Genomic DNA, 117,993 nt, shown 5'->3' with positions numbered 1-117,993 from the left:
TTCATAATAAACCCATCCTAAATCGATGGAATAACCACTATAAAGTTATCATTTTCTGATAAACGGAGACGACAAAGGCTCCAAACCTCTTTGAACATCATCATATGTTAGTGCAGGATGCAACTAGGCATTAAAACAAATTGTCATATTTTTTGAAATTTTCTCAAAATCTATGGGCTAACCCTTACAAAAATATTGAGTTTTGGTAAATACTTTATATACTGAAGCCTATAATCTTTAGTGTTGTTTTAAATTTCAACCATATTCTACATTTGTATTAATGTATGCTAAACTCTTTTTCATGGTAAATGAGCATCGTTCAATGGTTTTTTTATCAATTAATTTAGTAAACTTCATAATACCCCTTAAATCGATGGAATAACCACTATAAAATTATTATTTTCTTGATAAACGGAGAGCATAAAGGCTCCAAACCTCTTTGAACATCATCATATGTTAGTGCAGGATGCAACTAGGCATTAAAACAATATGTCATATTTTTTGAAATTTTCTCAAAATCTATGGGCTAACCCCTACAAAAATTTGAGTTTTTGGTAAATACTTTATATACTGAAGCCTATAATCTTTAGTGTTGTTTTAAAATTTCTACCATATTCTACATTTGTATTAATGTATGCTAAACTCTTTTTCATGGTAAATGAGCATCGTTCAATTGTTTTTATCAATTAATTTAGTAAAACTTCATAATACTCCCTAAATCGATGGAATAACCACTATAAAGTTATTATTTTCTTGATAAACGGAGACGACAAAGGCTCCAAACCTCTTTGAACATCATCATATGTTAGTGCAGGATGCAACTAGGCATTAAAACAATATTGTCATATTTTTTGAAATTTTCTCAAAATCTATGGGCTAACCCTACAAAAATATTGAGTTTTTGGTAAATACTTTATATACTGAAGCCTATAATCTTTAGTGTTGTTTAAAATTTCTACCATATTCTACATTTGTATTAATGTATGCTAAACTCTTTTCATGGTAAATGAGCATCGTTCAATTGTTTTTATCAATTAATTTAGTAAAACTTCATAATACTCCTAAATCAATGGAATAACCACTATAAAATTATTATTTTCTTGATAAACGGAGAGCACAAAGGCTCCAAACCTCTTTGAACATCATCATATGTTAGTGCAGGATGCAACTAGGCATTAAAACAATATTGTCATATTTTTTGAAATTTTCTCAAAATCTATGGGCTAACCCCTACAAAAATATTGAGTTTTTGGTAAATACTTTATATACTGAAGCCTATAATCTTTAGTGTTTTTTAAAATTTCTATCATATTCTACACATTGTATTAATGTATGCTAAACTCTTTTTCATGGTAAATGAGCATCTTTCAATTGTTTTTATCAAATAATTTAATAAAACTTCATAATACTCCCTAAATCGATGGAATAACCACTATAAATTATTATTTTCTTGATAAACGGAGACGACAAAGGCTCCAAACCTCTTTGAACATCATCATATGTTAGTGCAGGATGCAACTAGGCATTAAAACAATATTGTCATATTTTTTGAAATTTTCTCTCAAATCTATGGGCTAACCCCTACAAAAATATTGAGTTTTTGGTAAATACTTTATATACTGAAGCCTATAATCTTTAGTGTTGTTTTAAAAATTTCTACCATATTCTACATTTGTATTAATGTATGCTAAACTCTTTTTCATGGTAAATGAGCATCTTTCAATAGTTTTTATCAAATAATTTAATAAAACTTCATAATACTCCCTAAATCGATGGAATAACCACTATAAAGTTATTATTTTCTTGATAAACGGAGACGACAAAGGCTCCAAACCTCTTTGAACATCATCATATGTTAGTGCAGGATGCAACTAGGCATAAAACAATATTGTCATATTTTTTGAAATTTTCTCAAAATCTAACCCCTACAAAAATATTGAGTTTTTGGTAAATACTTTATATACTGAAGCCTATAATCTTTAGTGTTGTTTTAAAATTTCTACCATATTCTACATTTGTATTAATGTATGCTAAACTATTTTTCATGGTAAATGAGCATCGTTCAATTGTTTTTATCAAATAATTTAATAAAACTTCATAATACTACTCCCTAAATCGATGGAATAACCACTATAAATTATTATTTTCTTGATAAACGGAGACGACAAAGGCTCCAAACCTCTTTGAACATCATCATATGTTAGTGCAGGATGCAACTAGGCATTAAAACAATATTGTCATATTTTTTGAAATTTTCTCAAAATCTATGGGCTAACCCCTACAAAAATATTGAGTTTTTGGTAAATACTTTATATACTGAAGCCTATAATCTTTAGTGTTGTTTTAAAATTTCTACCATATTCTACATTTGTATTAATGTATGCTAAACTCTTTTTCATGGTAAATGAGCATCGTTCAATTGTTTTTATCAAATAATTTAATAAAACTTCATAATACTCCTAAATCGATGGAATAACCACTATAAAATTATTATTTTCTTGATAAACGGAGACGACAAAGGCTCCAAACCTCTTTGAACATCATCATATGTTAGTGCAGGATGCAACTAGGCATTAAAACAATATTGTCATATTTTTTGAAATTTTCTCAAAATCTATGGGCTAACCCCTACAAAAATATTGAGTTTTTGGTAAATACTTTATATACTGAAGCCTATAATCTTTAGTGTTGTTTTAAAATTTATACCATATTCTACATTTGTATTAATGTATGCTAAACTCTTTTTCATGGTAAATGAGCATCTTTCAATTGTTTTTATCAAATAATTTAATAAAACTTCATAATACTTCATAATACTCCCTAAATCGATGAAATAACCACTATAAAATTATTATTTTCTTGATAAACGGAGACGACAAAGGCTCCAAACCTCTTTGAACATCATCATATGTTAGTGCAGGATGCAACTAGGCATTAAAACAATATTGTCATATTTTTTGAAATTTTCTCAAAATCTATGGGCTAACCCCTACCAAAATATTGAGTTTTTGGTAAATACTTTATATACTGAAGCCTATAATCTTTAGTGTTGTTTTAAATTTCTACCATATTTTATATTTGTATTAATGTATGCTAAACTATTTTTCATGGTAAATGAGCATCTTCAATTGTTTTTATCAAATAATTTAATAAAACTTCATAATACTCCCTAAATCGATGGAATAACCACTATAAAATTATTATTTTCTTGATAAACGGAGACGACAAAGGCTCCAAACCTCTTTGAACATCATCATATGTTAGTGCAGGATGCAACTAGGCATTAAAATAATATTGTCATATTTTTGAAATTTTCTCAAAATCTATGGGCTACTGAGTTTTTGGTAAATACTTTATATACTGAAGCCTATAATCTTTAGTGTTGTTTTAAAATTTATACCATATTCTACATTTGTATTAATGTATGCTAAACTCTTTTTCATGGTAAATGAGCATCTTTCAATTGTTTTTATCAAATAATTTAATAAAACTTCATAATACTCCCTAAATCGATGGAATAACCACTATAAAATTATTATTTTCTTGATAAACGGAGACGACAAAGGCTCCAAACCTCTTTGAACATCATCATATGTTAGTGCAGGATGCAACTAGGCATTAAAACAATATTGTCATAATTTTTGAAATTTTCTCAAAATCTATGGGCTAACCCCTACAAAATATTGAGTTTTTGGTAAATACTTTATATACTGAAGCCTATAATCTTTAGTGTTGTTTTAAAATTTCTACCATATTCAACATTTGTATTAATGTATGCTAAACTTTTTTCATGGTAAATGAGCATCTTTCAATTGTTTTTATCAATAATTTAATAAAACTTCATAATACTCTCTAAATCGATGGAATAACCACTATAAAATTATTATTTTCTTGATAAACGGAGACGACAAAGGCTCCAAACCTCTTTGAACATCATCATATGTTAGTGCAGGATGCAACTAGGCATTAAAACAATATTGTCATATTTTTTGAAATTTTCTCAAAATCTATGGGCTAACCCCTACAAAAATATTAAGTTTTTGGTAAATACTTTATATACTGAAGCCTATAATCTTTAGTGTTGTTTTAAAATTTCTACCATATTCTACATTGTATTAATGTATGCTAAACTCTTTTTCATGGTAAATGAGCATCGTTCAATTGTTTTTATCAATTAATTTAATAAACTTCATAATACCCCTAAATCGATGGAATAACCACTATAAAATTATTATTTTCTTGATAAACGGAGAGCACAAAGGCTCCAAACCTCTTTGAACATCATCATATGTTAGTGCAGGATGCAACTAGGCATTAAAACAATATTGTCATATTTTTTGAAATTTTCTCAAAATCTATGGGCTAACCCCTACAAAAATATTGAGTTTTTGGTAAATACTTTATATACTGAAGCCTATAATCTTTAGTGTTGTTTTAAAATTTCTATCATATTCTACATTTGTATTAATGTATGCTAAACTCTTTTTCATGGTAAATGAGCATCTTTCAATTGTTTTTATCAAATAATTTAATAAAACTTCATAATACTCCCTAAATCGATGGAATAACCACTATAAAATTATTATTTTCTTGATAAACGGAGACGACAAAGGCTCCAAACCTCTTTGAACATCATCATATGTTAGTGCAGGATGCAACTAGGCATTAAAACAATATTGTCATATTTTTTGAAATTTTCTCAAAATCTATGGGCTAACCCCTACAAAATATTGAGTTTTTGGTAAATACTTTATATACTGAAGCCTATAATCTTTAGTGTTGTTTTAAAATTTCTACCATATTCTACATTTGTATTAATGTATGCTAAACTCTTTTTCATGGTAAATGAGCATCTTTCAATTGTTTTTATCAAATAATTTAATAAAACTTCATAAACTACTCCCTAAATCGATGGAATAACCACTATAAAATTATTATTTTCTTGATAAACGGAGACGACAAAGGCTCCAAACCTCTTTGAACATCATCATATGTTAGTGCAGGATGCAACTAGGCATTAAAACAATATTGTCATATTTTTTGAAATTTTCTCAAAATCTAACCCCTACAAAAATATTGAGTTTTTGGTAAATACTTTATATACTGAAGCCTATAATCTTTAGTGTTGTTTTAAAATTTCTACCATATTCTACATTTGTATTATGTATGCTAAACTATTTTTCATGGTAAATGAGCATCGTTCAATTGTTTTTATCAAATAATTTAATAAAACTTCATAATACTCCCTAAATCGATGGAATAACCACTATAAAATTATTATTTTCTTGATAAACGGAGACGACAAAGGCTCCAAACCTCTTTGAACATCATCATATGTTAGTGCAGGATGCAACTAGGCATTAAAACAATATTGTCATATTTTTTGAAATTTTCTCAAAATCTATGGGCTAACCCCTACAAAAATATTGAGTTTTTGGTAAATACTTTATATACTGAAGCCTATAATCTTTAGTGTTGTTTTAAAATTTCTACCATATTCTACATTTGTATTAATGTATGCTAAACTCTTTTTCATGGTAAATGAGCATCGTTCAATTGTTTTTATCAAATAATTTAATAAAACTTCATAATACTTCCTAAATCGATGGAATAACCACTATAAAATTATTATTTTCTTGATAAACGGAGACGACAAAGGCTCCAAACCTCTTTGAACATCATCATATGTTAGTGCAGGATGCAACTAGGCATTAAAACAATATTGTCATATTTTTTGAAATTTTCTCAAAATCTATGGGCTAACCCCTACAAAATATTGAGTTTTTGGTAAATACTTTATATACTGAAGCCTATAATCTTTAGTGTTGTTTTAAAATTTATACCATATTCTACATTTGTATTAATGTATGCTAAACTCTTTTTCATTGTAAATGAGCATCTTTCAATTGTTTTTATCAAATAATTTAATAAAACTTCATAATACTCCCTAAATCGATGGAATAACCACTATAAAGTTATTATTTTCTTGATAAACGGAGACGACAAAGGCTCCAAACCTCTTTGAACATCATCATATGTTAGTGCAGGATGCAACTAGGCATTAAAACAATATTGTCATATTTTTTGAAATTTTCTCAAAATCTATGGGCTAACCCCTACAAAAATATTGAGTTTTTGGTAAATACTTTATATACTGAAGCCTATAATCTTTAGTGTTGTTTTAAAATTTCTACCATATTCTACATTTGTATTAATGTATGCTAAACTCTTTTTCATGGTAAATGAGCATCTTTCAATTGTTTTTATCAAATAATTTAATAAAACTTCATAATACTCCCTAAATCGATGGAATAACCACTATAAAATTATTATTTTCTTGATAAACGGAGACGACAAAGGCTCCAAACCTCTTTGAACATCATCATATGTTAGTGCAGGATGCAACTAGGCATTAAAACAATATTGTCATATTTTTGAAATTTTCTCAAAATCTATGGGCTAACCCTACAAAAATATTGAGTTTTTGGTAAATACTTTATATACTGAAGCCTATAATCTTTAGTGTTGTTTTAAAATTTATACCATATTCTACATTTGTATTAATGTATGCTAAACTCTTTTTCATGGTAAATGAGCATCTTTCAATTGTTTTTATCAAATAATTTAATAAAACTTCATAATACTCCCTAAATCGATGGAATAACCACTATAAAATTATTATTTTTTTGATAAACGGAGACGACAAAGGCTCCAAACCTCTTTGAACATCATCATATGTTAGTGCAGGATGCAACTAGGCATTAAAACAATATTGTCATATTTTTTGAAATTTTCTCAAAATCTATGGGCTAACCCCTACAAAAATATTGAGTTTTTGGTAAATACTTTATATACTGAAGCCTATAATCTTTAGTGTTGTTTTAAAATTTCTACCATATTCTACATTTGTATTAATGTATGCTAAACTTTTTTCATGGTAAATGAGCATCTTTCAATTGTTTTTATCAATAATTTAATAAAACTTCATAATACTCCCTAAATCGATGGAATAACCACTATAAAATTATTATTTTCTTGATAAACGGAGACGACAAAGGCTCCAAACCTCTTTGAACATCATCATATGTTAGTGCAGGATGCAACTAGGCATTAAAACAATATTGTCATATTTTTTGAAATTTTCTCAAAATCTATGGGCTAACCCCTACAAAAATATTGAGTTTTTGGTAAATACTTTATATACTGAAGCCTATAATCTTTAGTGTTGTTTTAAAATTTCTACCATATTCTACATTTTATTAATGTATGCTAAACTCTTTTTCATGGTAAATGAGCATCGTTCAATTGTTTTTATCAATTAATTTAATAAAGCTTCATAATACCCCCTAAATCGATGGAATAACCACTATAAAATTATTATTTTCTTGATAAACGGAGAGCACAAAGGCTCCAAACCTCTTTGAACATCTTCATATGTTAGTGCAGGATGCAACTAGACATTAAAACAATATTGTCCTATTTTTTGAAATTTTCTCAAAATCTAACCCCTACAAAAATATTGAGTTTTTGGTAAATACTTTATATACTGAAGCCTATAATCTTTAGTGTTGTTTTAAAATTTATACCATGTTCTACATTTGTATTATGTATGCTAAACTCTTTTTCATGGTAAATGAGCATCGTTCAATTGTTTTTATCAAATAATTTAATAAAACTTCATAATACTCCCTAAATCGATGGAATAACCACTATAAAATTATTATTTTCTTGATAAACGGAGACGACAAAGGCTCCAAACCTCTTTGAACATCATCATATGTTAGTGCAGGATGCAACTAGGCATTAAAACAATATTGTCATATTTTTTGAAATTTTCTCAAAATCTATGGGCTAACCCCTACAAAAATATTGAGTTTTTGGTAAATACTTTATATACTGAAGCCTATAATCTTTAGTGTTGTTTTAAAATTTCTACCATATTCTACATTTGTATTAATGTATGCTAAACTCTTTTTCATGGTAAATGAGCATCGTTCAATTGTTTTTATCAATTAATTTAGTAAAACTTCATAATACCTCCTAAATCGATGGAATAACCACTATAAAATTATTATTTTCTTGATAAACGGAGAGCACAAAGGCTCCAAACCTCTTTGAACATCATCATATGTTAGTGCAGGATGCAACTAGGCATTAAAACAATATTGTCATATTTTTTGAAATTTTCTCAAAATCTATGGGCTAACCCCTACAAAAAATTGAGTTTTTGGTAAATACTTTATATACTGAAGCCTATAATCTTTAGTGTTGTTTTAAAATTTATACCATATTCTACATTTGTATTAATGTATGCTAAACTCTTTTTCATGGTAAATGAGCATCTTTCAATTGTTTTTATCAAATAATTTAATAAAACTTCATAATACTCCCTAAATCGATGGAATAACCACTATAAAATTATTATTTTCTTGATAAACGGAGAGCACAAAGGCTCCAAACCTCTTTGAACATCATCATATGTTAGTGCAGGATGCAACTAGGCATTAAAACAATATTGTCATATTTTTTGAAATTTTCTCAAAATCTATGGGCTAACCCCTACAAAAATATTGAGTTTTTGGTAAATACTTTATATACTGAAGCCTATAATCTTTAGTGTTGTTTTAAAATTTCCACCATATTCTACATTTGTATTAATGTATGCTAAACTCTTTTTCATGGTAAATGAGCATCATTCAATTGTTTTTATCAATTAATTTAGTAAAACTTCATAATACCCCCTAAATCGATGGAATAACCACTATAAAATTATTATTTTCTTGATAAACGGAGACGACAAAGGCTCCAAACCTCTTTGAACATCATCATATGTTAGTGCAGGATGCAACTAGGCATTAAAACAATATTGTCCTATTTTTTGAAATTTTCTCAAAATCTATGGGCTAACCCCTACAAAAATATTGAGTTTTTGGTAAATACTTTATATACTGAAGCCTATAATCTTTAGTGTTGTTTTAAAATTTCTACCATATTCTACATTTGTATTAATGTATGCTAAACTCTTTTTCATGGTAAATGAGCATCTTTCAATTGTTTTTATCAAATAATTTAATAAAACTTCATAATACTCCCTAAATCGATGGAATAACCACTATAAATTATTATTTTCTTGATAAACGGAGACGACAAAGGCTCCAAACCTCTTTGAACATCATCATATGTTAGTGCAGGATGCAACTAGGCATTAAAACAATATTGTCATATTTTTTGAAATTTTCTCAAAATCTATGGGCTAACCCCTACAAAAATATTGAGTTTTTGGTAAATACTTTATATACTGAAGCCTATAATCTTTAGTGTTGTTTTAAAATTTATACCATATTCTACATTTGTATTAATGTATGCTAAACTCTTTTTCATGGTAAATGAGCATCTTTCAATTGTTTTTATCAAATAATTTAATAAAACTTCATAATACTCCCTAAATCGATGGAATAACCACTATAAAATTATTATTTTCTTGATAAACGGAGACGACAAAGGCTCCAAACCTCTTTGAACATCATCATATGTTAGTGCAGGATGCAACTAGGCATTAAAACAATATTGTCATATTTTTGAAATTTTCTCAAAATCTATGGGCTAACCCCTACAAAAATATTGAGTTTTTGGTAAATACTTTATATACTGAAGCCTATAATCTTTAGTGTTGTTTTAAAATTTCTACCATATTCTACATTTGTATTTATGTATGCTAAACTCTTTTTCATGGTAAATGAGCATCTTTCAATTGTTTTTATCAAATAATTTAATAAAACTTCATAATACTCCCTAAATCGATGGAATAACCACTATAAAATTATTATTTTTTTGATAAACGGAGACGACAAAGGCTCCAAACCTCTTTGAACATCATCATATGTTAGTGCAGGATGCAACTAGGCATTAAAACAATATTGTCATATTTTTTGAAATTTTCTCAAAATCTATGGGCTAACCCCTACAAAATATTGAGTTTTTGGTAAATACTTTATATACTGAAGCCTATAATCTTTAGTGTTGTTTTAAAATTTCTACCATATTCTACATTTGTATTAATGTATGCTAAACTTTTTTCATGGTAAATGAGCATCTTTCAATTGTTTTTATCAATAATTTAATAAAACTTCATAATACTCCTAAATCGATGGAATAACCACTATAAAATTATTATTTTCTTGATAAACGGAGACGACAAAGGCTCCAAACCTCTTTGAACATCATCATATGTTAGTGCAGGATGCAACTAGGCATTAAAACAATATTGTCATATTTTTTGAAATTTTCTCAAAATCTATGGGCTAACCCCTACAAAAATATTGAGTTTTTGGTAAATATTTTATATACTGAAGCCTATAATCTTTATTGTTGTTTTAAAATTTCTATCATATTCTACATTATTATTAATGTATGCTAAACTCTTTTTCATGGTAAATAAACATCGTTCAATTGTTTTTATCAATTAATTTAATAAAGTTTCATAATACCCCCTAAATCGATGGAATAACCACTATAAAATTATTATTTTCTTGATAAACGGAGAGCACAAAGGCTCCAAACCTCTTTGAACATCATCATATGTTAGTGCAGGATGCAACTAGGCATTAAAACAATATTGTCATATTTTTTGAAATTTTCTCAAAATCTAACCCCTACAAAAATATTGAATTTTTGGTAAATACTTTATATACTGAAGCCTATAATCTTTAGTGTTGTTTTAAAATTTCTATCATATTCTACATTTGTATTAATGTATGCTAAACTCTTTTTCATGGTAAATGAGCATCTTTCAATTGTTTTTATCAAATAATTTAATAAAACTTCATAATACTCCCTAAATCAATGAAATAACCACTATAAATTATTATTTTCTTGATAAACGGAGACGACAAAGATTCCAAACCTCTTTGAACATCATCATATGTTAGTGCAGGATGCAACTAGGCATTAAAACAATATTGTCATATTTTTTGAAATTTTCTCAAAATCTATGGGCTAACCCCTACAAAAATATTGAGTTTTTGGTAAATACTTTATATACTGAAGTCTATAATCTTTAGTGTTGTTTTAAAAATTATACCATATTCTACATTTGTATTAATGTATGCTAAACTCGTTTTCATTGTAAATGAGCATCTTTCAATTGTTTTTATCAAATAATTTAATAAAACTTCTTAATACTCCCTAAATCAATGGAATAACCAGTATAAAATTATTATTTTCTTGATTAACGGAGACGACAAAAACTCCAAACCTCTTTGAACATCATCATATGTTAGTGCAGGATGCAACTAGGCATTAAAACAATATTGTCATTTTTTTGAAATTTTCTCAAAATCTATGGGCTAACCCCCTACAAAAATATTGAGTTTTTGGTAAATACTTTATATACTGAAGCCTATAATCTTTAGTCTTGTTTTAAAATTTCTAGCATATTCTACATTTGTATTTATGTATGCTAAACTCTTTTTCATGGTAAATGAGCATCTTTCAATTGTTTTAATCAAATAATTTAATAAAACTTCATAATACTCCCTAAATCGATGGAATAACCACTATAAAATTATTATTTTTTTGATAAACGGACACGGCAAAGGCTCCAAACCTCTTTAAACATCATCATATGTTAGTGCAGGATGCAACTAGGCATTAAAACAATATTGTCATAATTTTTGAAATTTTCTCAAAATCTATGGGCTAACCCCTACAAAAATATTAAGTTTTTGGTAAATACTTTATATACTGAAGCCTATAATCTTTAGTGTTGTTTTAAAATTTCTATCATATTCAACATTTTTATTAATGTATGCTAAACTTATTTTCATGGTAAATGAACATCTTTCAATTGTTTTTATCAGATAATTTAATAAAACTTCATAATACTCTCTTAATCGATGGAATAACCACTATAAAATTATTATTTTCTTGATAAACGGAGACGACAAAGGCTTCAAACCTCTTTGAACATCATCATATGTTAGTGCAGGATGCAACTAGGCATTAAAACAATATTTTTATATTTTTTGAAATTTTCTCAAAATCTATGGGCTAACCTCTACAAAAATATTAAGTTTTTGGTAAATATTTTATATACTGAAGCCTATAATCTTTAATGTTGTTTTAAAATTTCTATCATATTCTACATTATTATTAATGTATGCTAAACTCTTTTTCATGGTAAATAAACATCGTTCAATTGTTTTTATCAATTAATATAATAAAGTTTCATAATACCCCCTAAATCGATGGAATAACCACTACAAAATTATTATTTTCTTGATAAACGGAGAGCATAAAGGCTCCAAACCTCTTTGAACATCATCATATGTTAGTGCAGGATGTAACTAGACATTAAAACAATATTGTCATATTTTTTGAAATTTTCTCAAAATCTAACCCCTACAAAAATATTGAGTTTTTGTAAATACTTTATATACTGAAGCCTATAATCTTTAGTGTTGTTTTAAAATTTATACCATATTCTACATTTGTATTTATGTATGCTAAACTATTTTTCATGGTAAATGAGCATCGTTCAATTGTTTTTATCAAATAATTTAATAAAACTTCATAATACTCCCTAAATCGATGGAATAACCACTATAAAGTTATTATTTTCTTGATAAACGGAGACGACAAAGGCTCCAAACCTCTTTGAACATCATCATATGTTAGTGCATGAGGAAACTAGGCATTAAAACAATATTGTCATATTTTTTGAAATTTTCTCAAAATCTATGGGCTAACCCCTACAAAAATATTAAGTTTTTGGTAAATACTTTATATACTGAACCCTATAATCTTTAATGTTGTTTTAAAATTTCTATCTTATTCTACATTTGTATTAATGTATGCTAAACTCTTTTTCATGGTAAATGAGCATCGTTCAATGGTTTTTATCAATTAATTTAGTAAAACTTCATAATACCTCCTAAATCGATGGAATAACCACTATAACATTATTGTTTTCTTGATAAACGGAGAGCACAAAGGCTCCAAACCTCTTTGAACATCATCATATGTTAGTGCAGGATGCAACTAGGCATTAAAACAATATTGTCATATTTTTTGAAATTTTCTCAAAGTCTATGGGCTAACCCCCTACAAAAAAATTGAGTTTTTGGTAAATACTTTATATACTGAAGCCTATAATCTTTAGTGTTGTTTTAAAATTTATACCATATTCTACATTTGTATTAATGTATGCTAAACTCTTTTTCATGGTAAATGAGCATCTTTCAATTGTTTTTATCAAATAATTAAATAAAACTTCATAATACTCCCTAAATCGATGGAATAATCCCTATAAAGTTATTATTTTCTTGATAAACGGAGAGCACAAAGGCTCCAAACCTCTTTGAAAATCATCATATGTTAGTGCATGATGCAACTAGGCATTACAACAATATTTTCATATGTTTTGAAATTTTCTCAAAATCTATGGGCTAACCCCTACAAAAATATTGAGTTTTTGGTAAATACTTTATATACTGAAGCCTATAATCTTCAGTGTTGTTTTAAAATTGCCACCATATTCTACATTTGTATTAATATATGCTAAACTCTTTTTCATGGTAAATGAGCATCGTTCAATGGTTTTTATCAATTAATTTAGTAAAACTTCATAATACCCCCTAAATCGATGGAATAACCAATATAAAATTATTATTTTCTTGATAAACGGAGAGCATAAAGGTTCCAAACCTCTTTGAACATCATCATATCTTAGTGCAGGATGCAACTAGGCATTAAAACAATATTGTCATATTTTTTGAAATTTTCTCAAAATCTATGGGCTAATAACCCCTACAAAAATATTGAGTTTTTGGTAAATACTTTATATACTGAAGCCTATAATCATTAGTGTTGTTTTAAAATTTCTACCATATTCTACATTTGTATTAATGTTTGCTAAACTCTTTTTCACGGTAAATGAGCATCGTTCAATTGTTTTTAACAATTAATTTAGTAAAACTTCATAATACTCCCTAAATTGATCGAATAACCACTATAAAGTAATTATTTTCTTGATAAACGGAGACGACAAAGGCTCCAAACTTCTTTGAACATCATCATATGTTAGTGCAGGATGCAACTAGGCATTAAAACAATATTGTCATATTTTTTGAAATTTTCTCAAAATCTATGGGCTAACCCCTACAAAAATATTAAGTTTTTGGTAAATACTTTATATACTGAAGCCTATAATCTTTAGTGTTGTTTTAAAATTTCTATCATATTTTATATTTGTATTATTGTATGCTAAACTATTTTTCATTGTAAATGAGCAACTTTCAATTGTTTTTATTAAATAATTTAATAAAACTTCATAATACTCCCTCAATCGATGGAATAACCACTATAAAATTATTATTTTCTTGATAAACGGAGACGAAAAAGGCTCGAAACCTCTTTGAACATCATCATATGTTAGTGCAGGATGCAACTAGGCATTAAAACAATATTGTCATATTTTTTTAAATTTTCTCAAAATCTATGGGCTAACCCTTACACAAATAATGAGTTATTGGTAAATAATTTATAAACTGAAGCATATAATCTTTAGTGTTATTTTAAAATTTATACCATATTCTACATTTGTATTAATGTATGCTAAACTCTTTTTCATGGTATATGAGCATCTTTCAATTTTTTTTATCAAATAATTTAATAAAACTTCATAATACTCCCTAAATCGATGGAATAACCACTATAAAGTTATTATTTTCTTGATAAACTGAGACGACAAAGGCACCAAACCTCTTTGAACATCATCATATGTTAGCGAAGGATGCAACTAGGTATTAAAACAATATTGTCATATTTTTTGAAATTTTCTCAAAATCTATGGGCTAACCCCTACAAAAATATTGAGTTTTTGGTAAATATTTTATATACTGAAGCCTAAAATCTTTAGTGTTGTTTTAAAATTTCTATCATATTCTACATTTGTATTAATGTATGCTAAACTCTTTTTCATGGTAAATGAGCATCTTTCAATAGTTTTCATCAAATAATTTAATAAAACTTCATAATACTCCTTAAATCGATGGAATAACCACTATAAAGTTATTATTTTCTTGATAAACGGAGACGACAAAGGCTCCAAAACTCTTTGAACATCATCATATGTTAGTGCAGGATGCAACTAGGCATTAAACCAATCTTGTCATATTTTTTGAAATTTTCTCAAAATTTATGGGCTAACACCTACAAAAATATTGAGTTTTTGGTAATTACTTTATATACTGAAGCCTATAATCTTCAGTGTTGTTTTAAAATTGCCACCATATTCTACATTTGTATTAATGTATGCTAAACTCTTTTTCATGGTAAATGAGCATCGTTCGATGGTTTTTATCAATTAATTTAGTAAAACTTCATAATACCCCCTAAATCGATGGAATAACCAATATAAAATTATAATTTATTGATAAACGGAGAGCATAAAGGTTCCAAACCTCTTTGAACATCATCATATGTTAGTGCAGGATGCAACTAGGCATTAAAACAATATTGTCATATTTTTTGAAATTTTCTCAAAATCTATGGGCTAATAACCCCTACAAAAATATTGAGTTTTTGGTAAATACGTTATATACTGAAGCCTATAATCTTTAGTGTTGTTTTAAAATTTCTACCATATTCTACATTTGTATTAATGTATGCTAAACTCTTTTTCACGGTAAATGAGCATCGTTCAATTGTTTTTATCAATTAATTTAGTAAAACTTCATAATACTCCCTAAATCGATGTAATAACCACTATAAAGTTATTATTTTCTTGATAAACGGAGACGACAAAGGCTCCAAACCTCTTTGAACATCATCATATGTTAGTGCAAGATGCAACTAGGCATTAAAACAATATTGTCATATTTTTTGAAATTTTCTCAAAATCTATGGGCTAACTAACCCCTACAAAAATATTAAATTTTTGGTAAATACTTTATATACTGAAGCCTATAATCTTTAGTGTTGTTTTAAAATTTCTATCATATTCTACATTTGTATTAATGTATGCTAAACTATTTTTCATGGTAAATGAGCATCTTTCAATTGTTTTTAACAAATAATTTAATAAAACTTCATAATACTCCCTAAATCGATGGAATAACCACTATAAAATTATTATTTTCTTGATAAACGGAGACGACAAAGGCTCCAAACCTCTTTGAACATCATCATATGTTAGTGCAGGATGAAACTAGGCATTAAAACAATATTGTCATATTTTTTGAAATTTTCTCAAAATCTATGGGTCCCCTACACAATTAATGAGTTTTTGGTAAATACTTTATAAACTGAAGCCTATAATTTTTAGTGTTGTTTTAAAATTTATATCATATTCTACATTTGTATTCATGTATTTTAAACTCTTTTTCATGGTAAATGAGCATCTTTCAATTGTTTTTATCAAATAATTTACTAAAACTTCATAATACTCCCTAAATCGATGGAATAACCACTATAAAGTTATTGTTTTCTTGATTAACTGAGACGACAAAGGCTCCAAACCTCTTTGAACATCATCATATGTTAGTGAAGGATGCAACTAGGTATTAAAACAATATTGTTATATTTTTAGAAATTTTCTCAAAATCGATGGGCTAACCCCTACAAAAATATTGAGTTTTTGGTAAATATTTTATATATTGAAGCCTATAATCTTTAGTGTTGTTTTAAAATTTCTACCATATTCTACATTGTATTAATGTATGCTAAAATCTTTTTCACGGTAAATGAGCATCGTTCAATTGTTTTCATCAATTAATTTAGTAAAATTTCATAATACCTCCTAAATCGATGAAATAACCACTATAAAATTATTATTTTCTTGATAAACGGAAAGCACAAAGGCTCCAAACCTCTTTGAACATCATCATATGTTTGTGAAAGATGCAACTAGATATTAAAACAATATTGTCATATTTTTTGAAATTTTCTCAAAATATATGGGCTAATATAACAAGCTTTCTATAAAGAAGCTAACAAAGCTCTTACCAGTTACCACATCAACTTAGAGAGGACCATCCTGACTAAAAGTCTTAAAACCCTTCTTCATACTCAGCTCCAAACACCTAAAAGATCAACAAAATCACCAATAAATTCATCAAATTTCATAAAAGCTCCGAGCTTTCTGATGGAAAGTTTACCTCTTCAGTAAAGAGTTTGTTCGGCTTGCGAGTGAACCCCATTAACGTCCGTTTTGACCAGAACCAGAAGCAGAGCTCCTCGCTATGCACCAATTTACAAATATTCAAATAGGAATGATAATGGGCCGATCAACCTATACTAGTATAGAAAAGTTACTGGGCCAATAAACTATTTAATTTTGTTTTATTGTGGTTTGCAATATATACACAGGGCATATTTGACGATGTTCTTAATTTTCCTCCTAAGACAGCAATTAAAGTTAGCAAAGTAAAAACGGATATTATTTAAATGGTTTTCTGGAATGGCTCGGGTTTATTCGTAAATTCGGTGGATTTCATAATGTATTTCACATCCCTATCGCCTACAAATTACTTTAAGACTGACAATGATATCATGCATCTGCTTTATAAGAGATTTCGTAACCTTTTTAACAAATGCTAAAACTATATATCTAGTTTAAACAAAATTTACTATCATTATGCAATATAAAGTAGGTGTCGCTTTCATAAGTGTTGTTTTCGTGGAGAACCGCTTCAGAAATCCACTAACGTATTAGTTTAATTGTTTGTGTAATCAACTTATTATCTAATTCAAAAATTATTATTTTAGACGTTTTATTTTCTTTACAAACCTCTAATAGTCTAGCTTATAAGAGAAAATGTGTATCACTATTTACGTAATTATATTTTGATGGTGATATCTAAACAACTGTACTGCTTAGCTAAAGACTATTTATTACCGGAAATTGATGTGTTTTATATTAGTAATAATTTTTTGTTTATAGAAATGTTATTTAAAACATTATATTGAAAATAAGGCGATGAATGGTTGAAGAATAAGCAATTTATTACCCCTTTTAATATATCAAATGCATATTACTGTATTAGAATAAGGAATCGGACGTGTCACGGTGTCATGACTAGACGGACATAGGTGGCCACTCTACACGGCATGTGTCATGGTGATTGTGCACTATACTGCTTTGGAAACTTATGCTATTGGCTATTGGTTGGCGGGGCCAACACACTCATTGAAACCATTTCTTTGTATATTACAGTACTTAATTATTTAAACCAATCGTTTACTAAATTATACAATTTTAAACCAACAATTTACTATAATATTAAATACTTTTGTTAATATTAGAATATAAGCCGGTTATGTATGGTTAATACCGGTTAGGAAAATAGAAGAGTCTTATATACACTGAACCAATGTAACAGAATACACAGTTTGAGAATTGAATAACTATGTTAGCAAAAAAAAGAGAATTGAATAACAAATTTCATCTTTTTCTTTTTTCTCTGAGTTTGAGCTCGATCTCATCTCGTTCTCTCGATCTAATAAGATATCAAAGCCAGGTTTCAATAATTGTATGTGAAAACTCCACCAAAACAATGCGTACAGAAAACTATCAAAAATTAATTGATTTTTATTTTGTTATCTAAGAACATCAGAGTTGGTTAGAAAATCTATACTGTTCAAAAACATTGGTTAGGAAATATAGTGTACTCAATTTAATTTTTAACATTAAAATAATAATTATTGAAAATTTGACACAATAAAAGAAATCATAAGAAAAAACAGTTTTGAGTTATATGTTTTTCACAGTTTTTCTTTTCATTTCCTCGTTTTTTAGTTTTAATTATTTAAAATTTTATCAATAATGATGCTCTACGTCTTAGGGTTTAGGTTGAGTAGATTTCAAATAGGACAAAGAAAAAGAAAAGGAAAATCAATTACTTCTCAAAGCAATTAAAGTCAAGATATTTACCACCGGCAAAATTGAATTAACCTATTAATTATTCACCTAATTATGCGTGGGGTCAACGAAAGATACCTATCACCGGGCCCCATATACCAGACTAACTAATCATAAGACGTCACGTGTCAGCGCATTCTAAATACCAGAGAACGTTAAAGTAGGATGTGATGCAGAGAATCATATCCCTCCCAGCCTGCGCCTCCTATATAAACCTTCATCAAATCTATTTTTGAAAAACCTGATAATCGTTCATCATCTTCTTCTTCATCATCTCCTAATCCAAATCCCTAATCCTCGCGTTAGATTTCGATTCAAGAAACTCGCCAAGAACTGGATACTCTGGCGGATTCAGATACCAAGAACCGAGCCGTGGTTCTGAAACTGTATGACGCCCTGAGATCTCGAGACGCCGAATCGGTTCACCGGATCCTAACCCCGGATCTCGACTACTGGTTCCACGGCCCTCCGCCGCACCAGTTTTTGATGCGCACGCTCACCGGCGTCTCTCCTCCCTTCGAATTCGTGCCTCTCTCCGTCGTCTCCTTCGGATCAACCGTCATCGCCGAGGGCTGCGACGCCGCTAGCTCCGTCTCCTGGATCCACGCCTGGACCGTGTCGCATGGGATAATCACTCAGGTGAGGGAGTACTCGAACACTTCTCTCACCGTCACGAGGATCGGTGGCGTCGTCGCCGGAAGGTCTGCTGAGATTGCGCGCTCGCATTGCCCCTCCGTGTGGGAAAGCAAATTCTCGGGTCGGGCTGGAAAATCCGTACCGGGTCTGGTTCTTGCGATTTGAGTAAAAGCCACGTGGATTAATAACTAAATAAAGGCTGCTTACGTGTCGGTGTGTGGTTGGTTTGTCGTATATGTGAGGATTTTGTGCGGTTGAAGACGCGGTGTGGGCTGCGTTTTGGCTGTCGCTAGTTTTCTTTTGTTTTTTTCTTTTTAATTTGCTTTTATAATCGTGCTTTTGTGTTTGAGTGGGTACAAACAAGCATGGGGATACCCAAATTGGCTTGTGCCGTTATGTCTGATGTAACGTTTGGTTATGTTATAATTGGAATAAAAATGTGCGTTTGGGATCTTATTATTCGTTCAACATTTTATAATACGAGAAGTTCTGCACTTGTCGATGAAAATAATATAAAAAGCTGCCCATTTGGCTCATGTGACCTCTGAGTGGATTAGCATGCTTTTTATGTGTATATAGCTTTACTTTTGTTTAGCTTGGATACAGATTGAGTTTATAAAAGTTATCTAAGCTTTACTTTTTTAGTTTGGATACAGATTTGAGTTTATAAAGATACACAATCTGTTGTTCAAAAAAAAAAAATACACAATCTAAAAACAAAAATTCCTGAACATATTGAAGTTAGCGTTCCTTAATTGTCTACTTAGGTTGAGTTTATGTACCTTATTCTACATGAAATCATTGCACAAACTGATAAACATTAGTATGAGGATTAGATGGACTATAGAGTTCAGTCTATTTGGAGAGTTTGATGTGTTGAGATAAGTATGAACCAAGTAGTTTTATGATTTGGGTTTTGGATATTGTTGATGTTTAACGACGTTTACTTTTTAATGAAGTAATTAATAGTTATTAAATGTAATCGTGGACGCAACGTAACATCAAAAAAGTTAAATTGTGAAAGAGAAAGTTTCAGAGGAAGCAACGAGGAAGGTCACTCCTGCGTCTTTTTTTTTCTGTGTTGAACGTGGACACGCATTATCTCTCTCTTTTGGCGTCGTTTGGTCAAAATGGTATGCAATAAAACGATATTAACAGAAAAAAAAAAACACTAAACAATCGGAAGATAAAACAAAGAAAAAGTAAACATTGGCGTATTTCATATTATTTAATTAATTTAAGCATGATGCAGTGACGCACATTCATCGAACTTAGATGTGTTTTCGGTCATGTCCCATGCCCAAAATATCCATTATATATATAATTGCTTATCTACTATATTTACAAGTGATTTCATCAATTTGTTGTAAAAGTCTAAAGATTATATACAAGTGATCAAGTGCTTCAAGAGTAGACAAACCTCAAGTACAAAAGATGAAGAGTCAACAATATACAATCTGATACTGATGTATAAAACACTAATCTACAGCTCATTTTCTGATCTTATTTTGAATAAAATGCATATATGAAACCAGCTAAGAGATGTAGAAATCTTATCTAACGTAGATTGGACGTATGCGAAATCGACATATAAGTCCTCCCCATGAGAAATCATGAACAACCTGTGGCATACAAGCTCTCTCATTAATAAAAATTAAACATGTCATACATAGCGTAGTTCCTTCGACCGCAAAGAAACTTATAATCGGATGGACGTTTGATCTAACGGTTAGTCTTTCAGCAAGAAGTTAAGAATAGTGATTAGTGACGTACCTCAGCAAGAAGAGTATTATAAATTGGTTCAAAGAGTTTGAAAGAATAACCAATGTAACGGCTGTATTTTCGAAAATATAGCTCGATATTTTTTTTTAAAGTCTTAGTTCGATATTACTGATGTCAATCAAAGGTTGTGTGGCGGTAACGAAACATCAAGTGATCTTTTGAAGGAAAATAAACTTGGCTTCATTACTGAGAAGAGAAGATCATCAGATTATGTGATTTCTCCTTTGTACACAGTAGACTTCCCATTTGCATCTTTGTTACAATTCCCTGAGGCCATTACAAATTTCTTTTACTAACAAAACTCAATTCTTATAGCTCGTTGTATTTTATAATATATGAACTCAATTAGACACTCTTAATCAAACATATCTATTAGATGAGAGTTTAGTTACTGTTTCTATGGTGTCAGATCAAGTTTCGTTTACTTTTACGTTCAGAGATTGAAAACTGATACAGTTAACCTGTCCTTCAATTAATCGGATGTGTTTGGCCTTAATAGTAATTAGGTGCATGGTTAGTTGTGATTGTATACGTTACGGAATTATATAATCAGAAACAAAACACTATACATTACGATTTTTGAACTAAAAAAACTATAAATTTGATTAGAAAGAGAAAAGTTGGCAATATATTTTGGTTTTATTAGGCCATTTAACCCTTCAGCCGATCTAATGAGATCTACCGATTTTCTAAAAGCTGAGTGTTAGATGAACAAAATTGTGTTTAAATAAACAAATTTATCTTATGCAGCCAACTTTCACTATGAAAATTCAAAAGATGTTGTCTAAGCAGATTACAGATTACATGTACATGGCATGTGATGATTTCGACGTTATGGTTTAATGTCGTATAGAAATACATATATATAGGTTAAATAAAAGGTGTGTGTGTGAGTTTGTGACCATTGTCTGCATGGATGGAAGAGGAATTCGGTGGTGTCACAGAGGACACGTTTACGACGGATGTTCCTTATGCCACCATCGATGGCGAAGATAGGATTGTCGGAGAGATCAAAAGCGTCGTAACGATCCAAGCTCTCACTAACTCTGTCATGTACTGTAACATCTATCCCACAAACACACCATTGTTTTCTCAAACAATATTCTTGTGAGCAAGTTTAAAACAAGAACTTATTAAAAAAGAGTAAAAAATATGGTTTTGTAGATCAAAGGATCAGCGTTCTCATTTTTATTCCTTCTTAATGGTTGTTAGATTACTTGGGGAAGGAAGACATGGTTATTCATTTACTCTTGTTAAAGTAATATCATGGTGTTTATGAATGTGACACGAAGATTATTATGGTGTTCGAATTAGTATTTTAATATGCTTTCTCACGCCGAGACCCAACTGTCCTAACTCCTAAGTCAATACATTGTTGCATACATTGATGATGATTGTTTGATTATTCTATTCTTTCCTCCCATCTCCTCTTCTAGTACTCTCTTTCTGATTGAAAAAGAAGACACGTAACAAAATGTTCTTATAATTTGAAATCAGTTTGCATATAAGCAACGTTCAAAGTTTATGGAATCATTAAATCGAAACTTAAAACATACAGGTATATAAGAAACCATACAAGCAAATTTTAGTTTTAAACAAAGCTTAAGAATAATGCAGATACATTCTTAAATGCAGGAAATATTATACTCCCTCCCTCCGTATCACTTAAAGTGATGTTTAAAGAAATTTTTTTGTTTCAAAATAATTGATGTTCTCGATACGTATTCTAGATAAAATTTAATAGCATTTAAATTTTGTGACCAGTTACAAAATACTGTCTTTTTTTACTGGTTAAACTAGTTTCATTTAATGATATTTTTATGTAACCAATGTAAATTGTATAAAAGTTTGTATTTTCTTAATCCATGCGCAAAAACTTAAAAAACCACTTAATACAGAGAAAGTACATGTATAACTATAGCTAAATAGTCAAAAACACCCAAACAAAAATCTAAAATTAGTACATTCTCAGACGCCAAAATGGATGAGCTGGAGTTTAACAAATGCTGGATATAAATGAAAAAGGAAGCGAGTTAGAAAACTAATTCAATGCAGGATATAAACGAAGTCCAAAAAACCTTGAAAGTAATCATTACAAACATTTTGATTTAATTTAAAACTCTTATTTACACGTATTAAATTTTTCTTGGAGAAAGAGCATGTACCAAAAACCCTCTTAGAGCAACTCCAATGGTGTTACCCACCATTGGAGTCCTTAGCTATATAATATATATTTTTTTGCTTTTTAAATAGTTAAGGACTTTTCTCTAAAATATATGTGCAATGGTGTTAACCAATATGAAATCCTTAAGAAAAAAAATATTAAATTTGTAAAACCTTAAAAGTAAGAAGATTAAGGTTGTTGAAACTTACAAAGCAATTCATCATCATCACTGCTCTCACAATCTTCATCAACAAACTATAAAAATAAAGAGGAAAGATTATCAATCAGAGTGGCTTAAGCTAAACAACAATAGAAAGAACCAAAGCAATTCTGAAAAAGCACTTACTGCACTCTCATCATCAGGCTGTCTCAGCTGCAAAAAAGAAGCAAAAATAGAGATTCTATAGTTAGAAACAACTTATGACCAAGGAGATGAGAATACTTTAGATTTTTATATGCCTTTCTCAAAGGAGACTAGAGAAAACTAAGATCACTTGTATGCACAATAAGTTTGTAACGACTTACAGTTGACCTCCTCATCCTCATCACACCATTTGTTCCAGACTACTTTGATGTAAGAGGTTCCAGTTTGTAACGTTCTTCCTATACTCCTGCATCATACATAGCATAGGAATAACTTGTAAAAACAAGTATGTGCTAGTTCTTATGATTTAAAGAGAGAAGAAATGGGCACTTACTGGCACAACCTTCCCATATAGCTCCAAGCTGAACTCGAAGAGCTTGCCTAGGGTGCCAAGAGCAGAGAAAGTGAATAGGCCCTGAGGCTCACATTTGACTGAAATGTCCTTTGCATCAGGTAAGGCGACGGTTAGGTAAACCTTATCAGACCGCTGAGCCCAAAGAACCTCCGGGTTATGACTGCACACATGACAAAACAACCTCATAACTATACTGTGTTGCCACCTAATTACACAAGAAATCCATCACCAAAAAAAAAAAAATTATAAATTCTCCGTGATGAGTTTCAAGAAACACTGAAGTACATCAAAATGCAAACATTGAAAAGGATTGTATCAATCAAGTGAAAGATGATTCCTTTGTAAATAAATCATTATAAAAACAAGTTCTAAGATTTGTGAAATAACCTTCTACACGTCACAAAGCATGATACAATTTCTCTGTAACTGAACGATCACAAGATTCGAGCTTTTCCTCTGGGAACTTAACTCTTAGCTCTTAACCACTATACATACATGAAAGTGATCTTCTATTGCAAAACCCACTAGTAAACTAACTAAAAGATGATAACTTTATAATCTTAGATCACAAAATCACACGAAACCTTTTTTGTGGATTATACACCAACCAGACTGAATCACACGTACCTCATGTCTTACTGATCGGAACTGTAAACGGCGGATGTAAGAGCGTCGATCAAGCTCAAGCGAAGAAGACAGAGACAGAGAGTGAACTCAACGAGTCTTTTAGGGTAATAAATGGACCAATCAAAGTGTGCCAGCACGATAAGGACTTCCGTATTTTTATCCTTAATTAAGGATCATCCTTAACTTTACCCTCCTCTTTTATTATTTCTTTAATCAAAAAGCATTAAGGATTTTTATAAGGATTGCCTGATTTATACCGTTGTACATGCTCTTAACTTTATCAACCATTCAACCCTGACCATTGACGTGATGGCCGTGCAACTGCAACGTCTCCCTGCATTATCCCCCTGATATTACCAAACAACCCTTCTCCACTTTCCATTTTAATGTAACAACCCAAAACCCCAAAAGGGTATAATCGTCACACGCAAAAACTCTTTTCGCGCTTCGTCTTATCATTTTTTTTGTCTAGGAGGAAAAATTGCAGCTTTCCTTCCTACGGTTACAGAGGCTAGTACCTTCCTCTTCCTCTTCCTCTTTAACTCTCTCCCTTAGAACCCTAACAAACCTTACATCCATTTTCACTGTAGATCTTCCTTCATCCCATGCATTTCGACTGAAATTCGCGGGAATTTTTACGTCTCTGAAGATCCTAATCGCTCTTCTCTTCTCTAATCTCGTCTCAGATCGTTTAGGTAACAGTTTCTTAGCGTAACCTTCTCTGTTCGCTCTGTTTCCGAGATTTTAGTGTAGAAAACCTCCGATTTGGTTTGTTACTGAACGATTTTTAAGACGAAGAACTTGTGTGTTATGAGCTGAGAAGATCGACGTTTAGTGGTTCGAGATCCTCTAGGTTTTAGTGTTTGTTAGCCTTCTCTCGAATCGCAAATCGCTCGTGGTTAGGGTTTCTAGAAGCGGTTTAGCCGGTTTAGTGAATCGACTCACTAAATCGATTTTGATTTTTTTTTTTTGTTTCAGGTGAAAGGCAATGGGTGCAGGGAGGAAGACGGAGACGTATACGTTGGCTCCAGATAGCCTTAACTCATATGTGAATTGGTGCGTGAGGAATCTTGAGAAGAAAGATCTCTGTGGAGTTATATTCGGATGCAAGTTCAGCACTATCAAAGAGTGTTACGCTAAGAAGTTGTTTGGTTAGTTAAGCTATGCAAATCTTATAATCTTTCTTTAAAAATCGAAGCTTTTTTTTGTGTTGAGATTGATGTTTGTTTGTTTGTGACCAGGTTTGCCAGCTCCTCACATGGCGTATATCAAGAACATTGATCCTGGTTTGACGCTGTTTCTGTTTAACTACAGTGATAGAACACTTCATGGTATCTTTGAAGCTGCTAGTGAAGGACAGTTGAACATTGATCCCAAAGCTTGGTCTCCTAATGGGACTGATCCAAGTCCTTACCCTGCTCAGGTTTGTACTGTTTAGTACTTAAGACTTTGTTTTGTTGATTCACTGAAATGTAACTCGTTTTTGTAAATGTTTTTTACACAGGTAAAGATAAGAGTCAGAGTGAAGTGTGAGCCTTTGGCTGAAGAAAAGTTTAGTCCAGTGATTGCTGGCAATTACCAGGATGAGAAGATGTTTTGGTTTGAGCTTGACAGAGATCAGACAAACAAGCTGCTCCGTATGTTTTCACCGTCGCCGTATGTAAGGGCACCGTCAACATCCAAATATGCTGTTGCATCACTATTCAGGAAGGCTATTCCGGCGTCTTCTCTTGTGGAGATTGGCGAGGTAGGAGCAACACGGGTTGATAAGTGGAGCAGTCTTTTCAAATCTTCAGACGATTCAAGTGAGAACAAAGGAGAAGACTCAAGTGGAGCACGCGGGGCAGGGTCAAGAGCAGTAGTCAACCTTGGAAAAGCTGAGAAAGCAGTGGTGCAATCTGGTGTTTCTTACTCATCAGTTCTGAGAAACGTGACTGAGTCTTCAACTTCGACGAATGAAGTTCCATCACAAGCAAGTAAAGGAGTTGAAAATCCTTGGTCAACTGCTGCTTCTCGAGCTCTCTCCTCACGCCAAGACAGTACTAAGGGAACTATTAACATGACAGGACATAGCAAGGACGTTTCTGCTGAGGACACACATTCAGAGATCGATTGGGATGCTGCATCGAATTTCCAAGCACATCTTGAAGGACTGGAGAGGATTTTGGAAGAACCTACAGGATTTGCATCGTCTTCTTCTATGGTGCCCAATCATTGGGAAGATGGGATACCGCTCTCGGACTATGAGGAAGGGAACATAGATAAATCTCCTTGTGGGTCCTCTTATGTTTCCGCCATGACAGGAGACGCTGTTGATGACAACGGATATGACAAAGAGAAGCTTCGTATGGATCTTTCCAAGATGGAATTGGGATCCCCACCCACTTACGTGGATATCTTGAGTGAGGTAACTTGATGGTCTTACTTTGATCTCTGAATTACTCTCACAGTCTCACTAATGAAAATCGTTCCTCTGTGCTAGATATGGGCGGAAGTGAAGGAGTTAAAGCAAACTCAGATGAAGCAAGCTGAGTATATGATTACTTTGCAGATGGAGCTGGTAAAGATAAACTTGTGATTTGTTTGTTACTAACCTTTTCTCATGAGCTTCAAATACCAATTCGCTTTTGTATTGTTGTAGCTTGAATCAAGAAAAGAGATACTTCAACTGAAAAGGACATAGGGAAGATCCTAAGCATATGGTAACACGACGAGACTCAGGGTCAGGGAGTTTGCAGTTCCCTCTGCATACTTTGCCTTTTGTTCTGACAAAAACTGAAGAAACAAAAAGTTAGAATCTTTTGGTATAAAATAATGTTTGTAGGTGGTTGTGAATCCTTTTGACTTGGTATGCTTTCAGTTTGAACTTTTAACTTTCAAGTAAGTAATTGCTATCAAGCAGCAGAATGTTTAGGGGTCAGATCAGAGCTTCTTAAATGGTCGTTGTAATGGTGGCTTAACTTTTTCTGCTGAAGGCTAATAAGGGCATCTTTATTGGTGGGATGAAGAGAGAGAGGGAGAGAGTCCCTTATTATGCTTTTTTTTTTTTTTTTGGTCATTAGAGAGTAAGGGACAGCCCTTAATTAAGGGCTTTTCCTTTCTCTTTCTTCCTCGGTTCCCACTCCCTTCCCCTAAGGGATGCCTTAAGGGACCCCCAATACAGATGCCCTAACAACTCGGTCGGTTAGATATTAACTAGGTCAATATGGATCGGTCAGTATTATTCTTTTTCTATGGGCCGTTAATAGCTGAAGGCGTGAGGCCCAGCAAGTATGACATTTGTGTATGAGTGTGTTTATCAACTGTGTTAAGGAACTGAGCGTGTTTTTTGTGGTGAGTATTAAGACACGTGTCAATCATGTAGAACATCTACGGTTCGGTCTTCGAATTAGACAGTGACACGTCACCACTCCTCATAAAATATCAGAATTATCTAGAGAAACCTCTATAAATACTCCTTGACCCTTCGGCTCCAGAGCTATTTTACTTTTTGGAAAAGTTTTAGAAAAAAAAAAGAAACGCTAGAAAAAACGCGACACTCCGAAGAAGAAGAAGATATAAAAAACACGTTCGTTGCACGCGAGAACACAGCAGCCAAACGAGAAAGCTAGAAGAGATTCGACTTGAGTTTTGAAGTTATCAATCCCATTAGGTATGTCGATTTTAGATTTTTCGTTTTTTTTTTTAATGAGCTTTAGCTAATTCGTTGATCTCACGCTCAGTGTCTCTTTGTCTAGTGTCTTGATTTACAGCTAAAGATGGCAGTTTATGAACAAACAGTAACCGATACATCATCAAAGAAGAGAAAATCTAGGGCTCGAGCAGATGGTACAACGGTCGCTGATAGGCTAAAGAAGTGGAAAGAGTACAACGACATTGTTAACAAAGGAGAGAATAAACCGAGACAAAAAGTTCCCGCGAAAGGATCGAAGAAAGGGTGTATGAAAGGCAAAGGAGGACCAGAGAATACTCACTGTAGTTTCAGAGGAGTTAGGCAAAGAGTTTGGGGTAAATGGGTTGCAGAGATCCGGGAACCTAACAGAGTGAGTAGGCTTTGGCTTGGTACTTTTCCTACAGCGGAAGAAGCTGCTTCTGCTTATGATGAAGCCGCTAAGGTTATGTACGGTCCTTTGGCACGCCTTAACTTTCCTCAACAGTGTGTTGTTGCCTCTGAGTCTTTTGCTAGCACGTCGAGTCAGTCTGAGGTGTGTAGTGTTGAGGATAAACCGGTTCTTGATGGTGATGTTCATTGTGAGTCTAGACCAGTTAGTCAGATTAGTGATGGTAATACTAGGATGAGTTCCGATTTGCTGGATGAGTTTGATGGGGAGTATTGGGGCAGAGTATCCAAGGAGATAGAGAAACCTAAGGAGGGAGAGGAAGAAGTGCTTACTATTGCGGATTATGGTTGGTCTAATGATATGTTGAGCGAGCAAGATCTTTGGGATCCGAATGAAGTTTTTGATGTTGATGAACTCCTAGGGGATATAGATGAATGCATCATGTTAACAGGTACCGGTGTGGATGAAGACCAGAACGGGATAAACCCTGGTGGTTATGACTCGCATGTTCCTCTTCAGCTGGAGCCACACGATGGTCACGAGTTCTTTGACATGAGTTCTCTGGATCTCTGAGAGTTGAGTCATTGAATGGTCTGAAACCGAGTCTTTGGATTTGAAAAATAAATGGGTGTTAATGAAAAAATAGAGCAACTCTCTAGTCTCTACTCTTTCCTTGGATCATTAAGTGTTGAATACTCATCTACCGAGTTTAATATAAGATAACATAAAAGAATAACCATAATTTAGATTTACAGACTTTACAGTCCTAAAAACGAATCTTAAGATAAGAATCAAGTATTAGATTCCTCTAAAGCTATGTAACTCATCTCCTTGAGCTATTATTATCTAGATGACTAGTAAAATCTTAAGAAGTTACTGGCTTGTAATGAGTATGGGACATAGTAGCAAAGAAAACTTGTCTCAATGTATTCATATTCTTCTTCACCCGTTTAACCATAGTCTTTAGTGCCATATGACAAAGCAGCTCTCCATCTCTACGGTACTCTTGTTATCAACCATCCAATGGCGCCTATAAACATCTGATCCGAACCAATAAAGAAAAATCCAGATGTTCATGCTAATCGCCTAGCCCCATATATCGAATGGGCCAATATATCCATATCCTTCTTGGCTTCTTCCGTGCAAGCAACTCTATTATAAAAAACATGAAATTTCCATGTCGTGGATTCTTCGCTTGAAAAGTGATCTTTTTTTCCATATGCTATGCTTTTCGTTTAGCGTACGCATTAAGGAAAAGAAGAGTGACGTCATCTTATTTTCATAAGATGCACTTTTTTTTTATTTAATAAAGAAAAATCGAAGCCATCGTCGGTCGTCTTCAATCATCGTTGACCTTCTCTCGAAATGCGAGGAGACCTTCTTCGCGCCTATTTCTCACGAAGAACACTCGTGTTTCTTTATGAAAAGTGATCTTTTTCTTTCATATGCCGTGCTTTTTGTTTAGCGTACGCATTAAGGAAAAGAAGAGTGACGTCATCTAATTTTCATAAGCTATACTTTTTTTGTTATTTAATAAAGAAAAACGAAGCCATCGTCGGTCGCCTTCATCCGTTGACCGTCTCTCGAAATGCGAGAGCTTCTTCGCGCCTATTTCTCACGAAGAACTCTCGTCTCTCTCTACAATCTCTTCTTCAGCCTCTCCCGTACGCTCCTCACTTCGTTCCCTCTCTCCGTCATCATGCCCAAATCCAACGACGGTGACGCCGCCGCAGAATCCGAGTCCGTCCCGCTGCTCGATCTATCGAAACCGTCGTCACCGATCTCATTCCCGATCAAATCTCTCCAAGATCTAAAATCGCGTTCCTACTTCGACTCGTTCCACTTTCAGTTCAACCGCTCCACAGTCCCTCTCCGGCGAAACTTACCTGATCATCGCCCGAGGGTTTTAGTCTGCCACGATATGAAAGGAGGGTATGTAGATGACAAGTGGGTGCAAGGGTGTGAAAACGACGCCGGATACGCGATTTGGCATTGGTATTTGATGGACGTGTTCGTTTACTTCTCTCATTCTCTGGTGACGATTCCTCCTCCTTGCTGGACCAATACAGCTCACAGGCATGGCGTTAAGGTAAAGAATGCATTTCTTGTGGATACATTAGTTGATGAGGATGTGTAAAGTTCAGATTTTTAATGTAGAGAGATATGAATTGGAAATGGAAAAGGTGTTTAAGTGTTTACTGTCTTGTGTGTTGTGGAAATGTGAAAGGTGTTGGGGACTTTCATTACAGAATGGGATGAAGGAAAAGCTACCTGCAATGAGATGCTTGGCACTAAGGAGTCTGCTCAGATGTATGCAGAGCGTTTGGCTGAGCTTGCTACTTCTCTAGGTTTCGATGGATGGCTGGTGAGTTTTGTCTTTTGCTCATGACTCTTTCTACTCATCTGCATATGGTGAATTGATTGTAACGTATCTGCATCTGACACATACTGCTAGTCAAGTGGGGAGAAAAGGGGATTTTTGAAATGTAAGATGTTTTCATTGCAGATAAATATAGAGAACGAAATAGATGAAGAACATATTCCGAATATGAAGGAGTTTGTAAGCCATCTAACAAAAGTGTTGCATTTATCTACCCCTGGGGCTTTGGTTATATGGTGAGTTGTTCACAAGTGTTTTCTTTTGGTCAACCACTTTGATTTGATCACCCTTCTTTTTGCAGGTACGACAGTCTCACTGTTCATGGCGATCTTGAATGGCAAGATCACTTGAATGAGAAGAACAAACCTTTCTTTGACTTGTGTGATGGAATCTTCATGAACTATACATGGAAGGTATACCGTTTTAGTTTGATCAATTTTTTTTTCCAGTTTGTGTTTCATCTATATGACTGTTATCTGAGTGGGTGATGATGTTGTTTCAGGAGAGCTACCCAAAACTATCAGCTGAAGTTGCAGGGGACAGAAAATGTGATGTCTACATGGGAATTGATGTCTTTGGTCGCGGCTCCTTTGGTGGTGGACAATGGACTGTATGTTTTCAGAAACTCTTGAGAAAACCAACCAATAATTTGTCCTTAGATTCTTCTTCATTGTCTCATTAATCTATATATATGATAGGTAAATACGGCTCTTGATTTGCTGAAGAGAAACAATGTATCAGCTGCCATTTTCGCTCCTGGATGGGTATATGAGACTGCACAACCTCCTAATTTTCATACAGCGCAGAATAAGTAATACTCTTCTTTTGCCATTGCTTTGGCGTCTTTCAGTGTTGAACTACCATTATTGAATTTAAAACTTTGTTGGAAAGGAAATGCTGTATCTTATTATTGTTCATGCGTTTTTTCAACAGATGGTGGTCACTTGTTGAGAAGTCATGGGGAATAGTCCAAACATATCCACAAGTCTTGCCTTTTTACTCGGATTTCAATCAGGTAAACTGAGATTGATTTTGTCATTCTTCCTATCTTGTGACAATAAAACAAGGGTAAAGTAAGTTTCTACTGTGTTGGCTATGATTTATGTTCTGAAAAACACTTTTCTCGTTTGTCAAGGGCTTTGGTAACCATGTTTCACTCGAGGGTCGCCATTTATCTGATGCTCCATGGTACAACATTTCCTGCCAAAGTCTTCAGGTTCAACCATCTCATCGTCCTCGCTTTAAGTGCGCATATAATAATGTCTCTCCTCTCATTTGATCGTTGTCTTTGTTGTGTTACTCACGTCAGCCACTCCTAGAGTTCAAAGAAGAGAACACTGAAATCATCCAGGTCACTGTTGAGTGAGTTCTTCCCTGATACTATTGTGTGGCCAAAAGAAGAAAAATGTTTCTGACTTCTTGTTGATTAATATGAATTTGTTTAGTACTAGAGACGCATCTTATAACGGAGGAGGGAACATCGTTTTTAAAGGAAGACTCGAGGGAGATTTGTATTTCACAGCAAGGCTCTTTAAACCACTCCTTCACCTTTCTTCTTCCCCCATCACAGTCTCCTACTCTGTACGTCCCTCTTCTTTTAGATACATCCCATTATGTTTCTCTACTAATGGAGCATCTTGGAATTGGTGCAGGTGAAATCAGATGAGACTTCTAAACTTGGACTTCTCCTTTGTTTCTCATCCGCATCACACGAGACTAAATCCATACTTGTGGCTCCACAAGAACCCATCCCTAGATTAGATCACATGTTCTTGAAGTGCCTAGTTACATCAGAGCAGACTGTATCAGAGTGGACGGTGTACGAGGCAAGCCTTGTCATGGATGGACACACACTAACTGAAATCTCTGCCTTTTGCTACAGAACAGAGAACTCGACGAAGACATCAGAGTACGTTGCATTGCTCGGTCACATCTCAATCAAAGAACATGCTCAGCTCCAGCAAAATCTCGTTTCCTTACCTCCAGCGTCATCATGGGTAATCGAGGCTCATAACTTAGAGCTTGTACTGGGTAAATCCGGTTCTAGGATCCTTAAGGTTAAGCTAGAATGGAGACAGACACAGCTTGAAGACTCTGTTCTCCCAGTGTACAATGTGTATGCAGAGAATGTGAAGTCAACTGATGTACTAAGATCGAGGAAGGTTCTGGAGAAACCAAGAAGCGAGAGAGTGTTCCTCGGAATCTCTCACGTACCAGCCTACTACGTTTCGGAGCTGGTGGTAGATTCTGACGTGAAAGGAGTCAGCTTCGTGGTTCAACCGTGTGGTGAAGATGGTTCATGGAGTAAGCTGGATGATTCCCCTAACCTTCTTGTGGACTTGGAAGGTCTCTCGTAGGTTGCTTGAAAACTATATATGAAACGATTAATTATGTATATTACAAAACTACATTAATCTAGAAAGTGAGGAAAAACATAATAAAAAAATCTGAACTAGTCTCTTCCGTATGGAAGTTTTGGTTTCTCATCACTAGTCGTCTCTTTTCTGTATATTTTATCTAATGAAAGTGAGATGATTATCACCAAAACTTGTTATTATGGACGTGAGAAAGAAAAAATGCGGAAACTGATTGGGTCATCAACATTTATTTATTTGTTTTTGGTTACTACAGCAATATATTGAAGAAACAAGAAAGCGATCGAGTAAAATCTTGGTTTCTTCCTGACGATCTCGCCCTGAGGAATATTAGTTGAAGAATGTACTCACTATGATATGGGCCATATGGCTCGATCGCCAGTATATTCACGACGAAGAGTTGATTCTTCTGTCACGAAGAATGTTCTCATGCAGATTGATATTTTTGTTCATTTTAATTGATTCTTAGTAAAGAGTATTCTTTTTGTCATTTTGCATATATTTCTCATTTTGGAAATCACGAGGAATAAACCAAAAATAAAAATAAGACCGTTCGCCGTTGATTTTTCTTGAAAATGTTGATGTTTGTTTTCTTCTTATTAAATATAAGAGATTCATTCTTATTTTGAAATTCTATCAAAATTAAACTAGTTTAGCAGTTAAATTAGTTCTTTTTTCAAAGCAAGGAATGTCAGAACTTTTAAATAATAAGTAAAAAAGATAAAACATTTACTATCAAATCGAAAGACTACAATATATGCAAATATGCATGGGTCTCGTAATCGTAAACGTTAGTACTTTCGGGTCAATATGCATGGGTCGTTACTATATGCAATATGCATGGGTCGTTAGTATACGTTAGTTTTTTTTTGTAACATAAAAACATTAGTATACGTTAGTTTAAATCCAAATATAAACCTAAGCAAAATAAGACTTCATGAGTTACGTCTTCTTTGGTTTAGACAATTCTTTTTTTTTTTTTTTGAAAATTCATGTAATTAGTGTAGGGGACCAATATGTCTAGAAAGATTTTGCTTTCGACGTGACGAATAATGTATTTTTCTCTGTGGATTTTATCTTGTGTGGAGTAAATACAGAGTCTATTATTGTGTATATAAAGAAATGGCCATGGAAGCATGTAACTCATCACCAATTTCCCTTTTCTTTTTGCTCTTTCAGTTTTTGATATTCAAGAAAGTTAAATAAGCTTAAAGAAGAATGAAAGGGTTTTGGAACTTAACGAGTACCATTTCTCTTACTCTTTCTATACTTTTTTTATTCGGCTACAGTTATGAGGACGTGTCTGCGGTTCCAACTACGCACTTGTGTCGTCCGGATCAAAGGGATGCACTTCTTCAGTTCAAGAACGAGTTTGAGGTTTTAAACTCTTCCGTTGATTCTCTTTGTATTATCAATAAAACTATAGTAAAGCCCCTTCGGAAGACAGAGTCATGGATGAATAACAGCGACTGCTGTAATTGGGAGGGTATCACGTGCAACCCCAATTCCGGTGAAGTGGTCGAACTAGACCTTAGTTGCAGCAACCTACGTGGCAAGTTTCATTCTAAAAGCAGTCTTCGAAACCTTCATTCTCTAACTACTCTACTCCTTTCAAATAATGATTTTAGTGGTCCAATCATGTCTTTAATTGGAAACCTTTCTCATCTCACCTCTCTGGACCTTTCGCGAAATGGTTTCAGCGAGTTCATTCCTTCTTCGAAAGTAGACCTTTCTTATCTCACCTTTCTCGATCTTTCATCTAATAGTTTTTCTGGTCAGATTCCATCTTCAATTGGAAACCTTTCTTATCTCACCTTTCTCGATCTTTCATTTAATAGCTTTTCGGGTGAGATTCCATCTTGGATTGGAAATCTTTCTCATCTCACCTATCTTAACCTTGAGTTGAATCAAATTTCGGGTAAGATTCCATCTTCTATTGGAAATCTTTATAACCTCACTTATCTTTACCTTTCTGGGAACAATATTGTTGGAGAAATCCCATCTTTTTTTGGCAATCTAAACCAGTTGACCACCTTAGGTGTTGCTGTAAATAGGCTCAATGGAAGCTTTCCCATTGCACTACTGAATTTGACAAAGTTGTCATATTTAGGACTCTATTACAATCAGTTCACAGGAACAATTCCTCATAACATCACTTCACTATCCAAATTGACGTATTTTGTAGCAAGTAACAACGCTTTCACTGGGACCCTGCCTTCTTCTCTCTTCACCATTCCTTCTATGGAAAGTGTTATTTTGCATGATAACCAACTCAACGGCATTCTTGAGTTTGGGAATATATCTTCACCACCTCAGCTACGAAAGTTAGACGTTGGCAATAACAACTTGAGAGGGCCAATCCCGGCCGCGATATCCAAATTTACCAACCTTGTCCGACTTGACCTTTCCCACTACAAGACACAAGCTCCAGTGGACTTTAACATCTTCTGGCATCTCAAGAGGCTGGAAGATCTTGACCTATCCTATTTGAACACGACCACTACTACCATTGACTTGAATTATATCTTGTCGTATTTTAAGAGGCTCTCTGTGTTGGATCTCTCAGGCAACCATGTTTCTGCCACAAACAAGAGTTCAGTTTCAGGTCCCCCTTTGCTGCGTTATTTGGAATTGTCAGGCTGCGGTATCACCGAGCTCCCGGAGTTTGTAAGAAACCAACATATGGAGTGGCTAGACATTTCCAACAATAAAATCAAAGGACAAGTGCCTGGCTGGTTATGGACGCTACCAAATCTTACTTACCTGAATCTTTCCAACAACACTTTTACGGGCTTCGAAAAACCAACAACAATTTTACTTTCAAGGCTATCTAGCCTAAATTTGCTTGCCTCCAACAACAATTTTACGGGAAAGATTCCCTCTTTCATATGTGATTTGCGCTCTGTATACATTCTTGATTTATCAAACAACAACTTCAGTGGTTTAATCCCTCCTTGTCTGGGTAATCTCAACCGTTCTCTTGAATTTCTAAACCTTCGTCAAAATCGTCTTCATGGAGGTCTTCCGGAGACTATATTTGAAAGCTTAAGAACGCTTGACGTTGGTCATAACCAACTGACTGGAAAGCTTCCAAGATCTTTGATCCATTTCTCTAGTCTTGAAGTTCTGAACGTGGAAAGCAACATTTTCAATGATACGTTTCCGTTCTGGTTGCATTCTCTACCAGAGTTAAAAATTCTTGTGTTACGCTCCAATGCGTTCCATGGACCGATACTTCAAACTTCGTTCCCTAAGTTGCAAATCATCGACATATCTCACAATCACTTCAATGGATCTTTGTCATCAGACTACTTTGTGAAGTGGAGTGCTATGTTATCATTGGGGAAGAATTATGATCAGTGGGATGACAAGTACATGGGAGGTTCCTATTACCATGATTCAATGGTGTTGATGAATAAAGGTATAGAGATGGAGTTTGTACGTATCCTAAAGATCTACACAGCACTCGACTTTTCAGGAAACAAATTTGAAGGAGAGATCCCAAGGTCCATCGGTCTATTAAAAGGGCTTCTTATGCTTAACTTGTCGAACAATGCTTTCACTGGCCACATCCCTTCATCTCTTGGAAACCTGACGGCTCTTGAGTCACTAGACGTTTCCCAAAACCAGCTTTCAGGAGAAATTCCGCAAGAGCTAGGGGAACTCTCATTCCTTTCCTACATGAACTTCTCTCATAACCAGCTTACAGGTCTAGTACCAGGAGGCACTCAGTTTCAAAGGCTGGACTGCACTTCCTTTGAGGATAATCCGGGACTTTTTGGCCCTTCTCTTGACGAAGATTGCAGAGATATCCACAAGCCAACACCACATGAAACACCAGAATCAGAGGAAGAAGAAGAAGAAGAGGTGTTGAGTTGGATAGCAGCTGTAATAGGAGTCATACCTGGTATTGCCTTTGGATGGGTGATTGGTTACATACTCTTTTCCTACAAACCAGAGTGGTTCATCGACCCTTTTGCCCGAAACAAGCGCAGAATCAGCAGCAGCACAACTCATTAAAGAGGTAATATATTCTAGAGTTTTAAGTCAACTTGTTAGCAAACATTTGAAGAAACAAAAATATTAATAGTGAAATCACCTGAGTTAACCTTTTCTTTTTTTGGTACAGGTCTTTTATAAGCTACCTGCGGAATCTGAAAGATGAAATCCGAAGCAATTACTATGTCTATCATAATTTCAAATAAGATTTGGGATATCGTTTCTGGTTTAGCTTGGTGTGTTTTTTCTCTATCTCTATTTTTTTTACGTTTTAGCAAACTTCTTTGTTTCTCTGTAATTGAACAACAACTATGTTTCTTAAGCTGAAAATTACAAGCACAGTCAAAGATGTGTCGTCTTTTCCCCTCTTGTGAATCTTAACATCAACTGTTTAGACGTGGGATGAGAAATGAACAGATGATCCAGATAAAAGCTATAATCAACACAGTTACACAGGGCTCTAGAAAAGGATGTACATATTGTATATGGATATTTCGATTGTTCATATCAATGAGACACATTAAATTCATAGAAACTATAGACTTTGCAAATATAATTATCAAGATTCCATTTTGTGTATATACAAAGTTCAAAAGGTTTTAAGCTTATGATTTTCGAATGTGACAATACAAAAAAAAAAAAAAGTTTGCGTTGATTTATCTATTCTCATTGATAATGAATGATGAGTAGAAGAGGAAGAGAAATGGCTAGTAAAGGCCTAAAGGGGTCTTGTTTTCTCCATGTCCACACTCTCTTGTTTCTAATTCAACCTTTGATTGTTTGATTAAATATGTATAATCTAAATTAACAATAACCAAATACTATACTCAACTAAAATTTGGGTTTAACGATCATTGTCCATTTTATAAGAAAGTTCCTCTTGGATCTTTCTTTTTATATTTTTCTTGACTGACTTTTTAACCGAATCCAAGTCTTGCTTCTCTTTGTTTTGAAGTCCACATCTCAAAAAAGAAACAGCCAACTGATCGGTCACTTTCACAATCCCTCTGGTACGTTATCCGTTGATTTTTCAAAGATAAGCCACTACATGATCATGATGTATGTGACCTACGAGCTTGGACTCGAACCCACGAGCCAATCATGTAAGTAGCAATGAAAAGATCAAGCCAACACAAATGATGAATAGGCCCATGCCTTGCCCCCATTCTGTTCCCTTCTTTATTAATCTACAGAAACAATCTTCTTCAGAAGAAGATGCGTGAGCTTCAACACGATAAAGATTGATGCAAAGTCATATAAGCAAACAGCCAAATCAATAGCTTGGTGGGTTTGGTCTTCCAAAAGTAAATTATGGAAGAACATGAATGTCTCTGATGTACATTGTCCTGGAAAGAGAACTCTGAGACCTGATTACGCAAAAGACTAATTGGTGATCACAAAAAAAAGGAGAAAAGAACGCTATTTGAAACTGCAGGCATTGATACAGAAACTATCATACATTAAACACTTGACAAAAGTACATGTTGATATGTCTGTCAGATTACTACAAGAGTTTCTTTCACCAATCTGCTTTGCTACCAATGTACCCTAAATAAGATAAGTAAACACAAAAAAAAAAGCATTGCTCTAACTTGAAACCTAGTAAGAATAATAACAGTTTCTCCAATCTCCATGAGCTGAGCTCTCAGATCCAACCATTGCCCTACCAGAGTATAGCTTCTCCACAAATCTAATCTCTACAACTTCTTCCCTGTACAACAACAACACAATTCAAGTTTTCAGTAACTCAATTAAGTAGATGCTCAAAGTTATGGTTCCAAATCAACAATCTGAAACCTCACAAGCTAAAGATTCAATCTTTACAAACACATAAAAATGAAAACTTTACCATATTCACACAATTGCTTAGCAGAGACAAAAGAAAGTTTATATCTTTACCTGAAGCAGCAGCAGCTCTACACTTGCCAAGCTTGGATCTTTCAAGCTCCATCTGCATATCCATCAACATGTTCATCCGTTGCAACTCAAGCTCCTTAGCAGCTTCCATCCTCTGCTTCTCCAACTCAACCATCATCCTCTGCTTCGCACCTTCCATCCTCTCGTACACCTCCCCTAACTTCAAAATCGCTCTCGCCAGCTCCCTACACGACGACCCTTCACCTCCACTCGGATCCACCTCCTCAACTCTCCGATGCTTCCTCACCACAAACCCCCAATCTCCCACCTCATCATCATCATCATCATCATCATCGTCCAGAGAGCTTCCACTCGATTTAGATCCGGTTTGATTCAAAGTATGATTCTTTAACGCCGGTGTCACGGCGGCGGTGGATTTCTTCGCCGCGACGGGGCCGATCAAGAAATCGAGCCTCTCGAAGAAGCACCAAGAGGACGGAGAAGGCTTCGCCTTCTCCGTCTTGTACTTCTTCTTCAGCGTGTCGATCCGGTTCTTGCACTGCACGTCCGTCTTCGGCCTCCCGCTGCCGCCGTGGATCGAGTTCACGGCGTCGGCGACTTCTCTCCAGTCGTTCTGCCGGAGGTTTCCGCGGCTGAGGTTGACGTAACGGTCTCCCCAGGCTTCTATCAGCGTCGCCGTCGCGTCCTCGCTCCACCAGTCCTCTCGTCCCGGCGGAATACGGTGGGAGGAGCCGCCTGTTTGTGATTGAGATTTCGATTGAGTCTCCGGCGTCGTCTCCATTGAGGCTAACGTGCGCGGAGGAGGAGGAGGCGTAGGATAAGAATCTGAGGAGGAGATTTTTGGTTTGGGGATAAAGTAGAGAAGGAGGATTGATTTTTGATTACCGGCGGTGACGTCAGCATCGGCGATTATCTTCTCTTTTTCTCCGCTTAACCGAACTTAATCTGTCTCTCACACATCCATCGAAACCGGTTTGGTCCGAAGCTGGGTGGGTCCCACTAGTATTGTCGTTTTGTTGAAGTTAATAGACTATGATCTGTTCTATAGAATAACGTTTTGTGTTTGGTTACTGTTTTTTTTGCTGCTATTAATTGGATGGGGATAGGATTAGTGTATTTATCATCATAAAACCTACCTCAATGTCATGATGATGAGAATAAATGGTTATAGGATCATAAGAAAACTTTGTATTTTTGTGGGTGCATGAGACATATACGTTAACAAACCGGACGTAGGAGAGTTTGGAAGTGAAGCAATTAAGATGGTGGGGATGTAGTTAAAGGAAAGATATAGGTGAGTAAAGGCTAATTGCTAATTAGGTTAAGGTAAGAGAGAGATCATCCAAACCAAAACGTGTTAATTAGGTCTTAGACTCTATAGCAGGGTATATGTCTCTTGCCGTGTCGTTGATCATCGCCAACTCCCAAAATTAATTATAATCCTCTTCAAACTCCTTCATATTCATCTCTGCAAGGGAAGATTATAATCCATCCATACACACCACATACCTATAAAATGAATCAAGTTAATCATTTCAACGTATATGACCGTGAGAAATTGTGTGACTGTGAGTTTGTGATCGCTTGAACTGATAGTTAATGACCATCCGACCTCCGATAGTCCGATGGCATTCTTTAAAATGACATAAGCTATCACAAATTTGGCCTCTATCTATAAGCACATCAATCATTATCACTACTATATACTATTACTTATGTTGGAAACAATAACATTATAGACAAGTGAATCATAATTCATTCAAATATTGTTTCGGCAAGCTAGCAAGTAGAGTGTGAATGGAGTGGTTTGCCAGTGTATCAATGCATGTTCTGCTTTATGTACCAAAGGCTCTATGACTGCAGTTGAAACTGCCTAACAAGCATATCGACGAATTATTTGTTTAAATGACTGCTGATGAGCTTTAATAAGGCGCCAAAGACCAGGGCTCGTTATGAGCACATGTCTCCTCAAACTACCAGACTTGGAGCTCTCCGAGCAATCTCTAAAATCATACTTGGTATTTTCAGTGATGGATCTTATCCCACTCAACAAATTTAATCTACCGACTGTTTTCTTTTTTCAAATAGCAGAAACTAGAACAAATGCTTTTCTTTCATCAGTCTGTAATTTCAAACCTTCAAAGAAAAAAACAACAACCAAGCGCTAGAAGAGAAATTAAGCCAAAAATTCATAAAACTCAAAAAGGCTATAAAATGTCGAAAATTATAAGTGAAATAATAAACTGAAAAGAAAGAGCAACTCATGAGAGAAAGATCAAAGTAAAATGACAAGTAGACTAGTTAGGAGTTACATCTCTCCCCCCTCAAAAGAAAAATAGTAACATGGCCTTCAACCAAAAATGACTCACCTAAAACCCCTCAAAAGAATATTACAAACGAAAGTACGAGTTTATTATCCACACATACACCTATAAAATCAAACAAGGAAACATTCCGACATATACCACCACGGTGGAGATTGCGCGCGCGACTATGAGTTCTCGATTACTTGAACGGATGGCTTAGGCTTAGTACCCGCCCATCGGAGGCATTCCATATGGTGGCATTGGAGGCATTCCTGGCATTCCTCCCATCTGTGGTGGCGGACCATAGCCGCCTCCCATCCCTGGACCTCCTCCCATTCCTGGCATCGGTGGCGCAGGTAGAGCCAGTGGCAATAGTTGCGCGTACATGTTCTGTTTTCATAACAAACTCACGAAGTTAGTGTGTTTTTCTACTTATTTTTACGCACGTTTGGGATGATGTCCAAGTGTAGTACCTGTTGGGACATGACATCCTTCTCTTCCTGCTCTTTGGCCTTCACTTCTTTCTGTGCCTCTAGCTTGTCCTTGATTAGTTCGTCCACTTTGCCAGAGTATTCTCGGATAAACTGCCCATGTAAAAAAGGGAGAAAGAGAATTGATCATATATAGAGTTTATACGGTTCCTATCTCGTTTGAGGGATTTGGAGGATAAATCACCTGGAGGAGATACGGGAAGGCAAAGTCAATCATGTTGTTGATCCAAGCAAGTTCTAGAGCAACATCTGGTCTGATTAAGTCATAACACACAAAGAGACATGTGGCAAAGCATTCCTTCTTCCCCTGTAAGAATAAATAAACGCGACAAAAAAAAAAGGATTGTTAACTTGATCTTCTGTTTTACTAAAAAGCTAGCTTTTGATGTAATCGTGCTTGAAACACATACCTGTTCAATGAAGTAAACGAGAAGTTGTTCTGCAAGGTCATGGTCGCCGGATTGTGAAGCAGTTTCCATACAGTCCTTGTACATGTTATCTTTCTTTGACAAAGCAATTGATTGCTTCCATCTACCAGCTTTCTTGTAAATATACGCAGCCACACGCCTCATTTCAACAAGCTCGTGTTTCTCAATCTGTTCGCGCCAATCACGGTGAAGATTAATTAAAAATGATATGAGGGGAGATGTAAAACGTATACTTAAAATATAGTTGGATTTGAAGTCTTACCTTCTGAGCGAGGCCTATCTGATCAAAGCTGTCATGCAAATCGATAGACTCGCGTAACCTGTCATAGTCTTCTTCTTCTACGTATATCTCATTCAGAGCTTCATTTACAGCAGAAACATTGTTGCTCTGAACTGCAACCATGTAGGGCTTGATAAGGCGCAACTGACCAGCCTGAGATCAAGAAGAAAAATATCATCAGAAATCAATCATTATGTTTTAAGGTAAAAAACAAAATCAAGGGTCAGCCTCCAACCTTGCGCATAATATCCACGACACGTGTGTGATCTAACCGCAGAGCAAGCACATTGAGAAGATCGTTGATTATATCAGGGTGCTCTTGCAAGTAGAAGTGAACGGCCTTGTAGTAAAGCTCAACATTCGCAACCTTGGCAACAATGTCTTTGAATTGCATGTGCTCCCATGCTTCAGGAGAGTGGTTCATGACAGTGGTAGCAGCATTATCAAACTCATCATACTGAATGTAAAGATAGGTAAGTTCCTGCCAGTGCTGTTGTTCATCACAGGCTCGTATAAGCTTGGGAATATTGAGGCGAGTGGAGAACAACTTGATGTGCTCCATAAGCTTCTCATAACGATATCTGGCGTACAGTACACCCAACTCGGTGAAGATCCCCATGTGAGCCCGTTCCAGACCAAGTCCACTCTCCATAAGTGAGATTAGTTCACTGAAGCATCCTCTGTTTTGGTAGAACTCGCTGACTTCTTCCAGGTCATCCACCTATTAGAGCACACAAAAAGATTACCCGTGAGAAAATAATATCATGCAAAATTGAAAAAAACTTCCGCCAAGATCAAGTAATTATTCACCTGTATAATGACGTTAAGTCCACATATTTGAGCCAACCGGAATTCCTCTGCATCAACACAAGCAAAGCAGACTTCCTTCCATGTCTTTGCACTGTTTGCTTTCCTTGCAGCATCAACAGCACCTTGGAACTGCTGCAACTTCACAAGAGTGACGGCTAACTTGGCCCAGTTTGAAATGAACGCATAGATTATTTTTGCAGCCTCATACAGAGCTTCGTCGTACAGGCGATCACCGACAGTTTGTAGGTTAGCAACGTTTGGCATCAGAATAAATTCTTCAATCTCACCCAACCTTTCAATCTTTGCATAAGCATAAATGAGCTCACTATCAACCTTGGGTTCTTTCACCTTCTGTCTAACCATAAGGAGGTATCTGACCAAGTCATCATAGACATTAGCATCTTCAGTAGCACGTATGACCTCCAAGAAATGAGTGGCATCCTCAGCACGAATGAAAGACTCAATTGCATCACTGACTAGTCCATCTCTGAGCTGAGCCTTAGCGACTTGGCTCCAAACGGAATCCTCTTCGACCCGGAAAGCAAATTCAACTGCACGCTCAATGCTTCTAACGTTATCCAACAATACGTTGACAGCTTGAACATTTAAGTTAAATTTCTTAAAAATCGCAAATGCTTCCTCATATAATTGGGCATCAACTGCAACTTCTCCAACAGCCGGACCATCAAAATTATCTAGCCTGTTAATGTAATCCATAACTCTAGACGGATCTGCCTTGATTGCTGTCAGTATAAGCAGATTTTGCAGATTGAAGTTTCCACTGAAGGCCGAGTTTTGAAGCACAATCTTTTCCAGAAGTTCGATAAGCTCATGCGGGAGATCAGCAGTCATGAATGCTTTAACAGCTGCAGAGACTTGCTCTGGGCTCTTGCTTTCGGGTAAAGCAGTAGACACAACTTGGTCAATAAGTTGTCTTCTATATTCATTTTCCTCCACAAGAACCTTGTCCCAGAGGTCACCATCCATCCTCTCCACTACGTACCTGCAGTTGGAAATCCGTGCATAAGCAAACTACAGAGGAACCACTGTGGAATAAGTAAAAAGTTTGGCTAGCAGTAATCAAATACCTGGCTTGTAACTTGAACAAAGAGTTTTTGTTGGTGACATTGATGAGTTCTTCATCACATTGTCCTCTTCTGTATGCCACAACAGCCAGGGTGGGATCACGTTTCTCGCAGTATTTACCCACAACCTTAGAGTCATAGTACGGGTTGGTGGTCAGGAAATGCTCAGGGTTGTTGTTGCTGTCTATGATAATTTTACCCAAGGCATTGTGGACATGCGTATCTTGGCTTCCCTCACTAACTAGATGCTCCAAGAACTGAGTAAGGAGACGGAGTCGATTTCTGAAAAGACAAATACATATTGGCACTTAAATAAAAAGGGGCAATATCAACGAAACCAAGATGACTAAAAAGATTCATACCTCTTCTCACATTCCTCAACAAGGGGTTCGACTGGAAGCAATGAACGAACAGAGAGAATGAGGCCTTTTATAAAATCTTCAGGGCATTCGTCATCAAGCAACTGCCCCACAACTAAGGGAGCATTCCCAGGGTTGACCTGCAAAAGCAATCACAATTATTAATGCATAAAATGCCAACCTTCCACACACTAACAGTAGCCTCAAGAAACTACATACCTTCTGAACGTAACCTTCAATGTAACGAAGCATGTTGTTTGTGTACAGGTAATGGGTCAGATCAGGTACAAAGCCAAAACGGTCGCAGACATTTATCAAAGGCCGGGCATCAGGAAGCTTAGCTTCCATCAAAAAGTTCTTCGTCTTTTCAGCATCATAAAAGTTAGACTCTCTAGTGACACGCTCAACCTCCTTTATTTGACCAGTCTTGGCAGCTGCTTCAATGTACTTGAAGTGAATCTCGGGATCCTCACTATCGCACAGAAGGAAAACATTGTTTATCATCAGAGTATAAACACAAAGATTGTGCTTATATACAGGAAGGTATCTGATAAATCACCTCATACTCAAATATGAACCTAGGAAAAAGTATAGTCCTTCATACGACTTGAACTGCTCAAAGAGTTTGATGCATGAATCAACACCAAGTTGCTCACAGTACTCCTTGCAAGCCTGCAATGATATGGATATGTTAGTGTCACATTACACAATAAAAAATTCATATCATACCACAACACAACAGTTACCTGAACGATTATCTGAAGGTTGCCTCTTAGGTTAACCAACAGAAGATCCTTCATGCACTCCATAGCCCACTCGCTGGAAAGAGTACCAAAAAACTCGACAAGAGCCTAAATATTGAGCAGAGAGATATTCAGCAAGTCGACCATTCAGGAGTTTAGCAACCAAACTTTAGTTCAGAGGTATTACCTGCGGCTCAATTGCATGTGTGTTCACAATTACACGTTTAATATCAGGTAACTCTGAGTAATGCTGCACAGGGCAAAAAAAAGAAGTTAAGATTAAAAAGAAAATAAGAAAATACATCTCTATTAGGCCAACCAAAAAGAGTAAACGTTGAGCAATAACCTTTAAAGATTGGATATAAAGTCCAGCCTTTTCACAAAGCTGAGCAACCCGAGGGCGGTCATAGTGGCTGAACATCCCATTTGCTAAAATTGCATCAGCCACATTGGGAAAGGTTACCAAATTGATCTCCAAAACCTGAGTTGAAAGTGGAGTACAAGGTCTCAGAAAGGAATATGAATAGTGAAAGCACAGACAGACGCAAGGTGGCAACTATTTTCAACCTTAGTTTGTAGAAAAGCATGCTCAGGTAAATTTGGCTTCAGAACATCCAAAAGGAAAGCAGTCGCTTCACGGATCAGATTTCTCTGTATATGCACAAGTAAATTAGCACATGTGTGAATATTGGTGTATACACTATTTTACCGACCTGAAGGAAAAGATCAGTTATGGTGTTGTAGTCAACTGGACAACCTCCTTCCATTTGGGACATCATTAAAGCGAAATTTACTGCTCCCTGCATAATAAACAACAACAGGTTAATATTAATTAATAAGAGTGACTCTCCTTGTGCTATGCAGCAAGCATCCAGTAAACCAGTCTTTCCAAAATTTAACATGTCGCAAGTATCAAAAATGCACCAAACTAACCTGAGGATCCGTACGGAGTATTGTTTGCAGAAGAAACATGTAATCAGGTGTGTACCCAACCTAAGTCGCAATATGAAAAAAATGGAACGTTGTTAGCACATTTCACTTCCGGGTAACCATAACAGGGAGGGGTAAACTTTTAAACTTATTGTCTACCTGCTTTGAGTAAATCAGTATTTTATCAAACTCCCTTCGCTCTGCAAAAGCTGCAACAACTTTTGGAGTAGCTCGAGCTTTGATGTATATTTTCAGAGCAAGGTCATTATCCACAGTCTGGAACAGAAGAAATTATGGTTAAACATGCTAAAGGAGGTATTAAAGGACAATGGTCAATTTTATAATTACCTTGACAAGGTCTCCAAGTTCTTCACTGCATTCTAGCTTATCCTCTGCCAACCAGTTTTCCAAAAGGTTCTTCTTGTTTTGATTCACAACAAGCCGGGATAGTTCCAAAGACTCATACGAATTGAGCTTCCCTCTAGTCAAAAGGGTTCCAAAATACTGTAACAAGGGAGGAGTTTGCCCTGCTTGTACAGGAACACTCTGCAAAATTGAAAAGTGCGATGTTATAGTTTTAGATTGCTAGTTACATCTAGCACATAGCATGTTCGCAGAGGATTACTTGCTTGAATATGGAACAAATACCTGGAACTTAGCCACCGTATCAGGTGTCCGTAGAATCCCCTGAGGAGATTCAGCAGCAAGTTCAGCAGCCTCCTTGTACTTTGTTTGAGCAAATAACTCTTGGAACCGCTGGACAACCTGCGACATCCAAACTGAATATGAGAAATTTCACACCAACGAATGACTCTCCTATTCCTCCAGCTGGAGTTCGTTAACTATAGTTACGTCAGCAGGAGAACAGATTCACACATCTGAACCAAAGTAACATACCAGATTTTCCGCACCAGGGAGGTTTCCTCTTTTAGCCAGATTGACAGCAAGTTCCAAATTGTTCAACTGTTATACAAAAGCATAGAGTTATTAGAATCTCATGTTGAAATAGATCGACTGTATCTAGAAAAAAACAGAAAAAGGTTAAACATACTTGACCGCTAATAAACGGTATTATCGTAGCCTCGTTTACTGTAGCCAAAAGAACTTGTCCTCGCCTATTAATGGCATAGAAACCCCCAACGGAAGAAGCTTCAGAAGTCAAGAAAATTGGGTCTGGACTTATCCGATTTCTGTAGATAGCAGAAGCCGTCTCTAGATCGTATACAAACAACAGGCCAAGCTTGGTGATGACATATATCAAGTTAAATTTGTGTGAGACCTGTCGGGAGAGAGAAAATGGTGTCATGATTTTTCATCAGAAGCTACGGAAGTTAATTGAACTTGTAATGCAAACCTGCATGGCTACAGGAAAGTCATCTGCAAAATCAGGAGGGAAAAAGAGGTCTGCCTGCTTCTTTGAAAATGATGGTTTTCCTACAGAAAACAAAATTGCCCACCTTTAGACATCAGATGATTACTACTAAAAAGGTAGCTAAAGATACTAAACAACCATGAAAATATCGAGCAGTTGAGGAAGTTAACCTGGTTGTGCACCAAGCTCAATGACATGCAACTTTGATGTTATCTGCCCAGCATTAAAGCTCTTGCTTGCAAAGGATATAAGAATAGAAGGATTCTCATTCCCAGGGACCTGTCATTAATAATGTTGATTGTCATACTAAAGTTCAAGATTAGACCACGGAGTAAACTCACAAAGGAACCACATAGCTAACCTTAAACTGAGCAAATGAAGCAGCATGCGCTTCAAGGGCCTGGCTCCGCTGTTGATTTACAGAGAATAGCTGCATATTCCCTTTTACCAATTGTGGTCTCTACATAAGGTAATATTGAAAAGAGCCAGTCAAGAATATATGCAATGACAGCCATTATGATGTCTTTATTTGACCTTATATGTGGCGCAGAAAACCTACCTCAGGAGAGCCAGGAGCAATTCCAATCAACACCAACCACTTCTCATCAGGAGAGCACTTATAGTTAATAATTTGATTGTTTGCCAAATTGGCCGTTCTATCAAACATCTTAACTGGCTCAGAATCACCTGGAAATATCGGAGCAAAATGAGAAACTACATATACATGATATTAAGAAGATAACAGTAAACTAAGGATTTAAAACCTTCAATCGACCAATGATACACGGAAGTTTGTGTGACCAGCCCCAACATCTTTGGTGTAATCCATTTCCAAAAAGCAACCTATAAAACATGTGGGATTAATAATATCCGAAAATAAAATCCAGACCACCAAAGTCAAACTCTGATGAAGTGTACAAAATGAAAGATAATCAAGTAACAAACAAGTTTTCTTCGATGCTCACCTGCTCAGGCATCTGATGTGATTTCAACTTCGCTTTTGCTTCGATGTTAAATATCTGAAGATGATCCTGAGTAGTTCCTGGAACTTGAGCTATATAAAAATTAAAGAAAGAAGTGAGTAACAAAGGAAGAAATAAGTAATAGCCATCCACTACAATAGGCTTGAGACACAACACAACCATGAGATAACACAAGTCGAAAAAACATAGAAATCTAAAACTGATGTCTGCGTTAAACATACTATCCTACTCATGTCCAGAAGAAAAACATATGAGTGTAGTACTTTTCCAAACTGAATTAACAAAATTGGTTTTCTAACAGATTATGCATCACAACGGGCTCGCACTCATTCAAACTTATGAATCACTTATCCAATACGAAGATGTGAATTAAAGTTGAGAGCAAGAAAAATTCAAATGCACTCAATCCGTAATAGATAGCATATGTTGTTAACAAAACGAAGTAGGAGCTACCAATGTTTTCTCGAGAAAAAAACTTCAAAAGTTACTATTCTAGGTGCACGGTTAAGAAATAGAAGGAGACAGGTACCTTTCAAGGCAAGGATCCTCGAGTTAGGGTTCATAAGAGCAGAATCAGCAGTTATAGGTCTCCTTAGAGGCTGCATCGGCATGTTCATATCTATAATCACGACGCTGTTCTGAGGTGCAGTCTCTCGTACACATATGTACTTGTCAGACTCCATAGTAACATTCGTAAACGTGATGAATTGCTGGTTGATCCCAATGCTCGGAAGCTGTAAACAAATTCAAAAAATCATCATATCGCATAGTTCATGAACTTAGTCACGAGATCCGAGTGAATCACCACACAGGACTACACGAAAACTTCGAAATCGAGGCTCGATACATTGAGGTAACACAGATCTGAGCTTATGCTAAGAGATCAATCCATAACAAACTGTTATGGAAACGATCGAGTAGAATTCAAATAGAATCAATCGTAGAACCTACAGAAACATGCTAATCGTCCAGCTCGATTCCAAGAGATATGCATAAAGTTTCTATAAATGGAGACGGTAGAGAGGGAGAGAGAGCTCACCGTTAGGACCTCCTTCATCGTGATTGGGGCGTTTGCTGCCGCCATGATTGACCTCAGATCGCGCCGGTGGCAGAATCAGATCCAAGGCCGGGAAGAGACCGTTAACGGTCAGGAGAGAGAGAGAGGAGCGATGCGAGAGAGGATTTTGAAATCGCTGCCAGATCTGAGGTAAGTGAGCGAGAAAGGTGAAGAAGGAGAGAGATGCTTTTTTTTGCCTTTGGTAGTGAGAAATGACGAACAGCGATCTAATCTAGTCACTCGTCGAATATAAGAGGGGAGAACCAACGGAGACGACGTGCTGTTTTGCAAATCAACGGGTCGGGTCGGGTCCCGTCGGATTTGATCTGGACAATCAACGGGTCAGTTTTTTGTGAAAAACAAAAAATCCCAAGATAACCTTTTTAATTTATAGCAATATATTTTTATCATATGATTAAAACTTATGGAGATAGATTTTAAATTTTAAAATATAAAAAATAAATATAAAAAAAATTAAATATAAAAAAAAAATTATTTTAGTCATTGTCTTCTTCCAAAGCTATTTTGTGACAAAAATTTAAAAATAAATATGTGAGAAAATTATCCATAAAAAAATATAATGCCTCGTGCAATTTTATGCGGATGTTTTGATTTTATGGTCGAGAAATATAAATGGAAGAATATATAACGCTTTGTGTGATTCTCTTAGCCATACAAGGCAGTATCTCAAACTTTTCATTCCAGGTTATTATAACCAATCTATATGTGTTACTAATCACAGATAGAAAAACGGGAGGAGTTGAACCGAATTAAACCGGGATGGTGACTATTTGCATGAGCATGGAGGGGGACCGAGTATAGAGTGGATTTGAAGCTTGGTAGGAATGTGTATTTGGTAGATATATAAATTGATTTGAGTGGTGGAAAGAATTGGTAAGATATTGTTTTCAATACTTTACATTTCAGTATTTATCTATATGACCAGTATTCACATGTACACACTACTACAACCATCCAAAAGCGAACCCAATGCACTGGCATGAGATTCAACAGACATGGTTTAATTTAGTTCATATGCCTCTTTATGCTTTCATACCAGCTAACAAAATAACAAGAGGCCACAATTTAATGTTCAATTCCCTTTAACTCGAAAATACCTTAAGCTATCCTTAACATACTAATGCATGCAGACATGGTCTCCAAATCTTCAAGACATTCTAACTTTCCTCTGCCAACCAGTTTCCACAAAAGTTCCAGTAGTCTAATTTTTCACGTCATTGTTTTTTTGTAAAATTAAATTTGGACATCGAATCATTGTTGTAACCAAAAAGTTTGATGAACATTCTTCTTTTTAAATCACTCAGGTTTTATGGAATAGTAGAAGTAACAAGAAGACTAGGCCCTAGTCCCATTTCAAAATAAACAAATTAAACAACAATTCTTAAGAAAATTCTAAGGTTTGATTCTGTATCTGTCAAGTGGATCCTTGAAGAAGAGACGCTCATGGTACACTCTCCATGCGTAATCCTCAAAGCAAAAAGACTTAAATCCCTTTCTCTCATCACTTCTTGATACTCCTTCCTCCTCTTCTGCGTACTCTTCTTCTTTGTCACCGTCACTGATATCTCTCAGTGGCGAAACCATAGAGTCCATGGGAAGTGTAAGCATCAATGTCATTGTTACGGACTTTCTTGGATCGTCAAGTTGTTGTCCTGAGCACACCACCGGTCGATATCTCACTCTCTTGAGCTCTCCATTTCTCCAAACCTACAAATTTTCAAAATGTTTTGTAGAAGGTTTAAATTTAAAACTAGCTAGACTATACATATCATAGAAAGCTTCGGACCATAAAGTCTCATTGTCCTTTGGTATCAAGAATCACACATAAAACTCAACTTGGTATGTCTTCCCTACAAGTTTCATGCGTTCAACTAGTTGAGTTACAAACTGTCAACGTATAAACTGAGCTTTATAGTTAACCAAGAAATAAAAATTCATTTTCACTAGTATTCAATTTTGAATGTCCTACAAAAATTAAAAGATGAGAAACTGTTAAATTTTATAGGAAAACTTATTGTGTTTCATTATTAAAATGGAGAATTCTCAAATTCATATTTTCTTTCCCAAAGCCATTAAAAATCTGCCACAAAAGAAAACACATTCCCATATAATCCAATAAACACCCCGTAAATCTCGCCTGCTCCTGCTCCACAATTATTTGCTGTTGTCAACAGTCTCAGTATTGGAAATATCAAAACTTCTAGTAACTCTTTTTGATCAATGCGTGGAAAAAACATTTATTTTGAAAAGGACATGCATGTGTGTTACTGTTATCTGATTGACATAAAATAATTCGAAGCAGCGATAAAGTTCCATACCATCTCAAAGACGATAATGCGATAATTAAACTGATTAAAAGTTGCTAACCACTTAATTACGATCATTAAAAAAATTAGAGAGTAACCTGAGCAATGTCACCCAACGTCACAAGAACCGACTCAACTCGAGGCGATACAGACACCCAGCCAGACTCGGACAGCAAACAATACTTCTGTTCCCTTATCTGGTACTGTAAACAAACAACAAACGGATAAAACCCGTTGGTTATCGCCGGTTTATCATCCGGAACATCTTGGTTAAGCCACATCATAGTACTAAACCGGTTCGACTCATCTCCAACCGGGTTCTTGAACCCGAGTGCGCTCGCCAGCATCTCTACAGTCTTCAGCCCAACTTTCTCGAGACACCGAGTGAACTCGCACAGTGAACTTAGCTTTAACTCGCCCGTCTCGGTCGTACAGTCTGCGTCTAAGCAAAACGACGGCGTTTCAGCGTCGGCTTCGTAGCCAAGTGGCCAGTTCTTTGGAAACGTTGTTTCCTTCTCCTCTTCACTTAGCTCTATGAGCGAGAGAGCTTCGGACTCGGCAGCTTCAGCGAGTCCAGAAGGGAGGATAGTATCCGAGTCAGCGAGTTGGAAGTAGCCGAACTCTGTAGCGGCGGAGATAAGATCGCCGCAGCTCTCGGTGGAGAATGTTACTCTCGGCAGAGATGCAACGGTTGAGGATAGGACGGAGGAGCGGCGGTTGGGGAGTGAGAGATTAGGAGGGAGACGGTTAAAGAGGCGGGAGAGAGCGTCGGCTGCTGTCTCCGACTTGGTGCTTGTGTTGGGATGTGCGCATGATGGAGTTGGTGGAGGAGCCGCCGTGGCTCCACCGTTGATGTTTGGAAGTTGGTGGTGGTGGTTCAGGTGGGTCGAAGAGGAAGCCATTTTAATATATCGATGCGACGTTGAAAGAGAGACAGCTTAAATGATGATGCAAGTGAGTACAAGAGGAAGAGTATTTGTTAAAACATATGTAGAACCTTGCGTGTACGCATGGAGTATATAAGAGCACCTGCAACGCGGGTTCGTAATGAATCCTTAGCACGATTATTTAGGCAAATGACATATAAATAATAAAAAAAAAATTTCGTAACCGAAGGATTGATCCTTAATTAAGGCGTCTAAGGATCAAATCCTTAAGGACGTGGCAAGGCGTGAGTGGTCCGGCTGGGAGTTGTGTTTCGCGTGTGGAAAATTTTTTTTACTCTCTTTCTCCATCACGAAAAAAAGCTCTCTCGAAGGCGATTCGGCGATTATGAAACCATGTCGTCGTCTCTTCTTCTCTCTGGCTCTACAGTATCTTCTTCGTTCATCGCTGCATCGAAGCTGTAACATCTCTCTCTATCTCCTTCGTCTGCCTTCATTTCACCTTCTTTCGGCTTATCCAATTTCAAATTCTAGGGTTTGTTCGTATACTTGTTCCATAATCGAATCTTAAGAGCTTATGAATTTGTTTATGATTACAGTTCTCTCTTACGGAATCCAAATCAGTCACTGTCACTATCTCGGAACCTTTTGAGAAGTTTCAAACCCATTAAGTGCTCCTCCGCTGATTCTCCATACGGAGGTTATTATTATCATCTCCCCTTCCTCTCTTTAAAGTTTCAATCTTTACTCTGTTTTTTTATTAACTCATGTAAATCGAATTATCCTTTTTTTGTGTGTAGGCAACGTCCTCACGTTCCCTCTAACCAGGGTCTGGGACCCGTACAAGCGTCTAGGGATTAGCCCCTACGCCTCCGAGGAAGAGATCTGGGCCTCCTGGTAAACTTCTGCGTATATTTCCTTAATGAGAAGACAAAGAGCTTGGGGAGAGCTTGCCTAATCGGGTAAACTCCTGGTGCTATTTGAAAACTAGCTGAAACGAGAACTTGGATTGTTTTTTTTTTTCCTTTCAATTATTGGGGTTTGGTTATTATGATTGCAGGTTTGGTGCATTAACAGTGGGGTGGTTCTGCGGTTCGCTAGTCATTCCCATGATTCCGACGGCTTTCATTAACCCGTGGACACTGGAGCTTCTAACGTCACTGGTTGCTTATGTGTTTTTGTTTCTTTCTTGTACTTTCCTTAAGTAGGTTGCATTTTCTCTATTTCAGGTGAAATACAAGACCATGTGTACAAGACCAAAGTCACGGGTACTTTGTTTGTTTTAGCTTTGTATTTCTTGCCTTTATAAGTCTGTTTGTAGACTCGGCTAAGAGCTATTTCATTTGCTCTTGTTGTACTCAAAACTGGTTATGATGATATTTTAATTTCAAGCATCTGCGTTTCATCAACCCTTGCCTTCATCTACTTTGCTTTGGCTTTAGGTATGCTCACTGATCTCATAGATGATAAGAGTTAATGATGTACTTCGGTTTGGCTTTAGGTGACTGATATGTATGCACTAGAAACTTATTTGATTCGTTCATTTCTGTTTTCGGTCATGTGATTAGCTAGATGTTTGCAAATTTCATAATTTTTAATTTCTAAGATTCAATTAAAAAAAAATCTAATGACTCCATAATGGATAACACCATTGAACATACAATTAGGATTAGTCCTTAACTATTCAAAAAAAAAACTACTATTATATTGCTAAGGACTCCAATGGTGGGTAACACCATTGGAGATACTCTAAGACTTCACTCACACGTGTGAGTGTGTGTTTAGTTTAACCTAATTTTGTAGATTTGATTTAAGATCGTACCAAATAAAATAAACTGGGCGAATAAATCAGCCGAAAGTTTAATTGATTGATTAAGCCAGAACACATGGATTAACTATAAAATTGCAAAAGGATATAAGAATTTTACATACGCTGTAACTTGTAAGAGAAGAGGAACATTTTTGTATAAATTTTCTTTTCGCTAAAAACACATTTTCATATTTGTTTACTAATCATATGACACCGTTAAATGAATAAATATATAGTGCGATTTTACGAAACAGTATGATCGGCTATTTTGTTACGTCCTTCGGATTTGAACATGCATGTTTGTGTGACATAACAAAATTTGCCAACGTAATTGTAAAATGTATTGTACATAATAAAGGTTGGGAATATTTTGGACAACCCAGCCTAATAATGTGAATAGTATATTACAAAAGACAAAATTTAATATACATGTACTTTGTTGAGTTTACATTTATTTTTCGTTTTGGTGAATTTACCTCAACTGATGTATTTAGTTAAGTATGAAAATCAGAATCATGTTTTGGTTATCTGATAAAATTAATCATATAACTAGACAAGCTAGGGTATGTGGGGTGATGTCAGGATAAATTAATGAGTTTGTGATATAGTTATAAGCATGCGCATATATATAAATAATACCTTATAAAGTTTAGGTTGGGTTGTCCAAAATATTCCCAACCTTTTGCATATTATTATTCTTAAATGTCCCTTACTTTATGGGTGTTGTATGTTTGTATATGGTCTAAGCCAGACTAGTCGCAGAATTATTGGTTCCCCACTTTCCTCACACTTATTTCCTTCTTTTAAGATCCATTTACTTTAGTTATCTATTCATCTATATGTCCACTGTCTGTCCTCCAAACATAGCTAGCCCTGGCGTTGAACCATCAAACTCAAGATTGTCAATTAAGGAGGTCTTGGTATTGAGCATTGAGACTTCGTTCTCCAAGTTCGATGCGATGTTACTTACCGGGATTGGATGTTATATGGACTGGTTTTTAGGAAGTACAGATGTGGTTCTGATCTCGAGGTAGTAAAAAAGCTGGTGATCAAAGGGAGAAGATGAGGTCTGATCTCAAGGGAGAAGATTTGGTGTGTTGGAGAATCATAAATATCTCTTGAAGCTTTTGTTATCGGCTCATCGTGGAGGAGCAATCAAAACAACATTTAGAGGAATTGCTTTCGTTCAAATATATGGTTCCTCCTGGTGTTAAAAGAGTCCTCTTATATGAAATGAATATTTTAAAGCTTGGCTTATTGTTAACACTTAACCATGATGGATTATTCACTTTATATGTATATCCAAGTGTATTATCTTAAAAAAAATTCTGATTAAATCATTTTGCTTACATAGAAAACGAAGAAAGCAAATAGCTGAACATTGCCAAAACAAAAACAAATTCCACTTAAGATATTTGACTAATGACTACTATTGACGTTGTGTTAAAAAGGAAAAGAGACTACTATTGTGTCTTGACATTAGTGTGTCCATCAAAATAAATCAGCAGCAATGGGAGTGTAAACATAATAAACGTAATTGCTTCAAACTCTCTGTAAGGTCATGTTTATCTGGAAACATGAATGGAGTTACTTGAGAGGAGGACTAACAACATTGGATCGTGACTGATTAATCAATAACATCCATCATGACATTGCATGTGATACATCAACTTTTCCCGCAGATCCCACATTATCATCTAATAGAAGCAGCAAGTAACTTAAACAAGAGACTAAAAGGGTTTGGAATTTTGGTGTATTCATGCTACAAAAGCTGTAAGACTTTTTGCAGACAGAAGCAGCTAAACTAGTATTAAGGAAGTATTACAGGGAGCCTGATAAGTCTGGACCTTTACCATTACATTTACTGAGAATCTTAGCAAAAGGTATGAAAGAAGATCATTATGTGAGGGATGAAGGAGATGTTGTATACTATAAAGCAGATCCTAATCTCTATGGAGAGATCAAGGTAACAGCAAGTTAAAATGAAGCAGACAGAGAGGGAGAGATAAGCTGTGAAACTTATCCATTTCTGACCAGTTGATTTTTTTTGCTTATCAATGTTAATTTTTGTGTTACCACTAGAGAGTTAGTGCAATCAGATTGAAACGACAAGTTTGTTTTCAATAGACAATACTGAAGCTATATATGCAAGATACATTGCATTGTATTAGATTGACCATTCTTAAGGCTAATATATATATATATATGGATGCTTAAAACAAACATTTTCAGTTTTTGTTAGTTTGTATTTTAAGGTTAGTTTCAATAATAATTTCGGGATGATGAATCTTGCTCTGAAAATATACATCAAAGCTAGCTACTAGAGCTACCCCAAAATGTCGTAGCAGCAACTAATATTTGATATATATCTGCATGCTGGTTTGATGCTTCTTGAGGATGTCTTAAGCTATGTTACATGGAAACGGAAGCGGTTACGTGGAAGCGGAAGCGTAAGGAAGCGCAGAAGCGAGATTTTTTAAAATATTAGGAAGCGGATACGTGTTGGAAGCGTATATCCATATATATATATATATATATATATATATATATATATATATATATGTAAATTTTTAAAAAATTAGGACTAAAATTATATGATTTAAATTTGAAATAAAACATTTATTCATTTATAATAATTTTGAAATGATTTTATATTAAAACTGTAAAAATACACATAAATTATGTTTACAAAAAATATTATATTAATTATTGTTAATACTTCATAAATAATTGACACAATATGTTTCAATATGTGCTATATCTTTAATAAAAAATCTCAATGCATAAGGATAATTTATAGTATTATTTTTGATATTTACATATTTATAATTCAATATTCATTACTATTAATTTTTTTATTTTATATAGATTAAAACTATGGTTTTATATTTTATTGATATACATTGTACTTTTTTTTAAATGGAAGCGTGATTCCAAAACGGAATCATAAGCTTCCAACTGGTTTTTAAAGATAATATTTTAGAAACGTTTTGAAAGCGAGATTCCGCAAGCTTCCACAAGGTTCCGATTCTAATTTCGGTTCCGAAGCAGGAAGCGGACGTCCGATGAAGCTTCCGTGCAATGTAGGTCTTAAGGTACTTGAAGTTAATACGAAGGAATATGCCGTTGTGGCGCTCATGATCATTCATTAATCAGGCATTGTGAATATTTTTAGCCAGTCAGGAAAGCTTAAAGAGGCATATGAGCTTCTTATTGCCATACATGTGGAGGTGGAACCTCATGCTAGTAGTACATGTGGTTCGCTATTGAGTGGTTGTAGTGAAAACATGGGACTATACTGAGATTGCAGCAGTTGTTGCTAGGAAAGTCTTTGAGCTTGATCAGCAAAAGACCAAAGTGCTGGTAAATATGTGCTTGCTTTTACTATGCAGCTTTTGGGTAGCTGTAGGCAAGTCTTGTTGCTTGTGGTCTTTCAATATGTAGTTGGTTACATTTGTAGATGTGCCTTCTATGTTCAATGAACCATGTTTCCGTTATTGGGAAGCCGACCTTCTATTTATGGAACATGGTCAACCAACCATTTTATAATACGAGTTTTGCCCATAATATATGAACTGAACCATGTAAACTCTTAAACTCTGCTTAACTGATCTAAAACGTAATCTTGAATTAACGAATATAGTTGGCAAGATAATAAATAAAAAAGTTTGATTGGTTTGTTGAATTTTCTGCGGGCGCCTACTTTGCTACAGCATGCCACAAAAAAAAAATTATCACTTACTTCCTTGATTTTTTTTTGTCTGTAATTTTGTCATAAGTTCAATAATTATCATTGCACTGGCATAAATATGGATGGTTAGTCACCGTCCACTGCTAAAACAGATATAAGGCACCGTCCATTTACATAGTTAAGAAAATGATCGATACATTACAAACTCATTTTGCAGATGTGCGTATATACTATTCCATGGAACACGAGTCTCAATGTTAACTCACATGTCTAAAAGAAGGACAACACATAAAGGGTTGTTGAGACAACTTGGTGATATGAAGAGACGTTGCATGCTCGTTTTTCAGATGGTCCAGCTCGGTTTAATAAGTTCATATCAACTTTATTTAGGAGGGACGTCAGGGTAAACGTCAGTTGAAGAGAAAAAAAAAATACTTTTTACCATGAAACAATCTAGGGGGCTCGTCAGGGTATGGTTGACTCTGGCGTGCGCAATGGTTATTTGAAGAACTCTTCCCACTTTGGTGCTCAAGACGGGAATGAGAATTCCATCCTATGGAGAAAATGGAATTGGTCAGCGAAATTGACAAAGACAAAGCAATAAAATAAAGAAAATAGAAATGTTTATTAGAATGATTATGCGCACAATTTTCCTAAGTTTAAACTATTAAGAACACTTTGATATCTGAAGTAAAAATCCATTTTACACATAATAGAGATTATTAAAATTAGCACAATTCTGAGATATGAAAGTTAAAGGTCAACATTCTTCCAAAATGTGAAGTCACATCCCATCATGAATTTCTAATAGTTCATTCTCTAGGTTTTATAGTCTTCAAATTATAGAATTAAATGTTATTATAAGAATTTTTCAAAAATTAAAATATCTGCATATCCTTTAGATTTTTTTTTAGATAATTCATTCAATAAATCCACTGATATTTATTTTAAATAACATAATATACAAATATTTTATGTTGATTGAATACCATTCAACTTTAAAATCTCTTAAGCCTACTTACAAATATAAAATACAACAATGTTGGATTTTAACGCATAATTTTTTTAATTATTTTCTGAATTTTGATTGGATTGTACTAAAATTATGAATTGAATATCTCCCCTTTTCAGTTTTATAAAGACTGTCAAGTCACTAAATATTTCGAGGTTCATGCCAACATTCTCATACAATACAGTTAATAAACTGATCTTAGTTTACATTAAGAGAAGTTGAAAGAAACTATTGTAAACAACAGCTGGTTTTTAATGGTAAAATATCTACAAGTTTCACAAACAGTAACATACAAAGAACTCCAAACAAACAATGTGGATGTATATATTAGTTGGAATCGTTCTACATCATTTTCAATCTTTCTATACCTATTAGACAACATTTAATAGCATGTTAAACACGTTTTATAAATGAAGAAACACATATGGCCGCAATCCTATGTGCCAGACTATGGATTCTCTCGTCGGCTATGATTTCGGTTTTCCCTAATCGGTTACGGTTTCATCTGTTACTTTCTACAAAGAAAGATAGCTAACATGGCTAATTAATAAAACCACATGCAAAAAATTCCAAATATTTTTTTATTATATATTTGTTAATCACGTTTCCTTCTCCTTATGGCTTTCTCTTTCTTTGTCTCTAACCATATAATCACCCTATATATAGATAACACTACTTTCAATACTTCTCATAAACAATATTAGAAGAACTAGAGCAAGATCAATAAGCCTAAACAGAAAACATGAACCACCAAAACGAGAATATGATCAAGGAAGATACCACGGACGAGAACGGCCTCAACACTATAAGCGACCAAGAAAATACCAAGAAAGGCCTCGGAGAAAAGTGGCCAGAACCAACCGTCCGAGTGCAGTCCCTAGCCGAGAGCAACCTTGCTACCGTCCCCGACCGTTACATTAAGCCGCCGTCTGAACGCCCGGATCAAACTATCATCATCAACCACCAACCTAAAACTGCCGCCATCAATATCCCAGTCGTAGACCTAAACAGCCTCTTCTCCGGCAACAAAGAGGAGAGGGAGAGGATGTCGGAGGCATGCCGTGAGTTTGGTTTCTTCCAGGTAAAAATGGCCTTTGATGTTTCGGTTCGGTTCAGTTGGCTTTCTTTTTGATTTATTGGTTTTCCTCGAGTTAAAACAATACTTTTGATTGAACTTGATTTTACATTTTTTTTGTTTCTCCGTTAAATTTGATATATTAATATAAATAATCAATAATTTTAGTTCAAATTAATAAATATTCTTTATGTAAGTAATTTTGTTTAATGCGAATTTTTAACTAAATTGTTCATGAATTTTCATATTTATTGCAGCAAAATTCAGTTTTGAGTGTAAGAATATACTGACTTATTTTGTTTCGGTTTATACGCATGCATGGTCCTATTTTCAGGTGATCAACCACGGGGTGAGGCCAGAGCTGATGGAAGAGGCTAGAGAAGCTTGGAGAAGCTTCTTCAATTTGCCTGTCGAGGCGAAAGAAGTTTACTCAAACTCCCCAAGTACCTATGAAGGATACGGCAGCAGATTGGGTGTGGAAAAAGGAGCTATTCTTGATTGGAATGATTATTACTTTCTCCATTATCTGCCTCTCGTCTTGAAGGACCTCAACAAATGGCCTTCTATACCTTCCAACATTAGGTATTACATTAAGTCTCCCATCTTTTTTGTGGGTTGTCTATATAATTAACTAACTTGGTGTTCGGTATGAAATTTGAGAAATTGTAGCTAAGTTAGTTGATCCTTAAACTTAGTTTATTATTTAAAACGGATCATTTATAGCAAAGTTTTGAAAATGGTATAGGGTGGTCAAAACTAGTTGGTATTTTTTTTTGCATAATAAAAGAAGACTATCATTATGAATTTATGATTGTGGTCTTTTAAAATATTAAATGTTATATAAATTAATCAAAACTTCAAGAAAACTATACATGTGTTGTTAAATATGATGATTGGCGATTACGTGGATGAACATAAGAAATCGTATTTGATTTTGTGATCAATTGTCACTGTTTTCTGTTTATTGCAAATAGTTGCAGTATTTCAGTCACATTTTATTCATTTAAGAGTAACTTATCTTCTAAGGAAAGGCAAACCTTTTAATGTAAAAAGAGATCTTAAAAATAAATAATCCTAAATAAGTAACCTAATTATGTTTTCTTGTCCTTACTCTCTTCTTGTCATTCAAAAAAAAATAAAAAATTCTCACTTAATATAAATGTATATATTGATATAGAGAAGTGATGGATGAGTACGGTGAGGAACTAGTGAAGCTAGGCGAGAGACTTACGAGGATTTTATCGTCAAACTTGGGATTAAAAGAAGAACAACTTAAAGAGGCATTTGGTGGAGAAGCCGTAGGTGCATGTATGAGGGTTAATTATTACCCGAAATGCCCTCGACCAGAGCTTGCCCTTGGCCTCTCCCCTCATTCTGATCCCGGCGGCATTACCATCCTCTTGCCAGACGATAAAGTTGTCGGCCTTCAAGTCCGTTACGGTGACACGTGGATCACCGTCAATTCTCACCCTCATGCTTTTATCGTCAATCTCGGTGATCAAATTCAGGTAACCCTATTTTCGTTTTACGTTTTTGTTTCTAAATTTTAATTGCGTAAGGTCTAAGTTTTCTTCTTCGTTTTTTTTGTAATTAATCTATTTCCAGTTATTTTACTAACTGCAACATATATACTTATGATATATATAAAATTTGAATAAAATGTTGACAAAATAATAAATTTTATGATATATATGGCAGTGGGTGAAAGATGATTCTAGTTATTGTCCCACGTTTTAGACATGTCTTAAAAAATCACTAATATGACAATCAGTTTCAACTTCAGGCAATTTTCTAAAGCATACATGTTTATGTAGCTATACTAAAGAAAAAAAATTATGTTTGTAAAAATGGCAGATACTAAGCAATTCCATATACAAGAGTTCGGAGCATCGAGTGATAGTGAATTCACAGAAAGAAAGGGTGTCACTTGCATTCTTCTATAACCCCAAGAGTGACATTCCTATCCAACCACTGCAACAACTTGTCACATCTACTAATCCTCCTTTATATCCTCCCATGTCCTTCGATGAGTATAGACTCTTCATTCGAACTCAAGGTCCTCGTGGCAAATCCTACGTGGAGTCTCATATATCTCCTCTTGATAATTGATATCTACTTCAAATATGTCTGACAAAAGAGAACGAAATGTAAGTTTCCTTGCTTATGCAACTCAACTACTAGTGCCTACATATTATTCTTCAGTTAAGCAATGTATATACATTAATCTTTTTGAGCAATGTGTATATTATATGAATAGGTTATTTGGTGAGGAAATCGAAGTAATGGGATATCAAAAAGAAACCAGAAGATTCTACTGATCAACGAACACAATATACTGGATATCAAAATGAATCAATATACCGAAAATAATCTATTGTAGTTTATTATTCATGCAATTTATATATTCTATGGTCCTATATGTTTACAGTTTTATATTGTATTATAATATAAACTCAACATAATGGAGGTTTCTTTTTTTTTTATCGTTTATCATTGTCCTAAAGTTGATATCTTCTATCTTTCCAACAACAATTACCTAATCCACATGTAGTGCTGAGGGTTATATTTGATTGGCCAAAAATTACTTATCCAAAATGACAAATGTATTGCTAAATTCGAAAGATTTGACCGACAGTATAAAATTAGATAACTAATATAATTGTTAAACCTCACTATCACTGTATCACATGATGTTAGGCTGATTCCGTGATTGTTGAAGCATTCTAATCGGTAATCATGTTTTCTCTACTATTAGTAACACCAATAATGGAGCTAATTGAAAATAGTTTTTCATGTATTGATTAAGCAACTAATCTACCAGACAATATGTTTCATTAAAAATTAGCATTACATACCAAATGATGGACATGTGAAACGCAATAAATATCTAGTATCTGGTACATAGATTATTTTATGTATGTATGTAACGGATAATTCGTGTTGACCATTTTGTAAAATCTTGTTAGATCCGGTTTAAGTTCTTTATAATATAACTAAATGGTATAAGAAGAAGACTGGACGACAAACTAATAGCAGGGTTGATCAGATTGATGATTTTCACCGGCTTTAGAATCCAATCATAGTTTTTACTATTAATCAATGATTTAAAAATTTTGTTAACATTTTGTACTCGAACTAAATTTTTACTCAAACAAAATTTTAGTGTAATGGTTGAAAGATGTTATTCATATAACACTGTGAATACAACTTGCTTTGGTCAACTTGTAAACAACATATTTGATTTTAAGAGATAAGATTCGAAACTTGGTAACATGTTACTGTTGCGGTAAAGATTAATCTAATGAATGATCTAAACATAGTGCAGCTTTGTGATTGGTAACATGTTACTGTTGCGGTAAAGGGTGTTTCGAGAGTATGGTTAGCAATCACAAAGTAGGCTGTAATCTCTTACCATTCTTTCTTAGATTCTCTTTAACTATTATTATATATGCTGTTGCTATTTCAAACACATACCAAAAAAAACTGCAAAACCACTCTGACATAGATACATTACTATTTCACTAGTTTTTGTGTGTGTGTGTTTTAACCATATGTGAACTAGATAAGGTAAAACCATTTGCAATGAGCAGATTGTACCCATTGGGCAAATCTGGGCCCGGTAAAATTGATGGTCACTATCTATACTTCCGATTGTACAAACCTAATATGTTTAGTCATCTCATTGACCTGCAATGGCTCTCTACAATCAAAATCTGCTTTGGCATCTCACATAACTTCAGAAGATAATCTCCTTAAAAATTATGAAAACAAAAATCTTAACATAGATGGAAGAGCTATCAGACAAAAAGAAAGATTAAACATAGAGTGCAAAATGCAGTTCAATGCTTAAGATTCAACTACATATACAAATCCCCGGCTGACACATTTGATGGAACAAACCAGTTTTCTTGATCTGAATAATAATACTTAAAACAGTTTGCTACACTCTCTCAACTTCTTGGATTCCTTTTATGGAGATCCAAAGAGAGAGTTTTGTATGCTTTAAAATTAAAAAGGTTAAAAAAACAGAAGATAGAAGGAAGGTTGATTAAGACATGAGAACCAGAGTCTCAGGGAGATGGTGATGATCACTGTCTTCCTCCTTTCTTTGCACAGCAAGGAGGGCATTTATACTGCTTGATGCTGTCTGCTTTGGCGGGAGTGATCTTCACGCATTTTCCATGGTACCAACGTTCACAGACATCACAGCCAATCCAGAACTCATCTTGTGTGTAATTGCCTCCGCAGCTTCCGCAGAGAGTGTCTCCATGCTCGTCTTCTTCCTCTTCATCCTCCTCCTCTTCGTACCTCTCTTCCATCAGTTTTGGTGTTGTGCTCTTTGGCTGCCCTTCTATTGATCTCTGCAACAAACCCCGTTTTTGGTTACCGAAAAATGTACAAATAAAAAAAAAAGGAAAGGGAATATCACTTTTTCAATGTACTACCTTAGTGCCACCGTTTCTAGATTTGCTTCCCGAATCTGAGCTTGGCTTAATGTCTTTGATGGGTTTCCTACCAGTCACTACATCAAAGAGAGTTGGGAGATCGTTGATCAGACTGAATAGCCGCTTCCTGCAAATTCAAACTATAAGTTTATGGACATGGACATAGAGATACAATCTTCATAATCAGTACACCAATGGTGAATCTGTGTGATGTTTATCCAACATGATAAGTTTCTAACTATCTAAGTTAACATTATTCATCCTCGGGAATAAAGTCTACAACCTTCTTCTGACTAGTCTACTGAAAATACAACCGAGGGATGAAATGATAGAGAGACCATCACTTTAGAGATCTGTTCATGTATAATGGAACTACTTGGTGATGTAAAACAAAGTCTATTTTCATAAAATCTAAAACCGGTAGCCATCTAAATGCCAAAAACAACTTCTCTCTTGAAGAAGAACAATGAAAAAATAGTAACAACTATAAGATTGTTTTGTATATAAATTTAACAGTGATATAATGTCATTATGCAGCTTTCACATATCCTTTTTACAGGAAAGTTCTAAAGGTTCCAATGCACCGGCTTACTAGTTACTAAGATTTTCCAGATGTAACAATGAAACAGTGAAATTCATAACATGCATGCTTCACAAAATATCGTTAGTAACATGTTATAAGATTGTATATACTTGACTTTTAAGAAAAAGGAAGAAAAATCAAGTGGTAACAACCAAAAAATCAAGTTTCAAGTTTTGTCATTACAATATGATGAAGTTAAGACAACAATCAACACGTCCATAAATATAAGTCAACCCACATCAAAACATGGCCTATGAAAAAAAATCCACACACATCAAAGGGGTAAATTACAGCAACCAAAGGCAATCAATCTCTCTTCCAAACAAGCTCAGTGATTATCATAAAAGTCTAAAAACATTTCTTCAAAATTTCACTGTACACTTTATCCTTTAAAAGAGCCAAGAAACATAACAGGAAAACAAATACAGTTTCATGTAAGAAGAAGACCAGAGCCCATTGTAACCAAGTAAACAAAAAAAAAACAAGACTTGAGAATACTGTAATAAATTGTAAGAGGGTTAAGAGAAGAGAATACACACACACCTCTCGTTGCGGTTAAGGCGAGCACCAAAGTAGAAAGAAACAGAGAGCAACCAACAATCACTATGAACAGCAACAAGCGAGAGCCAATCTTTCCTCTGCATACCATCCCTAGCGAAATTGATACCAAGCGCAGGCTCAGGTAGCTCCGGAGGAACTTCCTCCGCCGGTAGATTCACTTCCCACGACTCATTCGGATGTCCATACAAACACAAATTCTCCTTCTCTACACACCAAACCAAAAAAAAAAACAAATCTCAATTTATAAAAGGCGAAAACTTTCTTAACCGGAACGCTAAACCGGACTTACCCGGATCGCATTGAGAGTAAAAATCATCAACATCTGAAAAAAAAAAGAAAAAAATCGGATTAAGTTAGGCATTAATAGGAAGAAAGGTTGGAACTTTAGAGATGGGTTTTGGTTGACCTTTGGTTAGAGCGCGAAGAAGAGCGGCGCGGCGAGAGGTGAAGTCTTTGAAGATCTCTTCGACGGTGCGAGGGTTAGAGGAGACGGCGGCGGCCATGGCTGTACAGAGAGATAAGAGTTTTATTTTTAATGTGTAGACGTGTAGATCAGTTGCTAGTGGAGAAAGATCGAGGTTTGTATCAATGGTTTTTGAGACAGGATGCGTTCGGACATGGAGAGAGAAAAGACAAGATGGGAGAGAGAGAGAGAGAGAGAGAGAGAGAGAGGGACTTTGGAAGGAGATTGGAGAAGAAGAAGAAACACAAGAGAGAGAGAGAAAAAAAAAAGTTTTTCTTTATTTTATTTGGAGAGTTTGGTTGCCCTTATTGGGCCGGGTTTTCATAAGCTTAGGCCCAAACTAATCTGTATAACTACTATATTATCTAGAAATATAATAGTATATTATTTTTTCCTTTTTAATTTGGTTTTCTAATATTTTTTATGGTTTTTCTTTGAATTTTCCTCATTTTACTTGTGCACTCTTTTACAGTTTTACTAGTTGTTATTATGTCGATTAAACCAAACATTAGCTCTCGTGATTAGGGGGCAACGTATGTGTAATGTGTGGTCCAAGAAAAATATAAATTATTATGTCAAATTGTCAATCATATAAATGGTTTACTCCCACTTTTTATAGATAAAGATGGTACAAGTGACGAGACTATCTTTGACCAAGTAATGGATTTCAACTTTCATCTTACCTAACTTTTGTACAAATCAAACTTAAGATATGTAGATAATAAAGTAAATAGAATACTATTTATTTCAAGAAACTAATAAGGTTCAATAATTAGATAGATTCAAGAAACTACGAAACACACACTTATTACTTGTAAATAATAACGTTTTTTTTTTGCTAAAAATTGTAAATAATAACGTTTCAGAAGAGAAACTCGTAAAACAGTCTAAGACAAGACAACACTATATTATATAAAGCTCTTGTAACTTGTAAGTTGTTGTTGTGTGTGTTGTAATGTTTACTCCCATTGTTCTTCCCAGAAGTACGTCCACTCCGAAGAGTTCAACGTCGTTTTGCCATCTGCTGCAACAAGATCATAAGGAGAGTCCTCTGAGAACTCTGTCGGCATCGATTTCCAGTGAAGCGACGGTCTCCACTCCGCTTCTTTAACCACTCTCAGTATCTCTGCAGCCACCAGCTTGCTTCCTTGTGCTGACAAATGAATCCCATCTCTGTCACAAGACATTTGATTGAACATTCAAGATCTATATATATATGTTTTTCAGAGCTCAAAAATTTTGCTATGGATTTTGAATTACTCACGTGAAGCAAACGGTTTCCCAGTCATCTGCTTTCTGAAGAGTAGAGAAGAGATCAACTACTTGTAAGTCGAGCTCTTTGCATAGCTCTACACAAGCGTCTGAATATGTCTTGCATAGCTCGTTTGTGCGGATTACCTCGCTCAAGTATGGGCTTGTGGGAGCAACAAAAAGAGTAGCACGGAATTAACTAGTGTTCTAAAAATCGGTCTACACCTAGTTGGCAAATCAGGTCTGAACGAAACGATTTTTGAAACAAAATCGGTCAAGCGGTCCATGACCTAAACAATAATCTTCTATAAAAGGCTTAAATATTGCTACAACATTGTATTTAACTAAGTCCAGGGAAGTTCCTCGGAGAATCGGCTCGTCTGCCACCACTTGATCTAACTCACATGGGTAGCCGACAAAAAAAAAAAAACTAAGTCCAGAGAAGTTACCTCTGGTTTTGACGAACTTTGGCTTCGTCCACTGGAGGGCAACTTAGAAATATGATACGAGTTGAGTCTGAAAGACTCTGATGAAAAAAACATTGACGATTACAACTTAATACCACTTTAAAAAGATTTTTTAAACTTGATAGACAAGAGAAAGACCAAGAATGGGTAATATATATGTAAGGTAAGTAACCTGAAGATGAAGAGCGATCTTCTTCATGTTATCAACGTATTGAGTTAGTGGCACGTGAGGTCCTAGACCAGAAGGATGAGGTCCCATTGAGTCGTTTCCTCCAAAATAGACGACTACAAGAGAAGGTTGTACAACGGCATCCTGCATCCGCTTACAAGTTATTTTAAATACCTAAGCTCATTTTTTCTACAAAATTATCAAATCCCAGGAAAGTTTTGTAAGAGAAAAACAGACAACCAAGAAAACTCGAGCCAGACAAACAAGAGACATCTCTCTGGTAACAGATGCAGGGTCTTAGCATTCAGAAGCTAAGAATCTATACATTTTCTCAGGAGAGAAGAAAGAACCAAACAAGAGAGTAAAAGAAGAGTACCTTGGGGAACACTTTGTCAACAACCTCCAAAGCACGAGTTGAGTTCCATCCATAATATCCTCGCAGAATGATGTCGGCCTATACACGTTAGTTCACAGAAGAGAAAAGAGTCACGTGTTTTGCATTAAATGCATGTTCTTTTGTAATTCCTCACGGACCAAAGCAAACTCATGTCGGTAAAGCTTGTTTTTCATTTTTTGGACATTTAACTTCCATAGAAAGAAACCAAACATCCAAATAGAGAAACAACATTAGGGTTCTGACTCGTCCATAACCTTAAATGATTTTTTTCCAAGAACCAATGCCTAAATTCAGAAAACGGAATGCGAATCCAAAAACTTATTTATTGTTAGGGGAATAACAAACAGTAATTAGACACAAATACAAACCAGCGAGTTAATGTATACTAATCAAACCAAGGATGGATACCAAAAAAACCGCAAGTTACAATGAGTGAACGAGAGAGATTGTACCTTGCGAGCATAGACCTCGGAGAGAATAGCACCCCAACCACCATGACCAAAGCTCATCTGGACGATGGATGATCCAAAAAGAACGATCTGAGGCCGCGACGGTCCAACCATTACCTCTTCCTCTGTTCACAACAGCTGAAACTCACCGTTTCTTTCTCCCCTTCTCTCTCTGTATCGATCTCGCTCACTCTCTGGGGGATTAAATACACGAACGAACGTCTATTTCATTTATTATTATTATTATTTTTTAACAGCAGAAAAAATACAATAAAAGAAAGACAAACAAATAAACGAAACAAAACAAAAGCCTGCTTTATATCATCAGCAAATCATGTCGGGCATTACTGTTATTTCCTATTTTAGGCATCCCTATCATTCTCTTCTTCGTTTGTAAACTATATATTCAATAACATATAATTTCATTAATACTTTGATATAATAGATGCTACAAATATGTTGTTTATGACTTTTCTCTTGAAAGAAATGTCGATAAAAATAAAGGAAGAAAATAAAAAAGAGTACGGGGTAAGGGAGATTAATGAGCATTGATATAATTGGTTGGTTGGTTGGTAAAGGGAGCACCGAACTTATGTAGATCAACCATAATCTCATTCATTGCCCCCTCTACTCAACTCTCATCTTTTATATAACCACGTGAAAAGTGTTGAACTTTGAGTTTGTACTTAGCATCTATTCTTGGTCAAAGTTTCATGAATATGATAACTAACACAAGTGAAATGAAATATATTTCAGTTTTTGTAACCCAACGACACTTCTGCTTTTTCTTTAGCTATTGTGGAAACTTTTTGTTCAGACCTAAGACTGTTAATGGCTAGTAATCTTCAACCTATCTCCCTAAAAATATTGGTGACAGGCCCTTCATGTTATGCCAGATAAAAAAACAAACATAAAGGTGGTAGGGACAAGAATGAAGCACCTTATCCTCTTGGGATGATTCAGGATGCGGCAAAGTACCAAGAAACCCTCTCGGATATTTTGAAGGACTAGCATAAAGGAGTGGTTGGTTGTTAACCCCTGAGACATTGAAAGTAAATTAACAGATCCATCTGAAGTGGTGCTTTAGGATCTTCCATCACCATTACTAAGCTTCCCAAAGGATACCCACCACTTAGTATCCCTGAAAACAAACAAAATACAATTCCTTTTTTAGCACCAAAACCCAAAGTCTCTCATCCTCATGTAGACTTGAAGTTAAAGAGGAGAAAACTGACTGTCAAGGTCACAAATCCCAGTCAATATAAAAGTGGTGCCATTAGGACCGCATATATGATACCGGGTGTTTGTGGCGATGATACACAAGTGATATGATGCGAGAGAAGCTGCTATTGCGTCCAATGAAAGTAATCAGACAAAGAGATTGTTCGCTCCACGTTCAAAAAATCTTGAAATAAAAAACAAACCATCGATAAGCCGTTACTGGTTCCTCTATATTCACTATTTATAATGCATTCAGACATTCCATTCCATCTAACATATTGTATCATGCAGCTTAGATAAGATGCGTAACTTACACAAGAGCCAACGAATAAACAATTGAAATATAACCCGATGAGACCTATAACACACTGAAAATACCAAAGAGAGATTAAACGGATTGGATCGTAACCTTGAAGGTAGTCAGAATGTTTTCGTCTAGTTCAAGAGCTCTTTGCTGTCTCCTGGTGAGCAGCTGATAGTAAGAGAGACGAGATTTAACTTGGACGAGGCAGTAAGAAAGAACGTTGCAGATTAATGCAGAATGATGCGGTTGCGTGGGTCTACGGCGGCTCTTCGCCAACTTTGAGGCGGTTTAGAAACTGAGATTAGTTAAAACTTTTCTAAAGACTCTTAATGAATCAGTGGGTTTGCATGTATGTAATTAAATTATTAATTTATTAGAGTAATTGGAAAAGAAAACAAACGGTCCATGGCGTTTAAACAAATACAATATTTGTGACAATACGTATGACTATTGAGAGCATTTCCAATAAATTTTTTTTTTCATGAAGTAAAATAAATTATAGAATAAAAATGTTCTAATCTTAATTTATTTTTCATAATGAACAAACAAAAAATAGATTATTCTATAAATAAAAGTGAGATATATAGTTGGGTTGTAACATTTTCTATTCTATATTTTATTTTATATTATCTTAAAGTGAAAAATAAAACAGTGTCAGATAAAAAAAAAACTCAATAAAGGATAAGAAGCAATCGCGTACACTCCATCAATCATCTAGTGTAATCTAGTGTAGCAACTAGCAATATGAAACAGAGTATATATATACACTTTTTAGAAAATAGTTACGTGTATTCACACTTTCACAGGCCATGACTTGGTCAGGTCCACGTTTCTGCAGAAGACGAACATTTTTTTTTATTAGAAAAAAATAGCTATCGTGAAAGTAAAAGAACAGTTAGCATTTTCTCCATTTTATAGTTTTCTTTTTGTCTTTCAAACAAATTCGGCAGATAATCCTAACGCGTTGTTCCGTAATTAATGATCTCTCCCATCTTATCACACTCTCCTTGATTTATTACATAGAGTTTGGTTCTTTTTCTCCAAAAGTAGATTTTTCTTAATTAGATTCCTGGAAGGAAAAAAAAAAGAAAGAAAGTAAACAGTTGATCGGATGGGGAGATTGTTCTTGGTGAATTTGGAAGGAAAGTCATACAGTTGTAGGCACTGCAACACTAATATTGCTCTCTGTTCTGATGTAGTCTCCAAGGTCTTTTCATTTTTTTCTGGGTGGCTTTTCTACTACGTATCCCTCTGCTTATTTGCTTGCTAAATCTTGATCTGTGTTGTTCTCTGATCCTTCATATTCAAACCACTGATCATTTTAATTTGATGATTAAGTAAAATCATGTGATCTACTAAATTAATTGTGGAGAAGAATGATATTGGTGCTTGCATTGTATTTGACTATGCCAATTTTATGAATCTTTATTCTCCATTATCAAAATCTTTTTTTTTTTTGCTCTGGTTTACAGTCTTTCCAATCTCGCCATGGGAAAGCTTACCTCTTCCGTAAGGTGTAAGTTTTCTATTTCCATATTTTTTTAATGGCCAAAGCTTGATATGAATAGGTTTATGCATGTTAACTAGTAGTCCTTGGATTTGGTGAGAACAGAGCGAATGTGTATGCTGGGGAGAAGGAAGATAGGATGATGATGACCGGCATGCACACGGTTGTTGATATTTACTGCGTCAAATGCGGCTCTTATCTTGGATGGAGATATGTAAATAAGAATACTTCCAAATCTTTCGTAGTCTATAATGTTTCTTGGTATCAACCTTTTGTATGTTTGTAATTCAGGAGTTTGCTTTTGAGAAGAGCCAAAAGTACAAGGAAGGCAAATCTGTTCTCGAAAGGTCTCTACTTCTCTGATTAATCTCAATCACTTTCTGTTTCTGTGAGTTGAGATGATGAATGTGTTTTATATACTTTGACAGGTACAAGGTATGTGGTCCGGATGAGAACAATTACTTGGTGGTGGCTCAAGAAGTTGAAGCTGGAGAAACTGATACTGATGAATGAATGAATGAATGATGATGCTTCATTCATCTCAATAACTCATTATCTGTTTTGTACATTCTCTCCTCCTCTTTCTATCATTCATTTTCATTGTCTTTCTTCTCATTTTGTGAACCATCCATCCTCCATTAGGTCACCACCTTCTGAGATCAATTGTTTGTGTTGCAGCTACTTTTAAAACACATACAATTAGAAGATATCTCATTATCTTATTTGTCAAAGCTTTTAAGTTTGTTTCTATGGTTCTTTGCTAAATGAATAGCAGTGCACATTCCTGTTTAGAATCATATTCAGTTTGTATTAATTCCAAGTCTTGACAGAATTTACCAAACTCATTTTGGTTCCAAACATATAAACATTTTGTAATCACAAGGAGGAACATGACAACACTGAGATCTCATCTCATGATATATGAATGTTACAAAGTCTGAAAAGACATGTTAGGTGATCTTATATGTATCTTTATGACTCAAATTATATGATGACATAAACATGTACTGTACAACAAGTCTAAGCTGGTTCACTTACTTACTTTCCTTTAGTTTGTTATACATCATAAGAACTAATATCATGGATTCAAAGAACTTTGGCTTGACCATTATAGTCTACCATATCTTAACTAGAGGTCTTTGGTTATTAACCAATAACCACACACACACACACACACAAAAGAGGTACTTTGGTCCGAGAAGTAACAAAATAGAGAAGACTAATGCATCTTTCAATAGTGTTTAAGCATTTACGCTAAAAAATATTCACAAATTCTCAACATTAGTGGTATGAAATTCTAATTTTTTTTTCCTATCAAAAAGCACTTCAAACTGTTTTTATATAACCAAATCAATTTACATACCACCAAACCGGACTAATAAAACAAACCAAGGGATTAAAAATATATATAGGGTCGGTCGTCGTATCTCAAGTTTAATTGGGCCTTAAATACAAAGGCCCATTAAACCTTCTAAAGTAAAAGACACAGAGAGAGAGTGATAGAGTCTTTTCCCGAAGAAGCAGCAGCGAACTAAAAACTCAAAGCCAACGATAAGAAAACGAAAACCCTAACGGCAACCCCCAAGGCGGCGCTCGGATCGAAGACGGTGACACGAGATGTATCTCTACAGCTTAACCCTCCAGCAGGCGACGGGAATCACCTGCGCGATCAACGGCAACTTCTCCGGCGGAAAGGCGCAGGAGATCGCCGTCGCTCGCGGCAAGATCCTCGATCTCCTCCGCCCCGACGAAAACGGTAAAATCCAGACGATTCACTCCGTCGAAGTCTTCGGCGCGATTAGATCCCTAGCTCAGTTTAGGCTAACCGGCGGCCAGAAGGATTACATAGTCGTAGGGTCGGATTCGGGTAGGATAGTGATCTTAGAGTACAACAAGGAGAAGAACGTTTTCGATAAGGTTCATCAGGAGACGTTTGGGAAGTCGGGGTGTAGGAGGATTGTCCCTGGGCAGTACTTGGCGGTTGATCCCAAGGGGAGGGCTGTGATGGTTGGAGCTTGTGAGAAGCAGAAGCTTGTGTATGTGTTGAATAGGGATACAGCTGCTAGGTTGACTATTTCGTCTCCCTTGGAGGCTCATAAGTCTCATACGATTTGTTACTCGGTTTGTGGTGTGGACTGTGGGTTTGATAATCCTGTGTTTGCAGCTGTTGAGCTTGATTACTCTGAGGCGGATCAGGATCCGACGGGGCAGGCGTCTAGTGAGGCTCAGAAGCATTTGACTTTCTATGAGCTTGATTTGGGGTTGAACCATGTTTCTAGGAAGTGGTCTGAGCCTGTTGATAATGGTGCGAATATGCTTGTGACTGTTCCTGGAGGAGCTGATGGGCCGAGTGGGGTTTTGGTTTGTGCTGAGAATTTCGTTATTTATAAGAACCAGGGTCATCCGGATGTGAGGGCTGTGATTCCGAGGAGAGCTGATTTGCCTGCGGAGAGAGGGGTGTTGGTGGTTTCTGCTGCTATGCACAAGCAGAAGACGACTTTCTTCTTCCTTCTCCAGACCGAGTATGGTGATGTTTTCAAGGCGACTTTGGATCATGATGGGGATCATGTGTCTGAGTTGAAGATCAAGTATTTCGACACTATTCCTGTCGCTGCGTCCATATGTGTGTTGAAGCTGGGGTTTCTTTTCGCTGCTTCGGAGTTTGGGAACCATGGTTTGTACCAGTTTCAGGCGATAGGGGATGAGCCCGACGTGGAGTCTTCTTCCTCTAATCTGATGGAGACTGAAGATGGGTTTCAACCTGTGTTTTTTCAGCCGAGGAGACTTAAGAACCTTGTTAGGATTGACCAAGTCGAGAGTCTGATGCCGCTCATGGACATGAAGGTCCTTAACCTTTTTGAGGAAGAAACCCCTCAGATCTTTTCACTCTGTGGACGGGGTCCGCGATCTTCTCTGAGGATACTGAGGCCTGGTTTAGCCATCAGCGAGATGGCCGTCTCTCAGCTTCCGGGTCAGCCAAGTGCGGTGTGGACGGTGAAGAAGAATGTGAGTGATGAGTTTGATGCGTATATCGTTGTCTCCTTCACCAATGCTACCCTGGTTCTTTCAATTGGTGAAACAGTCGAAGAAGTCAACGACAGTGGGTTTCTTGATACCACCCCTTCCCTGGCCGTGTCTCTGATTGGTGATGATTCGCTCATGCAAGTCCATCCCAATGGTATCCGCCACATAAGGGAAGATGGGCGTATTAATGAATGGAGAACTCCTGGCAAGAGGTCGATTGTCAAAGTTGGTTATAACCGGCTTCAAGTGGTGATTGCGTTGAGTGGTGGAGAGCTCATTTATTTTGAGGCAGATATGACTGGTCAGCTGATGGAGGTGGAGAAACATGAAATGTCTGGAGATGTGGCCTGCCTGGACATTGCGCCTGTTCCTGAAGGAAGACAAAGATCCCGCTTCCTTGCTGTGGGATCCTATGATAACACAGTGCGTATTCTGTCTCTTGACCCAGATGACTGTCTGCAGATTCTCAGCGTGCAGAGTGTCTCTTCCGCTCCAGAGTCTTTGCTGTTCCTCGAAGTTCAAGCATCAATTGGTGGGGATGATGGTGCTGATCACCCGGCTAGCCTCTTCCTTAACTCTGGTCTGCAGAACGGTGTTTTGTTCAGAACAGTGGTTGATATGGTGACTGGTCAGCTTTCTGATTCTCGTTCTCGGTTCTTGGGGCTGAAGCCACCCAAGTTATTCGCCATTTCTGTGAGAGGTCGGTCTGCGATGCTGTGTTTGTCTAGTCGACCTTGGCTTGGTTATATACATCGGGGTCACTTCCACTTGACGCCTCTCTCGTACGAGACTTTGGAATTTGCTGCCCCCTTTTCATCTGATCAGTGTGCTGAAGGTGTTGTCTCTGTTGCCGGGGATGCTCTAAGAATTTTCATGTTTGATCGTCTTGGGGAAACGTTCAACGAAACCATGGTTCCTCTGAGGTACACGCCTAGAAAGTTTGTTGTACATCCCAAGAAGAAGCTGTTGGTTATCGTTGAGAGTGACCAAGGAGCATTTACCGCAGAAGAGCGTGAAGCGGCAAGAAAGGAATGCTTCCAGGCCGGTGGAGCAGGAGAAAATGGTAATGGCAGTGCAGATCAGATGGAGAATGGTGGGGACGATGAGGATAAGGAAGACCCACTCTGTGATGAGCAGTATGGTTATCCCAAAGCCGAGTCAGAAAAGTGGGTCTCTTGCATCAGAGTTGTTGACCCTAAGACAGCTGATACAACTTGTCTACTGGAACTTCAAGACAACGAAGCTGCTTACAGTGTCTGCACGGTGAATTTCCACGATAAAGAGTATGGTACTTTGCTGGCTGTTGGCACAGTCAAAGGGATGCAGTTCTGGCCCAAGAAGAGACTAGTGGCTGGGTTCATACATATTTATAGGTTTGTGGAGGAAGGGAGAAAACTTGAGCTGCTTCATAAGACTCAAGTAGAAGGTGTTCCTCTTGCATTATGCCAGTTCCAGGGAAGACTGCTGGCAGGAATCGGACCTGTGCTTAGGTTGTATGACTTGGGGAAAAAGAGACTGCTTAGGAAATGTGAAAACAAGCTCTTCCCAAACACCATTATCTCTATCCAAACTTACCGTGACCGTATTTACGTTGGTGACATTCAAGAGGTCAGTGCTTCCTTTTCCCTTTTCATTTTTGGTTCTTGAAGTAGTATACTTGACGTTGTTGACTTAACCATAAGTGCCTTTCTTTTATTTTTTTTGTGTGTATTTGCTGCAGTCATTCCATTACTGCAAGTACAGGCGCGATGAGAATCAGTTATACATATTTGCCGATGACTGCGTGCCGAGATGGCTGACAGCATCGCACCATGTGGATTTCGACACCATGGCAGGTGCAGACAAGTTTGGGAATATCTACTTTGTGAGGCTGCCTCAGGATGTGTCGGAGGAGATTGAAGAAGACCCGACAGGCGGGAAGATCAAGTGGGAGCAAGGAAAGCTTAACGGAGCACCGAACAAAGTGGACGAGATTGTGCAGTTCCACGTCGGGGACGTTGTGACGTGCTTGCAGAAAGCTTCGATGATCCCAGGTGGATCAGAATCAATCATGTATGGGACAGTGATGGGTAGCATCGGAGCACTGCATGCATTCACATCCCGTGATGATGTTGATTTCTTCTCTCATCTGGAGATGCACATGAGGCAGGAGTATCCTCCTCTCTGTGGGAGAGACCATATGGCTTACAGATCTGCCTATTTTCCAGTCAAGGTCAGTATAAAATAAACCTCATTGTTCTCCTAAGCATATCGTAAGCTCTCTTGATTTTGTTTAATGACATTTTTGTTTTTTGCTGCATCTGCTACTTTTTTTTTTCAAAACAGGATGTGATAGATGGAGATCTCTGCGAGCAGTTTCCAACGCTTCCAATAGATTTGCAGAGGAAAATAGCAGATGAGTTGGATAGAACACCTGCTGAGATTCTCAAGAAGCTTGAAGATGCTAGGAACAAGATCATTTAGTTCGTTTGTTTGTAGTGTGCTCTGTCTAGGTGAGAACTGATGAATGTTTGTTCTTCTACTGCTGTTACAATGTGTGCAATTTTCAATTGGTCATTATGTAAACCACTATTTGAGCTTACAACTTGGATCGTAGCATACACTTTTGCCACTATTTGCTATATTTTAGTTTGGGTGTAATCATTCGAGATTGAGGTCGTCTTCTTATAACCCAAGGCCAAGCTAATCAAATATTGTAATGAATTTGATTCAGGGAATATAGAGACAAGAAAGTCAATTACTTCATACAGTCAAAGCATATAGTAGACATTAACATGCTCCAGGAGAAAAGCATTGATCACTCCTCAAATAGCTAGTAAAGATCGGATTGAAACAACTACTTAGTAACTCCATAATCTAAGAACATCTTGTTTCAAGATTAGTGCGCACGTAAAACCTAATCTCCTTTTCTTTTGGTTAATATATAGTTTGGAGAGGCAATCATGTAATGAAAGAAAAAAAAAAAAAAAAAATCATGTAATGAAAGATACCATAGTTAGAAAAAAATGCTACTAAAATATAGAAAATCTACTAGTTTTGTGTTAAAATATGTATATGTATGGCAATCTATGTAACAAATATGAAGTGTGAATAATTGTCCACATTGATATAGGAAAAAAGGAAGAAGATTCTCACTTTTATTGAAATCTTTTGTCATGAAAAATATTATATCCGTTTCCGAAAGTTTGATTTTCTAAAGTATTTTAAAAATATAAAAGTTTATATTTGTTGAATAGGAAAAAAATTCTAAAAAAAATTATTTTCAAGAACGGAAGGAATAGGAACTAAAAACACTATAAGAAAAAAAATTGCATTTAATTTTGAAGAAAAATAAAGTTTCACTAATGGCGTAAACTTCGCAAAAAGGATATGCTGATTAGCGAAATGAAAAATGTAATTATGAAATCAAGAACGTGCTTTGTTACGCAATATGCTTTTAAGACTACTTTTTAAATAAACATTCCTTTTTCTTGGTAATTGTTGTGCTTAATTAAACTAATTAAATTTTACAATTATAAAAATAGTTCAGCTTTTTGCTCGCATTAAATAGTTGAATGATATTTGATATGGTTATTATGATTAGGATAGCCTTAGCTTCTCGACGATTCTCGTACTTACGTGATTGGATCAGTGTTCTTCATGATGTTATTATCCTCACCCCAGGCCCTTTGTGGATATGTTGCTACTTGCTTGGTATAGTAATGCATGCAATAAATATTTTCCATACTTCATAATCAAGAAAATACATGTATAAGTCGGGCTAGTGTACTCATATAATAGTATAATCTTGAATTCTTGGACATGTGATTTTTTTCACGATTGGTATAGTTAAAAGTTTATAATAAAAACATGCGACTTTTATTTAGAAATTCTCTAAAATTGTCATTTGCTATGGAAAAGATCTAACAAGGCGTCATCTCACTTTAAATCTATATTTTACATTTCTTTATATATATTGTTCTGATCAAGGTTATCAGCATCGCAAATCTTAGTCATCAAAGTGTAGATATACACACACACGCATGTTTTTATATATGTATGTGCCAAATAGTGTGAACTGTATAGTATAGTAATGCATGTATGACGTGAGAACATTGAATGTTTTTGAAATTGGTACACATCAGTGTAGTGCATGTAGATCCCATCGAGGCGACCAGATCGAAAGTGACAAAAGAAACAAAGCCATAAAGTTGCGAGAGAGAAAGAAACAACTTTGTTTTCTTTATCCTAAATAGTACTAGCAAATTGCAATAGCATGTCACAAGTGATGATAAAGATTCATCTATAATAGAAGATAATTAATTCAAGCATTTCTTTGAATATGAACTATGCTAATACAGAAGATATGTAAGTAACACCATGTTATTTTATTCTGAATATGTTAATATACATAATTTTGGGTGAGGCAAAGGGGTTGGTTGGTGTAATAGATGAGAAGAATGAAATCCTTTGGTTAGAAGTGGAAAGCAGACTCAGCCTCTATTTTATATTCTCAAATCAATTGTTCAGACCTTCCCGCCTACACGCACACAATATTTACCTATTTTCCCTCAAATTAATTTGTTAGTTTAATATTCTTTTTTTCAATATAACGCCTATGTGGAAACAGGTATCAAATTTCAGTTTTTCTTCTTATTAACAACTACAGTTAATGAAGCAAAAACGATAATTTACAAGAGATTTAGTAAACATAAACACACCACACATATACAATCACAATATTCAGGTAAAAACAAAAACAAACAAGATCATGACACAAAAACACATATATAACAACTCGGACTCTTCACAACTCAGCTTCATTAGAACTTTGATTTTGGTCGTTGGTGATAATATTATATGCTACTTTAACTTCTGGCACTGAATACATTTGCTCCAGCAAAGCGAACGGCAGCATCAAAGGGAGAGGATGATGGAGAAAACATGTGATTCTGACTTATAAACATTCGTCCCTCCTCGGCATTATCCTCGTCGGCAAACCCTAAATCCGGGAGGATGTCTCTATGATCTGAAAAGGAACGGTTGAGATTGGCGTTTAGAAGATTAACGGTTGTGAAGTCGTGGATGCTTGGCCGGCGCTTATCCTTAGCTCCAGAGAGCTGTCTCTGGTAATACTTTTGAGCGTGGCTCGCAACTTGCGTCGGTGTCTTCGACACAACGAAGTTCCTCGATATGTTTCTCCAGTCTCCTTTCCCGTACTTGAGAAGCCCTAGCAAAAATCTCCTGCACAGAACAAGAAAATGTTAAGCCATAGTAAACAGGGGAATGACTTGCGTCGCAAGAAACAAAGCAATGTGAGCCCTAAGAAAACAGGGGAATAACTTGTCCCGCAAGAAATCTATAAAGGGTGACTTTACAAAATAAATAGTCTCTCTTAACCTGTGTTCTTCTTCTGTCCAAGGGACTCCTTTCTTTCGATCGTGATCAGATCCTCTGCCCCAGCTAGGTCGCTTCCGACACGTGTCCTGGTCAAACCCTAAAGGAGAAGAAGCTGAAAGGTAACCAGGAATAGGGACACGTCCTGCTTCTATGTCGGAAACGTCTTCTTCAAGCTTACTGTATTGCTTCATAACATCAAAAACGGTTTTACCAGGGATCATAGAAGCGATACTGAACCAGCGATCGGGTGAGTCTTCAGCGTATATCGCAAGGGCACGTTCGAACATCTTGTTCTCTTCTTTAGTCCAGACGCTGCTCGAGCTCATCATCTCTTGAACAACGAACCGGTTATCAGAGATAGGCACGTGAGAGAGGGGATGCAGAGTCTCCATACCTAAAAGTAAAGAAGAAAAAAAGTTAAAACTACAAACATAGCTCAAAGAAGTCCATCTTGTGTGTGTATGTGTTGAAACTTGAGGATTGATTTGTGGTATGTATTAGGAAATTATATAAGGTTTAATATATATATAGGAGTTTAATGATAGGAATCAGAAGTGGAAAAAATGACAAAAGGAAGGTAAAATCAAGAATCGTATACTGAAGGAATCAAGAACCTGATTTGGGTGAGAGATATGAAGCATATAACACCGACCCTCGAATCTGACAAGGACTCAAAGGTTTGAAGAATCTAATGAGAATCTGCAAAAGTTTGGTCGGTCGAAGGAAGACAAAAGCAGCCAAGGCAACCAGATGATAAGTTTCCTAGGATATAAAGCTGCGATGAGAATAGAGACAGAGTCAGTTGTTGTGAGAGGACAGCGAGGAGGAAGAGTATTATAGATAGAGAGGGTCACTATTGGTTTATGGGGGCACTGAGGAGGAAAGGAGTAAGTGAAATCTGGCGTATTTGGATTGGAGAAAAGCGAATGGCACCACTCAGATTCTTGCGGTTCATTTTTGGTGTCGGAAAAGATTTAATGGTTTATTTAAATGATTCTATTAATATTTTTTTTGATCAAAATTATAAATTAGCAGAGTAATACGACAAATTTATTGCTATCGTCTTTTTCTAGTCCACACATGATTATATAATGAAAAGAACAGCAAGATAGATAAGAATAACAAGAGCGCCTGTAGCTCAGTGGATAGAGCGTCTGTTTCCTAAGCAGAAGGCCGTAGGTTCGACCCCTACCTGGCGCGTATTTTTATTTTGGAGTTTATTTGACTTCTTAAATTATTATTACTCTGTACGTTTCACCTCTGTATTTTTGGCTTTCATAAATTCTGAACGACAAAGAGGTAATTAATCTAAACTAGACTTTTGACTGAATAATAGTTTTAGGGGGAGTTAGTGGGAGTAGAATTTTTATAGAATTGGTTGATTCTAAAAGTTAAGAGATTTGGTAAATTTGTAAAGAGTTATAAAGAGTATTTCATATTTTAAAAGTTTATGAAAATGTTCTAATTCAAGGATTTTAAGAATCTAGAAGAAATATGGAAGATTTTTGAAGTTTTGTCTTATGAGTAAAATTATCTAGAATTCAATTCCCAATAACTCTAGATTTGATGGAAACTTAGAATCATTAAAAACCAAACTTTTTGAATAACAAGAGATTTTGTAAGTCATTAAACAATCATCAAACCAATAACACTAGATTTTAGTAAGAATGTTAGAATCCACCAACCAATAACAATAGAATTTGAGAATTTTAACAATCACTACAAATCCATATCCCACTAATACCCCCTTACATTTATTCAGAAAACACACTGTAGTTTATTGACATAAATGATGACTGTTCATTAGTTACTATATATGTCGGTGAAGATATTTTTCCACAAAGTATGACAGAGTCAAGTAGCTAAAGTACATTAACTCACTATCTCCCTCCACTACAAGTTTTTTACTTCCACTACAAGTTTTTTACTTCCACTACAAGTTTTTCCTTAAACAGAAAAATCCAAGAAACTCAACCAGCTTTTGTTATTACAGGTCTACCAAACCAAAGTTTAATTTAAAAAAATATACTATCACGCTTTGAAATTGTTACAGCTCTACCAAACCAGCTATTGACTCTTTCTTGAATAACAAGTAAACAAACAATTCTTTTCCATATTACATTCCTCAAAGCTCAATAAGCGGATAGATAAAGATATCTTTTAGCATTTAGGAAAATCTAAAAGACTACTAATTAATATCTCAAAATGTTGAAAAGATAATTATACATTGCTCTAGGTTACTCCAACATATTTTAGAAATTACTAACAAACATTAGAAAAAAACTGTCATCACTGAAAAGATAAATAAACAGTTTTGCTTAATCACACACATAAGCAGGGAGGTCATTGTTAAAGGAGGAACTTAAGCAGCATGAGTAGGAGGACCAGCCTGAAGCCTAAGCAGCCAAGAGATTCTCAAACTTGCTTTCTTCAACTGCAAGAAGATCTCTCTGTACTCTTTCCTCAGAAACAAATCCAACGCAAACATGTAAAGATCACTCCCTGGCTCAACCTCTTCCATCGAATCCAAACGCTCAATACATTCACCAATAGTATACTCGCACTGCTTGGCCGAAGCCAACGGACTCTCCCTCATCCTCTTAGCCTCCAAAGAGTTATATACCGGAGTTCCAATCTCAACATCTTGTAACCGAGACTCTGCAAAACCAAGTCTCCTGCGATGAGGAGTATGAGTAGGCTCACCATCATAGTCATCATTATCATCATCATCATCATCATCCGCATCTTCGTCATCATCATCATCTCCATCTTCACTTCCTGTGACTGGCTCGTTTATGTAGAGAGTTGATAGTGGAGTTGGGTCATGTAGTAGCTGTGGTGACTCGGAATGGTCTCGTAGTTTCTTGCGGTAAGGACGGAAGTCAGCTTTTCCAGGTTCAATAACTCCTTTAAAGATGATTGCTAGTTTGTCAGCGCAAGGAACTTGTTTCCTTCTGAACTGTGTAGCTCTAGGGTTCTCCTGCATATAAAAAAACAGAAAAAAAAATTATAATCTTGTCTTCAGCTCCAAACACTTGAGTTTCCGGTAAAGAGGTGAAACGGCCTTTTTGTTATAAAAAACTACAAACACTTACCAAAATACTACTTCGGTTCCTAAAATATAGATTTTTTAGTGTTTTCATACATTAAATCACTATGATAAATGCATTATTTTTGCAATAATCAATTTCTAATAACTTTTAACCAATAGTAATTTTAATAAATTTATTTTATTTGTTTGAAGTTAACAATTTTTGCCTTGAAAACATAAAACATATATTTTATGAAACAATTTTTTAAAAAAATATCTATCTTAGTGAAACAGAAGGAGTAGTTTTTTTTTACCTCTAAATAGATTCTCCAATCCTCTTCTGATGCGCCGAAAGTACAAGTATTTGGATCCCATTTCATGATAGGAGCACCAATGAGTTGACACCAAATCTTCCAGGCCTTCCTAGTACAATCCCAGTGGTTTTTCAACTGAGATCTTGTGTACTTTTTCCCAGTGTTTTGATTAATGGTCTCAAGCATCAGTCTCCAGCTTTCCTTTGGATAATGTGTGTTAGGTCTGTTTCCTTTGTAAGTCTCTTGGACCAACAAATCAAGAAACAGCTCGTGTGTGGCTGGTGACCAGTACCCTTTCGAATGAGTGGTCGAGAAATCAGATTCAATCTTCATATCATGATGAGTTGAGAAATTAGACGCTATCTGCATATCGTGATCATCATCATCATATCCAGTATCAACTTCTTGTTCAGGATGATGATGCCTGCTTCTACGCTTCCTCTTGCATTTGCTAGAACCACCTTCGTCATCTCCTACGTTACTACCTTCAAAGATAATCTCTAGCTTCTTGAGATACAAAGGAGGACTCGACCGAAACGTACCAGCATCAGGATTCACCTATGATTAAATCCAAACAACAAATCATCTCATGCATAGCTTTAGTTCAGGGACGTTTTACCACAAACCGAAAACCGAACCATAACCACCCGAACCGAAAAAAAAAGATCCAAACCGTTATAAAAAAATATCTGAATGGAACTTAAGAGTTAGCTACTTTCGGGTTTCGGATACGAGCCATGCCGAAATCCGAATTAGAATCCGAAAATATCCAAAATTAATTAAATATATTAATTTTATATATATTAATTTTTTTTATAAATTTTAGAGTATTTTTTTGGTCAACTTTTTAGTTTTTCAAAATATTTTTGGGCGATATCGTATATTGGTTATAATCCAATCCGAACCGAAACCAATCCAAAAATTTAGTAAAACCCGAATGACCTTATGAGCGTACTACCGAAAATCCAAATCAACCGAACCTAATCCAAACGGGACACCAAACGCTCAAGGCATATATAACCTTAAGAAACACCAAAAAATTCACACATACCTGCAAATAGTTAGCCCAGTCTTCAGCAGTGGCACGGAAAGTATTAGCCTCAGGGTCCCACTTCATATCGCTGCACTGAACAAGCCTACGCCAAATCTTCCACTGCTTGCACATTGTGTCCCAATGATTCTTAAGCTGCTTCTTGTTAAACCTCGCCCCTGTCCTCTCCTGAAAAGGTTCAAATAAATGCTGTGTTCCAGGTTTGTTCCCTCGCAGCTTCTGCTCCACGCATAGCTCCACGAATACTCTGTGGTATTCAGGTTCCCACGCAGCTTTCCCCTTCATAACTCTTCACTAAATACGCGTGTAATATAATTAAGACAGGGAAAAAAAAACATAAGTTTATGTCTGGTTAGTGTCTGAATCTTAATGTAACCCACTAGATAACCTAATTAAATTGCAATTGCTTTACTTGGAAACATTACAGGACTTGTATCCACAAAAAAAAAACATTAGTTTCTTTCCGACACAAGATCACATCATGTCTTAATACAGAACTAAACCTCTGGTTAGTGTCTGAATCTTAATGTAACCACTAGCTAACCTAATTAAATTGCAGTTGCTTTACTTGGAAACATTACAGGACTTGTATCCACAAAAAAAAACATTAGTTTCTTTCCGACACAAGATCACATCATGTCTAAAATACAGAACTAAACCTCTGGTTAGTGTCTGAATCTCAAAAAAAACATTACAAAAACTTATATCGACTGCAAATGCATAACAGTTAAGCAATTGCGGGTTAGCTCTTGACGCTAGATCCACTGATCTTTTACCCTAATCGATTTTGCCACACACGCATCGCATCACGATCGCGAAATTGGGTATCGCACGAGAAACGCGACTGTAAAAGAAAACGTGAAACGTTACCGGAAATTAGAATTGAGCGGTGAGAGCGATCTGGTGAGACCACAATTGTGGCGGTGTGGCTGCAAAAAAAAAAAAAAAAAGGAGATCGCAATTTTTTTGCCTCGCTCTCTGTGATTTTGGCGTTTGCGCCGCTCGGGACGGAGCTTTCTGGCTCTCTAGGCGATTTCATTTATACCGGTTAAGCCGGTTTACTTTATTGGGAAACGTTTTTTGTTGTGTTGACAGGTTTCAACAAACAATATGTCCAACAGATTTCCTCATTAATTCAATTAATGTTTTATGTGGATTTTAGTGTTCATTAAGTAGATGGTCAAAATATTAAATTGAAGTAGATAAATCAATTTATTGATTGTTTGGTTTTATATGATAAAAATCAATTTAGCCACTTATATAAATTTATCCTATGTTACATTGAAACGGAAACAGATAAATGGAAACGAAAACGGGTACGTTGAAGCGGAAGCGTATGGAAGCGTAGAAGCGAGATTCTTAAAAAAATTAGGAAGCGCGTACGTATTGTAAGCATATCCATATATAAGAAAATTTTAAAAAATCTAGAACTAAAATTTATATTATTTAAATTTTAAAATAAAGTATTTATTCATTTATAATAATTTTGAAATGATTTCATATTAAAACTGTGAAAATACACATAAATTAAATTTAAAATAAGTTATTATATTAATTATTTTTAATACTTTACAATTAATTAACATAATATATCTGAAAATATGATTTATCTTTCGTAAAAACCTTAATGCATAAAGATAATTTATAGTATTAATTTTAATATTTGTATATTTATATTCTCTCTATTTAGTAGTATTAAAATTTGGATTTTATGTAAATTAAAAACTATACTTTTATATTTTTATTGATATAAAACATTGTGTTTTTTTTTAATAATGAAAGCATGATTCCAAAACGGAATCGTAAGCTTCCAACGTATTTTTAAGAGAATATTTAGAAGCGTTTTGGAAGTGAGATTCTGAATCGGAAAGCGGACGTCCGATGAAGCTTCCGTGCAACATAGGATTTACCACTACATTTTTATAAAGTTCTATGACATTACTAGGTACATGCACTGATGCACATTTATACAACTGGCCTTTTATCATTGCTTGGCTGGATCATTATAGCCAGAATGCTCTCTTGTTCTCTGGATAAGATTCAAGTGTTGATTGTTCCAGAAGAACATGGCTCTCACATTGTCTAGTCTCATTTAGTTATCCTTGGTCTTGAATAATCTCTTGATCAACATATAAACTGAGCATTAATAGAACAGTCATTGCAATACAGTCCCGGTCTTTGCCAAAACCAAGTGAGAAAAGTAACCATCAACAAGTTTCCGGTTTTGTTTACAACCGGTTTAATAACAGATTATGGATCAGCTTCTAGTGAGTCGTTATTTCACATTTTCAAATGTTAGATGATGATTGTGTACATAATTACTCACATTCAGCTGTCACTACAGAACTTTGCCTGAGATAATCCTGGAACTACAGAACATAAGTTGGATACATAGACAGACAGGTGGAAGAAAAAGGCTTTTGTCTTTTCCATTAATTAATCAATGTTAATATTACAAAACTAGATGTAAAGAATCGACAAAAAAGACTAAAACGAAGTTACTCTTAGGTACAACCTAAGACAAAAGCTGTAGAAGATCAGTAAACAAAAAAAAACTTATTTGAGAAGTCCTGTAAATGATTGCTTTAGGTAACTCTGATCCTTTGGTGTTGTTAAATGGACTAAAGATGCTGTGTAAGGGTTTTTTGTTCACAGCAAAAGAAACTTGCCTTGTGTTGTTTACCTGAGGGACCTAACAAATAAAACGAAGGTTCTGTTTTCATTTGCTTCGTTTCTTGGCTTCGCTATATAGGATAACTCCGCAGACCGTGAGCGAGTAGCCCAACATTCCAGTCATTGAGACAGGATTCTTGAATATTAGAATCGAAACCACCACTGCTACTGCACCTTTGGCGTTTCCTAGCACCTGTCATATAGAAGTTTATAAGAGATGGTCACGCGCAGAATGGCTTTAGATGATGGTAATGTATAGAAGAGATGTATTGATACCTGCAGAGTCAGAGCGCTTGTGTGTTTAGTGACTAATAAATTAGTCAAGTTCACGAAATAAGCGAGAGCAGAATTGAAAAGCAAATACCAAACGATTCTAAAATCGTCTCTAGCTAGTGCGATTGTAATGCCAACAACGTTCTTCTCCATGATGAGTGTAGCAGAAAGAAGGAACACAACAGCAATGGGAGCCATGTAAAGGAGGAGATTCATGGAGTTTAGCTTCTCCCTTCAAACAAAATTTCATTAAACACTTCCGAAAGATAGAACCTTAGCTGATAAATCTCCTAAAAGATGATACTATCTCTTACCCTTCAGAAGATAGCAAAATCCCTTGAAGAACTGATTTAAGCGCTCTCGCAGCTGTGGCTGCAACGCACATAATGAATCCAAACAAGTGGAAACTTGGTTCACCCTGACATATACATGAAAATTAAAAAAAAATTAGATAAGAGTGTCGAGACATAACAAGAACAATTCCTCTTCTAGGCAAAACTTTCACACAGCCACATAAAGTTCATACTGTGAAGTGATTGAGGTAAAGCAATGAACTTTACAGAACTCAGCAGCTTAAAGCTCAGACCAACCCCCAAAAGGTTCTCTAAAGTGAATTGTAAGTATGATCTATTCCTAAACCAAATCAAACTCCCTTTATTACCCTCTACTTCAACCATTACTATCTCCTTAAAAGCTTGTAACTTTAGCTATAAAACTACACATTTCACTAATTGGATCATCACCCATCTGAATATTCACAAGCCAACTCAAAAAATCAAAAGAAAGATCACATTTTTAAACCGTCTGCATAGGGACCATCCTCATCCACGCGATGGCGAGGTAGCTGAGGAGGGAGCACGCGGTCATGTGGCACATGGTGAGGAGGATCGGGTACTTGAACCCGTAGCTGCTCAGCAGGTACTTGTTCAGGAGCAGGACTCCGATGTTGGACGAGTACCACGACGCCACGAGGCCGATTGTGAAGAACCGGCCGTTCGACGCCGACGCCATCTGGAAAACGACGTCGATTCTGGTTTATTAAAGTCAAATCGATCTGTGGAAGAAGCAGAGAAGGGTCAATGAGACACTTTGTCTTAAAATTTTATTTTTGTTTCATAAAAAATGTTGTTTTGTATTTCTAATAAAAAAATTTCAAATAAAAGTTCAGTTTTATCTCTATTATTTTAATATTTTAATGAGAAACAAAAAATTATTTAGTGGGTGAACAAAACGTAAAATAGAGTTTTTAGATAATTTTTTTAATTTGCTCAAGAAAAAAAGATAATTTTTTTAATATGTGTGCAAAATTTCCAAATTACACTTATTAAGAAACTATTTAAATAACTTTTTTAATTGTTTGATAAGATTGACATAAATTGATTCCTGGAATAATAATCAAAGTGTCATATGAATGTATGAACAAAGGAAAGGAACGTCTGACTTTACTAGTTAAGATTTCCTCTTCTTTTTTCTTTGTTCTTTTTTTATACTTACGGAGTAAAAACTATGTTTATCAGTTCGGTTTGAATTTGATATGGACTTTTTTGAAATATATGTAGTTTTTATATATAAAATAACATGTAAAAGATATTTTATATTAATAGACTCATCACAAATTTTAAAACAAAGCTAAATAGCGACAGGTAGTAACTATTCTTTTAAACAATAAATATAAAAACCCTAGAATCTGAATAAACAAAACTTAAATAAGTAAATAACTAATCAATGGAAACTAGATCTTCATGAATATTTGGTGGACGAAACAGCTTTAAATTGTATCTGTACTTCCAAAGAACCTAGTTTGTCCAAGTAAACCTTCTCAAGATTAGCCAACAACACCAATTTATGCCAGCCCAAATTTGGGGTGGAGTTGCTGAGCTTTTGATTAATCGTCCTAGTCAAGTGGTCGCATCCAAACGGGTCGAGAATTCGCATTTCACACTGCACGTAAGTCTCCTCACCTGTCTTCACTGTTTCATCATCGGCTATATGCAGAAAGAGGGACAACCATGCGGAATATGTAGCGTTTAGACCCTTAGGATACAGCTTCAGCACCCAATTCCTTCCTCCCACTAAGATCTTGCTTGATACGTAGCAATGCTCTTTCAACTCAGAGAATTCTTTGAGCGTCCAACAGAATTTTGTTTTAGAGTATTCCTGAGTAATGGAGACAACTTCCCAATTGGTAAGTGGAACCATCACATCGACGCCAAACTCACAGTCTCACACTGATCATCTCCATCAAAGACGTATCCGTTTTTAGGATCGTTGAACGTATCTAGCGGAAGTACTTGCGGAAACCCATGCACCAGTCTTAATGCATTGAACTGCTTCTCTTCATCGTCTTGAATAGTAAAGTATTTGTTTTCTTTCTTGTTGTAGATGAAAAAGGTGAGATATGCCAAGATAGTGGACGAGACGCTTTCGCTATCTAATTCAACGTACATTGAAACAAACCCTGTCCCGTTGTCTTTTTCGTTTCCTTCGGGATATACAACCAACTTCCAGTTATATTTGCCGGAAGAGAAGGTACGGGATTTGTATCCGTCAGTACCGGAGAAGAGAGTCTTGAGCTGAGAGAGGCTTTGGATCTTCATGGAATAGGTAGAAGGAGGACGATGTCCAAACTTGCTAGTAATGGTAGTATCTGATACGACCCATAACTTTTCTGTTTTCGACATTATGTTGCAGTTTATGAAAGAGATAGGAAGAGAAAAAAAAAACAAATTGTTAAGAGGATTTAAACCAACTTTATGCTATAAAGATCACAAGACGAAGCAATGAAACACTCTTTTTTTTTTTTTTGAACACAACTAATTCATTCATTCAAGTTAAGTCTCGGCCATAAAAGCCTCTGCAACCACCAAACATTGTTTTGCTAAGTTGTCAGCCACCGCATTAACATCACGGCTTATCCAATAAAAAGAAACAGAGTTAAAACTAGAGGATAGGAGGATGATGTCTGAGACAATTCCATAAACTTCCAATGGTATCTTCTCTTCACTTATGGCATTTATCAGCTGAGATGAATCAGATTCAAAGCAGACAGAGTCCAAACCCAATTCAAGGCATTTCGCCATAGCTTCTCTCATTGCAATGCTCTCCGCAACCAGAGGCGAGTGGACATTCAGCTCAAAGGCAGAAAAACTAAGAGGCACATTTCCATCGATGATGTTCCACCCAAGACCCGCAATACTTCCAGAAGCTTTCCAAGCCGCATCAGTCCTGCATTTTATTCTCTCTTCTCTTGTTCTTGCTGGAACTAGGTTCCTTTTTGGTAGTTGTGTCTTCTCTTGTCCATTCTGCCATTCTCTCGCCCCTGCAATCGCTTTTGTGAGGATGTCCTCCGGCTTCGAGGTTCTGTTGTTGAAACAGAGGTTGTTGCGGGCTATCCAAAGCGACCAGAGTATCCAGGGGGGGAGGTTTCCCGTAGCTAGACCTGTCGGGGGTAAGCACGTTAGGTTCTTCAGGTGTTCCCAGCATTCCATTAAATCTATAATTCCGCTACTGTCAAAGCCAAGGTTGAAGGGAGCAGCGAGCCACACATCCTTCGCAAACTGGCAGTGGAACAGAAGATGAGTTATAGATTCAGGTTCTCCACATCTCTTGCATCTTGGGTCGACGTTAATATGTCGCTCGATCAGTCTAGTTCCCACAGGGAGGGCTCTACGCAGAGCTTTCCATACAAACATTTTGATTTTGGGTGCAGTGTTGAGACCCCAAACGCATTTGTTCCAGTTGAAGTCAACTATGTTTTGGTTGTTTTGGTCATCTTCATCAACCTGGGACAGGCTTGCAACTGCATATCCAGTTTTTGTCGAGTACTCTCCTGACTTAGTACCTAGCCAAACCATTTTGTCTTTCGCTCCCTTTTTGCTTGGTTTTATACTCAGAATTTGCTGCTCGTAGGCAGGACAGATACGTCTAATTTCCTGCAAATTCCATTCCGTAGTTCCGGTAACCAGCAGGTCAGCAACCGTACTTTGTGTGTACCTCTCTGGTGGGGGGCCAAAGGGTCTTTCCGGTTTTACGAAACTGAGCCATGGGTCACTCCATATCTTGATGTCTTGGCCATCTCCGATCACCCAACCTAGATTCTGTAGTAGCAGGTTTCGTCCTATCAATATTCCTCTCCATCCATGGGAGATCGCATCCGTTTCAGGGCAGAGTAAGAAGTCCTCCGCTGCACAGTATTTTCCAAATAAAGTGCGTCCCAAAAGTCCTTCAGGGTGTTGAGTTAGGCGCCAACTCAATTTAGCCAAGAGAGCATCGTTGAAACTTTCAAAGTCTCGGAATCCAAGTCCACCTCTAAACTTTGGCTGAGCAAACTTATCCCATGCAATCCACGCCATTTTCCTCTCGCCTTCTCTCTTGTCCCACCAAAAACGAGTAACCGTAGACTGTATCCTCTTGCATAGCGAAATGGGGAGTTTAAAGCAAGTCATAGAGTGGGACGGTACAGCGCTGAGAACACTTTGCAGCATGACCATTTTTCCCGCAGTAGAGAGAAATTTTGTTGACCAACCACTTGCTATTTGCTTGATTCGATCCACTATTGATGCAAAGAGGTCCTTCTTCTTCCTACCGAATTGCTCCGGTAGTCCCAAGTATTTTCCAGTACCGCCCTCTTTTTGAATTTGGAGGTCATCCTTGACTGCTTGCTTCAAATCCGAAGGAGTATGCTTCGAGAAGGTGATGGCTGACTTCTCGGGGTTGATAGTCTGTCCTGAGGCCTCCTCATATCGTTGTAATATGTCTCGTAAGGCAGCTCGGCAGGTCGAATTAGTGCTCAAAAAGAACATTGTATCATCCGCAAAGAGGAGATGATTTATTCGGGGACACCCCCTTGCAATTCGAACGCCTTGTAGTCTTCCTTCTTCTTGTGCTCTGTTACAAAGTCCCGAGAGCACTTCACTACATAAGATGAATATGTATGGTGAGAGTGGGTCTCCTTGACGGATACCTCTACTCGGTGATACCTTTCCTCTAGGCGAGCCGTTGATGAGAAAAGAATATGTAACAGTGGATATACATTGCATGATCAAGTTTATCCACACTTGATGGAATCCTAGTCGCTGTAAGACCAGTTCAATAAACTCCCACTCCAACCGGTCGTATGCCTTGCTCATGTCAGTTTTAACTGCCATTGAACAATGCTTTTCCGCCTTAGATGTTTTGAGGTAGTGGAGAACTTCATGAGTGATTAGAACATTGTCCGAGATCGCCCTTCCCGGTACAAAAGCCGACTGGTTTTCTGAGATCAGTGATGAGAGCAGGGGCTGGAGTCTCTTCCTTGCTTCTTGAAGCTGTGAACCGGAAAGGTTCAGCTTGCCTTTTTGTTGTTGTTTCAGGAACTCTCCTGTTAGTTGTTTCCTCAAATAGGCTGTTCTGTTCTTTTTCTTTAGCTTTCTTCTCTGCCCTTGCATCCAGACAGTCTTTAATCTCATGGTCCAGTCGGAAACATTTTGAGCAGTGTTTCTCTAACTTCTCGTATATCAGCCTGGCGGTTACTTCTTCTCCAGTTGAATACTCGATGACAGAGGATGTTATGAGGGGTAGTCGGCCGTTTATCTGAACTCTCATACGTACCGAGGTGGGAGTAATCTCGGAGGTTTCAAAGATTCCGATATCCTCACCAATGCTTTTGATTGTACCTTCTTCCCAGAGATGTAAAGGTATACCTTGAACTTTAATCCAAAAAGGTATCAGCGACGGAAAGGAAGGTGAGATAGTAGGCTCCCATCGTTGGAGTATGACCATCCATCTAGCATAGTGGTATGGTCTTTTCTCAAGAACAGCTAGTAGGTCTGATTCCAGTTCAAACTGGAACTGAAACATGCCTTGTCCGAGGTCTGCTCCTATAGGTCTAACTTCAGTGTTCCAGTGTTCAGTGAAAAATGGGATTAGAGACCAGACCTTTTGCACCGAAGGGTTCGTGACTTTCCCAATCAAAGTGAGGGAGTGCTTAGCTATCAGGTTCGTGGTGTCCGGGGCTTGAATCCTGACTCTGGCCTTTCGTGGTGGTTCATGGCTATCCAAAGCTACAGCCTTTCCTTTTTCGGCTGTTGAGAGACGTCTTGCCATTGTTCTGCTTCGGTCCTTTTGGAGATTCAGAGGTTTGTTCTAGATTTTGGGTGTCTCCTTGCTCAGTACACACTGAGAGATTGTAGAAAGGTTGGATCCGTTTAGAAAAGCTTGTCTAGGGAAACCTCCCTTAAAGATTATAAGCTCCTGGTCTCAACCCCTTCCATCTTGGGCCAGCGCGTTTAAGTGCTTCGTCATATCAAGACTGCTTGCCATTGAAGGGAAACCAGAGGAAGTCGGAGCTGTCGCCGGCGGTCCCTCCGACCCGGGTCGGGGGAAGAACCCGGTGGTTAAAGAGCTGTTTCGGTTAGTGGCTGGTGGGTAAAGCGTTAAACAGGAAAGAATTTGAAAAAACCCTCGAAAGTTTTCTGCAAGAGTTGCCTAGAACGGTAAAGTCTGGAGGGTAATTGCAGGTGGTAAGAAAAGTTTACTGGATAAAGACTCTTCTTGACTTACGTGCCTGGGAGAAAAGTTTTGTTATTTATGCTATGAAACACTCTTTTTTAATTGCTAATTCTCTTGGTCTCTCTCTCTATATCTCTTATTGCTCTTCTCTCTCTTTTCAATCGGATGCTCAAATCAGGTCTCGACGTCTTCTATTTATACCAAAAGCCTTTTCTCATATGACTGCCTTTCCTTTTCTCATTAGCTTTTGTATATTTTCCTTTTCTCATATGACCTGCGTCATATAATTTCCTAATCCCATATCTCTTTATAAAATCAACCGACACATTACACAAAAAGAAATAACATCTTAAATGAATATAGTTATTAACTATTCCTAGTTCCTACCCACAAAACTCTTGTAAGATTCATGCATGCATGCACTAACAAATAATCAAGTGAAATAACTCCAAAATGATTTAAAAAGTTATTAATTAATGACAAGCAAAATAAAAATAGTTTACAGATAAGTAGTTGAAATGTCAATTGTCTGATTCCAAATATATAATTGTGACATTTGCTGCAATGATGATTCGATATGTATATTCGTTTATAGTAATGTAGGAGGAGTATTTGCTAATATTATAGGACTCTTCTTGTCATACATAATCTTGTTTATAGGAATATATCTCACTATAAAACAGGCTTTGTGTCCATGAAGTGGAATGTGTCCATGAAGTGGAATATCAGGCCACATGTGCATGATCTTGTTTATTGACTTTGTTAACCAAACGCGCAAAATCTTTTATTTTATTAAGAACCATCTTGAATATACTCATCTCTACCAGAGCTCCTTTAGACAGATCCTGTTCATGAACCGGTTCTTAGATAGTTAGGACCCCTACGTTTTTGAATCCAAAATCTTAGCGTCAGACTTCGTTTTTACGGTTATTGATGTCACATATTATCTGTCTCTTGTTCGCTTCTTTTACTTTGATTTGAATTCACAAAACAAGACACGTCTCAATTGTCATATATCAATAAAAAAAAGGTTCATTATCAAACTTCACAATGTAGCTGATGAACAAGACTATGACGGAATCCAAAGAGAAACTCTTCCTAATCATCTCTCTCTCTTCTCTCTCTTATCTCTCTTAACTTTCGAAAAACCCTAATTTTGATTGGCGCCGTTCAGCCGGTGGCGGATTCCGGCGAGTCTTGTGGTCTTAGGTTGTTGTAGTCTACCTTCGTCTTCATTCCCGGTGACAGCGAGTGTCGCTAGCATCTCTGCAGTAAGGGTTTTAGTGCTTTGGTTCTTGCCCTGTGGTGTTAGCTCCTTTTATCGTGCAGGGTCTGGTGGAAGTGGCGGGTTTATCATCCATTTGTCTACCCAAATAAGAGCGATTGTGGGATTGTTGTTGGGGTGTTGGTGGTTCCGGTGAGGGTCTTACGGGTTGTTGGAGTTATCTGTTACCTTTGATCTTCAGGAGGGAGGAGCAGAGGTGGCTGTTTGTGGTGATTGGTGTCTGGGGCTTCGACAGGCTCTGGTTCGTCGATTTCGCCGCTTTGGTGCGGCCCCATTGTCGTCTGCTGCGAGCTCCGAGCTCTCGCTGGTGTCTTTGCTCTCTGCAGGTGGAAGGGCTTCGTGGTGAGGTCATGTTTTGGAGGCGAGTGCCTGGGCAAGCCAATATTACCGGCTCGTGACTCATATTATAACTGATGCCTTACTATGGAGTTTCTGAGCTTGCTTGTTGCGTACTCTTGCAACTCTCACAAGTTCTCTCGAGTGCTCTCTCCTTCGTCTTTCGATGTCCGTCCTCAATCGTGTTTTTCTTTACTGTATTTTGTTGTTGTTTAGTAGTTTCATTTCGGTGTTTGTATTTTCTGCTACTAGTATCCTTTGTACCTTCTGTCACAAACTCAAAAACTGGTAATGCAATCTTAACATGTTTACCAAAAAAAAAAAAAAACAAGACTATGACGAGGAACATCACAAGTAAGGAATGAAGTGTCAAGTGTGTGTGTACTGCCATGTCAAACCAGGGCCGGGCCTGAAAATTCTTGGCCCTTAAGCAAGAAATTTGTTTTGGCCCATATTATGAACTTATAAAATAAAAGCTAAATATTCTTGTAGAAAGATTGAACTCATAACCTCTAACTACACTAGGTGAACACAAAACCATCTGTGCTACTGAGGATTTTCTATGAGAAATTGGTCCTTTGGATATTTAAAATCAATCTGAACTAGAAGCACATGCTTGATGTGCTTAGTGTCAGGCACGGCCCTGTGTCAAACCATCACCATTCTCTAGCAAAGCATTTTGCATTCATACATTACCAACCTTCATTTAACATTTTTATATAAAATAAAACAAGATATCTAGACACTTTTTTGGTTCTCTTCATCTCTGTCTAGTACTACTCTGACACATCATCATCATCATCTGCTGCCCGCATACTATTTTATTTCACACCGAGTGTTTGGGCCCATTGCGTATAGCTTAAAGCCTTTAAAACAAACTTTTTAGAAGAAAAATCCTCCAAAAAAATTCGAACACGTGACCTCGACGTGCTAAGAAAAAAAACAAAAACATTTAATTATTTTCCAGAAGAACAAAAACGCTGCGTTTTCAGTCATAGAGACAACGTTACCGGAGGAAGCTCACACACAGACAGATAAAGAAAGGGAAATCGGCCAAAAAAACACTGAACTTTGCGGGAATTGCCAAAAGAAACCTGTACTCGAGCCTGACCAATAAAACCCAGATCTTTTGTTGACTTTTTTAGTTAATTCACAAACTTACGGTTGACTAACCAGATTAACACACCGTTAACCGACAGTTAAGACAGTGTTAACTCACCGTTAATTACTTCCGTTTAGTGAAACTACGTCGTTTCATTCAGTTGTTTTGTTAAACACAAAATCTCAAGACGACGTCGTTTTGCTTAATTAAAATTGTTGTTAGCTGGACTCGAACCCGTGCACTCGTGGTCCTAAGGGGGTTTTGCCACTGAGCTAGTGGACTTTTCGGAAGATTATCACACATGTTTATTTTTATTGATCAAAAGATGTGTTTGATTTCAATCAAACAAAATGAAACCCGTGTTTGAACGTAACCCTAATTTCTCAAATCGATTTGGGGATTTCTCTTGTAATGGTGAGGAGATGGTAAAGACGAAGTTCACAAGGAATGGAAGGGAGGTAATGATTTTCGGAGCGATGAGGAATTTCGATTACGGGAGTGACGAAGCGGTTCAAGAGTCGAAGAAGGGTGGAGAACGCGATGCTTCTGTGAGTTTGTCATCGCCGGAGAGATCGAGGATTCGTAAAAGCGTTGAAGGGATATCGATGTTGGCATCTACAGAGGTGTCGAAGGCGTCGAAGACAAGGCGGGGAACTTCATATGGGTCGCCTGCGTCATCTCCGGAGAAGACCACGAGGAGGGGAACTTCATATGGGTCGCCATCTCCGGTGAAGGCCACGAGGCGTGGTTCAACTCTGTCTCCTAGAGTTTCGAAGAAGCAGAAGGTAAATGTGGCTCCTTCTGGTGATGACAGAGAGGAATGGCCAGAGACTGAGATGTTGGCATCAACAGTTGCGAAGAAGACAAGGCGGGGAACTTCATATGGCGGGTCGCCTGTGTCTCCTAGACAATCGAAGAAGCAGAAGGTAAACTCGGAGAGGAGTCTAGGTGATGATGGTGATGACAGAGAAGAATTTCTCCAGATTGAGGAATTTGGGGATATAGGTGATGATGGTAGGGAAGATGAGAACGGTATTGCTGGCATTGAGGAAGTTGGTTGTACAGATTTGAGTCTTTATTTTGGTGATAAAGCAAAAAATGATGACTGTGAGGTTGATGAAGACGAAGGCGATGATGATGCATGGGATGATGATAAAATCCCTGATCCTGTGTCATCAGATGATGAGAATGAAGAGGAGATGAGACCTGCGCAAGCTTACAGAGAAGACACTGATCCAGAGGAGCTCCTTCAGCTAGGCAAGACATTTTCAGATGCTGAGGACTTCAAACATGCTTGTCTGAGGTATACCCTGAAAACCAGATACAACATCAAGTACTACAGATCCAGTAGCTTGAAGATGGGTGCAAAATGTGCCGCTGAGATGAGAGATGATGAGGCTCCTTGTCCCTGGATGGTCTACTGTTCGTATGATAGGAGGAAACAGAAGTTGATGGTAAAAACATACGTCAATGACCATAAGTGTGAGAGGACAGGGTATTCCAAGATACTTAAGAGGTCAGCAATTGCAAGTCTATTTGCTGAGAGGTTAAGGCTGAATCCTAAGCTCACGGCAAAGGAGATACAGGCTGAGATATTGAGGGAGTATAAGATGGAAGTTTTAGAAAACTCATGCATTAAGGCCAAGACGAAGGTGATGAAAGAAAGGAGGAAGACCCATGAAGAGCATTTTGATAAAATCTGGGATTACCAAGCAGAGATATTGAGGAGCAATCCTGGATCAACCATGGAAATTGAGACCATACCAGGAGCCACGGTTGGAAGCAAGCAGCGGTTCTATAGACTCTACATGTGTTTCCAAGCACAAAAGGAAGCATGGAAGAAGACTTGTAGGCCTGTTATTGGCTTAGATGGAGCCTTTTTGAAATGGGACATCAAGGGACAGTTGTTGGCTGCGGTTGGAAGAGATGGAGACAATAGGATTGTCCCTATTGCTTGGGCTGTAGTGGAGATAGAGAATGATACAAACTGGGATTGGTTTGTGAAGCGTTTGGCCTTGGATTTGGGATTGGAAAATGGGAACGGCTTTGTTATAATGTCTGACAAACAAAAGGTAAACACTTTGCTTTCATGATACTCAATGAATGTTTGATTCTTGTTTCTGATTTCTTTTTTTTTCTGATCTTGTAGGGATTAGTGAAGGCAGTTCATACTCTCCTTCCAGAAGCTGAGCATAGACAGTGTTGTCGCCATATCTACGAGAACTGGAGGAAAGGTGGAAAAGATCTAAGGTTACAGAGGTTCTTCTGGTTCATTGCAAGGAGCTACACTCCTGGTATGTTCAACTACAACATGGACGAGCTTAAGAACTATGATCCTGGCGCACATGCATCTCTGATAAAGACAAAGCCAGAGACTTGGTCTAGAGCTTTCTTCAAGATAGGCTCCTACTGCAATGATAATCTGAACAACTTGTGTGAGTCCTTCAACAAGACCATCAGGGAGCCTAGGAAGAAACCTCTGCTAGACATGTTAGAGGAGATTAGGCGCCAATGTATGACTAGGAACTACAATAGGTCTAAGATGGCTAAGGACAGGAAGACTAGGTTCACCCCAAAGACACATAAAGAGTTAGACAGGGTTGAGAAGAAGTCAAAAGAATGTAGTCTGCGTTGGGCAATTGGGCCAGAGACTGAGGTGGAAGATAGAGACCAGTCTTATGTGGTGAATTTGGAGAATGAGACTTGTGCATGTCGAAGCTGGCAAATGAATGGTATTCCATGCATCCATGCTGCTAAGGTCATCCTTGGCGTGGGAAGAAAACTCTCTGAATTTGTTGCTCCTTTCTACACAACCTCTAAGTGGCGTGAAACCTACAGTTTTGGGATCAGACCTGTAAATGGGATGATAGAGTGGCCTCGGACCAATAGATTAGGTGTGATTCCACCACCTAATCGAAATGGCAAGCCTGGTAGGCCTAAAAACCATGATCGAAAGAAGGGAACCAATGAGACAGTGTCTACTACCAAGCTGAGTCGTGCGAACAGGGTAATGACTTGCTCTAATTGCAAAGAAGAAGGGCACTACAAGAATACATGTCGAAAGGCTTTTGTTGAGAGTCCACCTAAGAAACCAAGAGGCAGACCAAGGAAATATCAGGTTAGGGTCTTAGTTTCTATCTCATTGTTTTTTAGCTCTCGGTAATGTGTCTAACAATTCATTTATATGTTGCAGGGACTACACTTTGGCGAGTCACAAGCTCAATCTTCAGAAGCTCAAACCTCACAAAATCAATCCTCACAAGCTCAAGCATCAGCATGGGAAGTTCCTCAATCTTCAGAAGGTCAATCCTCACAAGCTCAATCATCACGATGGGAAGTTCCTCAATCCTCACAAGCTGAAGCATCACAGACAGCAGCGTGGGGAAGATGGTTTTTTTAGATGCTTGTGTGTTGTTTATGATGGTCTCTGTCTGAATGCTTTCGTTGTGTGTTGTTTATGATAGTGTCTCTGTCTGAATGCTTTTGGAACAAGAACTACCTTTTTCTTTCTTTTCTTCCTGCTGTTTTAATTTGAAACTGTCGGTTATTATCTTTGTGTTTTCATCATGATGGTCTGTTCATTGGTGTGTTCATTTGTCCTTCTATAAACAATCAAGAAGTAAAACATAAACATTACTGAAACATTGTCTTAAAACATAGCCTTACATGAACCATGAGTCTTACATAAACATAGCCTTACATAAACAGAGTCTCCTAGTAGCTATTCATAGACAACCCATATGCTTTGTCAAACATGATCAACACAAGACATACCACACCGCATAAACAAACGACCGAAAAACCCACTTTCATGATCACATTCAGCTTCTTAAGTTCATTGCTCGCCTTCCTGACATCTTCTTTCAACTCTTCCTCCACGGTTTTCATGCTTTCGATCTCCATTTTAAGTTTCATAACATCTGATGCAAAGCACTCAACTTTTGGCAATGCATCTTGAACCTCTTCGTAGACAGCTTCATCTACCCATTTATACAAGTGATCCTAGACACAAATCATGAACACAATCTTTTGTTCAAACAATTTCTCACTGACTACCTAGCCATTGAATCTTATGTTCTTTTCTTAAACACAATCAAATTAAACACTTACATTTTGAAACGTTGGGCATCTAAAGAAAGTTCTTCCTGGATTGACCTTCGTTTTTGATGTGTATATCCCAGTTCTTCGACCACAGCCGCATTGCTCCGGGATACCACGAATTCCCATCGTATTCACAGACGAATCCTCACAACCCGAACTCATCATGCGATACTCGAAGAAGGAGAGATGAGAATCGAGATTCTTAAGGACGAGATCGAAGAGAATCGAGCTTGAATCGCGAACTGGATTTATGATTTCGCCCATTTAGGGTTTATACCAATCGGAGGAGAAAACGCCGTCGTTTCTTTTTGATTCATTTAACTCGGATTCAAAGAGAATAAAAGAAACTGTGTTCGTATATCCATTGCAAAGTCCACTAGCTCAGTGGCAAAAACCCCTACCATTAAACCCGAGTGCACGAGTTCGAGTCGATGGAACCCCATCTTTTTAATAAAAAAGTTAATATAAAACGCGTCGTTTCATTAATTTGTCTTTAACTCGGATTCGAAGAATAAAAGAAACTGTGTTCGTATATCCATTGCAAAGTCCACTAGCTCAGTGGCAAAAATCCCTACCATTAAACCCGAGTACACGAGTTCGAGCCGTAGGAAACCCATATTTTTAATAACACAGCTATATAAACGACGTCGTTTGTCTTTAATCAGATAAAGTGATGAAACGACGTCGTATACTTTAACACCCAAAATAAACGTCCGCTTAATTAACAGTTAACTCGGTTAACGGTGTGTTAATCTGGTCAGTCAATCGTAAGTTTCTTAATAAACCCGAAAAGTCAACAAAAGTTCATGATTTTATTGGCTAGCCCATATGTCCAGATTTCTTTTGGTAATTCCCGCAAAGTTCAGTGTTTTTTTGGCCGATTTCTCGATAAAGAAACGATACCCTAAAGGGCAAACAACAACAAAGCGGCGCACGATGACGATCGATCCCCAGCAGAAAACGAGCAAGTTCCGATGGGGAGAGATGGACGAAGACGACGACCTCGATTTCCTTCTCCCTCCCAAGCAAGTGATCGGCCCTGACGAGAGCGGATTGAAGACGGTGATCGACTACAAGTTCAACGACGAAGGGAGCAAGGTCAAGATCACGACCAAGTCGCGCGTCCGCAAGCTAGCTTCCGCGCTGCTCAACAAACGAGCAATTGAGCGGAGGAGCTGGCCTAAGTTCGGAGACGCCGCGAACGAGGACGCCGGTGGCCGGCTCACGATGGTGTCGACGGAGGAGATTCTTATGGAACGGCCTAGGGCTCCTGGTAAAGTCTTGTTCTTTGCTCATGATTTGGATCATAAGAGACACTTTGATTTGATTGATTTGGTAATATTTGATGTTGTTCTGTTCTAACCTTGGGACAGAACCTAATTCATTGTCTGATACTATATGAATCATAAAGCTTTTATTATAAATCCTGTTAAATTATTCTTCTTTGCAGATTATTTGGATTGTAACACTCTAATCACTTTAGATTTTTGTAACATTTGATAGTGTTCTGTCTTTTGTCTGGTCCTTGTCGGAATCTGTTCTAGCTTAGTTTAGGACCGAATCTAATTCATTTGTCTGATACTATATGAATCATGAAGCTTTTACTCTAGCTACTGGTAAATTATTGCTATTTGCTGATGATTTGGGTCATAAAACTCTAATCACTTTAGATTTTTGAACATTTGATCGTGTTCTGTTTTTTTTGTCTGGTCATTGTCTGAATATGTTCTAGCTTAGTTTAGGACCGAATCTAATTCACTGTCTAATACTATATGAATCATGAAGCTTTTACTCTAGATTTTTGTAACATTTTGATCATGTTCTGTCTCTTGTCTGGTCATTGTCTGAATCCGTTCTAGCTTTAGGACAGAATCTAATTCATTGTCTGATATTATATGAATCGTGAAGATTTTAATTTTTAGGTTTTTAGTTTATTAAAAGCTTCACGCTTTTGTTCTGTGAAGCTTCCCCTGTTTTTGTTCTTAGCTTGATGTATAAGTTAGGTTAATCCTTGTGAATGTTAGTTAGGGTTTCTTGATAAGTCTCCTCCATAAGCGAACCATTGTACTTATAAAAGCCCCATCGAATGTGATGATTTGATTGTATTTTTCTTGAAATGTTGTGGATTTTTTCACTTTGGTGCTTCCAATAGTATTCAACGGGTATTTAAATATTTTCAGGTACCGAAGCTGATGAATCAAAGGCAGCTGGAGACAGCCTATCTCAGCTGAGTAAAGGCGGTGCAGTCCTCATGGTTTGCAGGACATGCCATAAGAAAGGTGATCACTGGACATCAAAGTGCCCTTACAAGGATCTAGCTGCACCAGCCGATGTCTTTACCGACAAGCCACCCACAGGGGAAACATCTGCCGTATCCGCCGCACCTGGAACTGGCAAGGCGGCTTATGTCCCGCCCAGCATGAGAGCAGGTGCGGACAGAAGCGCTGGTGGCTCGGACATGAGGAGGAGGAACGATGAGAACTCTGTGCGTGTGACTAACTTGTCTGAAGACACGCGTGAACCGGACTTGATGGAGCTCTTCCACCCGTTTGGAGCTGTCACGCGTGTCTATGTGGCGATTGATCAGAAGACCGGAGTGAGCAGGGGGTTTGGTTTCGTTAATTTCGTGAGCAGGGAAGACGCTCAGCGAGCTATTAACAAACTGAATGGTTATGGTTATGATAATCTCATCCTCAGGGTTGAGTGGGCCACTCCAAGACCCGCCTAGAAATGTTTTAATCCTTTTTATTTTGGTCTTTGGATTATTGTTTATCGACCGGTTTGCATGTTTGCTTAGCTTGGAGATGTTATATTCATCTTAATGCATGATGCATGTTTTTGATTATTCAAAAGTTTTTGAATGTTTTGATCAATTCTAATAGGTATGCAATAAAAAATAACAAAGATGTTCTTGTCCACATACAAGTGTAACAAACACTTGTGTTACAAGAAACGAATAAATGTACAAAATAAATATGCAACCCCCCCCCCCCCCCCCCCCCCCCCCCAAAAAAAAAAAATGATTGCAACACTAAACTCGTTGTTAACATTTTTAATGGAACACAAGTGCTATAAAGTAGCAAAGTAATGAGACACGAGAAGAGACAACATTATGATACAGAGAAAAATAAAGGGAGAGAATAATTGAGAAAGAGAGGTCAACATCAAATCTTCTAAACCAAATCTCACAGAGACAAACAGACACGTGTCGTAGTTTGATTGTCACAAGTAGGCATAATCTTATCTTAGAATCCACTTGTGTTGTGTCCCTCTCATTCTCCAACTCTGATTGTTTTGCCCTCTCACTCTTTCCACTAACCCAACAGGCAACAGCTTGACAAATCCATCATTGCGCAATATACAACAATATGCATATTGCAATCTAATAGTTTTTGGCTGAGCCCTTATCTTTTGATAGTGAAATCTCGACAAACTGTGTCGTGTTGGACTATAGGGTTGAATTATCTTATGCTGGTAGATTCATACATGTTTGGTTTAATCCAAGAGCTTTGAGTTACGACAGTTCTTGCTAATTTTTTTTTAACTTGACAGTTTTTGATAGTTTCTCTTGTAATTAAATTTTATTCTTAGATTGTGAATGTGTCTCCTTAATCCAAGAGCATTTAGATTGTTGATTAAAGTACATATTATTTAGTTTAATACTTAAAAAGGGCAATTGTCAATAATATCACTTTTTGAGTTTTTGTTCCAAAAATGGCATTAGAAAAAGAAAGTCACAAAAATGACATTCATTAAAAGGTAAAATATTCTTACTACCATTGGTTTAAAATTAAATAAACAAACAAAAATAAATAAAAATAATAAAAGAATTTTTTTATAGTTTCAGATTATATGTTTTCAGATTCGAATTTTTTTATAATTTTTTTTTGAAATTTTTTTATTTTTTTTTCAAATTTACTTTTTATAATTCAAAAATACTTTTTGAAACTGTTTTTAAAATTTTTATTTTTAATTTTTAGTTTTTATTTTATAAAATTTTAAACCCTAATTCCAAAATCCCACCTCTTAACTCTAAACCCTAAGATTTTAATTAACTAACCCAATAGGTATAAATGTATATTTACCTCTTTAATAAAACTTATTTTTGTGATTTTGAATCTTAAGTGCTAGTTTAGAAACAAAAACTTGATTTGGTGTTGTCCTACTCTTTTTCTCTACTTAAAAATAAAGATTAGTCGATAAGTAGACACTCATTCATCTTGCTCGACACAAGACAGGCCCGATTAATACCTAGCAAACTTGTAGACATTATTGTGCATGTTTTAGACAACATGACTGAATGGAAGAAGATTTTAGTATTTAATCATTGTGGCAACTGGCAAGTGGCAAGTAATGGACGGTTTCAAAGTTGATATAATATTATGTTCAACTTGATCTTATTAATTTAAAAGAATTTGAGGATCCCTTTTCATTTTCTTGTCTTTCACTCGTTCCTTCCTAGTTGATATAAATTAGTCAACTATTCCAAATCCGTTTAATTAATGATTGATTCCAACATTAACTGACAATTAAGCATTACAATGTTGGCCAGACAATTCTCTTAATTATCTTACATTAAATTAAAATCAACACTTTAAAATCATTATCTTTTACTTAGATTCCAGCTGAGTCTCCTCAAGAAAAGAATTAAAAATGTTATCGTTCAACTAAAGTAAAACTCGAGAATTAACATCACTAAAGGATCATTGAAACGTTCCATCCAGATTAATTTGATTCATTTGTGATTATATAAAATAATAATGTATTATCCTTGCATATTTAACAACAATGGCAAAAACGACACACGTTACGCCACGCCAGTGTGCCATACCAATAAAAAAATTGATACGTAAAGATTCGCACCAAGCCGGTCTGTATTTAAATCTGTAACACCCATGCTAAACCAGCTCGTACCGGCTAACATGCATGCAGTAAAGGTCATGCTTTATTCTAAAAATTAGTACTATTATTATTTTTCTCTAAAAATTATTTTAATTGTTGAAGAACAAATATTATTGCCTTAAGCAGTTTATTTTTCTCTGAATTAACGTAATATACTTGTTTACATTTATATTTGTCAACACAAAGAGAAATAAAAATGCGTGTATATATATAATATTTGCTAAACAAATAATACGATAAATTAAAATTAAACAACGTAACTTTTTAATCAGCTCCTTTTCTTCCCTAGCCTGAATTAAGAGCAGATTAAAAAACTAAACCAAGAGAAAACTAAAGTAGAAAACTAATAAAATCAACAAAAAATACAATTAGCTATGTAACAATTTATCTAGTCTATTGCTAATTATAGCACTAATCAAGATACTCAATTATTCCTTATTTTCCTCAAGTCAACCACAACAACGCTCACGTTATCAGAGCTCTGTCTCGCCAGAGCCAGCTTCGTCAATAGCAACGCCGCATCGGAGCACGCGTTGTGCGCCGCATCAGAATCTCCTCCTCCTTCCGCCACGTCAGCACCTTTAAGACACATGCGAGCCACTCCACACGCCGTCTCGTTCGTCACAACGTCCCAGAGTCCATCACTCGCCAGAATCAAACACTCGTCGTCCTCCGTTCGATCCGTAACCGTCACCTCCGGATCCGGAATCACATACGGTTTCAAGTAGTTATCACCAATGGCTCTCGACATGGCGAGAACTCCAAGAACCCTAGCTCCGTCCCAGTAGATAACCCGCCCGCCCGCTTCCTGGATCCGATTCAACTCATCGGGTCGATCCGGCTGTTACATCAACAATAATAACAAACTCAAACTCTTAGATATTTTATAAACAGTGATTAAAAAAGAAATAAAAGATAATTTATAAACTTTTAACTAACCTTATGATCTGAAGAGAGAGCGATGGCGAGACCGTTACGGCAAAGCACGGCGCGAGAGTCGCCGCAATTAGAGACGACGATCTTCTCCGGCGTGACGACGGACACGACGGCGGTGGATCCAACGGCGTCGCATTGAGGAGACTGCAATTCGCATCGGCAGGAGATCTTCGCGCTCCGGCTCGCATCTCGCTGGCTAACTTCTCTATCCATCTTCTGGAAGCTCTTCGCCATCGTCTCCTTCCACTCGTAATCGGAGGCCATAGCTTCAACCTCGTGCTTGACGATCTCATGCAACCGCTCTCTGCACTTCTCCGCGACGTGAGAGCAGCCGTGGCCGTCGAACACGCCGTAGAAGTGAAGATCCTCTGAGTTTTTACGGAGAAGCGAAGGATGGAGGGATACGGCGTCTTCCATGTCTCTCCTCCTCCCGCAAACCGACGTCGTACCGATCTTAGGCGCATCGGAGAAGAAATAGCTCTCTGCCTCCTCCGTCGCGGAGCTAGAAATCGAATTCGATTCCAGATCCGGCGACGTCGAAACCAGAGACGGTGTCTCGCGCTTCTGACGTTTACGGCAGGTTTCGAGCGGAGGAGCGACGGCGGATTTGGCGACGATCTTGATCGACGGAAGTAGATCCAACCTCCGTTTGAGAGAAGTTCGAGTAACGGAATCAACCGGAGCCGCCGGTTCACTCTCCCCAACAACACCACAGCAAATGCCAGCCATGTGATCTCAATTCTCAACACTTACCACCACAACAACAACTTCTAAATCTTCAATCACAGATCAAAATTAAACAAGCAAGATACAATCACTGAGATGAAGAGAGAGAGAGATATATATATATATATAAGAAGATGCAATGGCTTGATTTAAAAAGAAAAGGGGAAGAACAGAGACAAGAAAAAAAAAGGTTCCGCACGTAATTTATACAATCTCTGCCGTTCATTCTTCTTTTTTCGCTCTTTGCGATCTATACACGTGTGCCGTTTTCTTTTGAATACGCCGTTAACGTGGCCCAATCAGAGCGCGACACTTTTTAACGGTAACGACCGGCCTTTCTTGACACGCATGTGGTCCACCCCTTCGTTATATTTTTGTTTATTTAACTTTTAAATACAATATGTTGTTAGTTAAATTAAATACTTATAATCAGAGGTCAACAATAATGGAAGAGTGAATCTTTTTTACTGACTTATACTGTTTTTGTCAACTTTTTCATAAAATAATTACGAACCAATAACCACTCTGAGATACATGTATCAGAGTCTTTAGTAATTAAAGAAGATTATATACTACTATGTGTTGGGAGCTTTTCCTAAGTGTTAAATGTATGTGGTATGTACTATGTAGAGATAGAAGTATATATTAGGCTTTAAATGTATACAATGATTTATATACATAGGAGATTCAGAATACTCTGACTGCATATATTTCAGCAATGTCCATGCAAATTTAATTATAGTTATTTCAGAAAGAAAATTCAGAATATATTTTGAGATATTTTCTAAAAATGTTTCAGAAATCTCTTTGTCGACCAAACAAAGAATGCTTGAGATATTTTGGGTTCGTATTGACGACTGATTTATAGTATTTTTATTTGTTTACGATTTCTCCGATGCTTAGTCGATGCAAGTGTTGGATATTCGACACGTAGTAATGTTCGTCTCCCACTTGTGCTCAGATTCCACTCGCAACACTGATTCACCATTCACGAAGATGTGTATACGACCACGTCTATGTATGCGCCGTCGTATAACTGCAAAGATAATACACAATTAATTAATATCTAAGAAGATCATACAGATGAACTATACAGAGTGTGTACAAATTGCTCAGCAAAGACCCTCAAAATACAAGTTTGGAGATAAAGATTACTTAGAGCAATAGAGCTTCTGTGACAAAAAAATAAAATAATTAGGGAATTCCATACTCCATTTTTCTCCTGCAATAGAGTAAATGTGAATATAGAGTAAGGAATGCTCCAACCCAACTTCATAATAAAATTTACTTCGTAAATGGAGTAATCTATTTTTTGTTTGTTCATCAGTCCATTATAGAGTGGAAAATGGAGTAGTGTTGGAACAATTTTACTCTATTTTCACTTTTACTTCATTTTCATTTTGAAGGAAAAAAATGAAATTTTACATTGGAGATGCAATTCTACTTTATTCCTTTTAAAATAAAGTTTAGAGTAAAAAAGTTCAAAAAACTTGATGAACTGTGTTTTCAGAATTGATTTTAAAAGTATAATTTGATATAAAAAAATTTCCATGCTGTCTTTTTTTCTGTCTTGGTTCTTACTTACGCGATAACAAAGTATGTATAGTAGATGAGATCAATCGATTATTTGTTGGGGAATTGTTAGATATAAAGATAAATCACAAGTGTAAGTTTTGTAGTGGAAGAGCATTGGTTCGCGTAAATAAAGATCTGCTGAAAAAGGTTTTGATAGTGCAAAGCCAGCAATCCTCTGGTGAAGAGGAAACTAATTTTAGTATTATTAGTCCTCCTCCTCTGAAAATCATAACTAAAAAATCCAAAACGTTATATCCATTTATATCATATCTACCTATAAATACTAAACTAAAAAAAAAAATACAAAAACATAGTGATATCATAGACTTTTGTGTCAAAATGTGCTAAAAATCTTATTTTACAAAGCGTATGTCTATTGTTGAACGTACGTGAGCACAATGCTCAGCTGAAAAATCAACCAGTTGTAATTTTCTTTCCACGTGAAAGTTTACAATATATATTCAACATATCTAGTGATGATCAGCTTCTAAATATGTTTTGAGTTTTTCAGTCAGGTTCTTGTTCTTGATCAGAAAGACGTCATCACACAAAACACAGAGAATCTAAAACAAGCGAAAAAAGAACGTGACACGCGCGCCACAGGCCCACAGTCGAGCCGTGGAATAGAATATGTCACTATATTACTGCCTGATATTGCTGCACCTGCACCACACTAACTCCCTCGCATCCAGCTGTGACCAAAATTGAATGACGTCTACGTATGCTCATGAGAAAGTGTGGAACACGCACCTTTTTCTGGGACCCACTCATTCTCAAGTGTCTGAAACTGACTCCTGCCTGCCCAAAGTATCTTGTTTTTCTTTTGTAGCCTAAGCGACACGTGTTTAGTCTCACGTGGATACTTTAAGATGCTTTCTCGGTGACTTCTCCATGACTCGAATTCGGCGCTCATCCACGTTTCCGTATTTGTCTTATAAGACCTCGTAATATTTATTTATTATGACTAACAGCTCTTTTGTTTTGATGCTTAAGATTATACCCAGTATTTCTAATACAATTCCAGTTCAGACACCTTAGACGAATTATATTCTTTTTTTGGTTGGACGTATTTTCCTGTTTTATTACCTTCACAACTTTATAAAAATATTTACATCACGAGATTTAGTTATATATAAACTTTAGAATTTACTATGTTGGTAAAAGTAATTGGTCGATTAAATTTTTATCTTTAAAATTTCAATTAAATAGTTTAAAATTTGTTAAAATAAACTAAAGAAATTCAGAGTCATCTATAAATGTTCTTTGACAGTGAAAATATTAATATGTCTTCATATCACGGTTTGAATATAGATCGTAATCTGAGACATCTACGATTTAAAACTTAAAGCTTATTTCTTGTATTTAATAGAAAACTATGGAGTTTTTGAACATTCAAGTACATATGAATAACAAGTTATTCATTATGGGAACAGCTGGTAGTCTCAAATGAATATGGTAGCAATAAGTAAACATTAAAAACAAATCTTTCTCCTTTTATATACTCCATGGGAACAAATCAACACAATAATGATTGTAGATATTTTGAATTTTCCCACTGATATTTTATGATGAAGCCACAAGATTGTTACACACGTCCTCTTTGGTATAAAGGAGCAGGTCTAAATTCAACAAGCTTGGGACAGCAAGAAAGCATGACAATCCCACTTATACTACAACACGTTGCATAATATAGCTGTAACGAAACAGACGTACCCGTATCGCCACGTGACTGTCAACAATGCGTGTGACCAAACCTATAACAAAGAGATCAACGGGACGACCTTAAGAGCATTTCAATGGGATATTTTGGTGCGTAGATCTTTTCTATTTTTAAGAAACTTATATAATGTGTTCAAAAAAAAAAAAGAAACTTATATAATAAAAAGATTAATAGAATACAATATAGCTGGCCGGTTTGGTTGATTGTATATTACATACTTAATTAGGAGACTACACTATTTGCAATAATTTTTAACACGTAACCTTAATTGTCTTGGAAACTTCTTTTCCATATGATGCTTCAGGAGATGGAAAGACAGCACTTTCGTTTACTCAAAATATTATCTAAAAGCTAGAGGCTATAGATTAGTCTAACTAATATGAGAACATTCAGATAACACTCGATTGTCCGTTCAGTTCTTATTTATTATTGCATACTTCAGTCGTTGTTGGACTTCAGGATGCGAACGTTGATGGTCTACAAATTTAATCTACAATTTATGCTTGTTAACACATGTTAAGGGACTATGAAATGCAAAGCCAAAATGCCTCAACATGAAATATTACAATTACTTGGAACAAAACTGTGCCTTGGTGGCGTTGTTATATATATTCTGATTCTTTAAAGATATACTAAATAAATAGATACAACTGTTATCTATGTAATTGCGACTACTTTTTGACATCTGTGTACTGATAATATTTATTATACATCGCCGTGGAATCGGCATGCACCGTGACATTTTCCCAACATGCAAGCATACGATAATTTTTTCTATTTTTCAACAATTTTCTAGTATTATTCGTCTTTTCCGTATTTAGAATTCAGAACCTGGCAACCTGCGACGGCGGGACCTACCACAATATTCACTGTAAACTCTACTATGATTAAATCATGTGATGTCAATTGTTTAAACTAATAGTGAACCAAAATCACAGTGATTACGGCCATTAGTTTCCATCACCTTTATTTCATATATAGATGATCTCTAGTAATCAGTTTACCTGAATGAAGTAACCGTTAACGAAAAAGATTGAAATGAACGTAAACCAAACCTAAAGTAATATAAGACTACACGAAAGTAATTCTAAACCTAAAGATACGTATGCAAAAACCATATAAAGAAAATTTGTAGATATTATTTAGCTTCAAGCCGAAACTTCCTTCGTTTGCGTTCAAGATTAGATCTGATATAGGAGGTTGCAGCCGAAGTCAAGTTAACATGTTTACGAACCTCAACACACCATGACCCAAACTTTATCTAGCAAAGTGTAGATCTAATCTAGAAACCCATGTCATTGTTCAATATGTACGGATAAAGTGGTAACTATTAGATATTGGTATTGTTTTCTATATTATTCACAATGAGCAATGCTCTGGCTTTATACAATGAGAGAGAGAACCTAATAAGGAATGTGTATATACAAGGAGTAATGTGAGAATATATGATTGAGAGTGATGATCGTCTTTCTATATCTTACATCCCCCCTCAAGATGGACCGCCTTTGGCGAGGCCAATCTTGTTGCATAGAGACTGATGCTTGCCGCGAGGTAAAGGTTTGGTAAGAGCATCTGCAAGCTGATCAGCTGAAGTGACGTGTGAGACACGGATGCGGCCCGCTTGGACAAGGTTTCGAACAAAGTGGTAATCTAGAGCCAGATGCTTCATACGAGAGTGAAAGACCGGGTTAGCTGCAAGGTAGGTGGCTCCTATGTTGTCACAGTAGATGGCTGGTGTAGTGAGTTGCTTCAGCCCCAATTCAGTGATCAAGGAGATAACCCAGCTAACTTCTGAGGCAGTAGATGCAATGGAGCGATATTCTGCCTCCGTAGATGAGCGTGCAACGGTAGTTTGTTTCTTTGAGGACCAGGCTATGGGATGCTTCCCATAGTAGACAATGTATGCTCCAGTTGAGGTGTAATCGTCTTTGTTTCCCGCCCAATCAGCATCAGTATAGGCGTGTAGTGATGGGGTGTTGTGCTTGTGAAGGAAGATGCCAGTAGTCATAGTTCCAGCAAGATACCGAAGGATGCGTTTGACTCCATTCCAATGCTCATCACTCGGTTTATGCATGAATTGAGACATCTTGTTGACTGCGAAGGAGATATCTGGACGGGTGAGTGAGAGGTATTGGAGACTCCCAACAGTGGCTCGGTACTGTGTTGGATCTTTCAGAGGCGTGCCTGAGCTCAGAGTTAGTGGCTTGTAAGGGCACATCGGTGTAGGAACAGTGTTGCAGTCCTCCATCTTGTTCCTATGTAAAAGATCTGCAATATAACGATGTTGTGTAAGTAATAGACCTTGAGAAGAGTAATGAGCTTCAATGCCTAAAAAATAAGAAAGTTGGCCAAGATCTTTTAGTGAGAATCTCGTGGATAGAGATGTGATGAAGTTGTTGAGATGAGTCTGGTTGTTGCCCGTCAAGATGATATCATCGACGTAGATCAACATGTATAGGAGAACTCCATTGTTGTTGTAGATGAATAAGCTTGCGTCAGCCAAGGAATTTTTGAACCCAGAGGCAATCAAGAACCGACGAAGCTCGTTGTACCATGCCCTTGGGGCTTGTTTCAGACCATAGATCGCCTTATGGAGTTTACATACAGCCGTAGGATTGTCTTTGTCTACGAACCCTGGCGGTTGTAGCATGTAAACATTATCTTCGAGCTTCCCTTGTAAGAAGGCATGATTAACGTCGAACTGTCTTAGAGGCCAGTTGTGAGAGGTGGCAACGCTGAGAACAAGGCGGATTGTTGCTGGTTTTACCACTGGGCTGAAAGTATCATGATAATCAATTCCTGGTTTTTGATTGAAGCCCTTTGCTACCAGCCGCGCTTTGAATCGATCAACTGTACCATCGGCTTTCCTTTTGATCGTAAACACCCATTTACAGCCCACTACATTAGCTGCTCTGAGTGGAGACTCTAAATCCCATGTGTGATTGCGCAGTTGAGCATTGATCTCGTCTATCATGGCTTGACGCCATCTGGGGTCTTTCAGAGCTTCAGCTACAGAGGTGGGAATCCTTTCAGAGCCAATATGAACCACTGCTGAAAGATTGAGCTTGTCAACTGGTTTCCGTGTACGCTGAGATGTGCGTGTGGGTTGTCGAGGCTGAAGAGACTGTGAGGTAGTTGAAGTAGAAGCCGGTTGTGGTAGAACAGGTTGCACCGGTTCTGGTGAGATCGTTGGAGGTGGGACATTGGCAGGAGCACTCGTAGTTGGAGGACCAGTTGCTGCAGGGCCGGTTGCAGTAGCTGGAGGTTCGGGTGCTGTGACATTGTCAGTAGCACTCGTAGGTGGAGTACCAGTTGCTGCAGGTCCGGTTGCAGTAGCTGTAGGTTCTGGTTCTGTGACCGTGGCAGTGTCTTGTGGTAATGGTTCTGTCCTGTTGTTGGGAGTAGGTGCCATGGGAGGAACTACTTGTACTGTTGGTCCTGGTGTCTGTGAGGAATCTGCATCAACAACTTCAGTTTGATTTTCACAAGTTAGCGGATTAGGCAGTGAAAAAGGATAAACATACTCATGAAAGACAACATGTCGAGATGTATAGATGCGAGATGTAGTTCTATCTAGACAAAAGTAAGCACTCTGAGTAGTAGAATATCCTAAAAATGTGCAAGGAGTTGATCTAGAATCTAGCTTATGAGATGTATAAGGACGAAGCCAAGGAAAACATAAGCAACCAAATATTCTTAACTTGGAGTAATTTGGAACCTGTCCAAACAGAGACTCAAAAGGCGATTTCATAGATAAAATAGGAGTAGCCATACGGTTGATAAGGTATACTGCAGTAGCAAAAGCATATGTCCAATAGCCTTTCGGCATGGAAGCATGCGATAGGAGGGCTAGTCCGGTTTCGACAATATGGCGATGTTTCCTCTCGGAAATGCCATTATGCTCTGGAGTATGTGGTGGAGTAGTAAAATGTGAGATGCCATTAGCTGCCAAGAATGCAGTTAGAGCAATGTACTCACCACCATTATCCGTATAGAGCGTTCTAAGTTTTGATTGAAATCGGTTTTCAACCAACACTCTGAACCTCTTAAAAACCTCAGAAACATCTGATTTTCTTTTTAAAGGATAAAGCCAAGTATATCTAGTATAGTGATCTACAAAAATAACGTAGTATTTGAAATTATCAGTTGAAATTATTGGAGATGTCCAAACATCTGAAAAGACAATATCAAGTGGAGAAGAAGAAGTAAGAGTTGAAGCTGAAAATGGCAACTTGTGCATCTTATTAATAGAACAAGCATTACAAGGCTTGGTCAATAAAGCATGAGAAGATAAAGGTAAATCAAATTTTGAAAGCATAGTTTTTAAAATAGAAAGAGCTGGATGGCCTAAACGAGAGTGCCAATCTGATAAAGTAGTAGAAGTAGCAGAAGCATAAGATAAAGAAGGTGGAGAGGAAATAGGTAGTTTCGGCCAGACATAAGTTCCACCCTTAGGTTTGCCTTCCAGTCGAAGAGCTCCCGTAGTCAGATCGCGGACCTGAAAGTACGTCGGAGTAAAGGTAACAGCCACACCATTAGTCTTACATAACTGGAAAACCGATATCAAGTTTTTATCTAAGGCAGGAACATATAAAACATTATCAATAAAGAAGGGTGATTTAAGAGATGGAACAGAGAAAGAACCAGTGTGGGAAATGTGTAGACCCGAGCCATCACCGAGAATCACATCATCACCACCGTTGTAGGGAGCATGGAGAGACAGATTTGTTAAGTCGGATGTCATGTGATGTGAAGCACCGGAGTCAAGCAACCATGTTGAGGAGTCACCATTCATCATTGCGGCATTAGCTCTTGGCTGCCACGACTGTGGGTGAGGAGTTTGTTGCCATGGCTGAGTGGTGTTCCACTGTTGTGCTGAGCCAGACCCACGAACAATACGAAATTCAGGACAATATTTGGCACTGTGTCCCTGTGTTCCACACGCTTGACAACGTCCAAGATATGGACGTGGTGAACGATTCTGGTTCTGGTGTGTGTAGTTTCTGCTGTTGGAGTTGCGATTGTTGGGCTTCCAAGTCTGGTTGGAGTTGTGGTTGTTGTTCCTGAAGCGTGTATCAGTAGCGTTAGCAGTGATAGGAGTCTCTGGTGTAGAGACTGGAGCTTTGCATAGGATCATTGCTTCTCTGTTAAGGAGGCGTTCATGGAGTTCAACAAAGGAGATCGTTGTGTCTCTGCCATGAATGGCATCAACCTCTGACTTGTAATCCTCAGGCAAACCATTGAGAACAAATTCAGTAATGTCTTCTGGATCCATAGGCTTTCCAAGTTGTGCCAGTTCATCAGTCGTAACCTTGATACCTCTGAGATAATCAGATATGGTTTTGGTACCTTTAGCGCATGACTGAACTTGGAGTTTGAGTTGACGTATGTGTCCACGGGTGGGGTTGCCGAACGTTTGAGAAAGCAGGCTCCATATCTCAGCGGTCGTTGTAGCGCTCGAAACCAATGGCTGGAGCGGTGCAGAGATGGTTCCAATAAGAGAGCTGTAGAGAAGCCGATCTTGTCTCCTCCATGGAGCGTACTCAGGATTTACTTCATTCTGGACTTCTGCATTAGTCGCATTGGAGGGAACAGCCTTCGTGGCATCAAGAAACCCGTGGAGTTCCAGACCTTCAAGCAGAGCACAGATCTGTTTGCTCCACATGAGGTAATTGGTATTTGTCAATTTGGTGATGCTGGACATATTCACCGTGAGCAGGGTGCTGGCGGGATCTCGTGTGTTGAAGACTGTGGTTGTCTCCGCAGAGGATGTGCGATTGGTACTTTCGTTAGCCATTTAGCCGTTTGAGAAAGAGAGGCAGAAGAAAAAGACGTAGGGAATGGGGGAGGAAGAAGAAAAAGACGTAAGATAGAAAAATTAGGTCAAGATCTTTAGGTGCTCTGATACCATATTAGATATTGGTATTGTTTTCTATATTATTCACAATGAGCAATGCTCTGGCTTTATACAATGAGAGAGAGAACCTAATAAGGAATGTGTATATACAAGGAGTAATGTGAGAATATATGATTGAGAGTGATGATCGTCTTTCTATATCTTACACCAACAGAGGTT

At 36.7% G+C, this 117,993-nt stretch overlaps 20 protein-coding genes, 1 non-coding gene and 2 pseudogenes across 24 annotated transcripts; 10 read left to right on the top strand and 13 right to left on the bottom strand.

Annotated features, from left to right (window-relative positions):
* The first annotated feature begins 19,144 nt into the window (after positions 1–19,144).
* On the top strand, positions 19,145–20,011 carry LOC106352490 (senescence associated gene 20-like). The gene has a single exon (XM_013792116.3). It carries the CDS (start codon positions 19,406–19,408, stop codon positions 19,718–19,720), a length of 315 nt encoding a protein of 104 aa, XP_013647570.2. The 5' UTR covers positions 19,145–19,405; the 3' UTR covers positions 19,721–20,011.
* Positions 20,012–23,635: 3,624 nt separating this feature from the next.
* LOC111201468 lies at positions 23,636–25,116 on the bottom strand (annotated as a pseudogene).
* A 50-nt stretch (positions 25,117–25,166) lies between these two features.
* LOC106352469 lies at positions 25,167–27,767 on the top strand. Its single transcript, XM_013792095.3, has 6 exons — positions 25,167–25,542; positions 25,826–25,998; positions 26,089–26,270; positions 26,352–27,254; positions 27,330–27,407; positions 27,489–27,767. Exons 2-6 carry the CDS (start codon positions 25,836–25,838, stop codon positions 27,528–27,530), a joined length of 1,368 nt encoding a protein of 455 aa, XP_013647549.2. The 5' UTR covers positions 25,167–25,542; positions 25,826–25,835; the 3' UTR covers positions 27,531–27,767.
* Positions 27,768–28,488: 721 nt separating this feature from the next.
* On the top strand, positions 28,489–29,548 carry LOC106381737 (dehydration-responsive element-binding protein 2B-like). The gene has a single exon (XM_048753267.1). It carries the CDS (start codon positions 28,606–28,608, stop codon positions 29,479–29,481), a length of 876 nt encoding a protein of 291 aa, XP_048609224.1. The 5' UTR covers positions 28,489–28,605; the 3' UTR covers positions 29,482–29,548.
* Positions 29,549–30,462: 914 nt separating this feature from the next.
* LOC106352405 lies at positions 30,463–34,226 on the top strand (annotated as a pseudogene).
* A 539-nt stretch (positions 34,227–34,765) lies between these two features.
* Positions 34,766–38,029, top strand: LOC106352435 (receptor-like protein 35). Of its 2 annotated transcripts, XM_048753198.1 has the most exons (3): positions 34,829–35,040; positions 35,111–37,687; positions 37,793–38,029. In XM_048753198.1, exon 2 carries the CDS (start codon positions 35,119–35,121, stop codon positions 37,681–37,683), a length of 2,565 nt encoding a protein of 854 aa, XP_048609155.1. In that variant the 5' UTR covers positions 34,829–35,040; positions 35,111–35,118; the 3' UTR covers positions 37,684–37,687; positions 37,793–38,029. The 2 variants fall into 2 exon arrangements, with proteins under 2 accessions (XP_048609136.1, XP_048609155.1); XM_048753179.1 differs by having other exon boundaries at positions 34,766–37,687.
* Positions 38,030–39,100: 1,071 nt separating this feature from the next.
* Positions 39,101–40,461, bottom strand: LOC106352414 (trihelix transcription factor ASIL2). The gene is made up of 2 exons (XM_048753227.1): positions 39,562–40,461; positions 39,101–39,373 (listed from the first exon to the last, which is right to left on the bottom strand). Exons 1-2 carry the CDS (start codon positions 40,319–40,321, stop codon positions 39,360–39,362), a joined length of 774 nt encoding a protein of 257 aa, XP_048609184.1. The 5' UTR covers positions 40,322–40,461; the 3' UTR covers positions 39,101–39,359.
* Positions 40,462–41,779: 1,318 nt separating this feature from the next.
* On the bottom strand, positions 41,780–50,628 carry LOC106352384 (clathrin heavy chain 1). 2 transcript variants are annotated; one of them, XM_013792027.3, is made up of 30 exons: positions 50,367–50,628; positions 49,857–50,061; positions 49,310–49,398; positions 49,109–49,187; positions 48,904–49,031; positions 48,706–48,804; positions 48,515–48,623; positions 48,327–48,406; positions 48,024–48,251; positions 47,870–47,935; positions 47,621–47,737; positions 47,321–47,518; positions 47,132–47,248; positions 46,976–47,035; positions 46,756–46,842; positions 46,610–46,693; positions 46,389–46,523; positions 46,230–46,292; positions 46,046–46,150; positions 45,859–45,971; positions 45,519–45,771; positions 45,303–45,439; positions 44,944–45,222; positions 43,856–44,858; positions 43,281–43,766; positions 43,028–43,198; positions 42,748–42,933; positions 42,522–42,644; positions 42,320–42,430; positions 41,780–42,236 (listed from the first exon to the last, which is right to left on the bottom strand). In XM_013792027.3, the coding sequence occupies exons 1-30, from the start codon at positions 50,409–50,411 to the stop codon at positions 42,069–42,071; spliced, it is 5,124 nt and encodes a 1,707-aa protein (XP_013647481.1). In that variant the 5' UTR covers positions 50,412–50,628; the 3' UTR covers positions 41,780–42,068. The 2 variants fall into 2 exon arrangements, with proteins under 2 accessions (XP_013647481.1, XP_048609078.1); XM_048753121.1 differs by having other exon boundaries at positions 46,230–46,523.
* A 1,034-nt stretch (positions 50,629–51,662) lies between these two features.
* LOC125584501 lies at positions 51,663–53,684 on the bottom strand. Its single transcript, XM_048753085.1, has 2 exons — positions 52,810–53,684; positions 51,663–52,112 (listed from the first exon to the last, which is right to left on the bottom strand). The coding sequence occupies exons 1-2, from the start codon at positions 53,611–53,613 to the stop codon at positions 51,798–51,800; spliced, it is 1,119 nt and encodes a 372-aa protein (XP_048609042.1). The 5' UTR covers positions 53,614–53,684; the 3' UTR covers positions 51,663–51,797.
* Positions 53,685–60,795: 7,111 nt separating this feature from the next.
* LOC106381718 (jasmonate-induced oxygenase 1-like) lies at positions 60,796–63,660 on the top strand. The gene is made up of 5 exons (XM_013821659.3): positions 60,796–61,189; positions 61,518–61,765; positions 62,361–62,691; positions 63,038–63,330; positions 63,441–63,660. The coding sequence occupies exons 1-4, from the start codon at positions 60,851–60,853 to the stop codon at positions 63,290–63,292; spliced, it is 1,173 nt and encodes a 390-aa protein (XP_013677113.2). The 5' UTR covers positions 60,796–60,850; the 3' UTR covers positions 63,293–63,330; positions 63,441–63,660.
* Positions 63,661–64,978: 1,318 nt separating this feature from the next.
* LOC106352374 (PHD finger protein ALFIN-LIKE 2) lies at positions 64,979–67,486 on the bottom strand. Its single transcript, XM_013792018.3, has 5 exons — positions 67,179–67,486; positions 67,062–67,094; positions 66,755–66,977; positions 65,629–65,755; positions 64,979–65,544 (listed from the first exon to the last, which is right to left on the bottom strand). The coding sequence occupies exons 1-5, from the start codon at positions 67,273–67,275 to the stop codon at positions 65,272–65,274; spliced, it is 753 nt and encodes a 250-aa protein (XP_013647472.2). The 5' UTR covers positions 67,276–67,486; the 3' UTR covers positions 64,979–65,271.
* Positions 67,487–68,026: 540 nt separating this feature from the next.
* LOC106352362 (GDSL esterase/lipase CPRD49) lies at positions 68,027–70,314 on the bottom strand. Its single transcript, XM_013792009.3, has 6 exons — positions 69,972–70,314; positions 69,499–69,576; positions 69,126–69,266; positions 68,936–69,012; positions 68,500–68,649; positions 68,027–68,408 (listed from the first exon to the last, which is right to left on the bottom strand). Exons 1-6 carry the CDS (start codon positions 70,080–70,082, stop codon positions 68,195–68,197), a joined length of 771 nt encoding a protein of 256 aa, XP_013647463.1. The 5' UTR covers positions 70,083–70,314; the 3' UTR covers positions 68,027–68,194.
* A 1,947-nt stretch (positions 70,315–72,261) lies between these two features.
* Positions 72,262–73,814, top strand: LOC106381711 (protein yippee-like At3g11230). Its single transcript, XM_013821647.3, has 5 exons — positions 72,262–72,700; positions 72,966–73,009; positions 73,106–73,214; positions 73,292–73,347; positions 73,429–73,814. Exons 1-5 carry the CDS (start codon positions 72,605–72,607, stop codon positions 73,511–73,513), a joined length of 390 nt encoding a protein of 129 aa, XP_013677101.1. The 5' UTR covers positions 72,262–72,604; the 3' UTR covers positions 73,514–73,814.
* A 682-nt stretch (positions 73,815–74,496) lies between these two features.
* LOC106352352 (spliceosome-associated protein 130 A) lies at positions 74,497–78,638 on the top strand. Its single transcript, XM_013792002.3, has 3 exons — positions 74,497–77,632; positions 77,745–78,236; positions 78,350–78,638. Exons 1-3 carry the CDS (start codon positions 74,618–74,620, stop codon positions 78,485–78,487), a joined length of 3,645 nt encoding a protein of 1,214 aa, XP_013647456.1. The 5' UTR covers positions 74,497–74,617; the 3' UTR covers positions 78,488–78,638.
* Positions 78,639–80,622: 1,984 nt separating this feature from the next.
* LOC106352340 (transcription factor DIVARICATA) lies at positions 80,623–82,333 on the bottom strand. Its single transcript, XM_013791994.3, has 3 exons — positions 82,018–82,333; positions 81,404–81,797; positions 80,623–81,247 (listed from the first exon to the last, which is right to left on the bottom strand). Exons 2-3 carry the CDS (start codon positions 81,793–81,795, stop codon positions 80,872–80,874), a joined length of 768 nt encoding a protein of 255 aa, XP_013647448.2. The 5' UTR covers positions 81,796–81,797; positions 82,018–82,333; the 3' UTR covers positions 80,623–80,871.
* Positions 82,334–82,530: 197 nt separating this feature from the next.
* On the top strand, positions 82,531–82,603 carry TRNAR-CCU. Its single transcript has one exon. It is a non-coding gene; the product is annotated as a tRNA-Arg (tRNA).
* A 974-nt stretch (positions 82,604–83,577) lies between these two features.
* LOC106352323 (L10-interacting MYB domain-containing protein) lies at positions 83,578–86,814 on the bottom strand. Of its 2 annotated transcripts, none has more exons than XM_013791976.3 (4): positions 86,670–86,814; positions 85,800–86,093; positions 84,749–85,306; positions 83,578–84,383 (listed from the first exon to the last, which is right to left on the bottom strand). In XM_013791976.3, exons 2-4 carry the CDS (start codon positions 86,082–86,084, stop codon positions 83,766–83,768), a joined length of 1,461 nt encoding a protein of 486 aa, XP_013647430.2. In that variant the 5' UTR covers positions 86,085–86,093; positions 86,670–86,814; the 3' UTR covers positions 83,578–83,765. The 2 variants fall into 2 exon arrangements, with proteins under 2 accessions (XP_013647430.2, XP_013647438.2); XM_013791984.3 differs by having other exon boundaries at positions 85,800–86,088; positions 86,670–86,803.
* A 1,389-nt stretch (positions 86,815–88,203) lies between these two features.
* Positions 88,204–90,099, bottom strand: LOC125584362 (probable sugar phosphate/phosphate translocator At3g11320). Its single transcript, XM_048752742.1, has 4 exons — positions 89,537–90,099; positions 89,060–89,163; positions 88,749–88,977; positions 88,204–88,665 (listed from the first exon to the last, which is right to left on the bottom strand). Exons 2-4 carry the CDS (start codon positions 89,128–89,130, stop codon positions 88,519–88,521), a joined length of 447 nt encoding a protein of 148 aa, XP_048608699.1. The 5' UTR covers positions 89,131–89,163; positions 89,537–90,099; the 3' UTR covers positions 88,204–88,518.
* A 345-nt stretch (positions 90,100–90,444) lies between these two features.
* Positions 90,445–91,536, bottom strand: LOC106369202. Its single transcript, XM_013809317.3, is given in 2 exon segments — positions 90,445–90,977; positions 90,980–91,536. Coding segments are annotated over 2 exon segments (939 nt in total). The 5' UTR covers positions 91,427–91,536; the 3' UTR covers positions 90,445–90,485.
* Positions 91,537–91,576: 40 nt separating this feature from the next.
* LOC125579069 lies at positions 91,577–93,892 on the bottom strand. Its single transcript, XM_048742444.1, has one exon. The coding sequence runs from the start codon at positions 93,890–93,892 to the stop codon at positions 91,577–91,579; it is 2,316 nt and encodes a 771-aa protein (XP_048598401.1).
* Positions 93,893–97,697: 3,805 nt separating this feature from the next.
* Positions 97,698–104,903, top strand: LOC106352313 (eukaryotic translation initiation factor 3 subunit G). The gene is made up of 3 exons (XM_048752642.1): positions 97,698–97,888; positions 102,946–103,331; positions 104,239–104,903. Exons 2-3 carry the CDS (start codon positions 102,995–102,997, stop codon positions 104,784–104,786), a joined length of 885 nt encoding a protein of 294 aa, XP_048608599.1. The 5' UTR covers positions 97,698–97,888; positions 102,946–102,994; the 3' UTR covers positions 104,787–104,903.
* On the bottom strand, positions 101,046–102,542 carry LOC106376941 (uncharacterized protein At1g43920, Chloroplastic-like). Its single transcript, XM_048752674.1, has 2 exons — positions 102,068–102,542; positions 101,046–101,959 (listed from the first exon to the last, which is right to left on the bottom strand). Exons 1-2 carry the CDS (start codon positions 102,320–102,322, stop codon positions 101,672–101,674), a joined length of 543 nt encoding a protein of 180 aa, XP_048608631.1. The 5' UTR covers positions 102,323–102,542; the 3' UTR covers positions 101,046–101,671.
* A 2,246-nt stretch (positions 104,904–107,149) lies between the features above and the next one.
* On the bottom strand, positions 107,150–109,100 carry LOC106435732 (protein phosphatase 2C 37). The gene is made up of 2 exons (XM_013876644.3): positions 107,900–109,100; positions 107,150–107,801 (listed from the first exon to the last, which is right to left on the bottom strand). The coding sequence occupies exons 1-2, from the start codon at positions 108,623–108,625 to the stop codon at positions 107,385–107,387; spliced, it is 1,143 nt and encodes a 380-aa protein (XP_013732098.2). The 5' UTR covers positions 108,626–109,100; the 3' UTR covers positions 107,150–107,384.
* Positions 109,101–117,993: the final 8,893 nt, after the last annotated feature.

The sequence above is a fragment of the Brassica napus genome, chromosome A1, assembly GCF_020379485.1.
Source record: "Brassica napus cultivar Da-Ae chromosome A1, Da-Ae, whole genome shotgun sequence".
NCBI lineage: Eukaryota > Viridiplantae > Streptophyta > Magnoliopsida > Brassicales > Brassicaceae > Brassica > Brassica napus.
The sequence above is the reverse complement of the archived record's forward strand: the minus strand, read 5'-3'. Positions and strand labels throughout refer to the sequence as shown.

Bases quoted from the DNA above. Each gene is read 5' to 3' on its own strand.
- LOC106352490 (XM_013792116.3), top strand. From the start codon at position 19,406: ATGCGCACGCTCACCGGCGTCTCTCCTCCCTTCGAATTCGTGCCTCTC.
- LOC106352469 (XM_013792095.3), top strand. From the start codon at position 25,836: ATGGGTGCAGGGAGGAAGACGGAGACGTATACGTTGGCTCCAGATAGC. The intron at 25,999-26,088 runs GTTAGTTAAGCT...GTTTGTGACCAG, and splicing joins TTACGCTAAGAAGTTGTTTG to GTTTGCCAGCTCCTCACATG. The intron at 26,271-26,351 runs GTTTGTACTGTT...TTTTTTACACAG, and splicing joins CAAGTCCTTACCCTGCTCAG to GTAAAGATAAGAGTCAGAGT.
- LOC106381737 (XM_048753267.1), top strand. From the start codon at position 28,606: ATGGCAGTTTATGAACAAACAGTAACCGATACATCATCAAAGAAGAGA.
- LOC106352435 (XM_048753179.1), top strand. From the start codon at position 34,882: ATGAAAGGGTTTTGGAACTTAACGAGTACCATTTCTCTTACTCTTTCT.
- LOC106352414 (XM_048753227.1), bottom strand. From the start codon at position 40,321: ATGGAGACGACGCCGGAGACTCAATCGAAATCTCAATCACAAACAGGC.
- LOC106352384 (XM_048753121.1), bottom strand. From the start codon at position 50,411: ATGGCGGCAGCAAACGCCCCAATCACGATGAAGGAGGTCCTAACG. The intron at 49,188-49,309 runs GTGAGCATCGAA...CATGTTTTATAG, and splicing joins CACATCAGATGCCTGAGCAG to GTTGCTTTTTGGAAATGGAT. The intron at 48,252-48,326 runs GTTTGCATTACA...CTCTCCCGACAG, and splicing joins ACTTTCCTGTAGCCATGCAG to GTCTCACACAAATTTAACTT.
- LOC125584501 (XM_048753085.1), bottom strand. From the start codon at position 53,613: ATGGCTTCCTCTTCGACCCACCTGAACCACCACCACCAACTTCCAAAC. The intron at 52,113-52,809 runs GTTACTCTCTAA...GAAAATTTGTAG, and splicing joins CGTTGGGTGACATTGCTCAG to GTTTGGAGAAATGGAGAGCT.
- LOC106381718 (XM_013821659.3), top strand. From the start codon at position 60,851: ATGAACCACCAAAACGAGAATATGATCAAGGAAGATACCACGGACGAG. The intron at 61,766-62,360 runs GTATTACATTAA...ATATTGATATAG, and splicing joins TCTATACCTTCCAACATTAG to AGAAGTGATGGATGAGTACG. The intron at 62,692-63,037 runs GTAACCCTATTT...TAAAAATGGCAG, and splicing joins ATCTCGGTGATCAAATTCAG to ATACTAAGCAATTCCATATA.
- LOC106352374 (XM_013792018.3), bottom strand. From the start codon at position 67,275: ATGGCCGCCGCCGTCTCCTCTAACCCTCGCACCGTCGAAGAGATCTTC. The intron at 65,756-66,754 runs GTGTGTGTGTAT...TTGAATTTGCAG, and splicing joins CGCCTTAACCGCAACGAGAG to GAAGCGGCTATTCAGTCTGA. The intron at 65,545-65,628 runs GTAGTACATTGA...GGTTTGTTGCAG, and splicing joins CTAGAAACGGTGGCACTAAG to AGATCAATAGAAGGGCAGCC.
- LOC106352362 (XM_013792009.3), bottom strand. From the start codon at position 70,082: ATGGTTGGACCGTCGCGGCCTCAGATCGTTCTTTTTGGATCATCCATC. The intron at 68,650-68,935 runs GTAACTTCTCTG...TGCTCCCACAAG, and splicing joins AAAGTTCGTCAAAACCAGAG to CCCATACTTGAGCGAGGTAA. The intron at 68,409-68,499 runs GTGAGTAATTCA...GTCTTGTGACAG, and splicing joins TGGGAAACCGTTTGCTTCAC to AGATGGGATTCATTTGTCAG.
- LOC106381711 (XM_013821647.3), top strand. From the start codon at position 72,605: ATGGGGAGATTGTTCTTGGTGAATTTGGAAGGAAAGTCATACAGTTGT. The intron at 72,701-72,965 runs GTCTTTTCATTT...TCTGGTTTACAG, and splicing joins GTTCTGATGTAGTCTCCAAG to TCTTTCCAATCTCGCCATGG. The intron at 73,348-73,428 runs GTCTCTACTTCT...ATACTTTGACAG, and splicing joins GGCAAATCTGTTCTCGAAAG to GTACAAGGTATGTGGTCCGG.
- LOC106352352 (XM_013792002.3), top strand. From the start codon at position 74,618: ATGTATCTCTACAGCTTAACCCTCCAGCAGGCGACGGGAATCACCTGC. The intron at 77,633-77,744 runs GTCAGTGCTTCC...TATTTGCTGCAG, and splicing joins ACGTTGGTGACATTCAAGAG to TCATTCCATTACTGCAAGTA. The intron at 78,237-78,349 runs GTCAGTATAAAA...TTTTCAAAACAG, and splicing joins CTGCCTATTTTCCAGTCAAG to GATGTGATAGATGGAGATCT.
- LOC106352340 (XM_013791994.3), bottom strand. From the start codon at position 81,795: ATGGAGACTCTGCATCCCCTCTCTCACGTGCCTATCTCTGATAACCGG. The intron at 81,248-81,403 runs GTTAAGAGAGAC...TGTTCTGTGCAG, and splicing joins TGGACAGAAGAAGAACACAG to GAGATTTTTGCTAGGGCTTC.
- LOC106352323 (XM_013791976.3), bottom strand. From the start codon at position 86,084: ATGAAGGGGAAAGCTGCGTGGGAACCTGAATACCACAGAGTATTCGTG. The intron at 85,307-85,799 runs GTATGTGTGAAT...ATTTAATCATAG, and splicing joins ACTGGGCTAACTATTTGCAG to GTGAATCCTGATGCTGGTAC. The intron at 84,384-84,748 runs GTAAAAAAAAAC...TTTTATATGCAG, and splicing joins ATTGGAGAATCTATTTAGAG to GAGAACCCTAGAGCTACACA.
- LOC125584362 (XM_048752742.1), bottom strand. From the start codon at position 89,130: ATGTGCGTTGCAGCCACAGCTGCGAGAGCGCTTAAATCAGTTCTTCAA. The intron at 88,978-89,059 runs GTAAGAGATAGT...TTTTGTTTGAAG, and splicing joins ATTTTGCTATCTTCTGAAGG to GGAGAAGCTAAACTCCATGA. The intron at 88,666-88,748 runs GTATCAATACAT...TCTATATGACAG, and splicing joins CAAGCGCTCTGACTCTGCAG to GTGCTAGGAAACGCCAAAGG.
- LOC125579069 (XM_048742444.1), bottom strand. From the start codon at position 93,892: ATGGCAGTTAAAACTGACATGAGCAAGGCATACGACCGGTTGGAGTGG.
- LOC106376941 (XM_048752674.1), bottom strand. From the start codon at position 102,322: ATGGGCGAAATCATAAATCCAGTTCGCGATTCAAGCTCGATTCTCTTC. The intron at 101,960-102,067 runs GTAAGTGTTTAA...ATTTGTGTCTAG, and splicing joins GATGCCCAACGTTTCAAAAT to GATCACTTGTATAAATGGGT.
- LOC106352313 (XM_048752642.1), top strand. From the start codon at position 102,995: ATGACGATCGATCCCCAGCAGAAAACGAGCAAGTTCCGATGGGGAGAG. The intron at 103,332-104,238 runs GTAAAGTCTTGT...AAATATTTTCAG, and splicing joins GGAACGGCCTAGGGCTCCTG to GTACCGAAGCTGATGAATCA.
- LOC106435732 (XM_013876644.3), bottom strand. From the start codon at position 108,625: ATGGCTGGCATTTGCTGTGGTGTTGTTGGGGAGAGTGAACCGGCGGCT. The intron at 107,802-107,899 runs GTTAGTTAAAAG...TTGATGTAACAG, and splicing joins CTCTCTCTTCAGATCATAAG to CCGGATCGACCCGATGAGTT.